The sequence below is a fragment of the Microtus oregoni genome, unplaced genomic scaffold (assembly GCF_018167655.1).
Source record: "Microtus oregoni isolate MIOR12 unplaced genomic scaffold, Mior012 000005F_ref0000423, whole genome shotgun sequence".
Lineage (NCBI taxonomy): Eukaryota > Metazoa > Chordata > Mammalia > Rodentia > Cricetidae > Microtus > Microtus oregoni.
The window spans coordinates 14859072-14980967 of NW_024543064.1; the positions used below are offsets into that span (position 1 = coordinate 14859072).

At 51.4% G+C, this 121896-nt stretch overlaps 5 protein-coding genes across 8 annotated transcripts; 3 read left to right on the forward strand and 2 right to left on the reverse strand.

Moving 5' to 3' along the window:
- The first annotated feature begins 6146 nt into the window (after window positions 1-6146).
- On the forward strand, window positions 6147-8652 carry Fam43b (family with sequence similarity 43 member B). Its single transcript, XM_041653166.1, has one exon. The coding sequence runs from the start codon at window positions 6619-6621 to the stop codon at window positions 7606-7608; it is 990 nt and encodes a 329-aa protein (XP_041509100.1). The 5' UTR covers window positions 6147-6618; the 3' UTR covers window positions 7609-8652.
- Window positions 8653-32211: 23559 nt separating this feature from the next.
- Cda (cytidine deaminase) lies at window positions 32212-56261 on the forward strand. Its single transcript, XM_041652581.1, has 4 exons — window positions 32212-32444; window positions 44065-44176; window positions 51645-51702; window positions 55786-56261. The coding sequence occupies exons 1-4, from the start codon at window positions 32291-32293 to the stop codon at window positions 55900-55902; spliced, it is 441 nt and encodes a 146-aa protein (XP_041508515.1). The 5' UTR covers window positions 32212-32290; the 3' UTR covers window positions 55903-56261.
- Window positions 56262-66447: 10186 nt separating this feature from the next.
- On the forward strand, window positions 66448-80776 carry Pink1 (PTEN induced kinase 1). Its single transcript, XM_041651491.1, has 8 exons — window positions 66448-66900; window positions 70981-71265; window positions 72022-72122; window positions 74451-74633; window positions 75056-75219; window positions 77031-77158; window positions 77392-77628; window positions 79250-80776. Exons 1-8 carry the CDS (start codon window positions 66514-66516, stop codon window positions 79505-79507), a joined length of 1743 nt encoding a protein of 580 aa, XP_041507425.1. The 5' UTR covers window positions 66448-66513; the 3' UTR covers window positions 79508-80776.
- A 438-nt stretch (window positions 80777-81214) lies between these two features.
- Ddost (dolichyl-diphosphooligosaccharide--protein glycosyltransferase non-catalytic subunit) lies at window positions 81215-87863 on the reverse strand. The gene is made up of 11 exons (XM_041651492.1): window positions 87646-87863; window positions 87413-87523; window positions 85239-85325; window positions 84429-84532; window positions 84221-84315; window positions 83576-83669; window positions 83162-83310; window positions 82554-82701; window positions 81955-82075; window positions 81736-81842; window positions 81215-81651 (listed from the first exon to the last, which is right to left on the reverse strand). The coding sequence occupies exons 1-11, from the start codon at window positions 87803-87805 to the stop codon at window positions 81502-81504; spliced, it is 1326 nt and encodes a 441-aa protein (XP_041507426.1). The 5' UTR covers window positions 87806-87863; the 3' UTR covers window positions 81215-81501.
- Window positions 87864-90052: 2189 nt separating this feature from the next.
- Window positions 90053-121158, reverse strand: Kif17 (kinesin family member 17). 4 transcript variants are annotated; one of them, XM_041652108.1, is made up of 15 exons: window positions 120664-121158; window positions 115418-115564; window positions 114634-114735; window positions 110809-110998; window positions 107016-107468; window positions 104726-104835; window positions 100310-100463; window positions 99348-99904; window positions 98475-98552; window positions 96879-97096; window positions 96097-96328; window positions 95440-95698; window positions 93853-93926; window positions 92438-92555; window positions 90053-90911 (listed from the first exon to the last, which is right to left on the reverse strand). In XM_041652108.1, the coding sequence occupies exons 1-15, from the start codon at window positions 120892-120894 to the stop codon at window positions 90733-90735; spliced, it is 3102 nt and encodes a 1033-aa protein (XP_041508042.1). In that variant the 5' UTR covers window positions 120895-121158; the 3' UTR covers window positions 90053-90732. The 4 variants fall into 4 exon arrangements, with proteins under 4 accessions (XP_041508042.1, XP_041508040.1, XP_041508041.1 ...); XM_041652106.1 differs by having other exon boundaries at window positions 92438-92558; XM_041652107.1 differs by having other exon boundaries at window positions 93853-93929.
- Between the last annotated feature and the right edge of the window lie 738 nt (window positions 121159-121896).

Genomic DNA, 121896 nt, shown 5'->3' on the forward strand with positions numbered 1-121896 from the left:
TTTGAGGAACAAGACCAAGGAGAGTGGAGAAAATTCAGGGAACTGTTGCTCAGAAACATTGCCCTGAAAAAAAATACATAGACTGCAAGAGCGGGTGCAAAGGACCAGGGGCAAGAAGAGCAAAGAGGTGTTTGTGGGGGTGGTTACAGGGGAATGGGGGAGGGTGGGGATCACACAGAGCTTTGCAGATGAAGGGTTAGGGGTGGTACTAATTAAATGTTCCCCTGAGAGACAGAGATCTCAAAGCTTAAGACAGTAATAGCATCTATGACCTCACAGTGTGGAGCCAACCAGGAGCAGGTTCACTGCATGGCTCTGACTCAGGTTCTCAGGAGGCTGAGGGCTGGGGGCTGGCGGAGGCTGAACTCATTGATAAGTAGACTGAGAATAGGGGGCCCACTTCCAAGTCAGCTCACTCACAGAGGTGGGGAAAGGCGCCGGCTGTCAGTGGGATGCCTCCATCCCTGGCCTCGTTCCGCCACAGCAAGTGACCCCAGGGAAAACAGGCAGAGATCTTCAACGGCCTTCAGCCTGGCCCCAGAACTCAACGACACTTTATGTCACTCTGTACTGCATCTCACCCGTGACTTGGCCACCCCAGTCCACAGGGGGAGGGACTCCACGCAGACATGGACACCCAGAGGTGGGCCACCCTAGACGCCTTCCTGGAGGCCAGCCACAGCAGGTGTGTCTTCTCAACTCTGTGTGCTCAAACCACAGGTCTAGTTTAGAAGCCAGCACTCACTTGATAAAAAACAATTCCTATGAAGGCAGAATGTCCACACCGGGGAGAATAAGGAACTTATTCTAGCCTTTTCATTTGGCAAAAGAAACATGGCTGAATGCATAGACAAATACATTTGGATTACTGAGTGGATAAGCACCAAGTTGTTTTGTTTTGTTTTTGTTTGTTTGTTTTGATTTTTCCAGACAAGGTTTCTCTGTGTCGCCCTGGCTGTCCTGGAACTCACTCTGTAGACCAGGCTGGCCTCGAACTCACAGAGATACACTTGTTTGTGCCTCTAGAGTGCTGGGATTAAAGGTGTGTGCCATCACCCCAACACCTGGCTCCAGGTTGGTGATCCTTTTGCCTCTGTTTTCCCGGTGCCTGGGATTACAGGTGTAAGCCACCATGACTGAGCTTCAGGGCACATTTACAGCCCCAGAATGGATAATAATGAATCCTTTTTTTTTTTTTTCAGAACTTGCTATGTAACACAAGTTAGCCTCTAACTCCAGGGTCAAATAATCCTCTTGCCTCAGCCTCCTAAGTAACCTGGACTTCAGACAAAATGCTACCACACCCAGACACTGCATGAATCCTGAGCACAGAATTAGAAGGCCCCAGAAAATCACTAAGGAAGGCAACTTGAGACGCTCGCCATTCCTGCCGAGCCTCTGCTCTCTCTATTCCTGCAGAGCCTCGGTCCACAGCAATAAAGGAAGAGAAGGGGCAGACACTGCCAAAGAGGAAAGAGATGGTGGTCGCAGACTGGGGCTCAGACCATTTAGGGAGAAGGAAGTCCTGGGACCAATCAGCTCAGCAGAGCAAGAATTCCAATCAGCCATCAGGCTTGGTGGTGGTAAAAAAGAGGGTCCGCTAACAACCAGGAGGGGGAGCCCCAAATGCCCTACCCTCAACACAGAGCCTGTGGCCTGGAAACTCGAGACCAGGCCCTGAGCTGGACTACACAGGACCCACCCAAAGGGACTTTAGGCTACAAAACCCAGGCACAGCCTAGAATGCGGGGGGGGGGGGGGGGGGGGGGGAGGTTGCAGGACTCCCGGCCATGTCAACACCCTCAGGTTCATCCACCGCATCCCTAAAGCTGGAGGCTGTCATGGTGCCCTCTAGGGACACCAACCAGGCCAGAAGAACTCAAGACTCTTCCCCGCTGATGGAAAGAGCTTCTAGTCAGCTCTCCTGTCTCGTGCACAGATCTGGACTATAGTGGTCACTAGGAATTTTAGAAAGAGAATTTGTAGTTGTTTGACTTGTCTTTAAATATATAAGAATACAGAAAAGAAACCCAGAAAAACCCAATGCAAGAAAAAAGAAGCAGAATTCCAAGACAACCAGGGCTGTTACACAAAGAAACTCTGTCTCAAAAAACAAAGTCACAAAGTTTGTCCAACAAGAGAGAGAGCATCACTGCATATGTGGGGGCTCAGCTTTGAACATTATTTACCTAGTAACCACTAAATACTAACTACTGGTACATACAACACAGCAAGATGTTCTAACCAGTGTAGGACAGGGGCTGAAGAGATAGCTCAGTCCTTAAAATGCTTTCACAGCAACCCCTAGGAGACCTCACTTCCATCCCTAAAACAACACAAAAGAGTCAGGCTCTGTGGCAACTGCTTACAATCCAAGCAAGGGGGAAGGGATGTGAAGACAGAAGGACCCCTGAGGCTCACTGTCCAGCCAGCGCAGAGTGAGTTCCAGCCCAGTCAGAGACCCTGTCTCAAAAATAAACACAAGTCAGGCATGGTGGCTTTAATCCTACCTTGGGAAGCAGAGGCAGGAGGATCACTATGAGTTCCAGGTCAACCTGGTCCTAATAGTGAGACCCTGTCTAAGTAAATTGCTTAATAAATAAGATGGAAAGTTCCTGAAAAGGGTTGTCCTTTGGCTTCTACACACACGCACATTCATCTGTGCTGGGACACACGCACGAAGAGAGAGAGGTAAAGACAATATCCTACCAGTAGGGAAATGATAAATAATGATCTTAAAATAGTCTAAGTTACTTAGAAATGTTACTTAGAAATAGAAGCTGCACTGGGCAGTGGAGGAATCCCAGAACTTGAGAGGCAGAGGCAGGTGGATCTCTGTGAGTTTGAGGCTGGCCTGGTCTACAGCTAGTAGTCCAGGACAGCCAGGACTGTTACACAGTGAAACCTTGTCCAAAAAAGAAGAAGAAGAAGAAGAGGAAGAGGAAGAGGAAGAGGAAGAGGAAGAAGAAGAAGAAGAAGAAGAAGAAGAAGAAGAAGAAGAAGTCGCTAGGCATGATGATACACACCTATAATACCAGCTTTTAGGAGGCAAGTAGATCTCCGTGAGTTCAAGGCCAGCCTGTTCTACATAGAGGTGTCTAGGTCAGCAAGACTACATAGTGAGACCCTGTATTTGTTTGGATTATTATTGCTATAATGAAAAACCACAACCAAAAGCAAGATGGGGAAGAAAGGATTTATACTTGTCTTACCCTTCTGCATCCATAGTTCATCACTGAAGGCAATCAGGACCATGGGTGGAAGGGGTTTCCACTTACAGGCTTGGTCCCCACCTCTTGCTCAGACTGCTTTCTTATAGAACCCAAGACCACCTGCCAGAGATGACACCACCCACAACAGGCCAGGTTCTCCCCCATCAATCACTAATTAAGAAAATGCCCTACAGGCCTGCCTGCAGCCTGATCTCATGGAAGCCTTTTCTCATTTGAGGCTCCCTCTGCTCCAATGGCGCTAGCTGTGTTAAGTCGACATTAAACCAGCCGGCACAGACAAGAAGCTTGGGCTGGCCTAGGAAGATGGATTAATGAGTAAGAATGCTTACTGTATAAGCATGGGGGTTTGAGTTCAGATCCTAGAACTCATAAAATAAAAAAAAAAAGAGCTGGGCCTGGCTGAGTATATATCTATAAACCCAGGGATGGGAGGATCACTGGGACTTTTGCTACCTACCCAGCTTCAAAGAAACAAGGTGGAAGGTGGAAGGACACCTAATATCTAAGACTCTGTCTGGCTCCACCCTTCCCTCTGTGTGTGTATGTGTGTGCAAGAAATATGGACATAGATAACAAAATGACAAGTGAAATGTGTGAAAGTGGCTGACTTCGGAATTGATACTAAGGGTTGAGAGAAACATTATTATTATTATTATATTATTACGCCACTTATATACCAGTAATTTGACTTTTAAAAGAAATATAGGAGCACACACACACACAAGAAGTATAAAAGGCAAGTGGAACAGGGCCAACTACACTCCTGTCACTGAAGCAGTAGTGATGAGGAAGGCGGGAGCTCTTCTCTGAAACAGAAGCTTCTGGAAGCCCCAAGCTTTGTTTTCCTTAAAGGCTTTTCCTTGTATGTGAATGGACATGAGGCCGCATCCAAAGCCATGAGCTTAGAGGGCGGACTGCAGGACATTCAAGATCACTGAGCATTGTAAGGGATCTAAGGAGGAACCTGGGGAGAGAAGGACCAAGTAGGGAGAAGCCAGGCATTGTAAGGGATCTAAGGAGGACTTTGGGGAGACGAGACAGAATAGGGAGAGTCCAGGCATTGTAAGGGACTAAGGAGAAGCCTGGGAGGACAGGGACAGAGTAGGGAGACCCAGGAGGATGGATGAGTTGCTGTCTATATGTACGGGATTAGCAAGAATTAATAGAATAATTGGCAATGCCAAAAGTTACTTGGTAGATGAGAAAGATGGCTTAGTGGTTAAGAGCACACGCTGCTTTCATGGTAGAGCCAGATCTAGCTCCCAGAGCACTGCATCTAAGAACGCACGCACACACACACGTGAATATACATTATTAAAATCTTTTTATTTTTTTCAGTATTGCATTTGCTGTGTTTTCATATGGTACCAGATGGGCACAGCCTAGAATATTTTTTAAAGGTTGTGGGAACGGAAGCCACACTCTGAGCATGAAGGAAGGTGAGCCAGACTGGGGAAGGAATGGAAGCACTCCAGGTGCAGCCTGCCTTAAATTCTCTGATAGCAGAAGCTGCCTGATAAAAGGCGGAGGATAGGTGGGGCATTCTCTTTTCTTTTCTTCTTCTCCCCCTCCCCCCCATCCCACCACCTTTCGGTGGCAGTAATCTCACTGTGTAGCTCAGGCTGGCCTTGAACTCAGAGGTCGTCGAGCCTCTGCCTCCCCAGTGCTGGGATTACAGGTGTGGCCCGCCCTGCTCTCCTGTACACACACACACACACACACACACACACACACACACACACACAGAGAGAGAGAGAGAGAGAGAGAGAGAGAGAGAGAGAGAGAGAGAGTTGGCTTAGTTTTGAACTCAGCCAGGATTAGAGTCCAGAGCTCGCTCATTCCTGACCCGGAGGGTCCCCAGGACCCAGTGGAAAAGCTTGTGTTAGTAGTCTGTCCTTAAGTCCATGGGCTCTTGGGCACACATGAGAGCAGTCCAGGAATTCTGGGAGCCTGTGGGTTAACGCAGATAAAGAGAATATCTGTCTTATTGTAGGGCTGTTTTTCAATACACTGGATCACCTCCCCAGTTAAGAACCAGTCTCTCCCCCAGGGGATGGAGCAGAATGCCTGGACTCCACGCAGCAGAGGGACAAAGGTTGTAGGGGAGGAGTTAGGTGGAGGGTCAGCTCTGGGGTCCCTGGGGTCTGATTGGACCTATCTCCTTCCAGTCCGGTGACCCTGGACTGTCTGTCAGGAGGAGTTAAAGAGGTAGAGAATGCTAACCACCTGGGAACTCCGAAGGCATCTCTGCAGATAAGGCATTAATCTGTCTAATCTTCAGAGAGCCGGGGGCTGCACTTTGACCAAGGGAAGAGCTTTTCTGCGGCAATTCCCACAGACTCGGGTCTGCTCTAGAAACCCCTCCCCACCCCCAAAAATCTTCTCGCTTCTGTCTTGACCACCAGCCGCTGGTGTTGTGGTATGACCAGTCCCGAAGCTCAGGGGAAGCGGCCTGGCCCACGACCTTGGAAGAACCTGGAGAAAGCTTCACCAAACGACAGTACTTTTCCACTGCACTGCGCGGCCACCTCAGCTGGCTTTGTGCTGTGTAGGGAAGAGGCAAAGGGCACCAGGCTGGCCCCAGCAGGAACCCACTCCAAATCTTCGTTCTCAGAGATGGGGGTTAGGGACGCTCTGTGGGTGAGGGGCAGCAGGCAGGAATCCTAGAAAGAGGAGGGGCTCTCCCTGGGAGCCTGGAGCCCACGAGTGAGGTTGGAGAAATTTGCTTCTGTAAATCCCTCCGCAATGTTTTGGGGGGAATTCCTACTCCTTAGCCGCCCCTCTCTACTCTTCATCCTTCCAAAGATAAAGCTTAAAACAGTTCCAGCGCATCCGTGCTGGGTCTTGGGAAGCTCGAGTCTGCGTGCGTGTGGGGGGTGGGGGGGTGGAGAAAGGGAGGGGACAAGAGAGCTAGCGGTCCCGCCCGGTGATGTAGGCAGTCCGGGGAGGTGGAGCCGCGACGCCTGAAGGAGTTCCCACCGCAGCCGTGCTCTTGGTCCACCTAATCCAGCTGCCACCAAACCCTGCTCGAGAGACGTCCCTGCCGCCAGGCGGCAGGGACCGTGGCAATCCACCCTATATTCGGACCTAGGGGACATCCATTACTCCAGAGCCCTGTCCCTCCTTGCTTCCCAGACGGCTGGAGTCATTCCCTGAGGAAGCTGTTCCGGGCCGAACAGCAGCCGCACGGGCATCTCCGCGGCCAGCACGGCTGGGCACCGGGCATCTGCGAAGCCAGCCCTGCGGGACACTGGGCATCACGCAACGATTGTCTCCGGCCTCCACCCAGCTTGTCGTGAGTCCTGGGCGGTGGGCTTCTGAGAGCCTTTGGCCGACCCAGGACGAGGGTGGGCTCCCCTCGCTCCCAGTCCTTTGCGCCGCCGCGATGCTGCCCTGGAGACGGAACAAATTCGTGCTGGTGGAGGACGAGGCCAAGCGCAAGGCAAAGAGCCTAAGCCCCGGGCTCGCCTACACGTCGCTGCTCTCCAGCTTCCTGCGCTCTTGCCCAGACCTGCTACCGGACTGGCCCCTGGAGCGTCTGGGTCGCGTATTCCGCAGCCGGCGCCAGAAAGTGGAGCTTAACAAGGAGGACCCCACCTACACTGTGTGGTACCTGGGCAACGCCGTCACCCTGCACGCCAAGGGCGACGGCTGCACCGACGACGCTGTGGGCAGGATCTGGGCTCGCTGCGGGCCGGGAGGGGGCACGAAGATGAAATTGACTCTGGGCCCGCACGGCATCCGCATGCAGCCGAGCGAGCGCGGAGCGGGGGGATCCGGAGGTCGCAGGCCAACGCATGCCTACCTGCTGCCGCGCATCACCTACTGCGCGGCGGACGGGCGCCACCCGCGCGTCTTCGCCTGGGTCTATCGCCACCAGGCGCGCCACAAGGCCGTGGTGCTGCGCTGCCACGCCGTGCTGCTGGCGCGAGCTCACAAGGCGCGCTCCCTGGCCCGCCTGCTCCGCCAGACCGCGCTGGCGGCCTTCAGCGACTTCAAGCGCCTGCAGCGGCAGAGCGACGCGCGCCACGTGCGCCAGCAGCATCTCCGCGCGGGGGGCGCTGCCGCCTCGGTACCCCGCGCCCCATTGCGCCGCCTGCTCAATGCCAAGTGCGCCTACCGGCCACCGCCGGGCGAGCGCGGCCGCGGAGCTCCGCGTCTCAGCAGCATCCAGGAGGAGGAGGAGGAGGATGCGGAGGAGGAGGACTCCCAGGACAGAGAGGGAGGAACCCTGCAGCGCGAGAGGCCCGAGGTGCTCAGCCTGGCCCGGGAGCTGAGGACGTGCAGCCTGCGGGGTGTCTCGGCGCCTCCGCCACCGGCGCAGCCCCGCCGGTGTAAAGCCGGCTCCAGGGAGCGGGCGGGCCAGGCGCGCTGAAAGCACAGGGCTAGGACTTGGGCCCTAGACCCGGCCCCTCAGACTAACCAGGACTCTAACCCGGCCCTGCCCGCTTCCGCGCCCCCCTGGTCCCTCGCCTGCCTCCCTCGCGATCTCCATAGTGGTCGCCTTGCTCCTCATCCTAGCTCAGGGTGAAGCCGGATATGCCCTTGATTTTTAGGGGTGGAGGGGAGTCCACATCTCCCCACACTAGGAGTTTCCCTGGTCCTCCACTGTGGAATTGTTCCCACGCTTATGCCAGGTCTCTGTCCACAGATCAACTTGCTCTCTTCCGAAACAGCCTCAGGAGAACGGGGAAATATGTTTGCAGAAACCCTGGAGGGTGGGTTTGAACCCAGGACCCCGTCTAGGGTAGGAGTAATGGCCCTGCCCTTGGTCTCTTATTCCCTGTGATATGAACCACCCTGGAGAGATTTCAGGTAAGGAAGAGAAGGGAGTGAGTGGGTGGGGAGAACTGAGAGCCCCACCCAGGACACCCTCCTGGGACCATACACACAGGGAGGAAGTCTTGGTCTTACACTTTCCCCTATGGAAAGCTCCTGATACTTCACTGCTCTGCCTGTGCAGGATGGTCCTGTCTACGTGCAAAGGACAGAGTGGGACTGTCTAACAGCCTTGCACTAGGCAGCTATCCAAGCCTCTGCCTTGGCATTCCTACAGGGCTCCACTCATCCCCTCACTGCAAACAGATAACTGGTCTACCCTGAATCCTGGACCACGTTGAAACCTCCAAAGGAGGTAAGGACACATGCCCCCAAAGAAGCCAAGGATTTCAGGGCAAGCAGGCCCTGACCACAGCTGTACTATGCAGGATGAGGGAGAAAGGAAACAACAAAGAGGGGAAGGGAGTCCCTACCCAGGTCTCTCCATAAGGCAATCAAAACCCAAAGATCTATGCCATCTACTGAGCATTGTAAATAAAGTAAATCTGCTTTTTCAGCTCTGTCACCCCTCCGGTGTTGTGTTTGCCAGGCCTGCTGGGGTGAGGCTGTTATCATGATCCCCAAGGACAGAAGGGCCCAGAAAATAGCCCCCTTTAGCATCTGCAGCCACCTCCCATGATCCTCCAGGGTGGGGATTGCTGCCTGGAAGCTGTTCCCGGAATGTCAGGGGAGGAGACAGTAACATATGCTTTGTCTGAAAACTGCACGAGCCAAGTCCCAGAGGAGCAGCCCCTGTCTATCCGTCTGTCTGTCTCTGCCTCCCACGATGTCTGTACACCAAGGCACTCAGATGTAAGTCTCTCTGGGGCATTTGGCAGAGTTGGGGTGTGTGCGTGTGTGTCTGTGTGTTGAGTTAGGGGACTTCTCTTTAGCCATATTTGTCATAGCCTGCGGCCCCACCAGGTTCAGGGATGGGAGGAGAGCAGAGGGTAGGAGAGGAGGATGCGCAGCCCAGATTTCTTTTGAAAGACTGGAGAAATGTGCCCAGCCCCTGCGACAGTGAGACTTGAGCTCTGATAGCCTCAGCCCTGGGCTGAGCTGGGCACGGATCCCAGAGCTACTCAGAGTCTGGACTATGACTGGTGTTCAAAATGACTCTTTCCCGGAGCTACTGGAACAGAAAGTGCAGCGGCCACTACACCATGGCTGAACCCTTGCAGGGCCAAAGGTCTGCTAGAAAGCCAGGACTGGCTTGGCCAGCCAGGCTGACAATAACCGACAAGGCAAAGATGTCCTGTCTGCTGCTTCCCTTGTACAACTAGTCAAGGCTTCCGCTGGTACTTTTCCCACACAGACAAAAGAAGAGGTGACACATCACCCCTGGAGAGGATTGTGGGCTTCAGGGGAAGCTCTGGGGTTGGTTAAGACAGCCTCACCAAGTAACTAGGTCACACACATGCCCTTCTAGACCCAAATGGTACAGCCGACATTCCTAAACTGCCCCACCCATGGATGGGTACCAGGGCTAGGTGCTGTGGCTGCTGGAGCCCTCTCCTGAAGCTGGGAAATTCTCACCCAAAGTGCTTAGAATTAAAGGGGCAGACACTGGATGATAATTCACAGCCTTGCTCCCAGCCTCTGACTCCTCCCTCTCCCACTTTTCTTCTCTGGCAACCGCCCAACACCAAAGGCATTTGAATGCACCCTTGTAAGCATCCCCCTTCCCTCCTCACTCAAGCAATACTCTCCAGCCCTGAAATGAAAGACCTGGGAGGGGTTCTCGCTGCATCTCCATTTCCAGTATGTGTGATGGGAGGAGGACCTGACCAGCATCTGTCGTCGACTAGTAAAGGATGAAGTAGGACACCACAGGGTAGTTAATATGGCTCCGGCTGCAGCCTGGCCAGGGTCAGGTGTTGGGGCTGTCTGGAAGGGGGTGTGTCCTGAAAACCACACCCTCTTCTCTGATCTTGGGCACCTGCAGTTGGGTAGCCTGGTGCTCTGTATCTCTTGTCCCAATTTCAGATTCCTTACTTGTAGGATAAAATTGGAAGTAGGTTGAACCAGTCTGGAACTCACTATTTAGCCTAAACTGACCTAGAGCTGACAGCAAAGCTGCATGCCTCAGCCTCCTAAATGCTTAGATTATATATGGTGGCATTCAAGGAGGAAGAGCCAGCAGAACTTGGTGAGTTCAAGGACAGCCTGGTCTATAGAGCATTCTCCAGGCCAGCCAGAAACATAATGAGACTGTGTCTCAAAAACAAACATTGTAAGCCACCACACCCAGCTGGACTATCAGTTTTTAAAACACATTTTTCCCAGTCTTAGATCTGTTCCAGGTACCACGGGGAAAAAAGGGGCTGTTAGAATGGGGATTATTTCCCATCCTGCTCTAACTACAGCCAAGTGTAGTTGTGTGAATACCCTTTTTGACTGGGGGAGGCTCACACATATTAAGACAGCACTTGGGCTGGAGAGATGGCTCAGAGGTTAAGAGAACTGACTGCTGTTCTGGAGGTCCTGCGTTCAATTCCCAGCAAACACATGATGACACACACCCATCTATAATGAGATCTGGTGCCCAGAATACTATATACATAATAAATAATTAAAAAAAGACAGCACTCTACCTACTCACTGAACCTATATTTGGTGTGGTCTTAGTGATGTGAGTCTAGGATTCTTAAAAATTGATTTCTTTCTTTTGAGATAAGGTTTCACTGTGTTAGCCCTGGCTGCCCTCAAACTCGCCAAGGTCTGTCTGCTCTAAGTGCTGAGATTAAAGGTGTGCCCCACCATAAGACCTAAGTATACCACCAGGCTGGATATTCTGTGTGTGTGTGTGTGTGTGTGTGTTGTTTTTGAGACAGGATCTCTCTATGTAGTCTGGCCGTTGTAGAGCTCTCATTAGGTAGACACAGACCAGGCTGGCCTTGAATTCACAGACTCATGCCTCTACCACACCCTCCTCAATATTTATTTATTTATTATGTATGCAGAGTTCTGCCTGCATGTATGCTTGTGTGCCAGAAGAGGGCATTAGATCCCACTATAGATAGTTGTGAATCGCCATGTGTTTGCTGGGAATTGAACTCAGGTCCTCTGGAAGAACACCCAGTACTCTTAACCTCTGAGCCCTGAATATTTCTCTTTTTAAGTAATAGCATGCCCTCTGAACTTTCTAGCCTAAGGCTTGGGCTTGTTGGCTGACCCAGCCCAAGTGGTACTATCAGAACAATTTGGAGAATCTCAGACCCAGCAATAGAGGGTGGGAAGTGATGCCTGCAACTTGAGGATAGGTGCCAAAACTCTCCTGGGAACTCTGGACCTAAATCCATCTCTCCTGATGTTTCCAGAGGAGCTGAATGGTGATAAGTGCGACATACAACTTATATAGCTGAAAGTATATAGGAACCAACCATCCTGGTTCCCCAGTGTATGTCTCCACACTGCTCCCTGGTTTTCCAAATGTCATGATACATTGCTACCTCTAGGTGTTTGCACATGCTGGCTCACACTAGTGCGAACAGTTTTCACTTAGCTCCACCTACGGAAAATTTCCTTAATGTATGTTCCTCTACTCTGGCCTCTCTAGGGAGGATCTCTGCCCTCAAACTTAGCTCAGGGCTTGGTCTCTGCTTTCCCCCATGGCCCTTGAACTACTGTGATCAAACATCTCCTCCCTCCTGCTCATCCACCTTCAATTCCGCACTTCCTTGTGTGTGCCTACCTTGTCCACAGTAGGGCAGAGAGTTGGTGGTGCTCCGTAATTATCTGTTGAATGAACACATGAATGAATGAGTCAGATGAAGGAGCCATCATAGGCCAGGAAACCAAGTGGGTGGAGGCACGGTCCCTCTGCCAAGCTTCTGCTGGGAGATATAGGAGGAGAACTATCCTCAGATGCCCTGTTCCGACGGACGGTGCCTGGGGAGATCCACACGAAAGTGAAGCGTCTGCTCAGTTCTCCAAAGCCCCGGCTCAGGCTCCTCTCCCTCTCTGGACTGGGCTCTCCCCCATGCCAGAGCTGACTTTCCCAGAGCAGAGCAGGCCACGGTGATGGCAACTCGCCTTCCAGACACACTGGTGGGGATTGGGACTTGGAGGAATGACCACATAGCCAGACACAGTCTCTTGATGAATGCACAGGCAACAGACCACGGCTCAGGCTGGGTGAGACAAGGTGAACGCCAGCCTGGTGAACTTGGTAGCTGTGTGGCTTCACACAGGTTCCTCAAGGCTTTTGGAGTCTTGGCTTCCCATCTCTAAGTGAGCTGAGGCCTTCTATGGCTGGAGGATAATTGTAACCTGTGTAATGGAGTACCTCTCGGTGTGACGTGGCTATAGCCATTACCACTTTACCTGGAATGCTCCTGAACTCAAATGAGATCACATGCCTGGTCTCGGGAACACCACAATGCTGGATCCAATACCTTAGACCTTTTTCATGTGTCTGTGACTGGGTGCGCGCGCGCGCGTGCGCGCGCGCGCGTGTGTGTGTGTGTGTGTGTGTGTGTGTGTGTGTGTGTGTGTGTGTAGGTCTGATGCTGATGACAAGAGCCCTCTTTCACCTTCTTTTCTTTTTGGTTTTTCGAAATAGGGTTTCCCAATAGCTATGGAGCCAGACCTAGAACAGTCTGTAGACTAGGCTGGCTCAAAGTCACAGAAATCCACCTACCTCTGCCTCCTGAGTATTTAGATTAAAGGTGTGAGCCCTCCACTGCCCAGCTTCTTACCTTATTCTTTAAGTTAGGGTCTCTCAGTTGAATCCAGAGTTTTCCAGTAGGGCTAGGCTTTCTAGCCAACTTGCCTTGAGGATCTTCTGCCTCCGCCCTCCAAGGCTGGAGTTATAGGTAGGCCATCACACCCAACTGGCATTTACATGGGATCTAGGGATCTGAACCGTGACCCTCACCCTTGCACAGCAGAGCCACTTCCATGACCCCCCCCCTCTTTTTCATTTTAGTAGCCAGCACAATGCCAGATACACAGTAAGCACTCAGAGGTGAATGAATGAATGGTTATGGGCTCCAGGCAGCAATATTGCCACACAAACTTCCCAGTCAAGGTATGATGGTATAACTGGCCTGCCAGAAATGAAAATATTCTAGACACTTACTTGTGTCTCTCAGTCTGACTATCAGGCATTTGAAACAAAGGATTCCAAAGAAACGGGGTTTCTGCAGGAGTCTCAGAATGGCAGGAGGAAAGGGAACGAGCCAAAGGGAGTTCTCGCCTGAGGAAAGAGGCGTACAGCTTGTCAAACCAGCTGACAGGATGAGACTAAGGCCAGGGCAGGGCCACGTCAGGCCTTAGCCAGGCCACTTAGTTATCCGCTTAGCTCTCTGTGTCGCCCTGGCTGTCCTAGAATGTGCTCTGTGACCAGGCAGGCCTTGAACTCGGAGATCCGCCTGCCTCTGCCTCCTGAGTGCTGGAATTAAAGGCATGTCCCACCACTGCCCAGCAAACACTTTGTTTTGTAAGTTGCCTTGGTTAAGGTATTTTATCATAGCAATAAAACACGACGGACCTAATCCTACAAAGCCATGAGCTAACATAAACCCTCCCTCCCTTAGTTTGCTTCTGTCGGGTACGCAGCTCACATTAACGAGAAAAATTCCCCAGTATGCAAATGCCTCAGAGGTTGATGGAAATAAAGGCAGGGAGAGGTGAGGACCATAACCTTCATCACGGTGACCCTAGCTAGTAAGATGAGGCCGATACTGCTGCATGCTGGGAATCCTTGAGAAAGAAGACCAAGGATCCTGGCATTCACAGGAAGTATGAGTAGACTCCTGTTTGACCAGGCCGGCACCAGCCCTCCCTGGTTTGTAGTAGAAGCTGTTGCTGCTGCTGCTGCTGCTTCCCAAGCCCACAGATAAAATCTGTCTCCAGCTCCCCCTCTGCTTGGGTGTGGTCATGTGACTGCATTAAGCCACTAGCCCAATGTGTGCAACTCTCGGACCAGGATCGTGGGTGTGTATAAATGGCAGTTACCTTATTCCCGTGCCTGATGCTAGGGGCCTTCACCCAGGGCGTCCTTAGAAACTGCACACTGAGCAGGGTGGAGACTCAGCCAGCCCCATGCCCACCACCAAGAACAGAATGAGCTCTTACCATGAAACATCACAAACACAAGGGGCTTGTTTTGTTTTGAGACCGGGTCTCACTGTCACTATACAGCCCTAGCTGGCCTGCAGCTTGCTATGTAGATCAGGTTAGCCTCAAACTCAGAGAACACCTTGCTGTGGCACAAATTCTAGTTGATCTTATTAATAAAAATCCAGAGTCAGATATTAGATACTAGGGGGTGAAAGCTGAAGGCTCAGAGAAGCAGAGCAGCAACCACTAGAGAGAACTTTCACCTCTACCGATGCTCAGACCCAAGGGGCCGTCCTGTCCTCAGATTGCCTCCTCAGACTTCATCCTCTGACTGCAACTGTCTCCACCAAACCTCAGACTGCACTAAGTTCCTCTCTCCTCCCACCTTATATTCCTCTCTCCATCCAATCATATCATTCCTGTCTCTGCCTCCCTAGTGCTGGGATTAAAGGCATGGGATTTCAAGTGCTGGGATCACCTTTGTGCAAGCTCTGCTTCTCTTTTAGACAAATCAATCTCATGTAGCCCAGGGTGGCCTTGAACTAACAGGGATCCCTCTGCCTCTGTCTCCTGAGTCCTGGGATTAAAGTTGTGTGCCTGACCTCTTGCGGTTTAGCTCTGCACTCTGACCTCCAGGCAAGCTTTATTTGTTAAAATATAAACAAAATATCACTACCACTTGCTTCTGCCTCCCACACACTATTAAAGGCATGTGCCCCCATACCCATTGAGCCTTGTTTAATATAGCCTAGAGCTGACCTTGGCTAAGGAGAGTCTGCTCACTCCTTGTAACCAGCTGTCAGGGTGTCTCTGAGGAGCCTGCTCTTCCACACGCTCAGACCCTGTGGTTCCAGAGAGCTGACTCTCCACGGATTCCAGAGGAGGACATGGCGTCCAGTCCCGCCGGTCAGCACATCCACTCGGTTGACTCTCAATGTTGGTTCAGGAAAACACCCAGCTCATTGGTCACTTTTTGCATTACTGCGCCCTGGCAAGAAGCAGTTTTGGGGAGGAGGTGTTTATCTGTCTAACAATTTGAGGGGACACAGTCCATTGCTGGGGGGCACGGTGTGGAGGCTCTGTGAGGGTGTGGGCATGGACTGGAACTTCTCATTTCTTTATATCTCAGTGGAACAGGAAGCAGAAACTGGACAGGAACTAGGGTCAGGCTGTAAACCTAAGGCCCGCCCTCCTCCCCACTGACCCACTTCCTCCAGTGAGGCTCTGTCTCCTAAAGGTTCCACAACCTCATGAGACAGAGTTGCCCAGCTGGGGACCAGATGTTCAAACAAATGAACGTACGGTGGCCACTTCACACTCAAACTATAATGCCATGTTGTCCCATTCAGCACCCAGGGGACTTAGTCCTGGGACTTTTGTTGAAACTGTTGGGAAAAAGAGATGTTCACTTTCAGCTCGAGCTGCTGAGAGCGTGGGAGATAGGTCCAGCACTCTGGCAGCCACCTTGCCACCTTGAGGAAAGAGAACTTAGATGTGAAGGTAGCACAGGGAAAAGCAGATGGAATGTTGACAAAGCAATACCAAGTCCCGTGGCTTCCCTGGGTCTCACCAATCCTTTCAGAGTTTTCTGTTTCTCGAGACAAGTTCCCTTCCTGCTGCCCCCCAGATCAGTATGCGTTAGGCTCTCAGACTCCTACATCTGGGAGAGTCCAGGCCTCACCCACCATCACTGTTATCATCCAATGACCATTTTGGAAAAGTAAGATCATCGAAAGGCTTCAGGGCCTGTTATGGCACCTGACTAGAGACTATCCAGCCAGTCGTAGGATCTAGGAGCCCCAGATTCCTTTTCTGCCTGGGGCTGCCTGGTCTTCCATCGCAGCTGCCCCTCATAGGCCTTCGAAGTCTCCTCTCTGCAAACCTGCTTCCTTTGGTGCTATTAGCTACTTCCTTATCACTATGGCAACTTCAGGAAGCGAGGGTTTATCCTGGCTCTCAGCGTGAGAATGCAGTCCATTATGGCGTGGAAGCTGCGGTAGCGGAAAAGATGGCAGCTGGTCACAGTACATCAGAAGTCAGGAAGAGAGAGATTACGGGCCACGCAATGGGCTGGCCTATCAAAGGACTTTAAAACAGTTCTCAGGCAAGGCAGCTGAGCTAGGCATGGTGGCTCAAACCTATAGGCCCAACACTCATGAGCTGGAAACTGGAAGATGAGGTCTTCAAGCTACATAGTGACTTTGAGGCCACACTTGGCTACAGGAGACCTTGTCTCAAAAACTAAAGACATCAATAAACCAAAGAAAGCTGGAGTGAGGTCGGTCGGTACCACCCTGGGCTCTGAGGGTTTTCTATCTGCTGGACAGAACTCACTGCATAGGAAATGAGTCAGAGCTGAGAAGGGGGTGGATTTCCTGGAGAAGAGAAACGGAAAACCAGGAAAAGGAGATCCCACTGTAAGCCTCCCCTGCCCCCACCACTGCCCCATCCCTTCTGACCACGTCAGGCTTGTGAGGTGGGATCTATTTCTGCATCTTTCTACAATATGAGGGATGGCTCAGGACACCCCTCGGAAGGGCCCCGGCTGCCTCTGAAGTGGTGTGCGGGAAAGGGCTCCGTAGACAGGATAGTCTGCCTGTGATCTGTTCCCCCCCCCCCCCGTGATCTGTCCCCCGGGGACCTAATGGGATCTTCCAGCAGCCTTTGAAAACAGGCAGATGCTAGGGGATCAAAGAGAACATCCTCCCACCCTTTCTGCCTTGCTCAGTCCCCAGACCACAGAAGACCCAAAGCTCTCACTACCACATCAGCCAAACCCACATCCCATTGGCTAGAGACCCTTCTCCTGACTCTGCAGGCTCAGACGGTGGTGGGTCCTGGAAAGTCTCCTGCAGGAAGGACCTCGGTGGGGGTAAATACCACCCAGGGAGCAAGCGAGGCACTCCGTAGAGACTGGATGCCTGGCTGCAAGGATGCAGCCCCAGGCATTAGGCTCCTTAGAGATCTGTTAAAAATCCCTCTCCCAAGATCATAAAAGCAACATGTTCTTATTTAAAACCAGAAAATAGCATGCCCCAGCATACCAAGCAGGAAGACCCTCCCCCTCAGGCACGGCTGATGTCCCATCCCCCATACCTCAGCACGCACACACCTACAGAGTTGATATTACAGCCAGAACCAGCCTCCTCCCTGCTCATGAACATAATATAGGCTTTGCAGCTTGCTTTCACGAAAACAGAGTCCTTCTTTGACACATTATCCTGCAAAGAGCTGTGTTTTTCACTTACCTCATGTGTGGCCCTGTAGCTTCCTGGATTTAAAGTCTAGTTCATTCTTTAAATAGCTGCACGGTGCGTTCAGTCCTTCCTGCTTGGTATGCTGGGGCATCACTATTTGAAAAGGTGTCTAGCAAGTGTCTGCTGCGTGTAGATCACTGGTTGCTCTTCCAGAGGATCCAAGATCAATTCCAAGTGGCAACACCCTGTCTTGCAACAGTGGCTCTGATGCCCTCTTCTGGCCTCTGGGAGTACTACACACAACTGGTGCACAGACATACACAGGCAAAACACTCATACACATAAAAACAAAACAAAAAGCCAGGTGTAGTGGTGCAACCCTTTCATCCCAGCCCTCAGGAAGCATTGGTAGGCAGATCTCTGGAGTCTGAAGCCAGCCTTGACTACATAGTGAGTTCCAGGCTACCCAAGGTTACATACTGAGGCCCTACCTCACTAAACAAACAAACAAATTAATAACTTTTTTGAAAAGAGTTCAAGTCCAGCTTCTGCTACATAGCAATCTTTTTTTTTTTTTGGTTTTTTGAGACAGGGTTTCTCTGTGGTTTTGGAGCCTGTCCTGGAACTAGCTCTTGTAGACCAGGCTGGTCTCGAACTCACAGAGATCTGCCTGCCTCTGCCTCCCAAGTGCTGGGATTAAAGGCGTGCGCCACCACCGCCCGGCCTACATAGCAATCTTGAGTCCATCATATCTCACATGAAAGGATGTTTCATTAATCAAGAAACAGATGGGGTGGAAAAGAAGGAGAGGAGAAATGGAAATGGCTAGAGAAATTATGATAAATGTGGATGGTAATTATTATGGGTAAAAGAAGATCAAGAAATATTTTTATTTTTAAGTAAGCTTTAATTGCATATATATTATTTATACATTATATATAATTATATATAACATAATATATAATCAAATTACAATATATAATTATATATAACATAATAAATAATCATTACAATATTATGTTATACATTATAGTATATATAAATATATATTATTATAATATAATATGTTGTGTTATTATATAATATATGATATAATAAGCTATATTATATATATAATTGTGTGTGAATAAGGAGGAGACTGCCTGTGACAGCCTGCATGCAGATTTCAGATGATAGCTTTATGGAGATGGTTCTTTCCTTCTACCTCCACATAGGTTCCAGGGACCAAATCTTAAGTTACCAGGTTTTTGAAACAAGTGCATCTACCTACCAAGCCATATGGCCCAGGAAATGATAATTTTCAAGTAAGTTAAAGAAAATATGTCCATTTCATAAACCGTGGAAAGAGACGAAGGAGGTGAGGCAGGATCAGAGGACAGGCTCCGTTGTGGATCCCAGTCTGCCCAGCAGGCGCAGAGGCTCCGTTGTGGATCCCAGTCTGCCCAGCAGGCGCAGAGGCTCCACTGTGGATCCCAGTCTGCCCAGCAGGCGCAGAGGCTCCACTCTGGATCCCAGTCTGCCCAGCAGGCACAGAGGCTCCGTTGTGGATCCCAGTCTGCCCAGCAGGCGCAGAGGCTCCACTGTGGATCCCAGTCTGCCCAGCAGGCACAGAGGCTCCACTGTGGATCCCAGTCTGCCCAGCAGGTGCAGAGGGGCCACGGTGTTGCTGCAGTGAGGTTGGCTACAGATGCACCGGAACAGCTGAGAAGCACACTGATGCTGAGCTACTGCGAACAACTCTAGACCCAGTGCAGAACCGGCCAGTCAGGAGAGCTGCCACCATCACCACTAACTCCAAAACCGCTCTGCCCAGGACAGCGGCCAGGACATGAATCCACGAATGCCCTTCGCAGCACCGAGAAGCCAGGACCATGCTGGTACCAGGACCCACCTCTCTGCGGCTGCCACAAAAGAACCAGAACTTGTCTGCCACAGTGCACCCAGATAACACAGGTCCACCTCTGCCTGATATTCAAGTCCCCTTCAGACATTGAGACCCTGGAAGTTCCTTCTCCAGGCCTCAAGGCCCTACAGCACAAGACGCCATGATGGCAGATGGCTGGAGGGGCATCTCTGGTGTCTGCTCACAGCCCACTCATGACGGCAGGCGGCTGGAAGGGCATCTCTGGTGTCCACTCACAGCCCACTCATGACGGCAGGCGGCTGGAGGGGCATCTCTGGTGTCCACTCACACTTCATTTTCACCCCACTTCCCCTTCCAAAACCTCTGTGAAAATATTATAAATTGGTGTCACCCAACCTAAGGTAGGCACGTGCCAATCAAGTAAGAACTGCTTTAAACTGGGCATTGTGGAGCACATCTTTAATCCCAGCACTTGGGAGGTAAGGCAGGTGGATCTGTGGGACAGAGACCACCCTGGCTTATATTGTGAGTCCCAGGACAGCCGGGCCTATGTACAAAGACCGTATCTTAAAATATATATATATATATATATATATATATATATATATATATATATATATATATATATATATATATAGCGTTATCCTTTGCTCCTAAGGGATCATTGATTGCTGCATCCCACTCCTGCACAGGGGATCCGGGGTGACGTTCCTGTCTCCATGCTAGTCATGACTCCATTCGATAATCTACAGTTGCACACTGAATTGTAGAGTTCACTACCCAGAAACCTCCCCGCCAAAAACAGACAAATAACCGAAATCAAGGGTTAACACCAGCAAGAAATTTGAGCACGAGAGATCAAGAAGAGAGGATACAGATAAATTCTGAGGTGCTGGCTTCTGCAATGCGTGGCTTGAAGCATACTAACACACACACACACACACACACACACACACACACATCTCACTCCATGGCCTTGGCCTTTAGCGTGCCACTTGAACAATCTGAGGTTTGCCGTCACGGATCATCACACTTCATCGGGAGGGAGCCGAGGCAGGCCTGAGCCGTTCCTGCTGAGCAGATGTCACCCTCTATTAACTTTTACAACTGGCCGAGGAGGTTGAAGATGCTCAGGGAGTTTCAGAGGGTCCAGAGACAGACTTCTGGGTTTTCATGTGGAAGAATTGGTTACTATGCCAACCAGAACTCATCTCAGAGCTATTCATTCCCCCACTCTCTCTGTGTCTGTCTGTTCAACCATGCATACGGAGTAAGGAATATGCAGTTGCCAGATGTGAGTCTCATCTTCCAAACCAGTGGTTTTTTTGTGTAGTACCCCGATGGAAACATGATTCCTTGGTGACTAAACTCTCTAAAGAAGCAGAGACCATGGTCTTCAAAAGGGGGGTGCTCTGGTTCCACTTCTGTTGCTGTGATAAAATACCACAATTTAAAGAGCTGCTGAGCAGAGGAGGGGCTCTTTCGGCTGACTATCCCGAACTCACTATTCGAATTTACCATTCCGAATCGTTATAGCCCACTCTTGTGGGAAAGCCTCCATAGCAGGAACCGAAGCAGCTGGTCACATCCCAGTCCCAGTCAACAGCAGAGAGAAACGAATGCACGCATGCTCACTGCTCAGCTCTCTCTCTGCGCTTCCCCAGGCCAAGCCCCAAACACAGCAAGTGTCAACCACAGCAGGATGGTGATGGGGGAGAGTCTTCTGTTTTGTGTATTTTATTGGTTAAATAAAGAGACTGCCTTGGCCCTTTAATAGGACATAAAATTAGGTAGGCAGAGTAAACAGAACAGAATGCTGGGAGAAAGAAGCTGAGTAAGGGAGTCGCCATGGTTCTCCCACTCCAGACAGACGCAGGTTAAGATCTTTCCTGGTAAGCACACCTCGTGGTGCTACATATATTATTAAAAATGGGTTAAGAGGCTGAAACTAATGGGCCAGGCAGTGTTTAAAAGAATACAGTTTTCATGTAATTATTTTGGGTAAAGCTAGCCGTGCGGGCGGCCGGGTGCCAGGGAACGCAGCCCCACCGCTCCTACTACAACAGGATGGGTCTCCCCACCTCAACCACAGGCCAACCTGAGCGATCTGTCACCGAGACGCTCTTCTCCAGTGATCCTAGGCTGTGGCAAGTTGACAATTAAAGCCGACCATCACGGAGAGCAGAATGTTATGTTACCTGCGCCGTGAATTATGGAAGAGAAGTAGCTCCTCGGACTGGACTCTGGCTAGAGCATACACCAAATTCTTCATTGTGGATGCATTTGAGGTTGTCTTCTGGCTGACACTAACCATACTTCAGTAAGTTGTGTTACCGACATGTAAAGCCAGGGGACTCTGGTAGCGAACTTGCCTTTACTTTTTTTTGCTGAAAAAAAAAAGGGACTTCTGTTCAAAAGTGATGCTTTTTGGATCCCATGACATTAGATATTTTGTTATTGTTGTTGGTGCTGATTATTTTTCGAGACAAGGTTTCTCTGTGTTAACAGTCTTAACTGTTCTGGAACTCCCTTTGTAGACCAGGCTGGCCTCGAACTCACAGAGATCTGCCTGCCTCTGCCTTCCGAGTACTGGGATTACACCGCCTGGCCAACATTAGATATTTAATCCCTCCTGAGATCACCGAGAGAAGTATGGCAGGCAGAAGTTAGAATAAATGTCTACTCCCATGGGGACCTATCCGGGTAACATCCATAATGAACCGCTACCAGTGTGACCAGCTGGCCACCAGAGGGCAGACTGGCCCTCTCAGGACCTGGTACCATGCTAAAGGTCTGGGCCTTTGGGCACTAGACTGTGGTGAGCAGAGACTACTAACTGCTAGGCCTCAATAAGAACACCCTCACTTTGTTCAGGTCACCCACATACTCAGCCCAAAGACAACTGTCTCTGGCTTCTTTGCTATTAGATAAAAGCTCATTCAGTTTGGGCAATGAAACATAAATGATGGTACATCCTTCTTACCGCTCCCCCCACATTTCTTCCCTTCCTACTCCTCAGAATGAGCCTGTGAAGACTGGCACTTCAGTGGCCATCTTGGAGCTTGAGATGTATGCGGGGACAGTGTGCCATGGGGCACAGGTGGAAGTCAGAGGACAACTGCGGAAGTCCATTCTCCCTCTACCATATGCGCTCTAGGGCTCGAACTCAGAGCATCAAACTTAGCAGTGAGCACCTTTACCCACTGAGCCAGCTTACCAGATGTGAGATAAATTTGGAGATGGAAGGCACAAGCTTAGAATTTAGAAACTGAATCCCCCGAAGACAGTGTGGGTACCAGACTTTAAGATAAATAAAATTATATTTGATATAAACCAAGCTGGGCATGGTGGTGCACACTTTCAATCCTTGTACCCAGAGGCAGAAGCAGGAGGATTGCTGCAGGTTGACGTGATGATGATATTCGAACCGCTATTTGGAGTTTTCTGTAACCTAAGTTGTCTTAGGGTTTCTATTTCTGTGAAGAGACACCATGATCACAGAGAGTTGTGGTGGCTTACAGTTCGGAGGTTCAGGCCATTATCATCACGGTGGGACAGGCAGACATGGTACTGGGGAAGGACCTGAGAGTTCTACATCTGAATCTACAGGCAGCAGACTCCCAGGAGTCCGTGTCCACACTGGGTGCAGCGTGAGCATAGGAGACCACAAAGCCCACTCCAACCGTGACACACTTCTTCCAACAAGGCCATACCTCCTAATAGTGCTTCTCCCTATGAGCTTCTGTGGAACAGTTTACATTCAAACCACCACAAAAGTCAACCTAATACTAGCATGTGGATAAATCATATGTCATGGGAGAAATCCAAATGTAGCGATTAACTAGACAAGAGAGCCATCTGTCACCCCATTGGTCACCAGGGTAGATTCAACTCATCTGGCTCGCTAGGCAGCCGTCTCCTTCCTCCCTTGTATCTCCATGTTTGTCCCTCTCAACTCTGTGTGCTTGCTTGAAAAGAATGACTGATAGAGAAGGGCTACTCTCTACTCCATGGTTTACATTTACAGTATCCACTCCAGGGTTTATGGTATCCATTCCAGAGTTTACAGTATCCACTCCAAGATTTACAGTATCTATTCCAGAGTTTATAGTATCTACTCCAAGATTTACAGTATCTATTCCAGAGCTTACAGTATCCACTCCAAGATTTACAGTATCTATTCTAGAGTTTACAGTATCCACTCCAGGGTTTATGGTATCCATTCCAGAGTTTACAATATCCACTCCAAGGTTTACAGTATCCACTCCTGAGATTATAGTATCCACTCTAGGATTTACAGCTTTCACTTCAGGATTTACCACAGCTCCACTCCAAAGTTTACAGCATCCACTCCAGGGTTTACTGTAGCTCTCTCTACTCCAGGGTTTACTATATGTCCACTCTTTTTGGTTGTGGGAACCTCAAGACAGGCTCACAAATTACAGCAGCAGCGCCAATAAATGTAAACGGAATAAGGCTGCAAGGCATTGGCCTGGAATCCCAGCTACCCAGGAGGCTGAGGCAGGAGGACTGTAAGTTTAAGGTCAGCCTGGGCTGCAGAGTGAGACGAGACCCCAGCTCACACAATGAGACTGAATAGCTCAATGGTAGAACATTTGTCTAGCATGTACAAGTCCCTTAGTTCAATGCCCCAGGCTGAAAACAAAATGGTAAACGCATTAAGGGATTGCATGTCTAATCAAAAGACAATTTCAGGGTTTCTTTTAATTTTTTTATTTCCTATGTATGAGCATTTGCTCGCACATATCTGTGTACCTGTGCATGGCTGCTGCCCATACAAACCAGACGAAGGTGTTCAATCATCTGGAATTGGAGTTAGAGATGGTTGTGAGGTACCATGTGGATCACTGGGAATTGAACCTTGGTCCTCTATGACAGCAGCTCCATGTTCTTAAGCTGGCCTCAGACTCACAGAGATCCATTGATCTCCCAAGTGCTGGCATTAAAGGCCTGCACCACCACCACCCAGCCAGCAACCCCATGCTCTTAACCAGTGAGACATCTCTCCTGCTCTGTTTTGTTTGTTTTGAGACAGGCTCTCAGTATTTAACCCCGACTCATCTGGAACTGAATATTGGCTGGCCCAATACTCAGAGATCGGAGATCTGCCTGCTTCTACCTCTCCAGTGCTGAGAGAAAGAGAGAACCAGCAGTAGGACACAGCTATAAAATTCTCAAAGTCTGCCTCTAGTTACACACGTCCACCAGCAAGGCCACACCTCCTAGACCTTCCTAAACAGCGCCACCAACTGGGGACCAAGTGCTCAACCATCCAAGCCTAAGGTGGACATTTCTCCTTCAAACCATCACCTTCCAAGCCCTGAGCCAGGCCCAGCTATATTGTAGATCTCTAGGGAGAGGAGAATGTATCCTGATACCAGTGCCAGGATAAGTGGATATACACATGGGAAGGAGTGTACTGGGACTTCAGTTGCACAGCAGAATTAATAGAAATCAGTTCTCGCCAGGAGTTGGGGAGGTTGGGGCGGGGGGGGGGGGGGGCAGGTGCATGCCTTTGGTCCCAGCACTCAGGAGGCAGAGGCAGGTGGATCTCTGTAAACCCAGTCTACAGAGAGAGTTCCAGGACAGCCAGGACAGAGAGAAACCCTGTCTTGGGGTGGGATGGACAGAAAAGAAAAAAAGAAATTCTCAGTGAACGAAAGCTTCGAGGAGAAGATTTAAAAAGCCTCCTCCTGTGTATGGTCTTACGGATCCGCACATGCACACAAAGGACTGGAATCTCCAGGTCTCAAGGTCCACACTTTCCTCATTTCACTAGTTCCCAACAGAAGGCCCCAGGCAGCTCCTAACCCAGGAGTTTGAGGCTTCCAGCTAGCCCTCATTTTATTGTTATTTTTTAGACAGAGTCTTACTGTGTAACCGCAGGCTGGTCTGAACTTGCTCTGTAGACCAGGCTGGCCTTGAACTCACAGAGATCCACCCGCCTCTGCCTCCTCAGTGCTGGGATTAAAGGTGTGCGCCACCACGATGCCCTGTTTCCAGTGGTGGAACACTCATCCAGTTTCTTTCTTCATGCCACTCTGATGCCTGCAAAGTCACGCCACATAGTCCTCTCTCATTTCTGTGGAAACTGACTAAGGAAATTGACCAAGCACTCCCTGGGCAAGGGCATTACTCTGTTTCCTGAAGTTTCTTACTGCTTCCCATGAGTCATGTTAACTGTTAGAAAGGCCTGGTGATTTTTTTTTTTCAGTTTTTCAGCCTTCAGTTGTATTTCTTTACAAGGTTCTTTATTAAAGATAGCTTTTTTTTTTTTTATCGTTTTTCGAGACAGAGTTTCTCCGTAGCTTTGGAGCCTGTCCTGGAACTAGCTCTTGTAGACCAGGCTGGCCTCGAACTCACAGAGATCCACCTGCCTCTGCCTCCTGAGTGCTGGGATTAAAGGCATGTGCCACCTCTGCTCGGCGACAGCTTGATTTTTTTGTGGCCAAGTTTGAAGGCTTAAAGGCTTTGAAAAACCTTTTTGTTGTTTGAGACAGTGCTTCTAAGGCCCAGGCCAGTCTCAAACTCCCAACAATCCTCCTGCCTTAGCTTCCCAAACTCTGGGACCACAGGCATGAGTTGTCAACTGGCTTCCTCCGTGGAATGCCTGCTGAAGGCTTTGCCTTGCTCTTCTAGTGGAATGTCTGTCTTCTCATGGAGTTCAGGGGTGTTTAAATATGTATTATAGATCTTATCCTCTGGGAAGCGTCAGTCCCCTGATATTCCGGCCTACACGGGGGTTTTTATTTTTACTCCTGTGCCCAGAGAATGGTGACGGTAGGAGTCTCAGTTATATCCAGGACTAACTACTAAAGCTGGGGTGATCACAGCATGGCTAAAGGGGTGCCGGGAGACTCTGATAGCATCTTCCGATACACCCACTTTGTCTGCCCCATCATTTAAGACTCCTTCCGGGCTCTAGTCAGCTAGAAAGCTTTTCCAGCCTACCCAGCCCACCCTTCCTCCCCTAGACCATTAGTTCTTAGGTATTGTCATAGGCCCCAGGTCCTAATTGTGTGTCACAGTCTTACACCTGTTGATTTTCTGTCTCCTTCACTAGAGTGTGAGACCCTCAAGGCAGGTACCAAGTCTCCAGCACCTCTCATTGCCAGGTGGTGCCCGGGGCGGAGCCTGTCACACAGCCTTCATTACAACGTGAATTAACACGTGTTGATTCCCTCGCTGGCACCTCAGGCACTGTCCTGGGAGGTGCACGTAGCGTCACTTGGTTCTAGCAAGCACCCTTGGGGCTGGGGATGGCTCGGTGGCTAGACTGCTTCCTGCTCTTTCAGAGTTTGGTTCCTAGAACCCCCACGTCCCCCACATCCGGTGACTCCCAACCAATTCCAGAGGACCTGATGCCCTCTTCTGGCCTCCACATGCACCCACACGTGTGTAGCATACACTCGCACAGACATAGACATATAAATAAAAATCAGGGGAAACTCGTTCAAAAGAACAATAATCCTAGGAACTAGTCCATCACTCAGGTTGACAGGGACAAAGCTGAAATAGGCCCAGGCTAGCGGGGAGCATCTTGGCTCCACTAAGAGGCAATCTAGAGTATGCCTTCAGGCCTGGCTGAGCTCCCAGAGTTTCTTCCCTCACCCGCTCTCAGCCTTGTCTCACTTTGCAAGCAAGCTCTCTGGGCCAGAGGAAGCAGGCTATCAGCCACAGCTGCATCTCAGCTTACCAACCACAGTGCCAAATACATTCCCGGGAGTCAGCTGAAAGAGGAGGTCTCTGATTGGCTTATGCCGCCAGGACCTCCTGACAATGATTGGCAGCCCACCAGGGGCTCTCCCCTAAAAGCACCAAAACAAAAGCAGTGGAAAAGTCTCCCTGAGCACAACTGTGGCCTGGTGGGTCCCATTTCACCATGGGGACACCACTGTTATCCTAACTGCCAGCGAAGCAAGAAGGGCACAGGGCTCACTTGCCTAGGGCCCAGCAGCTGTACACCGGAAACAGAATTACGTGTTCTCCGGCCAGCCCACTAGGTCAGCTTCTCTTAAGTTCTGGGGTAGTTGAGAGCCCATTGGCAAACAAATCAGTGTTCTGGGTGGTGCACACCTTTAATTCTAGAGACCAAGGCGGGTGGAGCTCTGTGAGTTCAAGGACAGCCTAGTCTACAAAGCTAGGCCCAGGGCAGCCAGGGCTGTCTTGAAAATCAAAAAGAAAGCCGGGCGGTGGTGGCGCACGCCTTTAATCCCAGCACTCGGGAGGCAGAGGCAGGCGGATCTCTGTGAGTTCGAGACCAGCCTGGTCTACAGAGCTAGTTCCAGGACAGGCTCCAAAGCCACAGAGAAACCCTCTCTCGAAAAACCAAAAAAAAAAAAAAAAAAAAAGAAAGAAAGAAAAAGAAAAGACCGACCAAAGGCAACCTGGGGAGGAAAGTTTGTACAATCCATGCCCACTCCCTCCCCCATCCACTGAGGCAGGCTGCCTGAGCTCGCTCTCTTTTCTGTCTTCCTCTCGGAGGGGCAGCTTCGCTTCTGCCTCTCTCCCCACTTCTCCACTCTCTCCCCCCACCATTTTCTCTCGCTCTATTCTCTCTTTCCTTTCTCTCTCTCTCTTCTCTTTCCCCCTCCCCTTTTCCTTCCCCCCTTCTACCCTTTTTTCCATAACTCAACTAATAAATATCCAATTCTATTCTTACGAAGTGTCTATCCATGTCCCTGTCTCCAGCCCACCATGTGTCTCCCTGCCTGGGACCAGCCACCGCTTGGGGACTGGCAGCCGTCTCTGCCTGGGACTGGCTGCTCCCAGGGCCCGCTGCCTGCCGCCACATGGCCTGCTACCACCATTTGGGACCTACAGCATTTCTGCTGCCTACTGCCACCAGGGATCTTGCTGCATTTTTAAAAAATCATAACAGAAAGGGTTGATTTGACTGACATTTCTGTGTCACAGTTCATCTTTGAGGAAAGTCAGGGCAAGAACTGAAGCAGAAGCTTAAAGCAGAAACCAGGAATGAATGGTCCTCACTGGCTTGCAGCTCAGACCACAGACCCAGGGAATGGTGCTGCCCATAGTGAGCTGTATCAGTTAGCAATCAAGGCACACCCCCACAGCTATATCAATTAGCAACCAAGGCACACCCTATAGCTATATCAATTAGCAATCAAGGCACACCCCACAGCTATATCAATTAGCAATCAAGGCACACCCCACAGCTATATCAATTAGCAATCAAGACACACCCCACAGCTATATCAATTAGCAATCAAGGCACACCCCCATAGCTATATCAAATAGCAATCAAGGCACACCCCCACAGATGCCCCCATGGGCCAATTTGATGGGGGGGGTGGTAATCCCTCAGTTGAGATTCCCTTCTTAGGTGACTCTAGATTGTATCAAGTTGACAGCCAAAACTAACAGAGGAAATCGGGTTCTGTGACAATCAGCAAACATCACATGACAGAGGACAAATGATAAACCCCCAGGCCTCTGTCCATGGCCCATGACCCACAGAAAGCATGATCATGTCTTCCCACTCTTCTAATAATGTCTGCTATGTGTTTCTCTCACACAGAGACACACGCACGTGCACACACACCACACACACGCACACAGACACACACAGAGACACCAAAGAAAGAGAGAAGGAAGGAAAGAAAAAAGACTCTTCTTTCTCAGATACTCCTATTCTTTCAGATGGACAGCTGCCTTTTAATTTTGTATAAAGTAGAAATAAGAGCATGTTTAGAAAATTCTGTTAGTATGATTGATCTATAATTTATCTCTAAGCAAGTTGTCAAGTCCTAAGAGCCATTCAACAGCCACCAATCCCTCTACAAGGACTCACCGAGTCATGGCTGGTTCTCAGTCTCTACACAGCTGAGTTTACCATGGGTACAGTCCCCATCTTTGCCAAGTGCAGGTTCAGAGATTTGAAGGAGTCAAAGGCTGTAACTAGTCTGGAAGTCATCTGGGTCCTAGTGCCCTGGGATGCAGAAGGGTGGGCCTGGGAGGTCCAGGCTTGTCAGCAGTAGCAAGGGACACAGTTCAGTATGGGCAGCCATACTGGGGCATTCTTCTCAGAAGCAGCTGGATTTGATCTATGCCAGGACAAGTCAGCATGCAACAAGTGTGACTTTGTTTTTAAAAGGTGTTTTGATTTTCAATACAGGATTTCTCTGTGTAGCCCTGCTGTCCTAGAACTCTGACTCCCGGGTGCTGGGATTGAAGGCGTGTGCCGCCACCAACAGGCTACAAACCTTCTAAGATAAAAATGTGGGTCAAAAGGGGCTCTTTATTGTGTTTATTTATTTTATTTATTTATTTTGAGACAGAGTTTCCCTATGTAGCCCCTCTAACCTGGAACTCACGCTGTAGGCCAGGCTGGCCTCCAACTCACAGAGATCCGCCTCCGCTTCCCAAATACTGACAGCAAAGTCCTGCCCACCACACCCAGACCCTGGAGGAATTCTTACTATGCACAGGCCACAAGGAAGTTAAGGCTTCCATTTTGACTGTAAACAAGGTTCAAACTTTTGCTTGTGAAGTTATTGGAAGAAGAAATACAGAAGAGGCACAATTAATTCAAAGTTGGCCTCTTCTGACTTAAGCAAGTTTCATTTCTCAACACTTTGGTTTGAGATATCTCTTTGAGAGAGAGAAAAGAGAGAGAGAGAGAGAGAGAGAGAGAGAGAGAGAATGAGAGTAAATTTAATCTTTATGTTAGCAACCTTCTCAGAGGCTTTGTTGTTTTTGTTTGTTTGTTTGTTTGTTTGTTTTTGGTTTTTTCGAGACAGGGTTTCTCTGTGGTTTTGGAGCCTGTCCTGGAACTAGCTCTTGTAGATCAGGCCAGTCTCGAACTCAAAGAGATCCTCCTGCCTCTGCCTCCCGAGTGCTGGGATTAAAGGCGTGCGCCACCATCGCCCGGCAAGGCTTTGTTGTTATTGGGTCGAAATTCTTGATTCTTGCTAGGCAGGTGCAGAGGCAACTGCCTTTGATGCCAGCACTTGGGAGGCAGGCGGATCTTGTCAGAGACTAACCTGGCTTACATTGCTCTGGCTGCTCTTGCAGAGAACCCAGGTTTAATTCTCAGTGTCCACACAGTGGTTCACAGCCACCTGTAACTCCTGTTCCCGGGGCTCTGATGCCCTCTTCTGACAGCCACAGGGACTAGGCAGACAGAGAGAAGATGGATACTACTTTAAAACTTCTTTACTCTCAGTCCTCAGGAGATGGGCTCCTTTCCGTCCCACATATCCCCTTCATTTTCTCTCTTTCTCATGTGCATACATGAGCAGATGTGTGAGCTCGTGGTATGAGACTACAGGTGCATGCTTACCACAGCAAGCACGAGGAGGGTCCGCAGGCAGCTTTGGACCATTGGTTCTCTCCTCCACCTTTGCTGGGGCTCTAACTCAGGTTGTCAGGCTTGTTAGGCAAGCACATCACCAGCTGAGCCATCTGGCCTGATCCTTTCCTCTCTAATCTCAGGGTGGGGTGCATAGACAAGACTACTCATTGAATTCTCTGTCAGGCAGGCCTGTCGTGCCAAGGACGCCATCACCCTTTCCCAGCTGGGATTAAATTTGCCCCCTAAACGTCTAACAATAGGATCCACTGACATGTCTTCATACTGGAAGTCCCCAGCCAAGGAGAATGTGAAACTGGATGGTTAGGCACTGGGTGCCAGGCTGGAGGGGTAAGAGCTTCTTGAGATCTGGATATAGTGGACAGAGGGGAGGGGAACCTAATGGAGGGAGATGTGGATAGGAATGGAGACAAACCTTGCCTGCCAGGCATTGGCACTGCAGGTGTGGCCTCATCTGTGTATGGCTGAGAGCTAATGCTCCTGGATGCAGAGCTGCTGTCTGTGTGCAGGGGGAGATGCTGTCCCCTTCTCCTCTTCATCTCCCCTGCCTTCTTTTCTCCCCGTCCTAAGCAGCACGCAAACCCCCACACAGAGACATTTTGCTGATTCACTCCTGTAAGGCTGGCCATCTGGGGACACTGGGATGTGTCTGGCTGCACTGCCTGGAATTCGGCCATTCTATATGATCTTGGCCAAGTGACTTGGAGACAATAGCCAGATTTGTTCAAAGTGTGCACATGTGCCATTTCTAGATCCTCCCATCGGGTTCCCTGTACGGCATTATCATCTCAGGTGTACAACCATTGACACGAGATGTCGACTGTGCACCCATTTTGTAGATAAAGGAAACCGAGGCTCGGAGAGGCAGTGCGGCTCTCCCCAGGTCATGGAGACAGCTAACAAACAGAGACCTGGAGTCCAAGCCGGAGCCCACTTTAATCCAAAGTTCCCGTGCGTTTTGCTATCCCTACTGTAGACAAAGAAAACTGCCAACGTTTATCAAGGAACCAGCTAACATTTATATGAGGGGGGAAAAAAAGAAACAACTAGGGTATAAATCCATTTCCGGTACCACCAACCCAATTTACATGAGGAGAAAGGAAGGAAGGAAGGAAGGAAGGAAAGAAGGAAGAAGGAAAAGGCCTACTTCCCTCTAGCTGACATGCTTTTAAATGCTGGGTTAGGACAGGGAGGAAATAAAGGCAAACCACTGAAAATAGAGACTTAGTTTCTCAGGCTTTGCAGACCTTCTGACTTGGGACACTACCTTGGTTGCCTTTCACTCAGTTAAAAAATAAAAATAAAAAATAAATTAAAAAAATAAAATCATTAGCTATTCCAAGGGCTCTGGACCCTTTGAGCTTTGACCTCAGGTCACAGAGACACCCAGAATCCTCCTCCCTTGGACGGTGTGTCTACAGCCATCCACTGAAGTGGCACCAGCCCAGTGACCCACTCATGATCTGTGTTGGCAGTGAGAGAAGTCCTTAAGGAGACTGACTCAATCGTGGGCACCACACATCGGTCCACCCTGGGACTCCCCAGCTCAGTCACAAACGCCATATCCTCGGGGCTCCAGCCCTAGAAGCCTATGCTGCCAAGTCCTGGCCAGCACCCAGCTTGGGAGCCTCCAGGTCTCTGGTCTCGCGCAGGGACACACCCCGGGGGAGGAGTCACCTCTCCTGGCCAGTGCAAGCAGACAGCCAGCATCGGTTTCCTCTCTCCACTGCAGCCGGCTCACCCACTCCAGACCGACATGGCCCAGGAACGCCCCTCCTGTGCCGTGGAGCCCGAGCACGTCCAGCGACTGGTGCTGTCCTCTCATGAGGCCAAGAAGTCAGCCTACTGCCCTTACAGCCGCTTCCCTGTTGGGGCTGCCCTGCTCACCGGGGACGGGAGGATCTTCTCCGGTAAGGACTGACGCCGTGGTCCCCTCCCTGGCAACCTGGATGGGGCCCAGGTCCACGTGGAGAGGAGAGCAACGCTGTTCCTTCCTCACTGGGCCTCTCCGGCCTCCTGCCCAGGCTGAGGGGCAACTCAACTGTTGTTCTACACAGTGGTTCTCTGTTCTTAGAAGTCTGGGGCAGCGAAGGGAGTTCGCAGGTGAGGCTAGAGGGAGTGGCCAAAATCTGGACCACCCGCAGGGCAGGAGCGGATTAAGGCTTCCAGAATGTCCTGTATGCCTGACATTCACTTGCTCGGCTGTAAATTCTTCCTCTGGCCTCCTGACCTAGGGTAGACCCATTTTCAGATGAAGAAGCTGAGGCAGAGACAGGTCCTGAGTCACAAGAGGCCCTGGTGATGGCACTGAGGGCTGGAGCCCCCCCAAATCCTCACCTTCTTCCTGCATAATGGGGTGCTGAGACTAGCTGGTGAGGGATCTGGCAGACAGGGACTTGGAGGAGAGGATCCAGGCATGGTCTGAGTGTCCAGCTGTCTGCACTGAGTTTAACATGGAAGAGCTAGTGTTCTTTAGCTTCTGGTTTTGTAGACACTCACCTAGGCCAGAGTGGGCTGCAGCTGGCGGTGGGGTGCTTGCCCATAGGCACAAGGGTCTGAATGGGGGGCGGTGCGGGGAGGAAGGAAGGGAGAGAGGGCGAGAGGAAGGGAGGGAAGAGTCTTGGTAAACTTGAGAACACTCTGGGATCCGTCGCGACAGGAGGTGACTACAGTGCCCCTTTGTTGTGTGTCTTGTTGACTGAGGCTCTGTGGTTTCCTGAATCACCCGGGTGTTGTGCGGCACTTTTCCTGGGAAGACGCAACCCATCTATTCACCCCAGATAGGGAGCTGGCGATAGACCAGCACAGACGCCTCCAAAGTCCAACTTGGTGAACCAATGAGTTTTACTGGGGCTACTTAGAGAAGTATGGGTGAGGGGTCACTACAGGAGCAGAAATGACTCCAGAGCTGCATCTCCAAGGCCCACCCCAGCCTGGCTGACAGCTCACAAAGCTGGGAACCTGGAGCACACCGCACAGCCTGCAGGCCGCTCCACAGTTTGGAGTGTCCTTTTCATGTGGCTTACTGGTTCTAAACATCTTCCAGGCAGCTGGTCTGGTCTCACTCTTCTTTGTAACTCAACTTCCTTCATCTGAGAGAGCATCTCAGTTTCTACTGTTTACTCTGGCAGGGAGGGGCTTAGTTAAACCGGTCAGTTTCAGGGACTTCCTGAAGTTATTGTGAGTTCATTTCCTGATGGGGTTAATGGAATATGTGAGTATATGGCCCCAGGACTGTGGGAACAAGAAGAGGAGGAAAGAGACCTGGGGTGATCTGCCAGTCAGTAAAGTGCTGATCTCCAGAACCCACATAAAAGGCCAGGCTTGGTGGCACTCACTTGTAATGCCAGGGCTGGGCAGATGGAGATAGATGGGGTTTGGGGGCTCTCTAGCCAGATAGCCTAGCCTAATTGGCAAGCGCCAGGCTAGTGAGAGACTATCTCAAAGAACAAAGTGGATGGGGTCTGAGGAATGATACCGGAAGTTGACCCAGTCTGGCCTCTATACACATGTACCTGGACATACACAGAGAGAGGGAGAGAGAGAGGCGGCGTGGGGGGAGGCGGCGCTGGCGTTTTCTGAGAGATAAAGGATGGAATGAAAGTGAAGGCTTTGGCTGTGGATTTTTCAGCCGGGTGGAGCAGAGGAATAATAAGATAAAAAAAAAAAAAAGGCAGAGCTGGGTTCTGCTGGAGACGAGGTAGGCAGGGACCAAGAGCAAAGTTAGCAGCTACAATACAATGAGGAGTGCTCTGTGAACCCCATGGAAGGGCTCTTGGTACAGGAGGGAGGCAGGAGAGTGTCCTGTGCATTAGTCAGTGACAAGCCTGCCGGGTAGCGCCAATTTCAGGGCAGGCTGACTCAGGAGCTCAGGGCCATGCCGCTCTTTGTTTTTCAAGACAGGGTTTCTCTGTGTAGCCCTGGCCGTCCTGGAACTCACTCTGTGGACCAGGCTGGCCTTGAACTCACAGAGATCTGCCTCCTCTGCCTCCCAAGTGCTGGGATTAAAGGCGTGCACCACCACCACCTGCTTACCACACGTCTTTCTTGTGATGGATGTTTGTTTTCTGTTACCTGGCAGGTGGGTCTTCTCTATCCATTAGGGGACAAGGACGCGGGCAGCCTCTCATTCCCACGGCCACTGCACCCCACTTTAGATCTCATCCCGAGCTCAAGCCCTTTGGGCAGATTCTTGCTGCCGGGTAGACATGCAGAAGGACACGCAGAAATGTTACCACTGAACTGAGCGAGGGTCCTTTTGTCTACAGGGAAGGAAACCACAAGGAGACTAGGATACTCTTTCAGTTTGATAGTGCTGGCCCTCTAGTGCTCAAAGCTTCTGGTGTGGACAGACTGACGCAGGACAGACTGACGCGAGGGCTTAGCGCTCCAAGTCTGGAAAACTAAGGTTTGTGGTCCCCCCCCAACCTAGAACTCAGAGACTGTAGAGTTTCAGGTGCTCACACGGGAGATACATGGCTCTGGGCTTTAATTGCCAGAAGCCTGGCTGGTACTCAAGTGAGTTCCACTGTGACACCCATGGCCACTGCCTAGAGCTCATCCCTGGCTTTTCACAAGTTTCTACTTTTCCCACACTTTTCCTCCTTGTCTGTGTCCCCTGACTACTCTCTGAAACCCTCTAGCCACCTTTTTGTCCCTACTGTCACTGCCACCACCGTCTTTTGCTGTCTCCTCTTTGCATTCCCAGCTCATCTTGCTCTACCCATGATAGCAAGAGTCTTTACCGGCCATAAAGACTGCAAGTAGGGGAAAAAAATGCCCCTTCACCTGAGCCTTCTATGGACAGAGCCAGGAGGCCAGAGGAGGTGGGTATTTCATAGGTGTGACACGCAAATTGAAACGTCCCAACCACGTCCGCCCATCTTCAGCCCGCCGTCTCTGAACAATCACAAGCCTTCCTGAGTCATCACGGGAGTGTCCCTCTTTTGGACTTGATGCTCGAGAGCCTCTGCAGGGTCCAGAGCAGGCAGAGGTGGGCCATTGGAGTAGCTGTAGGTGGGGGTCAGGGGGCAGGTGTGTCTAACCTCTTGACATGACAAATGGACGTTGTCATTCACATAACAAAACACACAAATCTCTCTCTCTCTCTCTCTCTCTCTCTCTCTCTCTCTCTCTGTTTCTGTCCTTGGTTTTTCAAGATGGGTTTCATTGTGCAGCCCTGTCTGTCCTGGAACTCACTCTGTAGACCAGGCTGGCCTTGAACTCAGAGATCCGCCCACCTCTGTCTCCCCAGTGCTGGCATTACAGGCCACCTGGCAAAAAGAAATGATTTTTAAAGATTTGTTTTTAACTGTGTGTGTGTGTGGTGTCTGTCTATCAGTGTCTTTTGTGTGTCTACCAGTCTGTGTGTGGGTATGCGCACATGAACACAAGTGTCCAAAGAGGCCAGAAGGCATCGGCTCCCCTAGACCTGGAGTTATAAGAGGCTGGGAACTGTCAACTCTTGTTCTCTGCAAGGGTGGTGTGTACATTGAGCCACTGACCCATCTCTTCAGCCAAAAAAAAAAAAATCTCATAAAGTTTTAAAAGGCTACAATTTTGTGTTGGGCCCCCGTCTTAGCTATCCTTGGCTGCATGCAAGGATGGGCTGCAGGTCGGATGTGTTTGAAAGTTCATGGAGGCGTGTCTCTTCTGGAGTAAAGGTTCCTAGCTGTGGGACATGACCTGGAGCAGGAACCAATCCTCCGTTGGGCGTAGTTAGGAGAGGCTTTGCAGCTGGGGTGCCCTTTTCTCTGAAGGGTTCCTGCTCAAGACTGCCAGGAAGAAGGGAAGGTTTGCTGGTGGTGAGCCTTCCTGATAGTGCCACTCTTCGCAGAAGAGCATCACAGCAGGCTCCCAGGAAGGACTTAATCTCAGAACAAAACTAGCAATCTCAACAGTGCTTTAAAAAAGTGTGTGTGTGCGCGCATGTGTGTGTGAACTAGGCATAGTGGTGACCACCTTTAATCCCAGCACTCAGGCAGAGACCACTGATCTCTGTGGGTTCTAGGTCAATCTGAATCTACAGAGTGAGTTCCAGGACAGCCAGGGCTACTTAGTGAGAATCCTTTCTCAAAAAACAGATTCTTTAGTGGGGGTATTGTGGTGCATACCTTTAATCCCAGCACTAACAAGAAAAAGGCAGATGGTTCTTGGAGTTCAAGGCCAGCCTGGTCTACAGAGTGAGTTCCAGGGTAGCCAGGGCTACACAGAAAATCCTGTCTTAGCTGGGCGATGGTGGCGCACGCCTTTAATCCCAGCACTCAAGGCAGAGGCAGGTGGATCTCTGTGAGTTCAAGACCAGCCTGGTCTACAGAGCTAGTTCCAGGACAGGCTCCAAAGCCACAGAGAGATCCTGTCTTGAAAAACAAAAATAAAACGCCAGCAAAAGTGTGTGTGTGGTGTGTCTGAATGTTTATATGTGTGTTCAGGTGCATTCGGAGGCCTGAGGAAGACAGCAGGGGTCTTTCTCCATTCTTGTCCTCCTTGCTCACTGGGGACAGGGTCTTGTACTTGAACCCAGAGCTCACCGAACCCAGATTCACCACATTCTAGTCTAGCTAGCCAGCTTGCTCTGGAGATCCCGTGTCTACCTTCTGAGTGAGTGCTGGCCTTACAGGTAGGCTCTCCATTGCTGGGGATTCAAACTCTGGTCTCAGGCTTGCTCTTATGCTGTCTTTAGGCACCAAACCGTCTTCCCAGACATTAAGAGTGTTTAGCCTCTGCCCCAGTGACCTAGGCTCCTCTAACTGTCTCTGAAGAAACAGAATTTTGCTCAGAGGCAAACAAATGGAAGACACTAGCGGAAACACTGGATCTCTCTCCCGATGGCAGAAGTGGGGCCAGGTGTAGCTTGGTTAGTAGAGTGCTTGTTTGTCTAGCGTATGTCAAGCCCTGGGTTTGATCCCCAGCACCATGCATATACTCTTCCTAAAAACACAACTCAGGAGAGAGGTGGTTGTGTGACACTTTTGTGGGAAAATATAACACATATTCTACTGACCACAGATTGGGAGCCCATGGCAGACCAAAGTACAGCTACCATGGTGGTGGAAGTTTCTGTCCTTCTGGGTCCCACAGCCATTCAGTCCCAAAGAAACACACAGTTTATATTAATTATAAACTGTTGCAGAGAGCGCTTGTTCTTCCCGGCCACCCAGAACTGAAGCAATCACACAGAAACTGTATTAATTAAATCACTGCTTGGCCCATTAGCTCTATCTTCTTATTTGCTAACTCTTACATATTAATTTAACCCATATCTATTAATCTGTATATCACCACGAGGTTGTGGCCTACCAGCAAGGTTTCAGCACGTCTATCTCAGCAGCAGCTCCATGGCGTCTCCCTGACTCCGCCCTTCTTTCTCCCAGTATTCAGTTCAGTCCTCACCACCTACCTAAGTTCTGCCCTATCAATAGGTCAAAGCAGTTTCTTTATTCATTAACCAAGAAAAGAAACACATAGACAGAAAGACCTCCCACACCAATAAACTGTTTGGTCTATTAGCTCAGGCTTAATATTAACTGCTCTTATAACTTAAATTAACCATAATTCTTATCTATGTTTAGCCACGCGACTTGGTACCTTTTCTCAGTAAGGCATTCTCACCTCGCTTCCCTGCATCTGGCTGGTGACTGCGTCTCCACCTTTCCTCTTCCCAGAATTTTCCTAGTCTGGTTGCCCTGCCTATACTTCCTGCCTGGCTACTGGCCAATCAGCATTTTATTAAACCAATACGAGTGACAAATCTTTACAGTGTATAAGGGCATTATCCCACAACAGTACCACCAAAGTCTAACTTGATGAGTCAATGAGTTTAATTGGGCTTACTTATGGGAATATGGGTGAGGGGTTACAGGAGCAGAAATGACTCGAAGACAGCTGCATCACCAAAGCCCACCCCATTGTGGGTGGCAGCTCACAAAGCTGGGAATCTGGTGCACACTGTACATCTTGTACAGGGCTCAGCAAGCTGAAGAGTGTCCTTTTCAGGTGGTCCAGCTGGTCTAAGCTTCTTCCAGGCTGCTCCACTTGTCTTGAGAGTGACGACTCTCAGCATTCCTTGCCCTTTGCTTTTGGGGAGGGAGGGGTCTAGTGAATCTGCTCAGTTTCAGGGACTTCCTGGAGCTGTTCTGAATTGTTTACTTGCTGTCTAAAAGAGCTTTCCAGGAGCATGGAGTGTTTCAGTCTGGGAGGAAACGGCTACACAGCTTAGGTGGATGCAGGCTTCTGGGTCATCCTTAGTTGCTTCTGGGTCATTCTTAGCTACAACAGATAATGCTTCAAAAAGAAAGAAAGAAAAGAACAGAAAAAGAAAGAGTTTATGTAGGTGACCAGAGCAGAGGTGGCTGGCTCTATAGGCAGAGAAAGGCCAAAGCAGAGACAAAGGCGAGGTCTGGCTAGACCTTCTCAGTTACTTCCCTGGTGAGGTGGGTTGTCGCCCAGCTGTGCGTCACTGTAATGAAATACCCCAAGCAGCTGAGTGAAGGTTTGTTTGTTGTGTGAGTTCACATTTAATCCTCAGGTTAGCTGGAAAGAAGGCGTCACTAGTCGTAAAATTTCACTATTCAGCTATTTTTCGATGAGAACTGTGATTTGGTGAAGGTTTGCTTTGGCTCCTACTTCTGCAGGTCCCAGTCCAAGGTCCAGCAGCCCTGTGCTCTGGGCCTCTGACCAGGGCTGCACACAGCATAGAGGCTCCCCCACAGTCCAGTAACAGCCAGAGAAACAGCTGGTTGCCCAGTGAGGCTCCTCCTCCACTGACCTAGGAAGCCCTCACAAGGCTCCACCTCTTATAGGGACACAGAACCTCCCAGGGGTGCCACCTGGGAGTACTCAGGTTTTGGGGAAGCATCTAAACCATAGCAGGTAAAGACCAAGACAATAGACAACAGAAAAATAAAACAAAAAAGATGAAGTTACTCCAAGTCTGATTTTTTTTTCTTTTTTGGAGAGATGGTTTAATGAAGCCCAGGCTAGCCTCCAACTCGATATGTAGCTAAGGCTGGCCTTGCTGATCCTCTTGCCTCCATCGTCACTTTCTGGAATTACAGATGTGCATGAACTTCTGTATCTGCCTCTCTTTTTGGGAAGGTCAAGCGAGAGCTTCATTTCGATTTGGTGGCACGGAACATCTCTGCATGGGTGCCTTCATGTGAGGTTCAGTGCCTGAAGGGGACCCCCACGCAGCGGGGGCTCCTGCCAAGACCCCGGATTAGACATAAACCACACCCAAATACCTGTTTTCACAGAGAGATCCTTTATTAAGTATGGAAGAAAAGCTAAAGTGGCTGCTTTCTGTCTCTTGCAGAAAAACAGCAGCAAATGACCTTGCTGGTGTCATTTTAAAAAGAGAAGGGGGGGCTAGAGAGATGGCTCAGTGCCTGCTCTTCCAAAGGTCCTGAGTTCAATTCCCAGCAACTACATGGTGGCTCACAACCATCTGTAATGAGGTTTGGTTCCCTCTCCGGCCTGCAGACATATACACACATACACACAGACAGAATATTGTATACATAATAAATATTTTAAAAAGAGAGAGAGAAAGAGGGGAGGTCTGTGTCAGAATGGGCTAGGATGCAGAGGTGAAGAAGATAGGGGGCGAGGGAGAAGGGGACGTGGGTAAGGGAGGAGGCAGGATGTTTGTCCCAGAGAGACAAAGGACTGCCTCTGGACACAGCGAGGACAGATGTGGCCCATAGGCAACTGGCTGTTTATACGGGTAAAATGAGAAACCCTGTGTGAGGATGAGGTGTTTAATTGGGCATGTTAATTGGGGGGGGGGGTTGATAACTGTACTTCAGTACTTTGATAGCTGGACCTCGGTCATCAGCTGCAGGAGGAGGAAGTGGCCATATAAGGGAAGAAACCTTGGGGGCTAGCTTTAGGACTGTTCTTGGGTTGCCTTGTCCTGAGCAGTACAGGTGCGGAAGCCTGGCAGCAGCGACAGAGATACACACTGTCTGCTGTACACTGAGCAGTATACAAGCTCACACAACCTCACCAGGGAAGGAACTGGAGAACATCCGGGCTTCAGGGACACCTGTCTACAAACAGGCATTTCCTCAGCTCCCATCTGTGCAAAGGACCTCTAATGGTCCCTTCCTGAACAAACACCAGCCTCAGGGCTGTTTCAGGGCAGAACAGATGGTTACACAGAGAAGAACCCTGATTGGTCAGTTTGGGTCAGATGCTCATCTGTAGGCCAGCCAGTAGGAAGGCCAAATGAGAAAAGATGGCAGCTTCCGCTTGAATTGCCTGCTGGAGTTGAGGTAACCCCTTATAAAATGGAGGAAGAAGAGCCAGAGAGATGATTCAGTCCGTAAAGTGTTTGCCATAGACCCGAGTTCACCTCTCCAGCACTCATGTAAAAAGCTGTGTACCCCTTGTCCCCAATCAGGGCACAGGCAAAGACAGGACAGCGGGATCCCTGGGGCTTGTTGGCCACCCAGACGAGATGAATTGATGAGCTCCATTGTGAGAGATTCCCGTCTTAAAAGAAATAACAGAGGTCAATAAATAAATAAAGGCAAGGACTGGAGAGAAGGCTCAGCAGTTAAGAGCACATCCCGCTCTTGCAGAGGACCAGAGTGTGGTACCCAGCTCCTGTGTCGAGCAGTTTACAACCAGGTGTAACTCCAGCTCTAGAGGAGCACACACCCTGTTCTGAACTCCACAGGCACCAGCACTCACATGTGCACAGACGCCCCCCCACACACGTGTATACACATAATCATAAATAAGGTGGGAAGTGATTGGGGAAGACTCCCAACATCAGCTTCTGAACATGTGTGCACACATGTGCACATACACACATACGTATATACAGACATGTGCGCACACACACTATACGCTAACAGAATGAAAAGGAGGAAGAGATACTGAGATGTCAAAACAGTCAGTGCTCACTGCCGTCCACCTCTGGCGCCACAGTGTAACCTGCCCTTCCCTGATGGAGGAGCCTGTTGCTATCAGGCAGCTCCGAGCCAGCCCCAGCCTGGCCGTGAGACACACTGGCCGTCCTCCCAGCACTCTTATAGCTATGGCATCCCACCGAACGTCTAGCGACAGTGGATTTTTGAGGTCCTGGGAGTGATGAGCTACATAATAAAAGTATTCTCTCCCAGCATGCTAACATAGATCATGGAGAAACAGGAAAATCCGAGAGGAGACACTGACTCTGGCAGCAGTTACGTTCAGTAAACTCTATTTACAGCTTCCACATCCGATGACTACCTGGGAACAAAATACCACAGAATCATAATGAGCACCCAGACGTGGACACAGGGAGTGAGACAGGCAAGGACAAAGTTGGCATGACAACTACAAACCCAGTAACCGCAGGAAGATGGTGCCTAGCGCTCTCTTCTCTGGCAGACCAGGAACGGGCTGCAGTCTAGGCGTGTGGACTGCCTTTTTCTATTCTGGAAATAAGAACCTTGTCCAGGTGTCCCACCATACACACTAGAGTGTGCCCGCCTGCACAGGGTCAGACTGGCACAGTGTCTCATCCAAGGTTTAGCCTTTGCTGGACAAGGTGGTACATGCCCTTAATTCCAGGAGGCATAGGCTGGTAGATCTCTATGAGTTTGAGGCCAGCTTGATCTACAGAACAAGGTCTAAGCCAGCTAGGGCTATATCCTGAGATCTGTCTCAGTAATACAAAAGAAAATCCAGTGTTAAGCCCTAGGAAGGGAAAGAGGAAGTGGAGGACCAGCAGTGAGTTTCTAGAAAGTTCACTGTAAGTCACTCATTACTCATACTGCTTCGGTTCGTGCTCATTGGTGTAAACTGCATTCCTGAGCTGGGGAGATGGCTTAGCTGTGCAAGCATCAAGGACCCGAATTCAAACCCCAAACACCCATCCATGTAAAAAGCTGGGTGTGGTCACATTTGCCTGTAATCCCACTGATGTTGGGATATTGTAGGGAGACAAGAGGCTGCTTGGAACTGGCTTACAGCAGCATCCAGAATCCTCCTTTGGCCTCCACAAACACACAGAGACATGTGCATGTCTCAGGCACACATCCAAGCCAGCAAAACTGCAGGACTTCAGAAAGCTCCAAGGTGGGCTGGAAAAGGTGGTTTCCAGCTGGGTAGCTCTGTACCCAGCTAAACTCAAGTGGGAAGCAGTGAGCAGCCTCTGTCCCCAGGCCTCCCTGCAAGGATCTCTACACATTCTTTTTCCCATACACAAAGCACCCACCTACCCCCTGGCTAAGGGAGGCCTCTGAGTTCAGAGTTACACAGCTGCCCCGCTTGATTATTCTTGGGTCTGGATGTAGCTCTACTGGATCAATGGCTAACGAATTGAACTGTTTTCTGTCCCCACCTCCCATCCTTTCCCACAATGCAATGTGGAGTTACAAATGGTGAATGACAATGGAATCTCCCACAACACACAGTCACCAGCCATGGCAGCTAACGAACCCTCAGACAGGAACTGTGAGGTTTCTTCTCCCGGCACATCCCTTGTCTGGTCTGCTTGGGGTCTCTAGCTTAGCTATTTGGGAGCCTCTTCCTTGGTCATGTCGTCACTGTGACACATTTGCTGAGAGCACTGGGGAGCTAGTGTGATGGCTCATAAGTTAAGAATACTGGCTGCTCTCACAGAGGACCCTGGTTCAGTCTTCAGCACCCATATGATGGCTCACAACCATCTGTAACTCCAGTTCCAGGGAATCCAGCGCCCTCTTCTGGCCTCTGTAGGCACCAGGCACACATGAGGGGTTCATATATACCAGCAAAACATACACATAAAAATGAGTAAAACTTAAAAAACAAAAGCATTCGGATGGTCCTCGCTGCCATTTTCACCTCTTAGATGCACACTGGAAGGCAATCCACGCCTTCACACTAGGCAAGCAAGCTGCCACAGTTAGCTCTCTGTTGACTTGGTCAAGCCTCAGCATCTCTCTTTGTCTTGAGCTTGACCTTAGGGAGGCTGAGGCTGTTCAAGTCGCAAAGTCTTCTGCTGGGGAGCCTGTCTTAGCGTTAGGGAAGCGAAGACCTGAGCATTCTCAGAAATCCGCCTTACCGTGGGCCCCAGTGTCCCTCACTGCTTCTGGAAACATCGCCCCCGTCCTTTCCAGCTTTGTTGAATGGTGGGCCCCTCCCTGGCCTGAACTGGGAAACTGTCCTTCTTAGGGTTTCTATTGCCGTGATAAAGACCAAAAGCAAAGGCGACTTGGGGGGGAACGGAGCCCACTTGGCCCGCAGTTTCCCATCATAATCCACCACTCACTGAAGGAAGCCAGAACAGGAAATGGAGAAGCCACGGGTGGGGTGCTGGCGGGGTGGTTCCTCCTCATAGTTTGCACCACCCACATCAATCATCCAGCAAGAAAATGCCCCCATGGGCTTTGCTTGTGGGCGTGGGCATTTTCTCAACCAAGGTTCCCTTTTCCCAAATGACTCTTATCTTGTGCCACGTTGATATAAAAGAGGCACTAGGAAGCTCTTACAACATCCGCATCAGGAGCCGGTTCTGTTGTCCATAATTACCATTGGTCTTTTCTCTCCCCTCAGGCTGCAACATTGAAAACGCCTGCTACCCACTGGGTGTGTGTGCAGAGCGGACTGCCATCCAGAAGGCCATCTCAGAAGGGTACAAGGATTTCAGGGCTATTGCTATTGCCAGGTGAGTGGGATAGACCAGTCACAGCAGAATTCTTTATTCTTCCAGCTGATGTCCCCCCTACACAACCCATTCATTCATTCACCAGACCCATGTCTATTGTACATGTTCTTCTTGGCAGACATGGGTCGGCCCTGTGGCTGGGTGCTAGGGATAAGGAGGTAAATAAGAAACAGAGTCTGAGGCTGGGGGCATGGCTCAGTTGTTAGAGTGCTTGCCTAGTATGGAAAGACCCTGGGTTTGACCCCAGCATCTAATAAAACTAGATATAGTTGCACACCCCTGTAATCTCAACTCTCAGAAGAGGGCATCAGATATTCCGGGACTGGAGTTACAGGTGTTGTGGCTCACCATGTGTGTGCCGGGAATCAAACTTAGGTCCTCCACAATAACAATTGCTCTTAACCACAGAACCATCTCTCCGGTCCTTTAAAAGGTGTTTGAAATGTAGACTTTAAGCACAAAGGTTAGTAGAAAGAGAGACACACAGGAGAAGAACGAGACTTACCCAAGAGCTGGTTATCATCTCAAAGGAAATGCGCACTGTGTTGTCCAAGGGGTTACCTGAGGGATTTGGAAACTGGGGTCTCATCATTCATCTGGTTTCTAGGGGCTCCTCCCTTCCTCTAACTTTTTCTCTCTCCTTTCTTTTTTTTCCGTTGTTGTTTTGTTGGTTTGTTTGTCTTGAGACGGGATCTTACTGTACAGCCCTGGCTGGGTACACAGCTCTGAAACTCACTATAGACCAGACTGTCCTTGAACTCACAGAGATCCCCCTGCCTCTGCCTTCCTCAGAACTAGAGGTGTGCACCATGCCTGCCACATTCTTGATTCTCAGCTCCTGCGAAGCTTCAACCAGACTCCTGAGTGAGCAGCTTCTTTCCCTTTTCACGTCCCCTTTAATTCCCTGTCTTTCTGGTCCGCCTCAGACTCCACCCTCAGGGTTAGCCCACAGAGCAGATAGACCCAGGGAGACTCTGACACAGAAGGTGTGTTTCTGTTCCAACAACAGCAAGTACAACAAGGTCCCCCAGAGGTACGGTAGAAAGATGTCACACAGAAACAACAGGAGGACCCGAAAGTCACTTGGTATAGACTCCCTTGCCACCACCCCACTTCTATAGACAAAAAATAAACAGACAAAACCCCGAGGTCTGAGAAGTTAAGGGAATTTCCAGGGAGTTAGCGGTAAAGCTGGAACAAAACCAACGTCTCAGAGTCCACTGTGGTTACTGTGCCAGGAGACCAGATGCTGTTCAACTCTGCTAACTTCAGCATCCAGGTGAAGGTGCCAAAACCAGGGTCTAAAACCAAGCAGGGTGGTGACCTGGTGACAGCCATGTAAGCAGTGCCTATGTGTTTCAGACTAATGCAACTCCAGCGAGGCTCCAACTGGATAAGAATTTCAGCCAAGGGCTTGAGAGATGGATGGCTCAGTAGTTAAGAGCACTGGCTGCTCTTCCAGAGGTCCTGAGTTCAATTCCCAGCAACCACATGGTGGCTCACCGCCATCTGTATTGAGATCTGGTGCCCTCTTATGGTATACAGGCAGGACACCGTATACATAATAAACAAACACACAAATAAACAAATAAAACCTGCAGTCAGTGCTCTCTTGTGGCCCAGATGTGGTTGCTCTGACTCCCATGGGCCTCCTCCCAGGGGAGTGTGGTGGGATCTTATTGGAGCTGGACCAAGACTGCTTGGCTAAGAATAAAGCCTATGAGAATGGGTTCTTTTACTGATTTAGACCCCAGTAATTTAAGGCTTTTGCAGTGAGCTGCATTTGGGTGCCCCTCTTTTATATTGACTAGGAGAGAAGGAACCGTGGCAAGTTAATGGTTGGGGAAACTGACACGGGAAACGGTGAACCCAGCGAGCAGAGCCGCTGACCAAGCTTCGGTCTTTAGCAGCGTGGGACACGGACTCTGGAAGGATCATTCCTTCCTATGAAGGGAGTTGCAGCCTGGGAGAGAAACAGGGGCTGTGAGAGCAAGGCTGACATGGTTTGTGCAACAGGAAGGACCTGGCTTTCCCAAGAGCCTGTACATTGCTCCAGTCTGGCCCGGACGGGGTTCAGAGTACCCGAATACCATGCTGGAGTGACTGGGGCCAGGTACGCCCTTGAGAATCAAGGTGGCGATTCCCAGCTTTCTTTGGAGCCGAGGGTTGTCCAAGCTTCCCTGCAGCTTCCAGAGAATAAACGAGGCTGTGCTGGGAACTTTTTGTGCAGCTGAGGACAGATCAGGATGTGTGTTGCACTTTATGAAGAAATGGGGAGAAATAACTCAATTTCAAAGCTGGTCCAAGAAAGTAATGATGTTCTGGGGAAAGAGAGGCCAAAACTAGCAGAATGATGCGGTAGCCTGCGGGTTCTTTTAGCGTTTATCCAATGAAAGGCTTTTTCCTCTTGCTCCTCACCTGCTTTTAAATATGATCATCAGGGGCTCACTGTGGTCAGCAGATGTCCTTATACAACACCCAGAGTTTCCAGCACCCAGCTGGCCTTCTCTGGATTTTTAACCCACAACCATATCCCCAGCCAGCGATGCAGTCATTATCATACTACTGACTTTTTAAACAGAAAGCATGGATTTAGAGGAAGAACGGGAAATGCCAGCCAGCTCACATTGGCACAGAACGGGGCTGAGAAGTCCATGTCTTTCCCTGAGATCACAAAGGACAGAGATGTTGTGGGCGTTGGCAGAGCCAGGTGACAGGAGCTTCTGTCTTACCAAGCTGAGCGTGACCTCATCATGTGACCAAGGTCTGCACAAACCACAGGAAACCCTTGATTGCCAGGAAAAAGAACCCAGGTATGCTAGTTTGAAAGAAAATGGCCCCCAAAGGGAGTGGCACTACTAGAAGGTGTGGCCTTGTCGGAGTAGGTGTGGTCTTGTTGGAGGAAGTGTGTCACTGTGGGGGCGGGCTTTGAGGGCTCATAAATGCTCAAGCCACGCCCAGTGAGATAGTTCACTTCCTGTTGCCTGCAAGATGTAGGACTCACATCCAACTCCTTCTCCAGTGCCATGTCTGCTTGCATGCCGCCATACTCCCCCCCATAATGATAATGGACCAAACCCCTAAATTGTAAGCAAGCCACCTCAAGTAAATGTTTTCATTTATAAGAGTTGCTGTGGCCATGGTGTCTCTTCACAGCAATAGAACCTAACTAAGACACCAGGGGTGGAGAATTAGGAAAGCCTTGGGGAGATGTCCAAATGCAACCTGCATGTCTGAGGGTTAGTGCTCACTCTTGGCAGGAATGTTGAGTGACACTTAAAAGCCCCGCCTCCAGGGTCTCTGCGGCTAGGTTTCCATTCTTTCTCACTTCTACCTAAGGTCTTTGTAAGACTTGGAACCTGGCTGTTTTATTTTATTTTATTTTTTAGACTAAGTCTCATGTAAGACAGGCTGGCCTCAAACTCACTTTGTAACTGAGGCTGTGACCCTGAAAGTCTAAGCTTCCTGCCTTCACCTCTTGGGTGCTGGGGTTATAGGAATGTATTCCTGCTTTGTGTGGTACTGTGGATCAACCCCTGCGGCCCCTGTGAGTTATAGTCAACCCCAACTAGAGTCCCAGCCCTCAGCCTGTTTGTTTGTTTTTCAAGACAGGGTTTCTCTGTGTAGCCTTGGCTGTCCTGGAACATGCCTTGTAGACCAGGCTGACCTCGAACTCACAGAGATCCTCCTGCCTCTGCCTCTCGAGTGCTGGGATTAAAGGCCTGTGCCACCACCGCCTGTAACATGAGCAGTCCTGTTTGTTGTTGGCCTGGTTTTTTTAAGCTGTACAATTCACGAGAGGAACAGTACCCAGCTGGGCTGTTGGCAGACTGCATGAAATGACTTCTATGAGCTCCCTAGCACATGGTATGTTATCCATGAGAACCCCAGTTGTGGAGTTATCCTTAGGACTTCTGTGAACTCCCCAGCACATGGTATGTCATCCATGAGAACCCCAGTTGTGGAGTTATCCTTAGGACTCTGAGAGCCACAAGAAAAGCAAAGGCAGAGTGCATGGGTTCTGAGTTCAAATCCTGGTCCTGTCCCTGACTGGCTCTGTGACCCTGAGGAATTTGCTTCTTTCATGGCCTCTAACGTGGCTCACATATTTCAGGGTGTTGGGGTGTTGAAGGAGTGGCGGGCTGCTTCCCGCCACCCGGCTCGCGCACGGCTAGCTTTACCCAAAATAATTACACAGAAACTGTATTCTTTTAAACACTGCTTGGCCCATTAGCTCTAGCCTCTTACTGGCTAATTCTCACATCTTGATTAACCCATTTATATTCATGAGTGTAGCACCAGGAAGGTGGTAGCTTACCAGGAAGGATCTTAACCTGCGTCCATCTCGGAGAGGAGACCTATGGTGACTGCTTTACTCAGCTTTCATTCTCCCAGAATTCTGTTCCGTCTTCCCGCCTACCTATGTTCTGACCTATCAGAGGCCAAGCAGTTTCTTTATTAATTAACCAATGAAAGCAACAGATAGACAGATGACCCTCCTCCATCGTTGGGGGACTAAAAGAGCTGGTTGGCTGTCTCCTCTCTAGAGCCCGAGCTTAACGTTTGGCACCGCAGTGCACAGTAAAGTGAGCCACGTTCTGAGCATGCACAGCTCAGAACTTTTCTTTCGTGGTTGCGACCACAGCTGAATCCAGCTTCCTGGTAGGGTGTGGGATTGGTCTCCTGGAGACTCCTGACTCAGGCCACCTTGTACAAGAGAGGAAATGACAGAGCCATATCACATAGGGTCTGACCGACTGTGGAAGGGAGTCTAAGCTCCCCGGGCGACTTTTCTGGTCTTGCCCACGATCTGTCTCCACAACGGTTTTTCTTTGCTGCTTTGTCTCTCTGTCTGGGTGGTAAGGGCCCTGAGGGCAGTGATGAGGGCCCCGAGGGCAGTGATGAGGGCCCTGAAGGCAGGATGAGGGCCCTGAGGCCAGTGATGAGGGCCCCGAGGGCAGTAATAAGGGCCCCCGAGGGTCTCTGTTGCTCCTTTCCCATGACTACCTGGCTTACAACAGGCCCTGAAGCAACACAGGAAAAAGGCAACAAAACCTGAGACAGTCTAACCTTGTAACACCTGCCACCCAGAAACCGCCTGAGTTAGCTGGATTCACAGAGCGTCCTGACAGGGACCCCCATTCCCACATGTTCGCGTGGCTATTCTCCTGAAGCGGGAAGCCTCAGGGAGAACCCCACCTCTTCATGGAGCAGAACCATTCTCTGATTTGCCAGGCACAATAAAGAACACCTTTAATCCCAGCACTCAGGAAGCAGAGGCAGGTGGATCTCTGTGAGTTTGAGGCCAGCCTGGTCTACAGAGAGAGTTCCAGGACAGCCAGAGCTATGGAGTGATACCATGTCTTAAAAAAATCAATTAGCCAATTCATTAATTAAAATGTAAAACAGAAACAGTCTTCGACTTGACCTCAGATCAAAGCCAGTTATTACAAAATCTAAAAAAAAAAAAAAAAGCCTCTGACTGCTCTGTCCCTTGTCCCCTTGTTTTTTTCTCACCCCCGCCTTTTTTTTTTTTTTTTGGCCTTGATTAGTTGCTGGCTGGTTAGCTGGCATCTTCCTGTCATCAGTCTAGAAAGTCCTGGTCACAGTGCATGTGTGTCTTCGTCATTATTGTACCAGTGGCAGCATGCAGTGCCAGGCACACAGGAAGTGCTCAATAAATATTTGTCATCTGAAATAAGCCAGCACCTGTAGAGCCCTCTGCAGGGAGGTGAGCATGCTAGGCACACAGTCCACAGCACGACAGCTACTGTTAACACACAGTGCGATCAATCATAAGCAGCATAAAGCATGGGGTAGCTAATAAAGCGGGATGTGATAAAGTATTAAAATGATGGCGGAGATTGCATGTGGAAGGGAACAGGTGTGCAGAAATTAGCCCAGGCCATAACAATATAGCATTTCTATTCCGAGGCTTATAAAACCCTGGGTTGGGGATTTAGCTGAATTGGAAGAGTGTCTACGTAGCATGCACCCTGGGGTGCATCCCCAGCACTTCGTAAGAACTGGGCATGGTGGTGCATGCCAGTAATACACGAACTCAGGAGATGGAGACAGGAGGATCGCAAGGTCAAGGTCATCCTCAGCTACGTGGCAAGTTGGAGGCCAGCCTGGGCTACGTGAGACCCTGTCTTAAAAACAGTAAAGTTTACACAGACATGTTATCTCATTTTGTTGAACCCCTGCCAAGTAGATGACATTGTTACCCACGTGTTCAGACAAAGGAACAATCCCTGGGTGACTTAAGATGACTCAGAGCTGCACAGTGAGCAAAGCAGGGAGTTGGCCAAGAGTCAGAATCCAAACCCCATGTTCTTGTAAAGCAGTCACAGAGCTGTGGGCTCAGAGGACAGGAACGGTGGCAGCAGGCACCATGACCCTGCAGTGAGATCTGTGTTCGCTAGGCACCGTCCTTTGTCCTCTGTCCTGACTGTCTGTGTTCCTGCCTCTCTCAGATGCTGGGAGCCCATTTTCTTCTTTGCTACACATACATGGTGTTCTTCCGCACCCAGGGCCTTTGTGTGTAACCTTTCTTCCTTTTTCTTCCATTCCCTTCTTTCTTTTTACAGACATTTTTCCATATGTGCGTTGTATGTATGTGTGTGCACGTGTGTGTGCGTGTATGTGTATGTGCCAAGGAAGGTTTCAGCTTCTTTAGAGACAGAGTTAAAGATGGTTGTGAGCCCCCCTGTGGGTGCTGGGAGTGGAACTCGGGTCCCCTGAAAAAGCAACACATACTCTTAACCACTGAGCCCTCTCCCCAGCCCCCCACTTCTTTCTCATACTTATTTCTCTAAGACACAGAGCACCTCCTGGACTTTAGAATAGCCTTTCTGTTACTCATCTCACCAAACCTATGACCTCACTAATAAAACAACTCCCCTGATGTACTGCTTGTTCTGAAAATTAAACCAAACGACATAGTTAAATGCCTGGTACAGTAGAGTTTCACTAAGTGGGAATGCATGACTCTGTTCTTCCTGCAAGGACGGGCTAATGCCACCTCCTGTGTGAGACACTGTCTCGCTCCAGTGGCAGGCTTATTACTGTGCATTCTTAGTGCATTTTACTTAATAGTGATAATAATAATAACAATAATAAGTCACCTAGTTTTGTGTCACCCACTGGGACAAGCCTTCCCTAAAGGATAGAGACAAGCTCTCTGTCACCCCTGTCTCCTGGAGTGTGGGTAACAAGACAGCTAGGTGTCCATCAGCGTGTACGAGTGCGCTGATGAGGACAGCATTGCCACCGTGACTTTGCTTTCGGAAGTGTGGCCAGCTGCCTAGTCGCCTTCCCAGCCTCCAGGACACAGTGATTCTGGGAATCAGGAGTTGTCTGCTGGGGTGTGACCTGATTTGCAGGACAGGGACTCAGTATGTGAATCCCAGGCATCGGCCACAAGCCCTGTGACAGACAACCCTGAGTTGAGTCTTTGTTTCCCCAGTGACTTACAGGAAGAGTTCATCTCTCCGTGCGGAGCCTGCCGACAAGTCATGAGAGAGGTAAGGGTGCGGGCGGCTCCTCCCCTGAAAACACGCCTGAGGTCTCTCAGGGGCCACACCAGACTCCAGTGTGGACTGTTACTGCGTGGTCTGCCTGGCTGGCTGACTCCTGTGACCTTCCTGGGTCCACGTGAGTCACTGGAAATGAGTCCCTCTTCCAACATATGCATACTAACAGCTCTCTGGATACATACATACTGACAGCTCTCTTGACATATACACACTATACATTACTATACATACTGAGCTCTCTGGTTGTTGGTGCCAGCCCCTGAGCCAGCACAGGATGAGCTGGGCCAGGCTTGCCCTCACTGAGCTTCAAGCAGCTGTGAGAAAATACAGGAAAAGAAGTTGGGGGATAATGGGACAGCAGGGGACAGAGAACAATAAACTCCAGCCTGCAGGCCAATCCCAGCATGCCTCTTGATTGTAGATTTTTCTGGTAGGGGTACAGCTATGGCCAATCACTGCTGCATTGGCGGTGACCACTCTGGCTCCATGGTAGCTGGGCTGAGCAGTTACAGGAAGACCACACAGTCTGGGAACCCCCCAAAATAAATTTCCTGTTTGTCCGTTGTCAGCAAAAGTTTTGCCACCTTCTGCTCTAGTGATGAGGAGGGACTTCTCTTTGAAGGTGACATTCTAGTTGAAATATAAATCATGAAAAGCAATGAGACAGAGAGTTCTAGAGAAGGAGAATTCTAGACAGAAGGCAGCAGGTGTCACATTGACCTAGATGTTTGCTATGTGATGGAGAGCAGAAGGGCAAAGGGCAGCAGGGAGGGGGAGCAGTGGGATCTAGCATCACAGGCATTGGCTGGGGCTGGGTCAGAAGGCCGTACCAGCCAGTGAACAGAAGGCACTTTTATTTCAGAATAAAGAGAAACGAGTTATGCACTTAAAAATGACAAGTTTTGCCTAATGTGTGTTTTACTACCGTTTTCGGGAAATCAAGAAAAGTGAAGCGTGGTGTTGTACGCCTGCAATCCTAGAACTCAGGAGTCGGCAGGAAGTTTGCTGCAGGTTTGCGGCCAGCTTGGGCTGCTTAGCAATTTCCAGGTCAGCCATGGCTATCCAGCAAGATCCTGTCTCAGAACAAACAAGCAAAGAACAAAATTGAAAAAGCAGAGAGAGGGAGAGAATAAAGGGGAAGTCAAGAGAGGATTTGAAGCAAGTTTTATTATTTATTATTTTTCATAAGGGTGTTGTGTGAGCGCAAGTGGGTGCCACAGTACGAGGGTAGAGGTCCAAGTACGACTTTTAGGAGTCCATTCTCTCCTACCATGTTGGCCTCGGGGATCCAGCTCAGACAGTCATGCTTGGCAGTGAGGACCCTCGCCCGCTGAGTCATCTTGCTGGCTCTGGCAAGTTTTATAAAACATACCAATGCGAGGCTTTGATTTTGTTAACTGTGAAGACAAAAGGGTGGTTTGGCTGGTGGGCTGGCTGACTGGTTGGTTTTGCTGTCCTTGGTATGTGGCCGACAAATACTCTACACTGAACTCCTGCCCATCCCTCACCAGGGTTCTCATTCAGGCCCAGTGGGAGCCTGACGTTATTGTGCACATTGGGGGATGTCAGGAAGACTTAAGTATTCTCAGAGAAACCCGTATCTTCTCTGATCGCCCCGAATGAAGGCCACAAGCCCAGAGAGTCCCAAGCGTGGCCCCAAAGCTGTGGCTTGCTATGAGAATACTCAGAACCGGTCAGCTCCATCAGCCCCACCGGAGCCCAGGACAAAAACAGCTGTTGTCATTTTATCTCCATCAGTATCAAAGGAGAGTGAGCAGTCCCTGAGGAGCAATGGCAGCCAAGGCTGACTCCAGGCTCCCTGCCCCTCTCACCACCTATGCCTCCTGCATGCACCCCTGGGCCATGTGCAGTAAAGTGTGGAGTTTTGCGACAGAGCAGGCGCATGCTACCTGCTGTGTTTTGCTTTGGAACTCCATACTGGGAGAAGGGCAGTTTGGCTTGTCTGTCTTGTGCTTCCGGGCCCTGCAGTTCACAGAGCTCATCTCTCCCGAGTCCAGATGGAGAAGCCACCCCAGAGGCATTTAATTCCCAGAGTGACCTTCATCTCACCACAGCCGCCCAGTGCAGTGACCATTATCTAAGGGATCCACCAGCAAGGACCAAATCTCTAGTCGCCAAGGTCCCAAACTGATCCGTGTGCTCTTATGGCCATTTTCTCCAAACAGATTATTAGATGGGGGGGGGGAGATCTGGAGGGGGGAGGGAAACCTGAAACCAAATGTGAACAGTGAGTCATGAGGCCTGGGAACCAGGGACCTGGCATCTAAACTTGCCCACATCCAGCTTGTGTCCGTACCCTCAGGCACAGCCTGCTGAGCAAGAAAATGTCCTCCCTTGAAACCTTAATTCTGAAAACCCCAAAAGATTGATAGTGTCTATTAACAGTTCAGTGATGTGGACAGATGTGTGGAAGACCAGGAGGCCATGGACCAGCCTCAGCCTCCGCTGGCAGCCCACACATCAGTCATGGTGCCACAGCCTCTATGAACTGGGCACCTACTAAATGCTAGGATCTGTGAATCTCACCATGCCTGCCAGGATGAAGCTGGGTCTGTTGACTTCATCTCTATCACTGACCTAACTCTCCACCTACCCAGTTCCCTTTCCTATCACTAAAACACTTCATAGATGAAGGCAGTGAGCCCCCAGAGGACCTGCAGCAAGCCAGGGTATGGGAGAACATTCTGGAGATGTGTTTGTCTTTGCTGATGTATTAGCAACTTTCCTATTGCTGTGATAAATCGCTATGATCAAAGCGATTTAAGAAGAAACAGTTATTGGGGCTATGGTTCCAGGGGGTTAAGGTCCGTAATAGAAGGGCCAGCAGATGGCAGATGCGGTAACTGGAGCAGAAAGCTGACCGCCGACATCTGGAACAGGAAGCAGGAAACAGTGAATGCTCTGGAAACCATGGCTTTTGAAACCTCAAAGCCTGCTTCCAGTGACACTTCCTCCAGCAAGGCCACACTTCTGAAACCTCCCAAACAGGCCTACCAACTGGGGACCAAGTATCCAAACACAAAGTCACTTACAAACCACCACGGCCGACTTGATACCACTAAAGCCTCAGCTTCCTCAACAATAAAACGAACACAATGGGAGCCAGCACCTCCACGGGCAGATAACGCTATATCACAAACATAGTATGTTGAGTCTCGTCAGACAGACATGAACTCCTCCTGGAATGAGGCACAGGGGTGAACCTGTAAGGGGCTATAGATGTCAGTTGTCCTGTAGAAGGAAGACTTGGGCATGGACTTTTATTTAATTTTAGTTTTAGTTATGTCTATGGGTCTATGTGGGGGTATGTGCATTCAAATACAGTTGCCCACGAAGGCCAGAAATATCAGATCTTCCGGAGCTGGAGTTGTAGGAAATGGTGAGCCTCCGAGTAGAGGACTTGAAAATGAAACTTGGTTCCTCTGCAAGAGTACTGTGTGCTTTTAACCGCTGAGCCATTTCTCCAGCCCAGGGAACAGGTGTTTCGATGGCGGCTAGGAAGATGGCTCACTTGTGTGTAGCCTTGAGGACCAGAGTTTGCATCCCCAGGAACCCATCTGACTGCGAGGTGGTCTAGGCAGATGGTGGCAATCCCAGTCTTTGAAGGCAGAGACAGAATCCCCAGAGCAAATTGGCTGGCAGGACTAGCCCTAGGGGTGAGCTCTGGGTTTGATGGAGAAACCCTGCCTCAGTGAATAAGGTGGCAGAGCCATGGAGGATGATTCGAGACCCAACCCTTCGGCTTCTGCGTGCATGTGCTCCCATGCGCCCACACACACACACACACACACACACACACACACACACACATTTATACCACACATACATGAAAATGGGGAAAAAAGGCATTAGTTTTACTAAGTGCTCTCCCGTTGATCCCTCCTTAGGCTGTATGAACCAGTACAATTATTGTCACTCGCATTTGACAGGAGAGAAAAACCGAGGCCCAGAGGACCATTAGACAGAAAATACTAGGGTCATAGTCAAAGCCATGCTCCCATCGCCCTCATTCCCCTGACCTCTCTCACACAATTTTGCTCTTTTTTCCAGTTTGGCACTGACTGGGCCGTGTACATGACCAAGCCAGATGGCACATACGTAGTCAGGACAGTCCGGGAGCTGCTGCCGGCCTCGTTTGGGCCTGAAGACCTGCAGAAGATTCACTGAAGGCGAGAGAGTGCCTGCCTATGTGAGCCTGAGTTCCTTAGGGACAGGCCCTGGAAGATTTCATAATGATGTTGTCCCTGGCTGGACCCGGAGACACCTGCCACATGGGTCCCAAATGGCCAGGCAAGGGCGACCTTGATTCCCACACCACAGTCTCCCCTAGAGTGATGGAAGTTGTCCCTCTGCCTGGGCCAAAGCCAGCGTCCTTCTGGGGACTCTGAGCACTCTGCTCCCTCCTCTCCCTCCTGCTGGCCCTGACATTCCAGGCCTGGTCTGCCTTCCTGCCAGCCTTTCAAAGCTCTGTCCTGTTCCCTGTGACTCTTCTGATTATAAACACCACAGAACATTCTGGCTGAGAAGAATGAGTTTTTAGTCTCCTTGTACAGCTCGTAGTGGGTGGTTCATCTCACGGGGCCGAGGATGTAGGTGCTTCCCAGCACCCCTCTCTGTGACATCTGAGGTCAGAGGCTCCTCGTCCCTGTGTTCTTAGATGGGAGGCTCCTAGGCAGGGCTTGATCTCAAGAGCCCTCTTGCACCGCACAGGATGGAAGCTGTGTCATGGGGGCGTGTCCCTGAAGCATGCAGAGGCATCCAGACTTCCTCCTCCTCCTCACTTCCTAGCTAGCTAGTGAGGTGAGCTGCTCTTTACCACACTCAGTGATGTGCACCTCCCCAGCCAGAAGCTGAAAGTCAAGGGGTCCACAGGCCAGACCCCCCAAATACTGTAAGGCCAAATAAACCTCTCTTCATAAGCTGATTCTCCCAAGTGTTTGGCGCAGGGCGGAGAGCTGCCTGACACACCATTGCTAGAGATCCGAGTCTTGATGCCACCCACGGCCACAGCTGTGAGAGACGACACAGTTTAAGGGGAAGCGTGGGCACGGTGGAAAAGATAGCTCTCAGGACCCACTAAGTGCCGCATGCTTTGGTACTACTCTTTATTTTCAATGCTCAGTGGTTCAGGGAGCTGGCTGTCACCTCCCTTTTTAGGTCATGGGGCAGAGTAACTGAGAATTTATTCTACAGCCATGGTAGAGCTCAGCAGAGAATCCAGAGAATCCAGATCCCTTGGGGTGTGGTGGTGCACACCTTTAATCCCAGCACTCGGGAGGCAGAGGCAGGAGTCTCTCTGAGTTCAAGGCCAGCCTGGTCTACCTAGAGAGTTTCAGGCCAGTCAGGGTGACATAACGAGACCCTGTCTCAACCAGAAGAAAAAGAAAGGTCCAGATACCGTGGTCCACAGTGACATGGAAGTTGTGCGCTCTGCTGAGGTTTTTGACATGAAGGAACTCACTACACCCTCACTTATCAAACCCGTAAATGGTTTTGCTTTCATTCTATCAATAAATGCATTGAAGATCAGAGAGGTTAAATCATTTGCCCAAAGTCAAACAGCCAGCAGATGGCAGAGCCAGAACCTGCTCTGTCCGGTTCTGAACACTTTTCCTCCATTCTCCCACAGCCAGGACTGTTGACTGGGTGTCTCTCGTATGTCAAATATGCTGAATTCTGCAGAAAGAACAATGTAGAAGAAACAGGCTGCTCTTGAGGAATACTCAGCCTGAAGAGAGAGGGGGAGTAGGAAGATATAATACACACACAGGCATGCACACCATAACTAGGGAGAGATAAGGTTGCACCATGACCAGGGAGGGACAGCAGTGAACGCCATGGCCAGGGAGGGACAGCAGTGAACACCACGGCCAGGGAGGGACATCAGTGAACACCACGGCCAGGGAGGGACAGGAATGAACACCATGACCAGGGAGGGACAGCAGTGAACGCCATGACCAGGGAGGGACAGCAGTGAACGCCATGACCAGGGAGGGACAGCAGTGAACGCCACGGCCAGGGAGGGACAGCAGTGAACACCATGGCCAGGGAGGGACAGCAGTGAACACCATGGCCAGGGAGGGACAGGAATGAACACCATGACCAGGGAGGGACAGGAATGAACACCATGGCCAGGGAGGGACAGCAGTGAACACCATGGCCAGGGAGGGACAGGAATGAACACCATGACCAGGGAGGGACGGGATGCACGCCTTGACCAGGGAGGGACAGCAGTGAACACCATGGCCAGGGAGGGACAGCAGTGAACACCATGGCCAGGGAGGGACAGCAGTGAACACCATGGCCAGGGAGGGACAGGAATGAACACCATGACCAGGGAGGGACGGGATGCACGCCATGACCAAGAAGGAACAGAGATGCGCACTGACCAGGGAGGGACAGGTATTCACGCTAACCAGTGAAGTACAGTGATGCATGGTAACCAGGGAGGGACTGACTGCTTTGTGCATTAGTAAGCATATACACATGCATACACACACATGCACACATGAGCACGTGCACACACATATGCATATACAGACACTCATGTATAAACATGTACACACAGAGGCACACATGCATGCATGCACTAAAAATAAAATGTTTAAAGAAGTTTGTGCTTTGGCTTAAACAACCTTCATGTCACGTGGCTTGGCGTGAGCTATTTCATTATTCTGAGACTCCCTATCCTCAGCTGTAAATGGGGCTGTTGTGAGGGTCTGAATGAAATCATGCAAAATTAAAAGCCCTGTGTTTAAGCCACATATGGTGGTCCATGCCTGCAATCCCAGTGTCTTAGCAGAGGTTTCTATTGCTGTGATAGAACACCATGACCAAAAGTGGCTTGGGGAGGACGGGGTTTATTTCATCTTGTTCCTCCACATCTCAGTTCATCATTGCGGGAAGCAAGAGCAGGCACTTGAGCGGCAGCCTGGAAGCAGGAACTGAAGCAGAAGCCATGGACAAAAGCTTGCTACCCCGGCTTTCTCAGCCTGCTTTCTTGTCCAACCTAGGACCAACCTACCACATCTATCATTAACCAATAAACCCCCTGCAGACTTGCCTACAAGCAATCTGGTGGAGACAGTTTCCCAGTTGAGGTTCCTCTTCCCAGATGACTCTAGCTTCTGTCAAGGCGACAAAACCTACCCAGGCAGGGCCTGGTGGCACACACCTTTAATCTCAGCTCTAGGAGAGCAGAAGCAGGCAGATCTCTGTGAGTTCAAGGCCAGCCTGGTCTACATAGTAAGTTCCAGAACAGCCTGGGCAGTATAGAGAGACCCTGTTTCCACAAACAAATGAAACTAAATAGGACACCCAGCACACGTGGGAGGCTGAGGCAGAAGAGTCATGGTAAGTTCAAGGCCAGCCTGGCAGCAGAGTGAGCCTGTTAAAAATCAGCAGCCCAGCAGCAGGTGCTCAGCAGGAAGCCCAAAAATGTCAAAGGGGAAACATTTTGCAATCAGGTAATCTTTACAACCAATTTGATTCTCTCTCTCTCTCTCTCTCTCTCTCTCTCTCTCTCTCTCTCAGTTTCTCTCTCTCAGACAGGGTCCCATGTAGCCCAGGCTGGGCTCAAACTCACTGTGTAGTCGAAGATAACCTTGAACTTCTGCTCCGCTTGTCTCTACCTCTCAAGTGCTATGACTACAAGCATACACTATGGTGCCCAGTTTTGTGAGGTGCTAGGGTTGCGTGCATACTAGGTCTACACTCTACCAACTGAGCCGCATGCCAACCCCTGATTCCCTTAACTACATACTAACAGCTCTGTGCTGGTGCTGGGACACAGCAGGGGATAAATTGAAGTCCCTAGCCTCCCAGAGCTCAGTCGCATCAGCCAAGGGGAAGACAATGGCAGGGAACAGATGGCACAGAGCTCCCCAGAGAAGACAGCCATATTTCAGCCAGAGGTTAAGAAGGGTCAAGACAGGTTGGGAACATACAAAGGATTGTGCCATGAAGCCCTGAGGGGCTGGGGAGGATGAAAAACAAGGCACAGATACAGGGACTCTGTGAAAGCAGGCAGGGGAAGTCATTACTCAATGGAAGCTTCCAGAATTAGTTGAATAGTATCCCCTAGGAAGAGCTATAGTTATTGGTCCAAGAGAGGCTGGGATGTTAAATCCAAAGCATTTTCACTTGGCACCTGGCTGTGCAGCACACACGTGCTGTCAAGCGGGGTTTTCAGAACCCCACCTGCTCTATTGTTCAGTGTGTCGGTGCCTGTAGAACTCTAAGGCACAGACCCAGATTCCGATGGAAATAAATAGAAGCATGTCTGCTTCCTCTGCTCTTGCCAGCTGCTGCCACCTGCCTCCTTCCATCCCACGAAGCTGGAGGATTTCCTCTGGGCAGGAACAAGGTCACAGCTACAATGACAAATACCAGCAGTACACAGTGCCTGTGTCTCAAGTGAAAGCAACTATTCCTGAACAAGTAGCTGGGCATAGTGGTGTGGGCCTGGAATCTCAGCCACCCGAGGCTAACGTGGGTGGAACAGGAGTTTAAGGCCAGTCTGAGTTAGTTAGACACACAGTGATTTGAGAGCTAGCCTGGGCAATTAATTTAGCAAGGCCACACCTGAAAAAGAAAGGTTAGGACTAAAGATTTGGCTCAGTAGTTAAGAGCATTTAGCATGTACTGCTCTTGCAGAGGACCAGGGTTCAGTTCCCAGCTCCTGTATTAGGAGGCTCACAGCTGCCAGATCCAGACCCAGGGGAGCCAACAATCTTTTTCTGGCTTCCACAGGCACCTACACACATGTGATGCACATGTCACACAGGAACACGAATACATATAGAAATCAAAATAAATACATACAAATAAAAAGTAATGAGGCAGGTGGATCTCTATGAGTTCAAGGCAAGCCTGGTCTACACAGTGAGTTTCAGGACAGCCAGGGCTATAGAGAGAGAGAGAGACCTTGTCTCAAAATAAATAAATAAATAATCAATGAATTGGGTTTTTTAAAAAGATTTATTTGTTTGTTATGTATACAGTGTTCTGTCAGTATGTGTCCCTGCTGGCCAGAGAGGGCACTATATCTCATTACAGGTGGTTGTGAGCTACCATATGGTTACTGGGAATTGAACTCAGGAACTCTGGAAAAGCAGCCTCTGCTTTTAATCTTTGAGCCATCTCTCTAGACCGAATTGTTTTGTTTTTAAGGGCTAGGGACATAACTCAGTGGCAAAGTACTCACCTAGCATGTGCAAGGCTCCAGTTCAATCCACTATAATGTAAACGATGGGCTGGCAAGTGTTGGGGGTGAGGAAGAAGAAACAGAGCTGGGGATGTAGCTCAGAGTGCTTGTCTAGTATGTGTGAGGCCGGACCTTCCCCAGCACCACAAAGATAGAGGGTGGAGAGAAAGAGCACAGAGATGGATGGATAGATAGATAGATAGATAGATGAATGGATACATAAAGTAGTTAGATTGATAGATTATAGATGATTGATTGATGATAGATGATAGACATAGAGAGAAAGATAAATAATAGATGATAGATAGGCATAAAAAGACAGAAAAACAGATAGAAGATAGATTATAGATAGATGATAAGTCAATGATAGACAAATGACAAGTAGGTAATAGATGATATAGATTGTAGATCATGATCGATAAATGATAGATGGTAGATAGTTAGAAATATATGGGTAATGATGATAGATGATAGATTAATTATAGGTAGCTATCTTACTGAGTCTCAGACATGTACATCACAGAGGTTGTGCTAGAAGTCTGTTGATGCCTGCAAGCCAGAAGGGGGCACCAAATCTCATATAGATGGTTCTGAGCTGCCATGTGGTTGCTGGGAATTGAACTCAGGACCTCTGGAAGAGCAGCCAGTGCTCATTACCTCTGAGCCATCGCTCCAGTTCCTGCCTGTTAACAACTTAAAGGAGGAAGAATCTATTAACTCCTGACCCCAGAGGTCAAGTGCATTGCGACCTGGAGGACCCAGTGAGGCTGAGCAGGTCACTGCTGTGGTGGACAGAAGCAGACAAGAAACACACCTGCTCAGCTGACTTTCTCCTCCCCTCCCCCTTGCTTTTTACTCTGTGCCGTCCCCAGCCCAGGGGATGGTGTCACTCACATTCAAGGTGAGTCTTCCCTCCTCACTTAATCCTCTCTGGACACACCTTCACAGACACCTAGAGGTGAGCTCCACCTAGGTGCTTCTAAACCCAGTCACGCTGACAGTGATGATTAATCACACATCCAACTCTTTCCACACATCCTACTCTAAAAGCAAGTCCCCGAGGTCCAGTCCATATCTTTTGTGCTCACACGGGGCCATAAATACTAGGTCCTGGGCAGTCTAAAAATACAGGTGTTGAAAATGTATGTGGGCGAGGAAAAGAACAGGAGACGAAAAAAGATACCAGTGGCAGGAGGGTCAGAAGAAGTAAGCGTGGCTGGCCCCGTGGTGTGGGAGTCCACCTGACTGCAATGGATTCTGTCAGGTCCAAGACAGAGAAGCTGGGCATGGCCAGGCTAGCACCTGATATAGCCCCCTCTTCTAAATCAGGAGTCGCATGGCTGCAAGTGTAGCTTGTCAGTATAATTCTTGTCTGTAAACACCAGGCTCTGGGTTCCGTCCTCAGAGCCACGTAAGCCAGATGAGGTGAGGCACACCTGCCTTCCCAGCCCTGGAGGGGGACCAGAAGTTCAAAGTCATCCTCTACTCCGAGTACAATAGGAGAGCTGTGTGGGCTACATGAAATCCTGTTTCGGGGTGGGGGGGGGAATGGGATGGAGAAGAGCAGCAGCAATGTAGTGGAAACTATTTAAAATAATAGTTCAAAAGTACAATTTCATTACCTCTTGGGGTGGAGGCAAGGCTTGGGGAGAGCTGGGACTGGAGACAGCTTCTGGATTTGTCTTGCTTTAGCAGAGAAAGCCCACTGAAGGCTTGCATTCCCAGGAGACTTTCAAACAAGGGCTGGGGACCCAGGAAGCCTTTCATTAGGTGCCAAGGAAGCCAGGTTTAAACACCTCAGGCCCCGTTCTTAAAGAGCTCACATGTAACACGGGGAGAGAGGAAGAGCTTCCAGTCCATTCCAGAGAAAGGCAGGGGAGGCTTCCTGAACCTTGAGTACAAATGGAGATTTGGAGAGGCAGATTAGAGCATCAGGATCAGAGAGACAACCGGGGCCACAGCAAATGATCCTAGTACTGCAGGGCCCTACAGGGAAGGAGAGGGCACAGGGAGATGCCAGGCGAATAGTGAGGAACATTCTGTGCCTAGGGAAGGAGCTTGGACTTTGTCCTAAGAGCAATAAGCCAGGACAGAGAGCCTGGAGAGGACTTTGTAGCAGGTGGCATGGGTGCTTTATCCATAAGAAGTCACTACCGGGCAGCAGAAAACCACAAACCACACACCGCTGATCTTCTCAACAACATGGCATCTGCCTGTTCCACCGCCCACGATGTCTCCAGCCTTCTTGGCCCAAGCACCACGGTGAGGCTTCCTCCTAGTGGAATGTGCCTCTCTGTCCACTGTGTTCTGATGATAGCCTCTAAGGCCTCCAGCCAAGGGGTTTTGAGGGGCAGGATTTTGACGTGGTCTCAGCTTTGCTCTGTCAACAGTTCCAGCAGCCCGCCCCTCCCCCTCTGCTGGAGTTCACAGATAGCGGTTCTGAAATGGGCTGTGGCTAGAGGACATTGCTGTTTGGGGAAAATGCGTGCATCCCTGCCAGGAGGAGACAGTGATGAGCTGGTGAGCCAGTGCCAAGGGATGCTGTCCAGAAAGGAAAGGACAAACACACTCAAAGGCTGTTTTTTTTTTTTTCAACTCTTGCCTTTTCCATTTTTACATTAACATCAGCTTTTCCCCTCATGTCCTTTGGGAGAAGGTTAAACGATGCTTCTTAGGACTCATATGCACTTTACCAAAACTCAGATGTCTCGTGCGCGTGGGGGGAGTGCTGAGCAGACACAAGGATGCCCTTGGAAGGGAAGCAGACCAGAGATAGGTCCTGTGGCCTCCCTAGCACCCTTTCTGTCCTCTCATTTTTGCTTCTAAGCGTATTGGAGCTTATCTGGCACATAGCTGCTGTCTAATGTGCTGTGGATGAATGGTTCTCTCATATAGAAATATTAAGCCTGCAACGTAAGCAGGGTTCTCACAGAAGGCCATATCCCATGTCCCCACTTTGACCTTCTTGGGTATCAGTGCCAAGCTGGGAGACAGTATAGTATAGGAGAACTGGGGATTATCCACCCTCTAAGACTTTCAATGCCACAGAAAGGTTTCCATCATAGGACAAATGTGGGCTGGGAAAATGGTTTATTAGGTAGAGTATTTGTTGCACAAACGTGAGGACCTGAGTTCGAATCCCAAGGCCTACACAAAGGCTGGGTGCAACAGTGCATGTCTGTAAGCCCTGCGTTGAGAGTGGAGGGGCAGAGACAGGAGAACCCCAGAGCTCACTGGCCAGTCACTCTAGACAAATGGAGTGCTTCGAGTTCAGTGAGTGACCATGCTTTAAAAAAAATATTGTGGCAGCAATAGAGGAGGATACCTGATGTTGACCTCTGGCCTCTACCTGCACAGGTGTGTACACAGAAGCGCGTACCTCCCATAAATAAACAAAGAAAGGTGGGAAAGGTTGAAGAGAAAGGTACTTCCTGGGCCCATCCTCGATGACAGGTGGAGAGCACAGGGGCCGTCACGCCCTGTCAGGAGCTTCTGTGTGCAGCCTCACCTTTCTGAACAGCTGTCTGCCCAGGAATGAGGCTTCACGCTGTGCTTGGCTCAGACCTGTCCTAAGCAGCTAAGACTTCCCCTAAGAAGGAGCCGTGAGCACAGCCAATTTACAGAGGCAGCGGGTTAATTAACATCAGTCTGGAGAATTCACTTCCAGCAGGCAGGTTGCCTACCCCGTATAGGAGAACAAATCCCGAGGCTTATCACAAAGGCACTCCTGAACTCCAAAGGCTGTGCTTCTTGGGCCGAGGCCTCATCAGAAGCCTTGTGGAAAAGGATTATGTTACAGGAGATTAGAGAACAAATCCTGCTAGGGATGGAGCCCAGTGGCTGGAGAGCTAGCCTAAGGCAAATGAAACCTTGGATTTGCTCCTAGGCATTGCTTACCGCAGCTGGGTGTGATAGAGCATCCTATGGTCTCAGGACTGGGGAGGTGGCCTGCCACAAAATCATTATTGGAATAGTATACTCAGGATCAGTGAACGAAATGAATTTTCATCACATGGACACACAGGTCATGAAAGAGGTCACCAGCATCCAAAAAAAACTCTTCACGTCCCTCTAGGAACTGCCCCGCCTGGAACACTACAGATGAGTCTCACTGCCTCTGAACATCATGTAAATTGAATAACAGCATTTGTCCTTTTATTCTTTTTTTTTTTCAAGACAGTTTCTCTCTGTAGCCTTGGCTGTCCTAAAACTCGATCTGTAGACCAGGCTGGCCTCGAACTCACAAGAGATCCGCCTGCCTCTGCCTCCTGAATGCAGGGATGAAAGACAAGCACCACCACCACCTGACTTGTCCTTTTATTCTTGTCTTTAGCTCCTTACTATCTTTCTAAAACGCTATCCATGTGGTTAGAGGGCACTCATTCCTATGGGTGTCTTCAGTTTTACACTCTGTGGAATGACATTTTTTTAAAGGCATGGCTTCACTATGTATCCATGACTAGCTTGGATCTTTCTATGTATTTCAGCCTGTGGGCCACCACACCCAGTACTCTGAACATACGTATGCATTCTGTGAATCAACAAGCAAGTGTGAAATTACTGGGTTTCCATCTGCATAACTAGATGCATATACCTTATACACACACCTTATACTTACCATTCAAATATGGATCCCTTTGCAGCTGCCTGATTTCTATAGCTAAACTTCACACACAAACACACAAATATGCAAATAAGTAAAGTTTTCTTTGCAAATGTAAGAACCTGAGCTAGAGCCCTGGACCTCAGGCGGTTTTGTTGTTGTTGGTTTTGTTTTGTTTTTTTATTTTATATGCATGGTTTTCCTGCATACATCTCTATCCACCACTTGTGTACCTGGTGCCTGAGGAGGCCAGACGACAGTGTTGGATCCTCTGGAACTGGAGTTACAGATGATTGTGAGCCTGGGGCCTCTGGAAGCCAGTGCTCTTAATGAGTACGTCATAACTCTAGCCCGTTAGGATTTTTTTTGTTGGTTTTAAGCCTGGAAAGCGTGTGGTGGCACAGGCCTTTCGTTCCAGCACTCAGTAGATGTACATTGGGGCCTTTGGTTGAGATTTCCCTCCTAGCCCTAAGTTCTGGAACCTCTACCTGTACAGGAACATGAGGGCACTTGGGGGTGGGGGAGAAGAGACCAGGCCCTCGACAGCCAGAGCGGCTTGCACTTCAACCTCAGCTCTGATATCTGCATGCAACCTGGAAACACAGCACTCTCTAATCTACAAAATTGGCACTCTTCTATCATTGGCGGGGGAGTTACATCAGTTTAAAGGTGTAAAGGGCCTGGATTGGTGATTGATAACAGATATTAGTTTACCGGCTCAATTTCTCAACCAGGGCCAGCGAAGTTTTTTGCAAACGCTCCATCAGGGTTCAAAGTGCAAACCAGCCAGACTAAGAGAGACTAGCGGATGAGCGCACAGCGCCCTCGCGCACCGAGCCGGGGAACTGCCGCGGCCCCGCCCCCCGCGCCTGCGCATAGGCTCCGCCCCAAGTTTGTTGTCCTCTTGCTTCCCGGACGTTTGTGGCGGTGGCGGTGGCGGTGGCGGTGGCAGCGGGATAGCCGCGCTACCATGGCGGTGCGACAGGCCCTGGGCCGAGGCCTGCAGCTGGGTCGGGCGCTTCTGCTGCGCTTCGCAGCCAAGCCCGGCCCGGTCTCAGGCTTGGGGAAGCCCGGCCCCGCGGCAGCCTGGGGCCGCGGAGAGCGTCCGGGCCGTGCCGCAGGCCCTAGAGTACAGCCGGGCCCATTCGGGCTCCCCCTTCCCGACCGCTACCGTTTCTTCCGCCAGTCGGTGGCGGGGCTGGCGGCGCGGATCCAGCGGCAGTTCATGGTGCGGGCCCGGGGCGGCGTGGGCCCTTACGGCCGAGCAGTCTTCCTGGCCTTCGGGCTGGGGCTGGGGCTGATCGAGGAGAAGCAGGCGGAGGGCCGGAGGGCCGCCTCGGCCTGTCAGGAGATCCAGGTGAGCGCAGTGAGGAGCGGGGCCGGAGAGGGCGGGGCCTTGACCAGGAGGAGGCGGGGACTAGGAGAGTGGGCGGGGCCTGGGCGGGCCCTGAACCCTGGGTGCGGAGCCACAGCTAAAGTGGCCCTAGGGTGGAGGCGAGGCTAGAATCAGGGGCTGGAGTCCGTCAAGGACCTGGAGCCAGACAGGGAGAGGCTACAGGTAGAACCAAAGCTGGAAGCAGGGGCGTGGAGGCCCCTCGAGTCAGTAGGAAATAGGGAACGCGGGTTTAGGGTGGAGGCGTGGCTAGGTGCAGGTCTGGAAAGCGTTTTTGGAGTCTTCAGGTTTGCGCCGCTGATTGGGGGCGGAATTAGGGGCGGAGCTAGCTGGCCAGTTTTGGCGTCAGGCTTTGAGTCTTTAGTGTAGGGGCAGGTCTGAGGATGAACCAGGAATCTGCGATAGGAGGGCCTGGGAATTTGGGAGGGGCAGGGCCCTGAGCCGTGGTTGGGCAATTCAAGGGGTGGGGTACCCGCGGTCCGTAGTAAGTGGTGGGTGGCATCTTAGTTATGCCTCTAGGAGCAACACATCATGAGGGCATACCTATACCTGGTAGTGGGGGTAGGTGGAGGTAAACATTAAGATCTGTTTTTACTGAACTGTAAATCGGAAATCATCAGTTAAGTCTGACTTACTTCCCATTACTGATGGCTGATAGGCCAGCACTTTGCATTTCTTTTACAAACAGTATGTTTTAGAAGAGATATTGCTAATTATTAGTTCCTGTTGCATTGTGGCAAGTGGCTTTGAGTAAATTTTTTTCTTTTTTTTTTAGAGCGTGGGGGGGGGGGTAAGGGGGGTGACTTGTTATGTAGCCCAGGTTGGCCTTGAACTTCTTTCTGATCTTCCTATCCATCTCCCAGGTGCTGGGATTATTGGCCTGCACCACTATGCTTTGTATACATTTTCTAAAAATCATAACACTCTTATTCCTTGATGTCGTTGTCATCCCAGTTTATGGAGGACACGTACTCAAGAAAGGTGAGAAGGCTTACCCAAAGCCACACTGCTGGTTAAAGGAAGTGCCCAAAGCCCGTGCCCAGTGCTGAGCCAGACTACTGCTCCAGTTTAGACAGACAGTGGGCGAGAGGCTGAGTAGAAACTACAGACGAGACTGAGAGAGAACACAGCGGATCCACCATGTTAGTTAACCTGAGCGGTTATCATTGGATACGTGGGAGTTCTTCGATCTTTTCAACTCTTGAAATAGCACAGCGACCTCTCTTTCTGCTCACAGAGTCTTCTAGTCAAGGTCATCCAGACAAACAAAACCAACAGGATGTGTATATTTAGAGACAGGGACTTATTTTGAGGACTTGGCTCATGTTGGGCTGGCAGATCTAAAGCCTGCAGGCAGGCCCGGGAAAGAGCTGGCTGTACAGTTCAAGTCTTTCCATTGTCGGCTGCCAGAATTTAGCCTTCTAGGAAGCCAGCCTTTTTTCTGGGGTCTGGAACCATGTGCCAAGTGAACGTAGCCCCTGCACCTTACAGGGTTGGGGTGAGGGGCAGAGGATGAAGCATCATGTTTAAAGATATGGATCAAAGAAGGACCAAGCAAGCATTTCCTCTACTTTCTGTTCCTAATACTATGATTTAATTTCTGTATCTTTTTTTTTTTTTTTGGATTTTTCGAGACAGGGTTTCTCTGTAGCTTTTGGTTCCTGTGCTGGAACTAGCTCTTATAGACCAGGCTGGCCTCGAACTCACAGAGATCCGCCTGCCTCTGCCTCCCGAGTGCTGGGATTAAAGGCGTGCGCCACCAACGCCTGGCCTTTTTTTTTTTTTTGAGACAGGGTTTCTCTGTAGCTTTGGAGCCTTGACCAGGCTGGCCTCAGACTCCCAGAGATTCTCCCGCCTCTGCTTCCCGAGTGCTGGGATTAAAGGCGTGCACCACCACCAGCCGGCTCCAATTTCTGTATCTTACATAACCACACAGTGAGACCCTGTCCCAAGCAAGCAAGCAAACCAATAGAAAACTATGTACAGGTGACAGGTAAGCATATGTGAAAATTTTCGGCACCACTGGCCAGGTGACATGTTCATTTTAAAATGAGATGAGGTATCCGTGCACGCTTACTAGAAGAGCTAAGATAGAAATAAGGACAATAGTAGGTACCAATGAGGGTGGGGAGATGGGCTCTCTCATGCCTTATTGGTGGCCAGCGCAGATGGAAAGTAATACAAAATTAAATATGTATTTACCCCACCAGTCTGTATTGCAGTCATTGGCATCTACTGGGGGTAAAAAAAACATTCATATAAAGTCCTGTGTGCTGCAGTTGCTATGGAAAATGGTAGCAAAAGGCTAAGAACAGAACCACTCTACCTAGTCGTTCCTCTCTCCATGGATACCTGACAGAATGGAAAGCGTGCACATTTTCACGACAGCTTATTTACGTAGCCAAGGAGTAAAGGTGACCCCGCGTCTGTCAGTGCATCAATGGACAGACAGTGGTGCATACACACAATGTAGGATATTATTCAGCATTTGAAAAGGAAGGAAATTCTGGAACCTGCTGCAATCAGATGAACCTTGGTGACAGTTTGTGCTACCACTGTATAGGTGTTGCCATTGGGAAGGCTGGGAAAGGTCACAAGGGACATTTTGTGCTATTTTTCCAACTTCTGTGAGAGTAATTGCTTCAAAACAAAAAGTTAAAAAGTATCTCAAACTCAAAACCCTGGATGATGGGGATTACTCTGCAGTCATCTCTCCTGCCCCTGGGTCTTATGAAGCTGATAGCAAGGGACACCCGTTTCCGTTGTACTGAACAGTTAGAAGTTTCAGTTCAAGGTATAGTAGTTTCTTTCTAGGGACCCAGAGCCTTGGGAACTGCAGAAGGCATGTGTGACAGGTTGGTCCCCAGGGTTATGGAGGCGGGATGACCTGAGCTGGCCTTGAGCAAACAGAGGTGTGCTGGGCACAAGAATGCAGAAGGGGGCCTGGGGAGGTTCATGAAGGAACTCGGAGAGAGGCAGCTACGGGATAAGTACAGAGTGACAGGCAGGACTGGGGCATAGCTCAGAGACAGAGTACTTGCCTGGCGTTGGGAAGGCCCTAGAACCCCAGAAATAAACAAATGTAGGCACTCACAGCCTGGGCTGGCAAAGCTCCAGGACAAGCCAGAGTTACCCCTTGGTGTCCACAGGGAATGGGTTCTAGGTCCTGTTCAGATATCCAGATCAGCAGACCCAGTTTGCATCTCTTTGGTCAGATGGTGGTTTTGTATGGACGGACCTGTGCGCAGCTCCTGTGTGCTGCACATCATCTTTTGATCACCGACAGTGCCCGGCATGGCCTCACAAAGACCTAACACATGCCATGTGAAGAGCTGCTCACTGTGGTGTTCACAGAATAATGGCAAGAAAAACGTACATGTGAATTACTTGTTTAGGGTTCAGTGGTGCACTCCGTTAATCCCAGCACTTGGGAGGCAGAGGCAGGTGGATCTCTGTGAATTGAGGCCAGCCTGGTCTATAGAGTGAGTAGTCAAGACTACACAGTGAAACCCTGTCTTGAAAAAACAAACAAAAAAATCAAGGTTTCATTATATGGTCCAGGCTCAAACTCGTGATCCTCCTGAGTGCTGGGACAGGTATGCCACAGCATTCTGGACTGCAGATATAAATTTTTTTGAGACAGGGTTTCTCTGTTTAACAGTCCTAGCTGTCCTGGAACTAGCTCTTGTAGACCAGACTGGCCTTGAACTCCTGAGATCCACCTGCCTCCTACTCCTGAGTACTGGGATTAAACAGCCTGCAGTTGTATTTTTTAAGACCCTTTACAATCTGCGGTTGGCTAATGCCACCAATGCGGGGCCTGCATTGGGCTGTCTCCGATCACAGTGAAGGGGTGTCTGGGAAAGACTGTTAGACAATGAGACAGAAGCAGGCTAGCCTGTACCCGGGACAAGCCCACCCTTAAAGTCAAGGTGGCGGTCTTGGTGAGGACCCTGCCTCACTGTGCCTCTCTCCCTCTTGTGTTTGCTCTGTGGTGGCCTCACTAGAGCCCCCAGGATCACAGTGCCTTCTTTTTCCTCACAGGCCATTTTTACACAGAAGAACAAGCTGGTGTCTGACCCCCTGGACACGCGGTGCTGGCACGGCTTCCGTCTGGAGGATTATCTGATAGGACAGTCCATTGGCAAGGGCTGCAGCGCTGCTGTGTACGAAGCTACCATGCCCACATTGCCACAGCACCTGAAGAAGACCACGTGTGTTAGCCTTCTAAGAAACGGCCCGGATGTCCTCCCAAAGGGAGCAGATGGGGAGCAGGCTCCAGTGACCCTGGCCTTTCCCTTTGCCATCAAGATGATGTGGAATATCTCGGTAAGGATGACCCTTTCATCTCTGAGCAGGCACATCTCAAAGTATCAGTCTTCAGGGGCAGGGGAGGTTCTCACAGGTTTTCCTCAAGAACGTTAGATGTCTGCTCTCTTACGTGAGAGCTGGAGTTAGCAGTCTTAGACTGTAACATATCCACCCACCATCTACCAGGGGTTTAGCCCCATGACGGATTTGGATTCTGTCAGTCAGGGCTTGAGAGTCTAACTTTTATCCAAGTTCTGATGGTGCCCAGGCTTCTGGTCTGTGAACCACTCTGAGTGGCAACTGCTTAAACCATGGGTTCCTGAGTTGCTGGTTATTTCATTTGAAGTCAGCTATATAACCATTCACCCCTCATGCCGTCTATGACTGGCTTCCCTGGCCAGGGGAGCCATGTTTTTCCCCATACTTCAACAACCTGATCCAAGGCTTGCTGCCACCCCTCTGTGGCCAGTTTGAGCTAGAGGTGACCAGAGACATCCCTGTGGCAAGCATCCTGGGCTCTGAAATCTTTGCCTCTGTTCCTGCCCAGGGCCGCTTGACTGTACCAAGGGTTTGAGATGTGGGAAGCATGCTCCAAGTGGTACCTCCCTCCAGGCTCCAGGAGGAACTGGTTTTGCCTTGCTGCTTTAGAGAGGTTACTTCGCCTTGACTGTCAAAGCCAGTTCTAGGTTGCAGACGTCCTACTTCAGATCCCAAGCAGACTTGATATTTCACGCATGTCTGTGGAATCATGGGTGTGCTGTGGATATGTTCTAGGCGGGTTCCTCCAGTGAAGCCATCTTAAGCACAATGAGCCAGGAGCTGGTCCCAGCAAGCCGGGTGGCCTTGGATGGAGAGTATGGAAGAGTCACCTACAGGTAAGCACTGCTTTGCCCACCAGAGCAATCGCAGGCTCTTTGAGAACAAACATATCATTCTGTTTTGTTTGTTTGTTTGTTTTGGATTTTTGAGACAGGGTTTCTCCATAGCTTTTTGGTTCCTGTCCTAGAACTAGCTCTTGTAGACCAGGCTGGCCTCGAACTCACAGAGATCCGCCTGCCTCTGCCTCCCGAGTGCTGGGCTTAAAGGCGTGCGCCACCACCGCCCGGCTCAAACACATCATTCTTATCTCCAGCACTCAGAGCCATGTCTGATGTGCCACACAGCAGTGGGTGGTTATCGAGTGATGTCCTGGAAGGCAGTCTCCAGGTGGAAACACTGCTGATGTTGGCCACAAGCCTGATAATGTGCAGACTCCCATCTGAAACAGCCTGACCCTCCCTCTGCTTCTCCCCAGGGCTTTCATAGCCATCTGGCCTCCAGTCCTGTCTGCCCAGGTATCTCTGCGTTCTAGCCTGGGTGTCTGTGCAGGGCACTAGCTGATGTGCTGCTGGGTCTCCAGAGAAACTCCCCCTAAAGCACTCGGGCCACGTCCACTCGGCCTTTGTTCAGAGGCCTCGGACTCAGCTCCTTGCTGCTTCTCCCACCTCCTTCCTCATCCTTGCCCATTCACGCCCTCCCCGCTCTGAGTTGCACACCACCGTCCCTAGAAGTACAAGCTCTGTCTGCCATGTCAGGCTGCTCTCTGTGCACTGCAGACAGACCTGGTTCAGACATACCCTGCCCCTCTCCCATCTCCCACACTGCCTGAGGGTTCCTAGGACTGATGTGGGAGTGTCATATATCAATCTGTTGATTTCATTGATTAAGCAATAAAGAAACTTCTTGGCCCTCATAGGTTAAAACATAGGTGGGTGGAGTTAACAGAACAGAATGCTGGGAGAAAGAAGCTGAGTCAGAGAGTCGCCATGACTCTCCCACTCCAGGCAGATGCACGTTAAGATCATTCCTGGTAAGCCAGCTCGTGGGCTACAGCAGATTATTAGAAATGGGCTAGTCCAGGTGCGAGAGCTAGCCTAGAAAAGGCTAGATAGAAATGGGCCAAGTGGTGTTTAAAAGAATACAGTTTCCGTGTAATTATTTCAGGGCATAACCTAGAGCTAGCCATGTGGGCTGCCAGGTGCCAGGGACACAGCCCCTCCGCTCTAACTACAACATGGGACATCTGCCCTGGTGTTGCCAGCCTTCTTCTTAGGTCCTGACTTGCATGTCACCAGTGACCCAGGGGCAAGAGCAGCGCTGCATAGAGCAGGGGACCACTCCTGTGACACAGAAGGGGCAGGACAAGGGCGCATGTGCACTCAGCCACAAGGCTCCAGGACAGTGCAGGCATCCTCCTGCATTCTCCTCTCCACCCTCAGCGCTGGTGTTTCTTCCCCGTGGCTCTTCCGTTTCTTCAGCCCTTTGCTTCCTGTGGCCTTCCCTGTGTCCACTAAGAGAAGCGACCAACCTGCCTGTTCCTTTCCCCACCAGCCATTGGGATCTCAAATGCCCAGTCTTGGTCCAGTCAGCCTTGGCTTGAGGATCAGAGCTGGCACACAGGAGGCAGAGCCACCCTGTCCACAGTGTTAACCACTGTGCCTCTGTGGGGCCATGGCTGTAGGAGTGGACAAGGGCCACCGGGTGGCACCACTACAGCAGACTGCACCTGTGTTGGGGTGTCATTTGGGAAAGGGGATGTTAGTCTCTGTAATCAGGAAGAAGATTTGGACTGGATCCCTGTCCTTGGAGAGCTGACTTGGTCCTTGTCCTCGGAAAGCTAAAAGAATTCCTCCTGTGTTAGATCTCAAAGTGGTGGCTTTAGTGACTCCGTCCTGTCTGTGCACAGCTCCCAGCATCATAGCCAATGCCTGGTACTCAGTGCACAGTAGCGAATGCTAGACAAGTGGCCAATAGTGGGCACCAGCACCGCCGGGTGCACACTGCTGAGCGACTGTAGCGCTGTGTAGCGCCTTGCATGGCGCATCTCTGTTGTAGTTCCCATTTCCACTCCGCCCTGAGCTTAGAGCGCATGAGTGACAAGGCCAAGGACTGAGTGTGGCAGCTTCCAGGGTGTCTTAGCCATTGTGTTTGGCCACGTGGGATGAAAAGATGAGCCAAAGGGTGGACTAGAGGAGCCCTCGAATGTGAGGGGTTACCCCTGTTGGGGTGCCCCATGGTGTGTGCAGTAGCTGGAGCAGGGCAAACCTGCAGTGGATACTGGTCACTCTCCCTGAGTGAATGAGCGCCATTGCGGTGGCCTTAGCTTGTCCTCCCAGCACTTGTCTCTGGTCCGGCCACATCTGCTGTCCCATTTGCCTGAACAGAAGATCCAGAGGCGGTCCCAAGCAGCTGGCCCCACACCCCAACATCATCCGGATTTTCCGTGCCTTCACTTCCTCTGTGCCCCTGCTGCCAGGGGCCCTGGCTGAGTACCCTGATGTGCTGCCAGCACGCCTCCACCCGGAAGGCCTGGGCCACAGTCGCACACTGTTCCTGGTCATGAAGAAGTAAGTGCTGGTGTGTGGGGAACAGGAGCCCGAAAGCAGCCTCTCCTTTCTGGTGGGAGCTGGTCCCTGTCCTTGGAGCACAGAGCTTCTGGGAACACCAAAGCATGCTGTGTGCGGGAGACAGCTATTGGAATGGTACAGACTCCCCATCTTCCAGAGTATACGTCCCACACAGCACTCTTGACAGTCACAGCTCCCCTCTCTATGGTGTCCTCTCTCTGTGTCACCCCTCTGCAGGGATGGATCTAAGGAGGTGGGGGGGTGGCACTGTCATGGCTCCCAAGTTTCAGGGTCAGGAAGGGTAGGATCTGAGAGGATGCTTGGGGATAAAGAACAGAAGCTCCAGAAGAAGAAAGGCCCAGTCCTAAGAGTGGGTGAGGCTTTGGGAATTGTGATGCCCAGCCATTCTGTCCTCCCGTCAGCTATCCCTGCACCCTGCGCCAGTACCTCCAGGAGCACACTCCCAGTCCCCGCCTGGCTACCATGATGACCTTGCAGTTACTGGAGGGCGTGGACCACCTGGTTCAGCAGGGCATTGCCCATCGGGACCTCAAATCTGACAACATACTTGTGGAACTGGACTCAGGTAGGTGCTGACCACACCAGAGTACTCCAGGGAGATGGGGGAAGGGAAATGGAGACACTGAGGTCAGGGTTTGTGTGTGTACATGTGAGATGCACATGTGGAGTCCAGAGGTTGATGCCAGGCCTCTGCTTCCATTGTTCTCCCTTATGTTTATTATGTGTATCTGTGTATATATATGTGTGTATGTATGTATGTATGTATGTGCACCATCTCATAGATGGTGCAAGGTCACAGCTTTGACATAGGGCTGGGGATCCAAACTTAGGTCCTCATCACTGTAACTATGGAGCTGTCTGCCTAGCCCTGAATGCTCTAAGATTCTGTACTGTCGTCTTTAGCTCCACACAAGAGATGGTTCCCCCAGCATCAGATGGGTGATACAGGAGCAGCTCTCCTGCGGTTCCCAGGATTCTCTCTGTGACCCACTTGCAGACAATACCATTAGTTTGGCAGTTCTTCTCGAAACAGTGAAAGGAAGGTAGATTCTAGCTCAGTGAAATCTGCCTGCACAAACCTGGCCTTCTTTGTCACTGGCAGCACTCAGGTAGAAGACACCTGCCTGGGAATGTTCTAAAGGAGTCATGGGGCTGGGGAGCTCTAGTGGCTAAGTGCTCCACTCTCTTCCTGATGACCTGAGTTCGGTTCTCAGCACCCACAAGAAGCTCACAACTGCCTGTAACTCCAGATGATCTTTTCTGGCCTCCATGGGCACCTACACACACTTGACAGACACATACATGTACATAAAACTAGAAATAAATCTTTTTTTAAAAATTAAACTTAGGGGGCTGGAGAGATGGCTCAGTGGTTAAAAGCATTGCCTGCCTTTCCAAAGGTCCTGAGTTCAATTCCCAGCAACCACATGGTGGCTCACAACCATCTGTAGTGAGGTCTGGTGCCCTGGAGATACACACAGACAGAATATTGTATACATAATAAATAAATAAATATTTTAAAAAAATTAAACTTAGGGCTGGAGAGATGGCTCAGTGGTTAAGAGCATTGCCTGCTCTTCCAAAGGTCCTGAGTTCAATTCCCAGCAACCACATGGTGGTTCACAACCATCTGTAATGGGGTCTGGTGCCCTTTTCTGGCCTGCAGTCATACACACAGACAGGATATTGTATACATAATAAATAAATATTAAAAAAAATATTAAACTGAAATTTAGCTAGGTGGTGGTGGTTTATGCCTTTAATCCCAGCCCTTGGGAGGCTAAGGCAGGTAGATCTCTGTGAGTTTGAGGTCAGCTTGATCTAAAAGAGCTACAAAGCCACAGAGAAATCCTGTTTGAAAAACCAAAACCAAACAAACAGTAAGCTTAAATTTAAAATTATTAAATGTATAACTAAAAAGCTAAAAGTGAACTGGCTTTTTCAAGGAACTCTGTGTGATGTGTGGAACCCCTTTATCTCCCAAGACCCATTTATTAGATTTATTGGCATTGCATATTCAAACCTAAGACTCCTAAAGTGTATAGACCCTTGGAGATCATTTAGCCAAGGCTGAGGTTCTTTGGTCTCTGGACGCATCTAGTTAATTAGAACATTTTTCATGGAGCTCCTCCTCACTCCACCTAGTCCCCTGCCTGGGCCTGGGTTTTGGCCCTTGTTTCTGGGTAGCAGTTCTATGTACCTGTTGCCAGCCCTGCTGTGAGTTCACTCATAGACTCTCATCCAGGCCTTGGTGGCCTGGGCTCCTGGACACAGCCTATTTATTCGTCCAGTTCACCTATGTGTTGGTGGTTTTTGGAGGGATCCGGGGGAGGGAGCAGGAGCAGACCCTGCTGCTTAGCTTTGCTGCCTCTGCAGACAACTGCCCCTGGCTGGTGATCTCGGATTTCGGGTGCTGCCTGGCTGACGAGCGCATTGGCTTACAGTTGCCCTTCACTAGCTGGTATGTGGACCTCGGTGGCAACGGTTCCCTGATGGCCCCTGAGGTGAGTCCTGCTGGATGTGTGTTTCCTAGGTTTTCCCAATAAACAAAGGTTCCCGCCCATGGCTCTGCTTTAACTAGGCTGACCTGAGGTCCCTGATGTTTGTCAGCATCAACCAGGCAGCTGTGACAGCTCCATGGCACATTTAAATTCTGGTTTAGATTTGACCCTGGCTAAGGTGACATACATGAACACAAATGGTAGGTTTGATCTCTTTCACTGTCTGCTTCCTGCAGGTGTCTACAGCCCGTCCTGGCCCCAGGACAGTGGTTGACTTCAGCAAGGCTGACACCTGGGCTGTGGGGGCCATCGCCTATGAAATCTTTGGGCTTGCCAATCCCTTCTATGGCCAAGGCAGAGCCCACCTTGAGAGCCGCAGCTACCAGGAAGCTCAGCTGCCAGAGATGCCTAAACTGGTGCCTCCAGATGCAAGACAGCTGGTGAGGTCATTGCTCCAGCGGGAGGCCAGCAAGGTGAGGCTGTTCCTGGCTTTGGTTGTGTGGATGAGGGCCCTTTGTTCAAGTCTGAGTAAAGGCCAAGTTTAGACAAGCCCTGTGGCATGAAACTCTGTCATATACAGGCAAAGGCCAACTACAGGACAGAACAGCTTTAAGAACAGGAGCAGGGCCGGGCAGTGGTGGTGCATGCTTTTAATCACAGCACTCGGGAGGCAGAGGCAGGCGGTTCTCTGTGAATTTGAGGCCAACCTGGTTACATGAGCTAGTTCCAGGACAGGTTCCAAAGCTACAGGGAAACCCTGTAAAAAAAACAACAACAAAAACAAACAAACAAAAAACAGAAACAGGAAGCTGGCCAGCAAGCCTTTAATCGGAGTCCTAGGGTCAGAGGCCTAGCAATGCATCTTTTGGTCTCCTTTCACTCCCTATTCATGGGGTTCAAACCCAGGGTCACATGAATGTTGGGTAAACACCATGCCCCCCCATGCTTCCCAGTCCTCTTGGCTTTGGTTATGTAGGAAGTTGCTTAGAAGGATGGGCCGGTGAGATGGCTCAGCAGGTGCTTGGCACACCTGACAACCCGAGTTCAACCCCAGAACCGATGTGAAGGTGAAGAGAGAGAGCTGACTCACCAAGTTGTGCTCTGACCTCCACACATGTGCCATACACACACACCCGTACACATCATACAATCCAACAACGATAATCAGGGCCAGCGGATGACTTGGTGGATAATGGCACTTGCTGCCAAGTCTGACACTGAGTTTGATTCCCCAAGGACCTATGTTATAGAAGAACCAGCTCCTTCAGCCCCACCCCAATATATAAGTAAAAATATTTGAATTTTGTTTCAGTAAGAGAGTGGCTTAGAAAGAAAAGGGTGTGTTTTTGAGGTATGCATAACAAAGAGGCCACACGTGGAAGGAAACGCTGCTCTCAGACAAGCTGTGAAGCCAACCTCTGAGCGGGAACTGCAACTGCAGGTCTGCCCCAGGTGGCTTCTTAAGAGAAACCTGAGACAGACCCAGCCTCAGCCTGCTGCTCTGCAGCCTGCACACTCACCGTTTACACCCCTCAGTGTTCACTGCCTCTCATTGTTCATACTCCTCACTGTTTACTGCCTCAGTGTTCACACCCCTCATTTTTCACATCTGTTCATGCCCCTCATTCTTCACATCCCTCATTGTTCACACCTGACTATACATGGACCTCACTGTTCACAGCCTCACACTGTTCACACCCCTCATTGTTCACGGCCCTTACTGTTGACCCCCTCACTGTTCACCCTCACTATTCACACCCCCTCTGTTCACACTCCCTCACTGTTCACACACCTCAGTGTTCACAGCTGCCTCCTCACAGCAGATGCTCAGACAGTGTTAGCTCAGCAACCACACCAGGTGAGAACTCTTGTACCAGTGCTAGAACCCAGTCATGTAGGTTCCATGACAAAGGTGTCTCAGCAGAGCTGACATGGGCAAGGGTCTGTGCTCGGTTAGGGAGCAGCTGATGGAAGACAGAGGGTGGAGGAAGGATGGAACTGGGGCAGGCAGTTCCCCTTGCACTTCCTCAGCAGCACAGTGTGGACCAAGTGCCTGCTGACAGCATTCTGACGGCACCTTCCATTGCTTTGCAGAGACCTTCTGCACGTGTTGCTGCAAACGTGCTGCACCTAAGCCTCTGGGGCGAGCATCTTCTAGCCCTGAAGAATCTGAAACTGGACAAGATGGTTGGCTGGCTCCTTCAGCAGTCAGCAGCCACTCTGCTGGCTGGCAGGCTGATGGAGAGGAGCTGTGTGGAGACAAAGCTGCAGATGCTCTTTCTGGCTAACCTGGAGTGTGAGGCGCTCTGCCAGGCAGCCCTCCTCCTCCGCTCCTGGAGGGCAGCCCCGTGATGACTCTGTGTTGTGCGGTTACTAAAAGACTCGGGGCATCTGTGTCCTGATGTCATGAGGGTGTGTGAAGGCCAAAGGAGGTGGCTTGGCTGGTGGGTGGGAGTCGGGACAAGCTGAAGTGGGGGGCTGGTCAGCCAAAGAGGAAGTCTTAGGTCTAGGAAATGGAAAGTGACCTCAGACAGAGTTCAGGCTGTAGACATTCACTAGCTGTGCAGGTTTGAATAAATCCTATGGCCCATCCCACTTAAGTTCCCCCATAGGATTAAGGCATCAGCTCAAATCAGGAGTTGGCAAGCTGTAGAAGGCCAGACAGGAAATCAAGTAGCTGTAATGACAACTGTCAGCGAGACAAAAGGATGAACAAATACTGCAGAGGATCAACACTCAAATTTGGCTGTCAGTAAATTCTTTGCATTTTTTCCCCCATCACTTAGAAATGCCAAAAAACTGGCTAGGTGGTGGTGGTGCACACCTCTAATCCCAACACTTGGGAGGCAGAGGCAGGCAGATCTCTGTGAGTTCGAGGCCAGCCTGGTCTACAGAGTGAGTCCCAGGACATCCAGGACCGAACAGAGAAACCCTGTCTCAAAAAACAACAAAAACGAAAAAGAAATACCAAACCCATACTTAGTAGTGAGTGACAGGCAAGCATGGCTCACAAATGTGTTTCCCAGTCCCCGGCTAGATGCTGTCATAGTGCCTAACTCTTAGAGTGCTGATGACTAAGACAAAGCGTCCACGCGAAAGATAATGTGAAGCTGAGCCCTCACTCAGTGCCACTGTTGACCAGAAAGCACCCCCTTCCCTTACTGTCCTCAGTATAAACGGCTGTGCTGTCAGACAAAGACGGGCTGAGGGTGGGTTAGACCTGCACTTCATCACTGAGATCCAACACAAGGCAGCAGGTGACAGTTTGTGATATCTGTCCCTAGTACCAGGAATGTGCTATTTATCTGACAGAGGTAGCCACGTGTGGCTTGGAATGTGCTGCCTGGGCTAAGGGCAACTTATGTGCGAGACATGCTTGTGTTCAGAGATCAGCAGGAAAAGCCATCCTCTGATGGCCAGGTGTCTGCCAGGCTGACCTGAGGAGCACCTGGGAGTGTGTCCTTAGCGATCGCCCAGTTGTGTCTGTATTTGCCCAGCACCGCTGAACTGATCGTGCACCAGGAGCCAGCAGAGCCGCACATGAGCTGCATGGTTGTGTTTGGCCAGCGTTCCTTACAGGAGCCGTCAGATATTAAATGTACAATGCCGAGCAGAGTGTAACGTGCTGAACAGTTTCTGGCTTACAGAACAGTGCCTATCCCCTAACAGGAAAGGTTCACATACAATTTAGTATGTGCTTGATAAGAACACAGGTGTAGCCTAACGCCAGTGCAAGCTCTTTTTAGTTTAATATTACGCTTATTGGGGTTTTGCCTGAACGTACGATGTACCACTTGAACGTATGGTGGCCTGAGAGGCCAGAATGGGGCATTAGATCTCCTAGGACTAGAACTACAGACAGTTGTGAGCTACCATGTGGGTGCTGGGAATTGAACCAGTCCTCAGCAAGAGCAACCGGTGCTTTTACCCACCGAGTCAACAGTCTTTCAGCAGCAATTCTTAGTCCAGCACTGTGATCCCCACCTTCCCTCTGAAGACAGTCTCCGGCATGTAATCCCGAGACAGCAGCCCTGCCATCATGATGTGGGGGCCCGGGGATGGGTGAGGGCAGCGGTTCTCTTTATTTTAGAAATGGAGTGGCTGTACATGCCAGAGTGATTCAAAGTAGGAAAACTTGAGAAAAAAGATGCTCCCTGCCCCACCCCATAGTCATCCTCACTCAATGAGTAAAGAAAGATGTCCCCCCCGCACCCCATAGTCGTCATCACTGAGGTAAGGCTGTGCCACTTTCCCATGGCCTTTTTTAAAACAACGACAAAAGCCCAGCCCATTGGTTCCAGTGGAATCCTCTTGCCGTCTCTGCTGTATGGAGTCCCAGGTTCAGCTCAATCAGACTTCTCCTTCTCCTTCATGTGTAAGAAGACGATGCTAAAGATGAAGAGCCCGGCCATCATGGAGAAGGCACTGGCATAGTAGGGATAGGCTGAGGGGATGAAGCGCTCATACTGTGTGTGCTGCAGTGGCCTCACTGACACCTGTAATAGCACAGAGGTAGCAGGTCTTGGTGGGAGGCCTAAGGAGGACACCTACTGGCCAGAAATGGACTGCCTCCCGCTTACCTGGGTGGAGGAATACAGGTGTGTGTAGCCTAGCCGATTGTAATCCACTTTAAACTGGAACACACCATATACATCAGGCAGCTTGAACTGGACGCTGTACTTGCCACCTGGGGAAGCAGCAGCAGCAGCACTCAGACCAGGGTTTCCCTGAGGGATGTGTGTCCTGAGGTGGGCAGCTGGCTGCTCTGTGTGGCTTTCTCTGACAGGCATCACACTTACCTTTCCTCTTCAAGAAGGTCCTCACAAAGGGGTCAATGCGCACGAACTCCAGCTGAATGTCGTCACCGTCAAAGGGGACCCACTTGCCATTGGAGAGCTGCTCAATCGTGATGCTGTACTCCTGAGATGAGAGGCTAGGTCAGCTAGGAGGGCCGGCAGTTGGAGGGGCACCACTACTAACACGGTGGGACTCGAGTCTGCCCGCAGTCACAGAGCACAGATGACTGCTTCTCAGCAGAGCCAGCACTGGCAGCCCCTCTGCCTTCCCTGGGCCTGAGGTCCTGAGCAGAGTCCTTTCCATCCCGAGTGGGCAGGTACTGACAACTGTCCAGACACTAACAGTGACCTACAAAATCCAACGCCAAGTTCCACCTGCCATGTCACTTTTATGGTCAGCCCGACTTCCCTGCCAGCTGAGCTCCACTGCACCTCCACCTCAGGGGCTTCAGTTAGCGCTGGTAGTCGGCTCCATATCTCTGCTGCCTCTTAGAGACAGAGCTAAGTACGTGTTCATCCTGGATACCCCTAAGGCTTCTGAGCTAACTGATCCACCCTGGTCAAAACCTTAGGACCCGCCCACCGACCCCACGAGTTCTTACCACCAGGTCGGTGACAGTGTAGGCATTGGGTGGGGCCGTCTCGCCCACCCGATGATGAGACACAGGCCCCACTCGGAGGACACCCTCCTCCTTGAACACCCAGCGGGAAAGGGCCACAGCTAGTTCATAGTTGCCTGTCTGAGAATACCTGGAGGAGGGAAAGGAGAGGCTGGGGCTGCAGCCCACTTCCTGCTGGGTGCCTAATGGAGACCACCCCTGCCCAGCAGGCCAGTGCTCAGTAAGCGAGGAGCGGAAAGCAGGCTGCACACAGCTACTGGCCCGTGGCTAAAGGGAAAACTGAACAGCAGCTGCAGGCGGTTTGCTGTGGGTCACCTGCACAATCAATCCCAGCTATTTTCATGCTGGAGACTAAACAGGAACTTATGCCTGTCAGGCGTGTGCTCCAGCCGCAAGTCACATGATCTTCTAGGCGTGTAGGTGAGAGGGCTCCACACAAGCCACTACCACCCTGGTGAGCACAGGTGCCAATACCAGCAGCACCACAGCAAAGCTGTGGATCACGCAAAGCTCGGAAGACACACAATTCAAAGTGCGCTCCTCCTCCTCCTGCACACAGACAGACCTCATGTGCCAGGCTCTGGCATTACCTCTGGGCGCCGGGTGTGGCCTTCTGCACGACTGAGTTGAAGAAGGCATCGCTGAAGAAATCCAGGGAGCCACTGAAGATGACCCGGGCATTGTTCCTGGCCTGGAGCCCCGCAATCAGGAGAGTGTTCTTCCCCACCGCGTGGGGGTACTGGGGACAGAAGTGGCAGTCACCTGAGCATCTCCAAAGTACGAACAAAGCCAACACAGCAAGGGGACAGCAGGCTGGACACCTACATGACTATGTCCCCACGCCTACCTGAGGGAGGACCTAGGATCCCATTGTTTCCCCCTTGTCCTTGGTCCTAGCATGTCATCAGACTCAGCAAAGCCCACCTCTCCTGCTTTGCCTGGTTTTCAAATAAAAAAAAGGCCTTATCCCTGGCCCAGGAGCTGGAGGCTGCTGAGGCTCTCACCTGGGTGATGGGCTTATCTGGAAAGAAGGAGTAGGAGGTTGAAGAGCCTGTGAGGATGTCCAAAACCAATGGATTGTCAGGGTCTGCTACCATTCTGCAAGGAGGAAGAGAGAGAAGCCTAGCCCTGAGCAGGAAGCAGGTGCAGGACACGGGGTCCCACGCCACTGCCCCCAGGGAAAAGCTCTTCCGTGTCTTCCCAGAAAGAGGTCAGCCCTTCTCTCCCCTTTCTCATCTGTTCACCATCAACTCATTCAAAGACAGGGTCTCACTAGCTAGGCTGGCCTGCAGCCCCAATCCTCCTGCTTCAGCCTCCACACTGGCCAGGAAAGATCCTTTCTCAACAGTCAAGCACTCAGGGTTCCTCTTGCTTATAGTAAAACTCATTGCTATCACCTGGAAGAACAAATATTCTAACCCTAAATTTGGCTGGGCAGTGGTGGCGCACACCTTTAATCTCAGCACTCAGAAGGCAGAGGCAAGCGGATCTGAGTTCAAGGCCAGCTTGGTCTACAGAGCGAGTTCCAGGTTAGCCAGGACTACAGGGAGAAACACTGTCTCAAAAAACGAAACAAAATTGGCTTCATGTCCACTAACAGAAAGTGAGCCCTGATCCTCCAGGTTCCCTTGGTGTCCCTGATCACTTACCCAACTCCTCGGAAGAGAATGGGGTTCAGCGATGACTTCCCAACAATGGTTGGGGCCTTTAGCAAGTTCTCAGTATCAGCCACGATAAGCGTATGCTGCAAAGGGGACAGGGAAACAGGGTCAAGAAGATGGTCCCAGGGCCAGGGAGTCCTCCCTGACTCCCACTTGGTCTCTCAGCAAAAGCTGCTGAAGGGACGAGCCTGATTACCTGGCCAAGGTCTGAGATGTCGTAATTGTGATGGTCAATGACAGCCGTCTTCTCCTCATCAAATTCAATCCCACACTCACTGCCCAGCTCCCGAAGAGGGTCACCTGCACAGACCCAAGAGATTGCCCGGCTGAACTCTGACCAGCAGGCCTGACAACACAGGTCACGGCTTCTTCAGACCTCATCCTCTACTGGTCAGCCGCAGTGACCAGCGCCTGCATCAGGCAGGGCATCAGCTCCAGGGCTGAGAAGATGCTAAGTGGACCTAAACAAGAGCCTTCCCTCTTCCCTGCACAAACATAACAAGCTGGTTCTGCACAAACCCCCTTAACAAACTTAGCAAAGGCACAGTCAATGGTAGCATTAACCAGTCCTTGTCATCACTCCACCAGGAGACCCACAGAGAGGAACAAGGCTAAGAGGCTCTCGCTGCTGAGAGAACGGGCCCTTGGCTGTTTGCTGCTGAAGCTGAGGGATCAACAAGAGCTGAGGATGTGATTCTCTCCCTGCTGCAGCAAAACTTTCAAAACCATAATCTGAACAAAATCCATCTAGTGCCTCCCCTACTTCCTCCCCCATCAGAGCAGAGCCAACCAACAGAACACAACAAAGAAAACCACGGAGAAGGCCAACCAGGGTCCTCACCGTCTCTGGTCACAGGACCGTACAGGAGGGACCCAGGGCCAGATAAGCCTCCTTGATGGCTGGGGCTCACCTAGCCAATGCCACCTTGGCAGCTCCCGCGTATAAAGCTCTCTGAGTTCCGTGGAGAACTGCTGGAAAGCCCCGGAACTTCCTAGGCAGACTTACCAATGTCAGAACTGGCAGCCACCAAAACACTGCCACCACCGTCGATGAAGGCGCTGATGGTCTCCACGTTGATGTTGCCTCCGAAATCTGAAAGAAGGCCCCAGACACAGTGACCAGACAGTCCTGTCCCCACTCCTTGGCTGCTGGATGGAGGTAGGGGACCCTCCAGAGCAGCCACAATTGATTTGAATGGGTTCCCATGGATCCAGAAATGAGAAGGAAAGTAAATCCACCACAGCTGCCGCACGGCACACACCTGTGTACTCAAAGGAACGCTCAAAGCGATGCCTTGGTCATTCAGGTGTACTCACCAAACACATCCTAGTGACATTTGTTGACATATTCCAAGCACATCTATTCAACCTGAAATACTGCACTTTCTACCCACACCTCAAAGCAGTGCTGTCCAAATGCTCTCACGCCTCCAACACCCTTAGCCTTGGCCATCGCTGGCTCCATGCCTGGGGTCACCGTACAGTAGTCTGTCAATGTCACTCCGCCTGAGCTGTTTGAGAAGGCACTGCGGAACCCAAGGGTGACACTGCCACTGACCGTAAGGCTCAGGGCTGACACCAACCAGCTTCCTTGTTCACATTCCCCACAGCAGAACCATCCAGAGCTTCCACGTCACCCAAAGGGCTTGTGGGTTCCCAGCATTTGAAGAATGAGAGTCTATTCTGTCAGTTCATTTAGTATCTAGCCATTGCTGCCACCAGCCTCCAAACTGGCACCGGGTGGGGCTTGAGCTCTGGAGTTATCACCAGAGTGAGTCTGGCGTTCAACATAAGACAATCCGCTTACCTGCGAAGTATTTCTATAGACTGGGAAGAAAGAACAGGACAATGAGGGAAGGGAGTCACTGTGCCAAGGTTGGCGAGGAGTGTCTCCAACCAGCGACACATGAGAAGTTGGAAGGGTTGGCTGGACAGCAACAGCATGCAGGAAGAGCAAAGAGCACACAGGCAGAGTAAACAACAGGTGTGAGGTCCGCCGGGTAGGGTGAGCCTCAGGGCTGGACCAGAGACCAGCAGTGAGGCAGAGTGGTCAGCTATTGGAAGGCTTGGGCTGGTGGGGCCCACTGGAGAATTGTGAGCAGGAGAATAACGTGACTTGGTTCCAAGGTAGAGCTGGGTACAGGTGGCCTCTGTGTCAGAAGGTACTGTGAGGCCACGCTGTGAAAATATTCCGAGACCAGAATAGGTGATGGGAGCTCTTCCAATGGGACCTGAAGGGAAATAGCAGGAGCTGGGGCAGGGGTGGGGTGGTGGTGGCCAGGGACGGGACACGGGACATTGTGGATAGCTGGAATAACCCACTCTTGTGTGCATTACAAAATACAAAGAAGCCGCCAGGGAAAGAAAAGCCACCCATGTGTCACTAACTGAAAGGATGGCAGAGACCTCTTACCGCAGACAGGGACGACCTGAGTCTTTTGACACAAGAATGAAATGGAAAGACTATCTACCATGCTCACCAAAACAGCAAGGCAAAAGAAATGGCCAGGGCTGGAAAGATGGCTCAGTGGTTAAGAGAACTGGCTGCTCTTTCGGAGAACAGGGTTAAATTCCCAGCAGCTCACAAGTGCCTTCAAGTCCAGTGCCAAGGAAGCCACCACCTTCTTCTGGCCTCCGGAGGCATTAGGCATACACATAGTGAGACACACAAGCTGACCAAACACCCATACAAGCAAGTAAGAAATAGCCGAAGGAGCTGGAGATGCCTAGCCAGATGAAGACAGGTGAGCAGGCTACAGCTATGTGAAAGCCACGCAGCTCGGCAGGATAAAAATGAGACCCCACTCCACCCCATCATCTGCTCTTGGTCTGGGAACACCAGACTCTCAAGCCCGGGAGACTTGTAATCTTATGATCAACCACCTGCAGAAAGGCTTTTTACAGCAATCCGTGTTAATAACGGGGCAATTCTTTGTACACAAGCAAGTCAAATCAGGGGCTTCTTTATCAGAGCCTTTGTTCGACAAAATCCCCTTCTCCATAAAGTGTCTATCTTTTTGAAAGATAACGGCCCCAAGGCCCAGGCTGGAATTAACATTTTCCTCCCCTGTGTTTCGAAAGTCATCCCGAGTCCCAGAACATGCCCAGGAACCACAAGAAGACAACGGAATCCTGCACCTCGAATCCCAGCCCGTCCTGGGGGCGCCGCGCCGCCCTTACCTTCCACGGAGGGGGAGAAAATGATGAGGTTGTCATAGAGGAACTCTCCGTATTTAATGAGGGACAAGCTGGGGTCATCTGCGGTCTTGAAGGTGAGCTCAAAGGCCCGGTCTGGAGAAGAAAAGAGGGAGTTGGAGTAGATGGTCAGCAGAGGAACCCTGGCTGCCGCCGGCGGAGGGTGCAGTCACCCCGGGGCTTCCCAACCCCGGCCATGCCCTCGCCGCGGGGCTCACCCTTCAGGCTGCGGAAGAACATCGAGTGCGTGTCCCGCACGTTGAGGTTGTCCAGCAGCACGAGGGTTCGGGGGCCGCTGGCACAGACGCAGGCGAGCGCAGCCAGCAGCAACCCACAGAGGGGCCAGGCACGAGTGGCGAGGCGGGGATCCATCTTCATCTTCCAGCCGGAGAGGCGAGCACCTGGACCCCGGAAGTGTCCTTCGCGGCCGCCCAATGGCCGCTCGAGGCGCTGGAGTATCACCTGGAAGTGGTCCGGGTACTCTGTGGCCCCCGCGGCCCATACCGCGGCGGGGACGGACTGAGAAACGGGGAACGCCGCCGGAAGTGCCCCAGCGGAGGCTCATTCTCTGCACTTTATTGGAGGAATGCTCTCGGGGATCCGCCTCCCCCAGGGTAAAGGACCAATCCAAGAGAGACAGCTCCGTAGCTGCGGCCAATCAACAAAGCCGGGCGCCCTTCGACTTCTCCCGTGCCGGCTCCTGCTGTTGGTCTCAAACCCACCTATCTCTGAGGGTCTTTAGGGTTTAAGTTTCTTTCCTAGGCTGCTGGTCCTGGACCCCTTGGACACGATTGTCGCCACTTGGACGAGATCGGGGCGGGGGTGTCACCTCCTCGTCCGTCACTAGTCTAGAGGGCTAGGAAGCAGGCCCTTCCCTATAGGGAGCAATGGGGTGGGGACGTAGCCTCCTGGCCTCGTCCCAAACAGCAGGGATGGCACAGGTCTAAAGGCCAAAAAAAGGCTCGTCACACCCGGGATTGGTGTCTCATGCCTTTAATCCCAGCTCTCAAGTGGGAGGCAAAGGCAGGCGAATCTTTGTGACTTTGAGACCAGCCTGGCCTACGTAGGGAGTTCAGGCCTGTCAGGGAAAGGGAGAACCGACTCCTACAAATTGTCTTCTGACTTACACACAGACACCAAGCCAAAACTCGGGACAAAAATAAAATTTAAAGGGCGAGGACTGTAATTCAGGGGGTAAAATGCTTACCTAGCATGCATGAAGGCCTGGGTTTGACCACCAAAATCATATAAAACCAGGCTTGGTGGCCCACGCCTGTAATCTCAGTACTAAGCGGCAGGGTCATTAGTTCAAAGTCATCCTCAGCTACCTAGCAAGTTTAAGGCCAGCCTGGGCTCTATGAGACCCTGTGTCAATATAAATCGATCTTGATATAAAAATTTAAAAACAGGAGGAAGATTCTTGCTCCTCACTTCTCTGCAGCCAAGCCCACCACCCGCTGATACTAACTCTAGGGGCGTGCCACTCACTGCTCAGGACACTCGGGTCTCCACCTCAGCTCATCTCCACACTGCCATTACCCTCTGCTCCCTGCTCTGATCCCACCAGCCTATAGCACATGCGCCCTGAGTTGCCCATCTCCTGCTTGCTGTTCTGCTTCCTCCACCAGAGGTGCCTGCCCTCCCCAGGATCCCCTGAGAGATCTAGGATCTTCATCCCTGAGGTGGGTGGAGGGCGGAGCTCTGCTCCCATAGAAACCTGAGCAACTTCCCGATTGGTTCTACTGCATTGGCCTTTGGTAGCCTCACCTTCAACCCTGGCTTCTGCATGGAACTCCTTGGCCCAGGGGTAAAGCCTTGGGCCAACCACTGTAACTGAAATAAAATGAGGATGGCGGCAGAATGGGGAGGGACTAGCTCAGTGCTGAGCTACTACCCTCTCTAACCCTTCACAGAACACCACGAAGTGGGTGCTTCTCCAGTTGACAGAGGTGACTCGGAACCCATCATGTCCCTGTTTGTGGGCCCACCCAAAGGGGAGGGCTGTCATAGCCCCTGGATGGAAACAAATGACAACTGGACTCATTTTTGGCTATGTCTGGACACCCAGTTCCAGTGCAGGCCCCTGAAGACTGCCTGGGCAGGAGAGCAGGTCACAGCACGTGCGCACAAGCTTGAGTTCCATCCCCAGTACCCACAGTGGAAGGAGGGGAGGCAGCCATTCCTGGGAGCCATCCTCTCACCTCCACACCCAAGCAGCATGACATATACTCCCCCAACCAGGCACACACAATATTGGGGGGACGCTTGGTGGCTGGGGACATAAGGAGGGTTGCACAGTGGGTAGGGACACTTGCTGCCAAGCCTGATGACCTAGATTCCCCGAGACCCACATGGTGGAAGAAACTGACTTCCACAGGTTGTCCTCTGACCCCCACATGCACACCATGCCCCGCCACTAAATAATAATAGACAAATAAATATTAAAAAAAGAGAAACAGGCCCAGGCTGGGGAGATAGCTCAGTTGGTGCTTGAGGAATGATACCTGAGGTTGCTCTCGATCTCCACAGGCACATGTGAGGGCACAAGTGTGTGTTGTGTACACTACAACCCAGGCCACTTCTGCCTCAGCAAGACACGGTTCTGTTTCTACAGTCGTTTCTGCTGCTGTCGACAGAAGCCCTGGAGCTGCTGGCTTGCAGCCTGAGGCAGTGGACAGGACAGTCTCTCTCCAGGACAGCAATGGATGGGGGCAGGAAGCACCAGAGGGTTGGGGATGGGCACTTATTCCAAAAGGCAGTTTATTGGGCAGCTTATTGTAAAGCACCTTCTTTGGGTTGTGCTCCAGTCAATAGGAGGCTAGGCATAGTAGTTGGCTCCGGGTCTCCATCTGTGCCCACTGTGTGGCACAGGTTCCCTTGGAAGGGGACAATCAGAGAGGCCTGAAGCTTAGTCAACCAGGTGTTGAGCTTCGTCCTCGTCCACATGGCAGCTTCTGTGTCCCATGCTGAGGATGCTTGTGAAGGCCCAGTGGCACCTGAGCCCATAGAGGTAGACCCACACCGGCCAGTGTAGGCTCTGTGGCAGGAAGTCAGGGGGGCATCGCTGCTCTGCACAGCTGGAGCAGGCCTCTTTCAGGGAAGGGTAGCCCAGCCTCCACAGAGCTCAGGCCTGGGCCAAAGTGAGTTCTCAAGGGAACAGGGAAGGGAGTGGGTCTTCCCAGGGCTAAGATCCCCTTGGGCTTGGGGATCCTGTGGAGTAGGGGAGAGGAGGCCTGTTTGAGCCTTCTTGGGGAGGACTTGGAAGTTTCTAGAAGCCAGAGGACAGGTAGCAGCAGGCAGCTGGATCACAGAGGCTCACCACCAAAGCTGCTTTTGCTTTTCTTACGCTTGGCTTTGGAGAAGGGGATGTCAAGGGACTCCAAGCGGAAGGGCCGGGGCTGGGGCATCTCGGGAGTCTGGGCAGGCGGCATGGCAGAGTTGTTGCTGAGAGGCGAATTGAGCCCCGGTGGTGAGTTGTGATGTGCTGTGGACAAGAGGCAGAGGCACCAGTGAGCCAGGACAGCAATCATGCAGAAAGCAGTGATCTGGCACTCCTCACCCTGGGCCTGAGGCCCTGCCTCTGCAGCTGAGACCCCTCTGAGGTGCTCTGCTGAGATGTCAGACCTAATATTCCTTCTGCGTCCAAAGGGTCCAGGTTAGGGGACTGGAGTTTAAAATCCCCTAACTGAGGATCCAGCCTGGTACCTAAGGCAGATGAGCCTGGACACAAGGTCCAGCCCAGCACTTGCTACCAGTGCTGGCTCTTAGGTCTCAGTTTCCTTATCTGTCAGGCCCTCAATAAATTCTCATTTCTTCCCCCTCCCATCCCAGACCACCCCACTCTGCCTCTGCTTTAAGTTTAGAAATTTTAAAAAATGTAGTATCATGGCTGGAGGGATGACTCAGAAGTTAAGAGCACTGGCTGCTCTTCCAGAGGACTCAGGTTCAATTCCTAGATAATAATAGCTCACAGCTGTCTGTAACTCCTGTTCCAGGTGATGTGATACCCCCATACAGACACGCTTGCAGGCAAAACACCAATGTATATGAAATAAATACAACTTATTAAAAACTTTAATATCAGTTTTCAAGAATTAGTATTTATTTACTATGCAGGCATTTTGCCTACGTGAATGTGCACTATGTGTGTACAGTGCCCACAGAGGCCAGAAGAGGGCACTGGATCCCCTAGAACTGGAGTTACAGAAGGTTGTGAGTTGCCATAGTGCTGGGAACTAAAAATCGGGTCCTTCCTCTGCAAGAGCAGCAGTGCACTCCCCACTGAGCCATCCCTCCAGCCCTATGGTTTGCCTTTAATGGATATATTTTACTGGAAGCCCTGTGGGTTCTGTTTTTTTTTTCCCCAAAATTCTATTACATTTATTGATTGATTGATTTCCACAGTGCCTGTATGGAGGTCAGAGAACGAGCTGAGAAGCCAGTCCTTTTCCTTTCACCACATGGGGCCTGGGGATCAAACTCGGGCTCTCGGGCTTGGTGGCAAGCACCTTTATCCTGCGAACCATCTCATCAGCCCGTTTTTAGTTTTAAGAGAGTGAAGTGATTTTTCAGTTCTTAGAACTGTTTTGCCCCAGGACCTTACCATAACTGGCCTCAAACTCCCTTTGTATCCAAACACGATCTTGAACTGCTGACCCCTCGCCCCCACTTCTCAAGTGTTGGGATGCCAGGCAAGCATCACAAGCCTGGTTTTATGCAGTGCTGGGGATTGAACCCAGGGCTTTGTGCATACCAGGCAAGCACTCTCCTGACTGAGCCATGCTCCCAGCACTCCTCCTCCTTGCTTCTAGCAATGAACACTGACTAACATAATTACCTACTCTATGACCCTATTTCCCTCAGGTCATCTGCTCTGATCCTGAGAAGTGGGCATCACGCTCCTCATTTTACAGCTGAGGAAACTGAGGCTGACTAATTCCAAATTCATCCCCGTGGCATACTTCCCAGTAGGTGTGGAGGAAGGGAGGCCCCAGTAGGCAGGTTACTCACTCAGACTCTTCATGGGGTCCGTGCTGAGAATCTGGCTGGCCCGCTTGGACCGGAAGTAGTTGCTAGCAATATTTTCACTGTCGCTTCGACTGAGCATCAGCTTATACCGGTCTTCCTCCTGCTGAGATTTCAGAGCCTCGTAAGTGACAGCCCCCTCATCTATGCAGCCATTGTGCGCCCTACACTGGGCTCAGGAGCTTCTGCGCATGCATGGTACTATGCCATGCTGGGCATCTCCTGGGCTGTATCACTCACAGGACCAGGGACCCTGGCAGCTAGGACCAGGGAGGTCACGGCCTCCTCTCACCTCCCTTGTCATGGGGAAGGGGGCCCATGTTCCTTCCTCCAGCATTACCAGGGGCAAAGGTGACAGATACTGTGTGGCCCAAGTCCCTCCATGAATACACAATCCACAAAGCCTCGGAAGTCAGCTCTCTTTGTGGCCAAACGCATCCTCACTGTCCCCTTCTGGGAAGGCTCTTTCTCACAACTGCTGTGGCGGGCTTATTTTCCTCAATCTCTTTTGCACTGGGTAACTCTTTCCTCCCAATCCGGTGGGGAGAGAATTCACAGGGCCAGATGTAGGACCCAGATTTACACCAATTACAGAGTCACATCATCCTGAACAGAGAGCAGGCGTGTGACCAGGGAGAGCCAACCTCTGCTTTTCCAAAAGCTTGGACGTAATGGTAGCCTTAACCCAGTTCGCGCTGTGGTGACCGCCAACCATAAAATTATTTTCATGGCCACTTCATAACTATAATTTTGTTTCTGTTATGAATTGTAATGTAATGCAGGGTCTCTGATATGTAACCTCCACATGGGTCACAGCCCACAGGTTGAGAAGCACCGGCTGAAGGGACGTTATCTTTCTTCCTTTTGGATCTTAACTGCCGGCAGGCACCGCCACCTGCCCTTCCGTGGGGGAGAAAGCCTGAAGCTAGCTAGCTCAGAGGCAGGGACAAAGGGCAAAGTCAGATACAGAACCCTGACTGAGCCCCAAGATCGATTCAGCCATGCTTGAAACTGATCCACCTACATGGGTCAGTGAGGTCTCTATTTTGTGTGTGGCACTGTCGCTTGGAACTAGAAGTGTTCCGACACAACTTCTCTGTAGTCCCACGCCGAACGAACAGGTTTTAAAGCGTTTTCTCTCTTAGGAAGTTAAGTCACCGAGGTAAACTGAGCTTTAGGTTAGCAGGAGGCACTGAAGGTGGTTACCACAGACTCTCCCTTTGGTTAGTACTTTTAAATGAGAGGCTACCTGAGGGTCCAGGTCTACCACAGTGGTAGAAAAGGGTCTAGGCTCAGCATCTGATGAGCCTGAGGCTTCGCGGACTCGCAGCACTTAGTGGGCGCCCCCCCCCCACTCCCCAGCCCCATTCTCTATTCCCCCCTTCCACCTGGGATCTCACCAAGTGTGGCTCGCCGTTGTCCACTGCAGAGGTTTTGCGGGCTGGGGCTGGCTTGTTCTGTGGCCCGGTTGGAACTGCTATGAGAAAACAGAAACTGAGGAGCTGGGCAGAGGGTGCAGGAGGAGAAGCCCTGCCTGGGACTGGGGGCAGGGGGGAGGTCAGACTGGTTGAAGGCTAGAAACAGGGAACGCTTCCCAGTTCCCCTGGGATGAGGAGGAAACAGACGGCAAGAGGACCCAGATACAGAATGCCCACACCGCCGGTCCAGGCTGGACATCAAGAGAGGAGGACTGGGAGAGGCTGCAGCTACCCAGAGCTCATGGGAAATGGAGCTTGCTGGAGTTTTAATTGACTGACTGGTGTCTCTGACTACCTGTCACTTCAGAGATGGAGGTGTAAATAAACAATGACCAGGAAAAGAACTTCAGGGTGCCACTTAGGAAAGTAGAGATACACACACACACACACACACACACACACACACACACACGCACGCATGCACACACACGCACACACACACACACATACCCAGAGGCACGCATGCACACACATGCACGCACAGAGACACACACGCACATACAGTGGAAACAGATCCACAGAAAATCTGACTTTACTCTGAGGCTCATCAGAGCTGGATAGGTCCTTAAGGTCATCTTATCCAATCCCTTCTTTGTTAAGCTTAGAGAGGGACAGTGATCTCCATAAAAATCACACAGGAAGTCAAGGGCCCAAGCACAGGCAGAACCATGAACAGCTGATGTCTATCCATGGCCCTAGCATAACTCACTGCTCTGGTTGGGAACCTGATCCTATAAGACTCGGTTTAATTCTTCTTTGCTTTGGTTTTGTGGGCTTTGCTTATTAGTTTCTTCTTATTTTGTGTGTGCGAGGGTTTTGCCTGTATGTCTGTATGTGCCTGTATGCACATGTTTGCAGTATGTGCGTGCCCAGCGCCCACGAAGGCCAGAAGAGGAGAGTTACTGCCAGTGGCAACTGCCAGATGTGTGTGCTGGAAGCCAAACTAGTCCTCTGTGAGAGCAGCATGTCCTCCTAACTACACAACTGAGCCAGCCCTCCAGCCCGTTGTGCTTTGTTCTTGAGGCAGAGTCTCACACATCCCAAGCAGGCCTTGACCTTGCTGTGTAGTCAAGGACATCCTGAACCGACCCTCCTGCCTCCACCTCCCAAATGCTGGGATGCTGAGCATGCACAACTAGGCCCTGTTTAGAGATCCAGTTTTAATCACAAACCTTTGGGGGACTCAGGACGGAATGACAATAGTGGCAGAACCAAGCTCCACTCTGTGCCAGGCAGAACTCTAAGGCATTTACATGTCTGAGCATACCACAGACCTTTAAGGAAGGCACTGCTATTTATTCCCACGTCACAGACGATGGTCCCACAGAGGTCCCACAGCCCCCACCTGTCTGCCTCCAGAGCACACCTTCTCGGGGCCCCAATGATTGGGTCCTCAGGAATACCATGCCTGTTGCACCCACAGCTTGCAGGAAGAGGCCAGGCTTTGTCCCTCTGCAAGGTGGCCAGCTGTCAGAGACAGGGGAGGGTGGGGGCAGCCGAGTGCCTGACCTACTGGGAGGCTGGTTTTTAGGATGATGGGATCCGGGATCTTCCAGAAGCCGTTATCCTCATCCCAGCTCGACTCTCGCCTTATCTTCTCCAGGTTGCTATAGTTACAGTCCCTGCGAATGAGCGGCTGCACCTGCTCCAGGAGCTGCTGGAAGAGCATTGAGTCCCGCTCCTGCCTGCGTATGGTCGCCAGGTAGTCAATCTTCTCCAGCTGGAACTCAGACTGCAGATCCTTGATTTCTACCTCCGCTGCCCGCAGCTGAGCCAAGGACGAGTGAAAGGTGGTGAGCAGGGGGAGGCTGCTTAGCACCTGTCTGCCCACTCGGTCCCAAGTGGCCCCCAGCAGCCACTCACCAACTGCTTGCTGGCCCTATTGACAGTGTCCAGTCCCCAGCCTTGACCCACCATTCACCCCCTCCCTTCCAAAATGTAATGAGCACCTCCTGTGGCCACAATTCCACAAAACATTGGTCTCCAACCACACCTGTGGCCCCAGCCTCAGCCACCATGCCCTATTCAGACATTCCTTCTGGAGCATAAGACATACAGCAGGCGCTTAATAAATGCTCATGTGGAGAATAGGGGTTGCTAGCTATTTGCAAGGAGAGTTGATGCCCAGCGGGGACGTGGGGCCAGGGGCCTGAGGCAGGGCCTCACCTTCTTCTGCATCTTCTCCAGCAGCTTGCTCTTGGCCCTCACTTCCTCCTGGATGGAGTCATAAACGTTGAGCAGCACCCAGTCCCCGCTGTCCTCGTCCGAATTCTGCAGCGCGGCCACCAGCTGCTTCTTGCGCTCGTCTGCGTACCGCTTGCGCCGTTTGTGCTTCTCCTTCAGGTCCTTGTTCTTAGCCTGCTCACCCCCCACCACCTGCTGTTCCAGCAACTGCAGGCTGCAGCCGGGAGGGGACAGCGAACATGACAGATCCTGTGGGTCTGCCCACGTCTGTCACCCGCTCCCCCACCACAACCCACTTCGCAGACTGGTAAACTGAGTAGCAAGGAGATAATAAGACTGCTGCTGGGTTAACTGGGTGTCCTGAGGGCTCAGAGCTGAGCCACCGCCCCCCTCCGTTCTGATGGTGCCTGCCACGGAGAAGGGGAGCAGGCTTGTAGCTGTGCTTCATTAGCATAGGCGTGGGGCTCTGCGGCTTTTATCTGTTATAGAACAAGCACGTCCCAGCAGGTGACTGAGCGGAAACAGGCGCCAATGTGGCTCTGGGTGAGAGCTGTGGCATCTCCCTGGCCTGCCGTGGCTCCTCCCCGGCCTGCTGTGACATCTCCCCAGCCCCACTGCCCCTCTTATGATAAGCCTGGTGTGGTCTCAGTAGAGATTGAGAAGCAGATCTCACCTCAGTCCAGCCTGGGCCCCAATTCCTCAACCCCCACCCTTGGGGTTGGGAGTCATACCCTAGGCTCCTGACCCCTGAACCTGCTGCTCACCGGGCCAGCACCCGCTGTTGATCCACAGGCTGCAGCTCCTCAGTCAACACAGCCACCTCCACACCCACGCTCTCCCTTCTCACACTCGCCATGGCCAGCAAGGGCTGAGGCTGGGCCACCTCGGCCACCTGGGCCATGTGGGCTTCAGACTCCATCCACATGCCAGTCTCTGCCTCAGCCACCACCTCCTCGGCCACCTTCAGGCCTAGATCAGGCTCCTGAGCACAGAGGGAAACAAGATGGGAGGAGACATGAAGGAGCCTGCACGGTTCACTCCCTGCACAGACACACAAGCTGAGCATCCCTGATTCCAAAGTCTAAAACCCAATGGGCATAGAAATCCAAAAAGCTCTGAGCTCCAGGGTGCTTCAGAAGTTTCAAGTGTCAGTGGCTGGGGAGATTGCTCAATGGTTAAAACCCTTGCAAGTATGAAGACTATAGTCTAGACCTCCAGAACCCATGTAAGTTCCGTGTAATTCCAGCCTCAGAAGGCAAGAGTCAGGGAACCCCAGAGCAAGCTGGCTACCGAGACCAGCCATGTGGGTGAGCTCTAAGCCTGGTCAGGAGAACCCGTCTCCTTGAACAAGGTTTCAGAGCAAACGAGGATGATTTCCAACACCAGCTTGGAGCCTCCACATTCGTGTGCACACATGTGCACCCACAGACTTCGGCCCAGACACATGCAAAACATGCACACATGCACATGGGAATGGAAAAAGAAAAAAAATGGTTCAGATGTCAGAACATGGATTTAAGATAATAGAGAACCAACCTATAGCAAGCTATGAAAAGTTTGCACTCAAATTAATTCTTATTACAATTATCTTCACCAACACCCCAAAGGGGCTCCCAGGCTCCTCTCTTGAGCTCTCTAATCCAGTCCCCAAGGCAGGCAGGATAATTTCCTCCAGAAGAGAAACCGACCATAGAGTCTCTCTTGTACTAGAAGCTCCCATTGCCGCCCATGGAACCGATCCAGAGGAAACTCCAGTTTCCTCTCTGGCTGTTGCCTCTCCCCCATGTCTCTTCCTGGCACCCCATCTGTCCACCTCGGTGCCACCCCTGACCCCGAGGAAGTCCTGGGCATGAAATACTCTTCCTGGCTTCTCCTCAGTCTCACTCCTAGCTGGGGCCTCCCACCGTTTTGTCACCGACTGTCACACCCTGTCCTGTGACCATGCCTAGAGGCTTGCAAGCTTATGGCTGCTCTCCCTAAGTGTGAAGAAATCTAGAAGCCTCCTCTCCCAGGTTCTGCTGCACTGTCCCAAGCAGAAGACAAAGGGTGTCCAAAGTGGGTGCCCCAGCCTACAGGAGGTCCCAGACAGCGCCTTAGGACCTCCAGGCCTGCCTGCAGCCCTAGTCCTCTGTGCAGACCCTGCCTTTGCTCCTCTAAGACAAGAGCCCCAATGCCACTGTCTCCAGAAGGTCTCCTAGTCACACCACCCATGCGCCTAGTGGCGGTCCTTTGTTTAAACATTGCTCAGCCACGGGACAGCTGCCTGGGGACAGCGGGGGTAAGGAGACCTAGTCCCAGGAAGGGAGGGCACAAATCAGACAGAGCTGGGCCAGGCACTGGAAGGCCACACAGGTACTCACAGTCCTGAGGAGGAGGCTGTCAACCACCTCAGGTTCTGACTTCACATCACTGGAATCCAGCAGGTCCGTCAAGGATGGCTGATGGGGGGTGGGGCGGGGAGGGCGGGAGAAACAGATAAGGATAAGGGCCAGAAATCCTCTCTACTTCCTCAGTGCCCTGACACCCACTTCTCCTTGCCTCCTTGGGGGCTGCAGACCCATCCACGACCTCCTCTGCCTGCCTGCCTGCTGCTGTAGGGGTGAAGAAGTGAGGGGGACACAGGGCATGGGTGAGCGATATGGTGTCCCAGGCTATGCCATGTTATCTCATGCAAAACACAAGCTGGCATCTCTACTATTCAGAGGAGGAATCCGTGGCCAAGAGAGGCAAATGGACAATGTTACACCGTGAGGCGAGAGCTGGGATTTCAAAGGCCTGTGCGGTTAAATGTCTATGCATATGTTTGCTTACGTGAAGAAAACAGAAAAACGGGGAGAAAAGAGGAATGCTTTCTTAAAACAGGAAGGGACCAGAGATTGGGCAGGAAGGGACAGGGAGGCACCCCCTAGTCCTGGGGTCTTGAAGGGCAGCCCCAGGCTCCCTGGCTGTCTTAGGTTGGGAGCTCAGGATCACTACAGCAACTCAGCAACCTAGCCTCCTTTCCACACACACTGTGTCCTGTCAAAGGAACAGGTGCCTGCCTAATGTGACCTGGGGACTCCATCCTGGCCTTCTTAGTGTGTGTGACAGAGTATGCATCCTTCCCAGCCACAGGACAGCAGGTTTCCCAACCAGGCCACTGAGTCATGGATGACACGTGGTCAGCAGGCCTTTGTGTACAGTGAGCCCCGTGCTCCCAGCCCATCCTGCCTGCTCCATAGGACATCAGTTACCTGGTCAGGGGTCTGGAGGGCATCTGTCTGGGTCAGGTCCGTCATGGCCACGGTAGAGGAGAGCCTGGTTAGCTTGGCTTCCATTTCGGCAAAGGAGTCTTGCAGGCCCGCTAACATCTGCAGGGGCTCCAGCGCTGGCACGTCCTCATGGACATAGTTTTCCGCCTCCAGTGAAGACGCAGCAGCTTCTGGACCCAGATAATCATCAGAGAAGTATCTGCTCTCAGCCAGCACCCCAGGCATGGAGAACTCCACGTTGGAAAGCTCCTCGGGTCCAGGGAAGGCCTCCGACATGGAGGAGTCTTCGAGTGTGGATGACTCATTGGATCCAAAAGAAATCTCTGACCTGGAGGCCTCCACATGGGACAGTTCCTCAAACGTGAGGGGAGCCTGGCTCTTGGTGACCTCATCACCGGGCAGTGTGTTGGGCATGGAGAGGATGGTGGGCTTCACAGCCATCTCGTACTGCAAGGCTGGTGAGTACTCGGACCCATTGGCTAACTCGGCCCTGGACATGACCTCTGTCTTATAGAGGACTTCGGCCTTGAGAATGGCCTCTGCAGTAAACAGAAACACCTTAGTCTCCCAAAGACCAGCTTGAGTCAGAACCTTGAAGAGCCTCAGGGTCCAGCTACAGTTCCCACGCCATCCATCCCTGCCCTACTGCCTTCACCCCCTCTTCCAGGAAGCCATCCCTGAAGCCCGGATGTGGCCCAGCTTGTGGACAGAGCACCCCAAGATAGTGTGGTGTGACAATATCAACTTTGGACCTGGAGTGCCTGGACGCCAGTCCTGACTCTATTTCCCCAGCTGGGTGGCCAAAGGCAATATAGCTCTCCTCTGGGCCTGTTTTCTCACCTATAGACAGGATAACTATTGCACCTGCCTGGCTGGATGGAAAGGGGTGGAGCCTACCACGCAGAGGACGCTTGACACAGAGGGGGGCTCCCGGCAGCACACACCTGTTTCCTTCTCCTTGCGCAGGTTCTCTTCCAGCGTGGACAGCTTCACGTCATATGAGTTACGCATGGCAGTGATGTCCTCCTGCAGCCTGACCCGAGATTCTTGCTCTGCCTCGTAGTCAGCCTTCAGGCGGGCCAGGCGCTCCTCATACTCCTGGGGTGGTGGGAGACACAGGTGGTTAGTGACCACCACTCAGAACCGGCCCTCAGAACGGACCTCATTCTAGATACTCAGACAATGCAGGAGGAAGAGGACGAGGCGAGGGTCTTTTTGTCACATGGGGGTGACAGCTCACAGGCAACAGCTCCTCTGCAATATTCTCCACGCAGTTTTGATGGACTGTGCTTTCCATGGGTTTTCAGCCTAAATTTCCATGCTATACTATGTCATGAACGCCTTTCCTCATCTAGCCACGTTTACACAGTGGTACTCGGGCCATCGATAACAAAATCTGTTTCTGTTTTCTGGCCTCGCTCTCCCATCTCTGCTGGAACCGCTGGCTCCGGTCACAACAGCATCCCCCTTGGCCCCCACATTCACTCTTGCTCCCACCTCAGCTGTTCCCCACACTGCTGAGGCCTATCCCCCCGACCCGTAACGCCATATCCTCTGCTTAGGGTGGGTTGACAGTCTAAGCTCCTTGACTAAACCTGAGTTCCCATCTTTCTTCCTTTCTTATTATTGTGGTTGGAGTTTTTGGTTGGTTGGTTTTTTCAAGACAGGGTTTCTCTATATAGCTTTGGAGCCTGTCCTGGAACTCATTCTAAGACTAGACTGGCTTCAAACTCACAGAGATCCACCTGCCTCTGCCTCTGAAGTGCTGGGATTAAAGACGTGCACCACCCGGCTCTTGTTATTGTTTTATGTTATTATTAATTTTAAGAGCATGGGTATTTTGCCAGTGGGTAGATCTGTGAACTATGTACGTGGGCCAGAAAAGGGTGTTGGATTTTCTGGAACTGGAGTTATAGACGATGTGAGCCACTTTGGGAGTGCTGGGAATTGAACCCAGACCCTCTGGAACAATAACCAGTGCCCTTAACCACTGAGCAATCTCTCCAACCCCTTCTTTTAAAATTAAAAAAAAGTTTTGGCTGTTGAGGTTATTGCATTTCCTGTGCTGAGCATGGAACCCAGGTCTCCACTCATGGTGGGCACAATGGGTTGTCAACTTGATCGTTGCTATGGCTTTAACTGTCAGTCTGACACAGCCTAGAGTCACCTGGGAAGAAAGTCTCAGTGAGGGTCTGTCTGTGCTGGGTTGGCCTGTGGGGGAGGGTCTTGGTTACGTTCATTGACGCAGGGAGACCTAGGCCACAGTGGGTGACACCATTTCCTAGGCAGCAAGACCTGAGTAAGAGAAGAGACGTCAAGCTGGAGAAGGAAACGAGCATGCGTGTGCTCACATCTCTCTGTTCCTGACATGGATGTGACACAACCAGCTGTCCAAGCTCCTGTCTTGACTTCCACAAAAGCGATGGACTGTAACCCGGAAGTGTGGGCTAAAATCTATCCTTTCTCCCATAGCTTGCTTTCTGTCAGGGTATTTTTTTTTTTTGTTGTTTTTTGTTGTTCGAGACAGGGTTTCTCTGTGGCTTTGGAGCCTGTCTTGGAACTCGCTCTGTAGACCAGGCTGGTCTTGAACTCACAGAGATCCGCCTGCCTCTGCCTCCCGAGTGCTGGGATTAAAGGCGTGCGCCGCCATCACCCGGCTGTCAGGGTATTTTTTGATGAAGAGGCTGGGAGCCACTAAACAAGGGTGGTACTCAGAATGTGGACCCTCGGCCTGTTCACCCCTTGTTCCTGTTTGTCGTTGTCATCTTCTTCTTTCTTCCTCCTCTTCCTCCTCCTCCTCCTCCTTCTTCTTCTTCTCCTTCTCCTCCTTCTCCTCCTCCTCCTCCTCCTCCTCCTCCTCATCCTCCTCCTCCTCTTCTTATTCTTCTTTGGTTTTTGGAGACAGGGTTTCTCTGTAGTTTTCTGTCCAGGAACTCACTCTGTAGACCAGGCTGGTCTCAAACTCACAATGATCTGCCTGCCTCTGCCTCCCAAGTGCTGGGATTAAAGGCATGCACCACTGTAGTAGGAGCGGTGGGGCTGCGTCCCTGGCACCCGCCCGCCCACATGGCTAGCTTTAGCTTATGCCCCGAAATAATTACACAGAAACTGTATTCTTTTAAACACCGCCTGGCCCATTTCTATCTAGCCTCTTCTAGGCTAGCTCTCGCACCTGGACTAGCCCATTTCTAATAATCTGCTGTAGCCCATGAGCTGGCTTACCAGGGATGATCTTAACTTGCATCTGCCTGGAGTGGGAGAACCATGGCGACTCCCTGACTCAGCTTCTTTCTCCCAGCATTCCGTTCTGTTTACTCTGCCTACCTAAGGGTTGGCCTATCAAATGGGTCTAGGCAGTTTCTTTATTAATAAGAAATCACTCCCACATCACACCACCACCACCCAGCTTGTTTGTTGTTTTGATTTGTTATTATTATTAACATATTTGAGCTTCTGATAACTTGCTCTGCCCAGAAATGCCCACCCCTCTCATGCTTCAGGGGCTCTGCCCTGCTCCCTGGCAAGTTCGATCCCAGGGCTCACAGAGGCCTCCTTCCTAACTCAGCCACTCTGCCATTCAGCAGCGTCAGAAATGGAATCCAGGGACAGCAGTGTTTGTGGGCACCCTCTGATGGCCTATCCTGTCCACTAGGTTTTAGGCAACACCCATGGGGACTGCCTGCCCAAAGTGGGGTGTGTTCTCCCTAGAGACCACTAGGGGGAAGCAACATCCAATCTACCAGATAACAAGGACCCTGCCTAGAAGGTTCCTTTCCAGGTACTGTCCAGTTCTCCCCTCCCCGAGATCTACTCATAACTGTAGGATTCTACAGTCACTCCAAGCCACTTGGTGTGGCTCCTGGGCACGGGTACCTGAAGAGCACCAAGGTTGCTAACATAAGAGGGGCTGCCCCCTAGTGGGCTTACAGGCTTAGCCCTCCCCAGAGGGCCACTTCTTACCTACACAAAGGGTCCTGAGTCCTAGAGACAGACTCAACGCCCAGACTTACCCTGGATGGCCCCAAAGGCCAGAGCTCCCAGGACTGGGGCCACCAAGTCAAGCCTCTGGTCCCACAACCTAACAAGGATCTTTTTTTTTTTTTTCAAGGCAGGTTTCTCTGTAACTTGGGAGCCTGTTCTGGAACTAGCTCTTGTAGACTAGGCTGGCCTCGAACTCACAGAGATTCACCTGCCTCTGCTTCCCAGTTAAAGGTGTGTGCCACCACCACCCAGCTCTGACAAGGATCTTGAGGGCTGGCCCCTAATTGAGGCCATAGCTGAGAGACAAGACCCCCCCCCCAGCTGTAAACAAGACCATGCCAGAGCTCCCAGGAGCTGCTTCTGCCTAGTATCACAGGGCTCCCCCTCAGGAAGAGCCAGTTCCCCCCAGGGACCACTGAATGTCAAACCACTAGGCAAGGACAGCAGACAGCCTTTAAGCAGAAGGGGCCTCTGGAACTGAAGTTGCGAGGGACCCTCTGTCATGTCTTCTTATGTTTATATCCCTGGAGACCTCCTGTCCTGGTACTTCCCAGGCATGCTGGGAGATGCATGCTGTGAGGACCTAGGTGTCCTGTGAAGCCGGTGCTACACAGAGCATAAACAGGCCATGCTGCTCTCAGGCCCAGGCTTGGCTGCAGCACCAAAGGCAGATTCCTTTCCACTCTGATGGCCTCTGCCAAGAGCCCACCCACTCCAGGGGTAGCTATCTACTCCCATCAGTTTCCAGCCACCTTTTCCAGAAAGTGCTGGTTTGAAGGAAAATGGCCCCCAAAGGGAACAACACTATTAGGAGGTATGGCCTCGTTGGAGTAGGTGTGGCCTTGTTAGAGGAAGTGTGTCACTGTGGAGGCGGGCTTTGAGGTCTCATAAATGCTCAAGCCATGCCCAGTGAGATAAGTTCACTTCCTGTTGCCTGTGCAAGATTTAGAACTCTCAGCTACCTCTCCAGCACCATGCCTGTCTGCACACTGCCAGGTCCCACCATGATGCTAACGGACTGAACCTCTGAGCTGTAAATGAGCCACTCAGTTAAATGTTTCTCTTTATGAGAGTTGCCATGGTCATGGTGTCTCTTCACAGCAAGAGAAGCCCTAACTAAGACACAACAACGTTACTAAGGAGACCTTCTCTTGGGGATGTGCCCAACTGGTCCTCAGTTCTCTCCCCACACAGCTTCTATTGTGACACAAAGAACAGTCTGAGTCAGGAAGCAACTCTTTGATATTCCTCTCTTCCCTATAGCTTTGGAAACATCGTGACATCCTCTTTGAGACTCAGCTTCCTCAGAAAAAAAAGGGACACACTGGCTCTCTCTGGGGCACTCTCTCCTTCACACTGGCAACTTGCTGGGGTCTCACCTCCCGGATCAACTGCTTCTCAGCCTCAGTGTCCTGCTGCACGGCAGTGGGGGGCAGCATCTTCTCCTCAGGCTGGGCAGGGCTCAGGGGTGTCTGAGTGGACAGCAGGGCTGGAGATAAGGAGACAGGAGGAGTCGAGCGTGAGGCACCCAGGGACCAAGCATAAATACACCCCATGTAAAATACCATCGACCCAAGAGTTCAGGACCCTGGGGAAGTAGCGTTAGACACAACTCTACACCACTGTGCACTAGAGGAGAAAGGCAAGTGGGTGAGCAGATGTGAAATGAATACGAAGAAAGGGCAGGGAGGGGGCCAGAATTAGACATTTGTGAGCTCCTGCAGGGTCCTCTGGAAAAGCAGTCAGTGCTCTTAACCACTGAGTCACCTCTCCAGCTCCAGCAGGAAGGGTCACCGCAGAGGCCATGAGACAGGGCTATTTGATGGGTAGGGCTGGCCTGCCAGGATTAGGGGCAAGAAGAAGGCATGGGGGAGAGGAATGGGAGCCAGCAGAGGCAGATACTCCACGTCTTGCTAAAGGATCAGAGAGAAGACGTGTAGTAACGGTGGGAAGGGGGAGGCTGAGAGGCCCCGCATGAATGCTACTGAGCACTAGGCTGGGAGTCTCGCACACAGAGCAGCCCATGGACTATGACAACGGTTATTTGGGTGCTAAGCCCCCACGTGTTGTCTCAGGCGAGTCCTTTATTGCCCTCCCCGCTCCCCGCTCCCCGCTCCCCACAGAAGCCAAGCAGTTCTTCTGAGTCCATCTTAATCAAGATTAAGATACAGCTCCTGGGGCTCGGTCACTTGCCCGCGGACCAGGTAAGCTAGCCGTTGGTCTCAGCACATCACTTGGTACAAGGCCAGCCACTGCCAGTGCCTACTGAGCAACAGGATTCTAGCCCAGGAAGGGCCCCCCATCCCGGAAGGCTGTATTAGCTGCCAGGTTGGGGACCCATTGGGGATACGGCACTTCTTCCACTCCTGTTTTGGGGATGTGCAGTCAGGGCAGGGGACAGGGAAGGAGGAGGCAAGGTGATGGACATCCTGCTGCTTTACCTGGCCCCCACTGTCCCTTGCCCCACCTTAAGGCGGCCTGCAGAAGTGTGTGGAGTTAGCCATGTTTGTGGATCTTCACACAGCCCCTGATCCTAGCAGGCATGATGCTCATGCCCCGGGACTCAGCTTGGTTACTGTGCCTCTACGGAGCCTTTTCTAACCGATAGGCTTGGAGCCTCTCTGCCCAGCATGGCTGCCTGCCTTAAAGCTTGTTCTTCTGCCTCAAAGAGGTAACGTCTGGGTCTGAGACATGCGTGTCCCCAGTGTCCAGCCCTGGTTTACATACGAAGAAATGTTGGGGTGGGGGGAGCTGGAGAGATGGCTCAGTGGTTAAGAGTATTGACTGGCTGGGCGGTGGTGGTGCATGCCTTTAATCCCAGCACTCAGGAGGCAGAGGCAGGTGGATCTCTGTGAGTTCGAGGCCAGCCTGGTCTACAAGAGCTAGTTCCAGGACAGGAACCAAAAGCTACGGAGAAACCCTGTCTCGAAAAATCAAAAAAAAAAAATAGTATTGACTGTTCTTCCAGAGTACCTGAGTTCAATTCCCAGCAACCACATGGTGGCTCACAACCATCTGTAATGAAATCTGTCACCCTCTTCTGGTCTGCAGGCATACATGGAGGCAGAATGTTGTATATATAATAAATAAAAATCTTTTTTTTTAAAAAAAAAGAAGTGTTAGGGGAACTCTGGATGGAAGGGTGGGGGTTGGGGAGGTGGGAGGGTTCAGGAAGGAGAATGAAAGGGTGGATATATGAACAGTTGGGGGATCTGAACGGGTAGATGGGTAGAAAAAGGGGAAGGAGGATGGGTGGGTGTTGGAAGGATGGATGAGCAGGGGCTGTGTAAGTAGTGGAGTGTGAGGAGGAGGGAGGGGCTTGTGGGCGGGTGGAGGGTGGGGCAAGGGGTCGGGAACTGTATGGAGAACTGGGTCAACAGAGGCAGGAGGGCAGGAGGACCAAGAGTCTCTGATGCTAGACTCTTCTCTGCCCACTGCTCCTGAGAGAGAGCCACAGAACACTCTGTCATCTCCTCAGGTCCTGCAGGCCTGCGTTCCAGGCCCGAGTTTCTGTGCCTGCCAGATGACAGAATGAATGGCAGCCGTGATTACAGGAGCTGGGGTGGGACGTGGGCAAGTGAGTCATCCAGATGCTAAGAGCGCGATGCACACATACGGATGGGATATCCGCTTGACCCTGCCCTCTCCTGCTACCCCAGGCTATCCCACCTGATAGGTGGCCAGGGTCCATCTGCTGAGCCAGGATGGCCTTTAGCCTCTTGATCTCCTCCTGGTACTCTCGAAGCAGGGCATCCTTGGGGTCCTCGTTAATGCGTGGCTTGTTCTTGATATTCTTGGCCCGGTTGGCATAGCGCAGGGTGCTGAGGCTCTCGTCGTAATTGTTGTCGGCAGGAGACAGGCAGGCCACCATCAGAGTCTTGGTGTTGCCACCCAGCGAGTCCTGCAGCAGTCGCGTTAGCTTGGAATCCCGGTAAGGGATATGCTTGCAACGGCCGTCCACCAGGGCCGAGATGACGTTGCCCAGTGCTGACAGGGACAGGTTGATCTTGGTGGCCTCCTTCAGCCTTTCCCCCGTGGCCCCGGTCTTGGATTGCCGCTCACTGCCCGCCAGGTCTACCAGGTTGAGTTTGCCTGCACGGAGGTGGTCCTTACCCCGCTCATCTGCAGAGAGGCAGGCAGGGAGCATCAGCTGGTGAGTCCTGCATCTTCCCAAGGTGAGGGTGGCTGGCTACCAAGCCCTTAGAGCCTACCACTCACTTGGGGCGACATTTGAACCTTTCAGGAGTCTGTAAAGGAGGATCTGCCATGGTACAGGTAAGGAGACTGAGGATCAGAGAGGGCGTGGAACTTTCCCAAGGCCACACAAAAGCCAAGGATGTAAGTGGAGAGATAGCTCAGAGGTTAAGAATACTGGCTGCTCTTCCAGAGGACCCAAGTTTAATTCCTAGCACCCACATGGCAGCTCACAACTGTCTAATTTCTGTTCCAGGAGATTTGACACCCCCACACTGACATATATGCAGATAAGACAACAATGCTCATAAAAAATAATAAAGCATCTAAAAATAAAAAGAAGCCAAGGAGGAGGGACAAGGTGGACACTCGGGGCTGCCTGACTCGTAGGTAAGGGTCTGTTCTCTGGAGACTGTAGTGTTTTGTTTGTAAGCTAACAAATAAAGCTTATCTGAAGATCAGAGTGCAGAGCTAAGCCACTAGTTAGCCACAGAGGCCAGGCAGTGGTGGCACACACCTTTAATCCAAGCACCCAGGAGACAGAGGCAGAGGGATCTCTGTAAGTTCAAGACCACCCTGGGCTACATGAAATTGACTCTGCCTAAAAGAGAAACGGAGCTCACACAAAGGCGATCCCAGCACTTGGAATCACGCGCCTTTAATCCCAGCACTAGGGAGGTGGAGACAGGAGTGATGTGGCTGGGTGGAGAGAGGAATATAAGGAGGGAGGAGACAGGAGTTCAGACGTAGTCAGGAGTCAGTCTGAGCATGCAGTCTGAGGTGTCGTAGAGATAGGATCGCCCCTTTGGTCTGAGCATTGGTAGAGGTAAAGAACTCTCTAGTGGCTGGCTGCTCTGCTTCTCTGATCTTTCAGCATTAATCCCTATATCTGACTCTGGGTTTTTATTATGAAGACCAATTAGAATTTGTGCTACAGGGGACAGCAGAGTCTCTTTTGGACAGATTTCCTATGAGGCCAAAGGCAGAAGAGGGCGAAGGGGAGATGGCAAGATGGCCAGGGAGCTGTACTTTTGCATGCAAAGAGTACTGGCTTTGAAGGTCAACCCCGCCTCTTCTATACTGTTTGGGTATAAGCACAGTCACACACGTCTCTAGCTCTCCAGTGATTCCATCTACAAGGAAAGACAATCCTTGACTGGCTTCCTACCAGGACTGGATGTTTAGGGTCTTTTTTTTTTTCTTTAATGGAGCAGGGAGCCGGGCAGTGGTAGCGCATGCCTTTAATCCCAGCATTCAGGTGGCAGAGTCAAGCAGATCTCTGTGAGTTCGAGGCCAGCCTGGTCTACAAGAGCTAGTTCCAGGACAGCCAGGGCTGTTACATAGGGAAATCTTGTCTTGAAAAAACAGGGGGGGCTGGAGAGATGGCTCAGTGGTTAAGAGCATTGCCTGCTCTTCCAAAGGGCCCGAGTTCGATTCCCAGCAACCACATGGTGGCTCACAACCATCTGTAAAGAGGTCTGGCGCCCTCTTCTGGCCTTCAGGCATACACACAGACAGAAAATTGTATACATAATAAATAAATAAATATTTTTAAAAAAAAGAAAAAACAGGGAAAAAAAAACAAATAAAGAAAGAGAAAAGGAGCAGTAAGGGACTAGCAGTGTTTTTGGAGAGTGCTTGTAGAATGTACCAGAACATGTCATGAGCTCTGTGATTTCAAGTACACCCCAGGTCTAGCCTGAGCAAATGAGTCTCGGAAGAGAAACAGCCCTGTGCACCAAGGTGTTCCCGGCAGCATCGCCCAGAGCACTGTGAAACCAGAAACGATGTCAATGCCACAAGGATGACAGCTTAGAAAGGGGCTGAGAGATGCTGGAGATGGCTCAGAATGCTGAGAGCACCGGCTGCTCTTCCAGAGGAGCTGAGTTCAATTCCCAGCACCCACATGGTTGCTCACAGCCATCTGTGATGAGATCTGGTGCCCCTTTCCGGCATGCGAGCAAACAGAGACAGAACACTGTATACATAATAAATAAATCTTTTTTTAAAAAAAAAAAAAAGAACAGAAGAAAAGGGCTGAGCGTGGAGCATCCTCTGTCCACCACCCACTCTCGAGAAGACCTGGAAATGATTCATAGAAGAAAACAAAACAAGAGAGGAGCCGGAGAAAACAGACTTCGCGGTGTGGCTGTGTTTAGGCACCAGCCCGCCCTTCAAACCTTCAGCAAAGCTCACTCGTGCTCATGAGCCTCGCGCATCCATAGAGCCAGGCAGCTGTCCCAGCCCCAATGCCCCAAGCAACCCTGAGGTCATGCCTTCTTCAGGGGGCGTCCCCAGGGACACCCAGGTTGATGCTCTTTGCTCCTGCAAGCACCTGAGTGCTGGTCTGGAAACAGGTTGTTCAGGCTGACAGTATGCAGGGTCAGCCCTGGCCTTGACCCTGCATCACGGGGTCTCTCCAAAGTTACCTTCCCAGCTGGGCTAGGCTACTTCCTGCACTGTGTTCTCCGCAGTTTTGTGACAGACCACGGCGGGCAGCATTAGGGAACAAGGTGCCGGGAGGCCCTGGGTTCAAATTCTGACTCCTCCACTCTATGACTGGGGTACCCTGCATGAGCAACTCTCTTCACTTCTCAGAGCCTAGGTTTCCTCTGTGTAAAAGGAGAATGATACCTCTGGCCTCGAGGGCTGCCACAGTTACACAGGGGAAGCCTAGGGCACCCACACAAAGCATCTCCCTTCACACAGCATCTGGCCTACAGGTGCCCAGAGTCAATGCTGCTTTCTGTCCCCTTTCCCAGAAGCTCTCCTGTGAACAGAGAGAGGCAGCTGAATAAGGGGCAGAGAACACTACTGAGAAAGAGTAAAGGCGTGAGTGACAGACAGACCTCTGGATGTTTTCCAGGGATGGGACTCAGAGCCCCGAGCAGGCTATTCAAGTACTCAAATATGGAGCTCCAGCCTCAGCTCTGAGACTCAGTCTCCTCATCTGTAAAATGGGGGTGTGAGCAACTAGCTCATGAGAGGGTTGAAAGAATGGATGAGGTAATGGGAGCATGCTGCCTGGCCCACGGGAAGTGCTCAGTGGTGTCCACCAGTTTTGTGGTTGCCGGTGCAGATGCAGGAAACAGGTCAGGTCCCAGCACAGGGAGGACCGTCATCTGTTTCCTTCAGGCACCTAAGGGCATCTTTTCCCAGTTTGCCACGGGGCTCTCCAAGCTCCAAAGAGGTGAGACGCCCTCCTGGCAGGAGTGTGAAGCTGGCTCAGGACGTTTGGGTCACCCTCTGCCCACAGCCGCTCCCGTACCCACGGCATAGATCTCGATGCTGATGGTGAAGATGGAGTGTGAGCGGGAAGAGTCCTTATTCATCAGGGTGTAGCCAACCGCACGGTTCTTCCAGCCGGTCTCCATGACGCGCTCGCACTGGGCCACGCTGTGCACTGTATGCATGGACAGCCCTTTGACGTACACGCCCTTCTCGGGGTGCTCCTTCAGCTGCAGGGAGGAGCAGCATGGAAGGTTGAGATCACCGAGGAGCTCTGACAAACCCAAAGGCGGAACCCTGTCCAGGTGGCCGCTTGTGCCCTCCTAAATCATCCTGTAATAGGCAGGGGGTTCACTCTGGTGAAGCCAGCTGCAAATCTACTCCTGCCTCCCACCTGTTGCAGGATCTTGGACCAAAAACATCCTGAACCTCAATATGCACAACCTGGAAAATGGGCATGAGATACCTACTTCATTGGCATGGTAAGGATTCCGTAAAGTAGGCACACACAAGCTTTTCTGGGATCCTCAGGTTCTGGAAGCTGATGGGGCAGGCACCCAGAGCTCTGACTTTATCTCCTCTGTCCTGTCCACATGGCTGCTGTTATGCTCTCTGCTAATACGACCGGGGCATTGGAGAGTCGTTGGCTGCCTGAGCCCACAAGGCCTGCAGTTCAGCCCTCGGAGACGGCAGCTGGTAAGCTATACCCCCGATGTTCCCCGGCTTCCTTCCCAGGCAGCCAAGAAGCTTTTTGCTTACTCAAGAGCAGGGAAATGTGGAATTTCTCAAGAGGAAAGAAAACCACACTGGCAAAACCAGAATGAAGAGCTGGGTACGGTGGGGTGCATCTGTAATCCCAGCACTCACAACATGAGGACTAAGGAGGAAACAGACCTGTGGTACCTCAGTGGGCTCAGTGGAAACAGGTCACGAAGAGGACGGGGATGCTGTCTTGAGTGTGGGTAATCTCAGAAGGCAAAGCCAGCCCCCCATCTCTGACACCCTCAGGGGTCCTTCCCGCCACTGTTACCCCGTCTTGCCAATACTGGTCCTAGGGAGGGGCTGAGTGATGGCCACCAGCTGTCCATCCTATCCCCGTCAGTAACTGCTCTTCTAGGCTGCAAGAAACCAGAGCCAGGTCTCCATGGCAACCAGCTGTGCTACTATGGCAGAGATGGAGAGGGGAACAGGCACATGGCCGTGCCTAGGGTCCATTTGGGAGGGGATGTTGATATGCTTCCTCACACGTGGCTCAGAGAGGACTCTTGGGAGGCCTCTGCAGACTCCACCATGATCTACTGGGTGGAGCTCTGGGGCAGTATTTATACTGGCTTGAGGGCAGGGAGGGGAGTTGGCATCCCCAAATCTCTTGCTGGCCTTCGCTGACTGAATAATTCCTAATTATAAAATGAACCAGGCATGCCCTATGCTACCCGCAGGCTAAGAGCTTGCTCACCGGAGCCTTGGGTTCCAATCCATTCCCACTCTGTGTGCTCTCTGGGTTATACATAGGTGCCTGAATCACAGACGATGAGAACAGAATTCTCCTACGCTCGCATGGAAACCATCTGCATATCACCCACAGAGCAGCCTATCAGAGGCCCAATGCCCACAGGGTGTGTATCAGGGAGCACATCTATCACCTGCAGCCCCCGGGCAGTGGCTTGGCTAGGTGAGGCCTTCCCAGGGTCTGGGGTCGACAGCGAAGGATAGAGTCTCCATGGCACCCAACACATTGGCTGAAAGGTCTGTGAGGGTTATGACCCTGAGGCTGGTTCTTCTAGAGCTCCCAGCCCCCACCAGACTCCTCTGCATCTTTCTCTGGCTCAGGGTGAGTCATGACTCCCAACACCCTCTCCTGGTGAGGGGGATGCTGTAGGCTGGTGGTAGGAGAGGTTCCTGGCAGGGAGGGCAAAGTGCCGTTAGGTTTGTGCACAGCCCACTGCAGGAGAATGGCAGGGTCTTGAGTGGAGGGATGGAGACGGAAGAGAGGAGGCTTCAGGTCAGTGTGTGACCTGGCACTCTGGTACCCATGGGTCCTTCCCAGTAAGTCAACCAATGAATGACTGTCCTTCCCTCTCCTAAAGCTGGAGTCACTGGCTTTCTGGTGGGCCCTGGGAAGTGAGGGTGATCAGGTCATAAGCATCGTGGCTAGAGGGTGAGTCCAGCGGAATCCCAGCACAGATGAGGAGCAGCATCTCACACTGGCCTATCCTCCAGAGACCAGGCCATCTAAGAGCCCCAGGTAGGAGCAAGACCAGTCCCGCTGGCCAAGGTTAAGGCCAAAGCGTCCCAGCTGGGACTCCACGCTCTCCCTGACTTCTGGTCCTGGCAGTATTTGTTCATTCTTTCTCGCTCCTCTTTCTCTCTCTTTCCTTTCCTCCCTCCCTCTCTCTTTCCTCTCCCTCCCTCCTTCTATGTTCCTTTTTTTGTTGTTGTTGTTGGTTTTCGAGACAGGGTTTCTCCGTAGCTTTTGGTTCCTGTCCTGGAAATAGCTCTTGTAGACCAGGCTGGCCTCGAACTCACAGAGATGTATCCTTTCTTCTCTTCCTTTCTCTTCTTCCTTTCCTTTCTTTTTCTTTCTTTCTTTCTTTCTTTCTTTTTTTTTTTGATTTGTTTGTTTGTTTGTTTTTAGACAGGGTTTCTCTGTAGCTTTAGAGCCTGTTCTGGAGCTAGCTCTTGTAGATCAGGCTGGCCTCAAACTCACAGAGATCCACCTGCCTCTGCCTCCCAAGTGTTGGGATTAAAGGTGTGTGCCACCACCACCCAGCTCTTTTCTTTTTTTAGACAGTTTCTCTATGTGATCCAGGTTGGCCTGGAACTTGCAATCTCCCTGCCGCAGTCTTCCCACTTCTGGGATTAAAGCCTGTGCCAATAAGCCAAGTCCGGCAAGGTTCTTGATCTCTCTGGGTGTCCCAATCAGTCATCCTGGTCTAGTCTATCCAAACACAACCCTGACATAGTGAGCTTTACTTCCACCGTTAGGAAGCAACGCTCTTCCACCCTATGCCCGTTCTTTGAGGAGACTGAGGATGACTTATGAAATGCGTCTGAGGCTCTCTGACTAAGTCAGTCTTCACCACCATGAGCGGATCATCTGTCCTTGACCCTGCCCCCCCGGGGGCCCCACTTGCCAGCTCCCCCTGTCATTGCTGGTTTTTTTCTGTAATCCCCAACAGCTTGAAAAGCTCACATACTGAACACCTAGCAGGCACTGACACTCTGCTGAGGGGCTGGCTTGTCCTATTTACTGTCGCCAACCCTCAATACCCCTTTGCAAAGTGAACCAAGATGATGAAATCCTAGCCATATAAACAGCAGTAAAATAAGGTGTTTGAAGCTCAAACCCTTCAGTTAGGCAGACCTGGGTTCAAGCCCAGGCTCAGCCACTTGCCGAATTGTAGAACCCGGACAGACTGAGGCTCTCTCAGCCTCCTTTCCACGCTATTGGTAAACTAGAGATGACAACGTCCACCAGCAGGGATACTCCAAAGATGAAGTGCCCAGCGAATAGTAAGTGCTTAGTAAGTACTTCATACCTTCTGTTAGACCGTCAAAATAATTTTTATCAGTGGAAGTGTTTTCTAAAACAGAACTCTATTGGGAAACATCACCTTGTTTCCACAGAGGTGGCCTTGTTCAAGGGGAGAGCCAGCCTGTGTGGTGGCAGCAGACACAGTCCATGCGTTAGGTTCTCTAAGGACTCAAGTTCAAAAGGCCCCACTCCGACCGGACATGGTGATGTTTGCCTATGATCCCAGCACCAGGGAAACTGAGGCAGCAGGATCCTGAGTCCCAGCACCGTCTGATACTAGCCACTACCCCTGCGACCTTCCTGACCACCCCACATAGGGTCTGCACCCACCTCCAGCTTCTGCTTGGTGTCAGTGCCCAGCAGGTCCCGGACGTCTTCATTGTAGATCTCCAGATAGGAAGCCCGGACCAGGAACTTGGTATTTTCTGCACACTGCGGGAAGCAGAACATGAAAAGATAGCTTGTGCCAACCCCACCTGCTGCTCAGGCCTCTACAGCTGAGACATCAGAGGAGGAAGGGCCACTTGGGCCCACATCCTCACCCTACCCTGACTGCCCTCCTGGCAAACCTTCCTCTCCAGCTCCAGGACCCTCAGACTCCAAGCTGTGCTCCGGCTATCCATCCAATGTGCTGCCTATAAACCTCAGGGCAAAGAGGTGGAAACCTCCCTCCCGCGGCCACAGTCCCAGCAACGGCACCTGGACCAAGCCCTGGCTCTGGGCTGAAGAGTGAGCCTCTGGGGCCACCACAACTGGGAGCTGTCCAGTCTGGGGTCTGTGAGATAAGTCTACAAAGGGCTTCATGCAAGTCTGGTCTTTAGTCATCGCTCAATAAACGCGGGAGCTGTGACTGTTAAAACCGCTTCCTGTCGCCATGCTCAGACTCATCATACAAGAATGCTAAGGGAATTTCAACGTTCAAGAAAAACATGGAACTGACTCTTCTCAGTTTTGTTTTCCGCCCATGATCTTTTTAGAACCCAGGACTTGCCTCTGTTGACCCACGCAGGGTCGAGACCAGGTTCTGACTGCGACCCACAGTCCACGCCACTGTCATAGGTGCCCTGGGGGCCATCTGGGATGCTAACCTTACCCCTTCAGGTGAGACCCATACCTGAACGCTCTCAAACACGTGCTCGAAGGCTCTGGGGATGATGCCTCTCTGGCTGGGGGGATCCGGCAGGCCCTGCATGGTGAAGGACTTCCCACTGCCCGTCTGGCCGTATGCAAAAATAGTACCATTGTAGCCCTCAGTGACACCCTAAGGGAGAGGGAACCAAGGTCAGGTGTTCAGCTGACAGGTCCAGGTGGGTACCATGGCCCCCAGCCCACAGACTTGGGTGCCCTGCCCGGTTGGCCAAAGGCACCGCTTTGTTTCAAACAACAGTCTGATGGGGTTAAACATCGTGCCAAGGTGGGCTTATCTAAAAGCCTGTGCTGGGAGCCAACTTGGTTCAAACGCTTGTTCAAGTGTATCTCCATGCTTGTTTTGTTTCTCCGTGTACTGCTGACAGAACCCAAAGTCTCCTACATGCTAGGCAAGAGCCCGACCACCAAGCCACACCCTCAGCCTGGCTCTGCTCTTTACTGGACTGGTCTTCGGCACATGGATTTACAGTCTCCCCACCCGTCATAAAGGATAAGAACGCAGCCCTTCCTAAAGCTGACTCATCTCGTGGATTAGGCACGGCAAATGCAGGCACGGACAGGTACTTGCTAAATGTCTGCCGGGAACTTGGGGACGCAGACAGTGCTTCTCACCCAGGCCAAGGAGGTACACAGGGCAGAGGTCCAGAGAACCATGAAGGGAGAGAGTCAAAGAAAGGCGGTTGGAAGGCATGGGAAGAAGCAGCCTCCTCCTTCTCTGTAGCAGAGGCAGGATGGAAGAGAAGCTGCTGCTGAGGAGACCTGGACAGGTGACAGGGGACTGGCAGGAAGAGGAAGTGGGTCCAGGCCAAGCGGACACAGGAGAGTGGCTGACAGCAGGTGGAGCTGGGAGTGGGGCATGGATGAGGAGGCTGAGAAGGAGAACTAACTGGGTACCACTTCCAAGGCCACTCTTCATTCATGGCTGCATGCCTGCATGCATTCACCCTGCAGGAACTAGCTGTCTTTCCTGAATCGGGAACCAAGCCATGTTCTGGGTAGAAGGAGGTGAACAAGGTAGCCACAGCCCCTGGCCTCGGAGCTCTTGGGGTTACAGATAGCAGAACTATCTATGGGGCATCTGTAATGGTTAACACTGTCAACTATATTTAGAGTTACCATGGAAACAAAATCTCTCGGCGTATCTGGGAGGGGATAGCTAGGTTAGGTTAACTGAGATAGGAAGGTCCACCCTATATATAGGCAGTACCATCCCATGTGCTGGGGTCCCAGGCTGAATAAAGGAGAAAGCGGAGCAGCAGTGGCATTCATTCCCTGTGCCTCCTGATTGGTGACAACTGCCTCCCACTTCTGGTGACAAGCGCACCCTCCAGCTGTGAACCCAAACAAGCCCTTTCTTCCTTAACCTGCTGCTGCTAGATGTTTTGTCACCGCCAGACAGGCATGCTGCTGCTGCTGGCACCCAAAAAGGCCGGTATCCCATCTAAGCTCCCCAGCCCTTGCAGAGAACAAACGCTTCCTTGTCTGCAGTGCAAACAGTCGTCTAATCTAGGGAAACTGTGACCACACTGAGGTCCTGCAGTTCCTTAGAGGTGGTAGGCTGCACACAGGGGTGTGGGACCTTTAAAATGTGGACAAGTGACTTTGGTGAGAGGGCGCGTGCCAGGCTTCTCAAACCCACATGCAGCTAAAGTGGGAAGCACCTGACCCCGCTGGAGAACTGTCACTGGAGCGGTACCAGTCTCCTTCCTATGCCACTTGCCCCCATGTCTAGCTGGTACATAACTGGTACATGCACGCACAGAGCATTTCCACTGTTCTGGTATGTTCCATAGGACAGCACTGCCCGGATTAAGTAGAAAACAACTTTAGGTATATTAGGCATATTTATAAAATGAAAAAAGATTTCAAAAAAAAATTCGACACGGTAACCCTTAGGGGGCTCCTAGGGGACAAGCACATGTGGGGCAGGTCGCCAGTGTCCACCCAGTCACTGTGTACTGCTGCCCTGTTCTGTATTATTGAACTATGAAACTTAGTGAGTTTTCATGAAATCAACGGTTGAATATTATTTTAAGATGTGTTACATTATTTTATGCTGTGGAATATTTGTTTAATGGTGCAAAAATGTGTTGCATTCTTTTATGTTGTATTTATTTAACTCTGTGAAGCTGTGCTACGTTGCCTGTCTAAAACACCTGCCTGGTTTAATAAAGAGCTGAACGGCCAACAGGTAGGAAGGAGAAAGGATAGGCAGGGCTGGTAGGCAGAGAGAAAAAATAGGAGGAGAAATCTGGTAGACAAAAGATTGAGGAGCAAGAAAAGGAGGAGGACATCAGAGGCAGCCATCCAGCTACACAGCAAGCCACAGAGTAAGAAGTAAAGAAAGGTATTCAGAAATAGAGAAAGATAAAAGTCCACAGACACAAGGTAGCCAGGATAATTTATTAAAAACTGGCTAGAAACAAGCCAAGCTAAGGCTGGGCATTCACAAGTAAGAATAAGTCTCCGTGTGATTATTTTGGGGGCTGGATGGCAGGCCCCCAAAGAGCAAAAGATGATAAAACAACAGTTAATCTCCTCCCCCCCCTCTCTCTCTCTCTCTCTCTCTGTGTGTGTGTGTGTGTGTGTGTGTGTGTGTGTGTGTGTGTACTGAGATCAAACCTAGAGCATCACACACGCTGGGCAAGGGCTCCACACTTGAGCTGTGCTCCCAGCCCAGCAAGGAGCTCCAACCTGGTGTCATCCTCAGCAATCAGCCTCATGACAGCACACTAGACATACTACATATTTCCTCCAACTATTCAATCAAAGTGGAAATAACGGTCCCAAATTGTACCACATCTTCTGTACGCCCCCTCCCAAATGTCCCCCTGGGTGAACGTTCTACCACTGCTTCCGCACAGGGAACCGGGGCCACCCTTCTTAGTCCGGTCATAACAGAAGCTGTGGCTATGGAGCACTAGGGGAGACTAGAGGTAATTCATCAAGAGGCAACTCTGGAGAAATCTGTCAGGGGCCGGAGATGGGATGCCAGGGCTGCTGGTTAAAGAGGCGGCAGAAGCTGGATCAGGCAGGATGGGATAGGAGTCAGCCAAGGATGGTGTCGAGAAGGAAGCTCCAGGAGAGTTGAAAAGTTCAGTCAGAGACAAGAGATGAAGGACAGAGGCTGGACTGAAGGGATGGAGGATGGAAGGAAAAAGATAAAGTGGATGTGAAGTATGGGGACAGCATGGGACAGGAGCTGGGGGAGGATCCTGGCTAGGAGACCCAAGCTACCTGCCCAGAAGCCCTGGAGAGGGACAGAGCAGGCAGGCCCATGGTCTACCCAGCCACTGGCCTCACTTATGCTTAAGCAGCTAGGGCTGTGACCTGCATGGGCTTTCCATGCCCATGGGAGCATGGAATCTGGACACAGGGATCCGGAACTGTCCCTAATTTGTTCCATGACTCCTCAAGCCTCAGTCATTTCTCTGACAAGAACGACTCCAGCTCTTCTTGTGAGGATCAAATGCTACACGCCAGTCTTTCCCTGACAGCCTTCCACCTTCTGCTTGACTAGCATACTGCAGGTCCTATCTTAGTCTGTTCTCCCCTCCATCTCTCCCAAGGTTTGCTGGCCTCCCCATGCTGCCCATCCCTTATCACCAACTGCTAAAGGTTAGCTTAGCTGTTTTTCCTTTGACCTTAATGAAGGCAAGTCCTATTGCCTTCACACACCCTCCCCACAACCCGGGGGCTCACAGTGAAAAAGGTAGTGTTTCCTTACATGGATGGGTGAATGGATGGATGTCAAATCTGAGGTCTGGGGAGTGTCTAGAGATAGGGCTGCACAGTGGGACTCAGAAGAGAAAGCTGGTGGAAGAGCGATCCAACAGGCCTGTCACTGTGTCCTTAGTGTCTTCCTCTCTGGGTGGAACTTGCTTGGCTACTGCACAATCCACAAAGCAGGCAACTGAGGCCCCACCCTGACAGCCCTAGACATCCCTAGAAAGAATCAAGGCCACGGAAGAACGCGAGTTCAAGTCTTCAAGATGCCAAGCCTAGATAGAAGAAGACAGTGCCCTGCAGGGTCCCTGGGACCATGGAAGGATGGAAAGCTCCCAGGATGCCTCGGAGTGGGTGTAAAATTCTGAAGACCATGAAACCAAAGAGGAACAGAATACTTTAGAAGCATGAACTTCAGCCACTGAAGACACGCAAGCAAGAACTGGTTCTTTACGTGATGGAGATTCAGACACCTGATATAAACAAGAGGGACCCAGTCAGATGACCTCTTGGGTCCCTTCTAGCTTAGAACACCTGGCCAGCAGATAGACAACTAAGCTATTCTGAGAGAGTGGGACCAGCCCCTTTGGGGGAACTATCCATCGTCCTCTGAGTATTCCGAGGGAATCACCTCTTGCCAAGAGCTCTGTGGTCCACATCACCAGTCAGAAAGCTTTGGGAGTAGGGTCAGAGCTCAAGAGAGCAGAGATACACACTTGACCCTAGACTTTAATGGTGCATTTACTCCTGGCTCAAAGCCAGACAGTGTGGAGGCTTCGGAATACATCAGCCCTCCCAACAGGCAGGACAGCTGGAACAGAAAGCAGCTACGTTAAATGTTTTGGCAAGGCCAGGTCAGTAAAGTCAAATGGGTTTCTTTGCAGCAGAACCTCTCCGAATCTCAGATACTGGGGCACATTACGGAAGCCACGCACTGTTCTCTCTCAGAAAGAGGAGTTTCCTCCGCTGCTCTCATGAAAAGAGGAGCGTGCAATGAGGAGGACTTTGGGGGGGGGTACTGAAATGGGAGCAAATGTGGACCATCACCTGTTAGAAGAGAAGAATCTTGGGACTCTTGGGAAGGAAGAAGGCTGAGGGAAATGGTGGGGGCTTTCAGGATTCTGCAGGTCTGGAATGAGTGCAGAGGACCTGGGGATCTGGGTCTGGAGTCTGTGGTCAAGGGGCTGCAAGGGATGAGGGTCACGACAAGTTGGGGCGTTGAGTGGTCCTAGGTTCTGTGGTAAGGGCTGCAAAGGACGAGGTGCGGACCGGCTGGGTTGCTGGGTTCAATGGGGACACCACACTGGAGACAGGTGCCAAATGTCTGCAGCCAGGACAAAACCTTCCAACTAACCTGTCTCTATTCTCCTGTGCCCGGCGCCTCCTCGCTTGGCTTGGGCAGCAGGGGCTTGAGTTAACCAACCTATCCCGTCTCCACTTTCGGGGAGCCCCAAGCCTGGCCCTGCAATCTCGGGGCACCCTCACCTCCACCAGCGGGTAGGCGATCTCGTTGTAGATCTGCTCGGTGAAGTGGTCCATGTAGTAGGCGCCGTCGAAGGTGAACTGCTTCGGGGGCTCGTCAGCCGCTCCTGGGTTCTGAATGAAGCATTGGCCGCGCGCGCAGTCCACCGTCACCACCGACTGGCAGCTCAGATCGCGCTCGCGCTGGTTCATGGGCCGGCAGCGGACCACCACCTTCACGGACTCCGAAGCCATAGCGCCCCGCGAGACCCGGGGGCGTGGCCCACTCCAGGGGGTGGAGCCAGAGCCCTCGTGGGGCGTGGCCTGACGGCAGGGGCGGGGCCGCAGCCGGGGGCCGGGACTCCGCGCGGGGCGCGCAGGGAGCAGCTGGGGCGCGGCGGACAAGTCTCCGGGCTGGAGCCCGGGCCGCCGCCTCCCGCGTCCGGGCTCGCCCGTCCCTGAGGCCGGGCCCGGGCGGGGAACGGGGGATCCGCGCTGCAAGCGCCGCCGCACGACCCGAGCCCCGGAGCTGGTCGGGCCACGCTCGCGCTCGTGCACGCCGTCTCGGCGTTCGCCGTTGCCGGGCAACGTCCGTGACATCACAGGGCGGACCGCCGAACGCCCAGAACCGGAGAGCCCGGCTGCAGGCTGACGGATTGGGATGCACCCTGTGGTAGGGGCAGCCCTGACCCTCCTCACTGTCTCCCAGGCCTCGCAGCTCCAGCCCAGAGGTTCAGCAATCCGGCAGAGGCAACCAGGCTAAAAATCTGGAACTTCACCTTCTTCAGGGGTTAGAGACTGAGAGGGTGACATGGACTTAGCTGTTCCTTATGGCACAGTGAAGCTTCCAGATGATAGAGCCAGTCTTAAGAGTTGGGATTTTAAAAGACACGAAAACTGGACCAGCGAGATGGCTTAGCTAGTGAAAGGCGCTTGCTGCCCAGCCTGATGGGACCCCTGGGACCCACACGGAGAGAACTGACTTGCAAGGGGTCCACATACATAAGTAAATGTTTTGGAGGCCTTTTGGGGGAGGTTGGTTTTTCAAGGCAGGGTTTCTCTGTGTTGTCGTGGCTGGCCTGGAACTCTGAGCCACCACTGCCCAGCATAAATGTACTTTTAAAAAAAAATTAAAAAGGCAAAAACTTTAGGAGGTAGTCTTTCTGTTGGAAAGACCACACAGCTTAATCTCCCGGCCCAGTTTAAGTCACCAACCATCCACCCATCTGCAATGTTCCTGAGGGTTCCTCTGCAGAA

Coding starts and splice junctions, on each gene's coding strand:
- Fam43b (XM_041653166.1), top strand. CDS start 6,619: ATGCTGCCCTGGAGACGGAACAAATTCGTGCTGGTGGAGGACGAGGCC.
- Cda (XM_041652581.1), top strand. CDS start 32,291: ATGGCCCAGGAACGCCCCTCCTGTGCCGTGGAGCCCGAGCACGTCCAG. Junction 44,177..51,644: donor AGGGCTATTGCTATTGCCAG/GTGAGTGGGATA, acceptor TTGTTTCCCCAG/TGACTTACAGGAAGAGTTCA. Junction 51,703..55,785: donor GCCGACAAGTCATGAGAGAG/GTAAGGGTGCGG, acceptor TCTTTTTTCCAG/TTTGGCACTGACTGGGCCGT.
- Pink1 (XM_041651491.1), top strand. CDS start 66,514: ATGGCGGTGCGACAGGCCCTGGGCCGAGGCCTGCAGCTGGGTCGGGCG. Junction 71,266..72,021: donor AGATGATGTGGAATATCTCG/GTAAGGATGACC, acceptor GATATGTTCTAG/GCGGGTTCCTCCAGTGAAGC. Junction 74,634..75,055: donor CTGTTCCTGGTCATGAAGAA/GTAAGTGCTGGT, acceptor TCCTCCCGTCAG/CTATCCCTGCACCCTGCGCC.
- Ddost (XM_041651492.1), bottom strand. CDS start 87,805: ATGAAGATGGATCCCCGCCTCGCCACTCGTGCCTGGCCCCTCTGTGGG. Junction 85,326..87,412: donor TTTCTCCCCCTCCGTGGAAG/GTAAGGGCGGCG, acceptor GCCTTCTTTCAG/ATTTCGGAGGCAACATCAAC. Junction 81,652..81,735: donor ACCTGTATTCCTCCACCCAG/GTAAGCGGGAGG, acceptor GTGCTATTACAG/GTGTCAGTGAGGCCACTGCA.
- Kif17 (XM_041652104.1), bottom strand. CDS start 120,894: ATGGCTTCGGAGTCCGTGAAGGTGGTGGTCCGCTGCCGGCCCATGAAC. Junction 97,097..98,474: donor ACAGCCTCCTCCTCAGGACT/GTGAGTACCTGT, acceptor CTCTGTGCTCAG/GAGCCTGATCTAGGCCTGAA. Junction 96,329..96,878: donor CAACAGCGGGTGCTGGCCCG/GTGAGCAGCAGG, acceptor TCCCGGCTGCAG/CCTGCAGTTGCTGGAACAGC.